Source organism: Rhipicephalus microplus, chromosome 7, assembly GCF_043290135.1.
Source record: "Rhipicephalus microplus isolate Deutch F79 chromosome 7, USDA_Rmic, whole genome shotgun sequence".
Classification (NCBI taxonomy): Eukaryota; Metazoa; Arthropoda; class Arachnida; order Ixodida; family Ixodidae; genus Rhipicephalus; species Rhipicephalus microplus.
This window is the reverse complement of record NC_134706.1, coordinates 133648261-133792439: the sequence shown is the minus strand read 5'-3', so window position 1 is coordinate 133792439 and position 144179 is coordinate 133648261. Positions and strand designations below refer to the sequence as shown.

At 47.2% G+C, this 144179-nt stretch overlaps 3 protein-coding genes across 3 annotated transcripts in view; 2 read left to right on the top strand and 1 right to left on the bottom strand.

Moving 5' to 3' along the window:
• Nucleotides 1–47180: 47180 nt before the first annotated feature.
• LOC142767871 (uncharacterized) lies at nucleotides 47181–50381 on the top strand. Its single transcript, XM_075870119.1, has one exon. The coding sequence runs from the start codon at nucleotides 47181–47183 to the stop codon at nucleotides 50379–50381; it is 3201 nt and encodes a 1066-aa protein (XP_075726234.1).
• Nucleotides 50382–57953: 7572 nt separating this feature from the next.
• LOC142767870 (lysosomal alpha-glucosidase-like) lies at nucleotides 57954–118706 on the top strand. Its single transcript, XM_075870118.1, has 16 exons — nucleotides 57954–58120; nucleotides 84417–84559; nucleotides 85297–85480; nucleotides 87033–87135; nucleotides 88169–88395; nucleotides 94321–94446; nucleotides 95953–96071; nucleotides 97710–97831; nucleotides 100928–101103; nucleotides 102319–102473; nucleotides 103877–103964; nucleotides 104741–104910; nucleotides 110781–110860; nucleotides 114061–114116; nucleotides 117120–117254; nucleotides 118601–118706. The coding sequence occupies exons 1-16, from the start codon at nucleotides 57956–57958 to the stop codon at nucleotides 118661–118663; spliced, it is 2112 nt and encodes a 703-aa protein (XP_075726233.1). The 5' UTR covers nucleotides 57954–57955; the 3' UTR covers nucleotides 118664–118706.
• Nucleotides 118707–138667: 19961 nt separating this feature from the next.
• Nucleotides 138668–144179, bottom strand: part of LOC119180392 (pseudouridine-5'-phosphatase) — a 51667-nt gene continuing 46155 nt past the window's right edge. Inside the window, exon 4 of the mRNA XM_037431583.2 lies at nucleotides 138668–139673. Within this exon, the coding sequence (XP_037287480.2) occupies nucleotides 139437–139673 (237 nt within the window). The 3' untranslated portion in view covers nucleotides 138668–139436. The remainder of the gene's footprint in view (nucleotides 139674–144179) is intronic.

The window sequence follows — 144179 nt, the reverse complement described above, 5'->3', positions numbered from 1 at the left end:
GTGGCCGTGTGGTAGAACGTACGCTTGCCACGCAAACGACCCGAGTTCGATTTTTACTCGCACCCCACCAACCTTGATTCAGTCCACAATACAAACAAAGGTTATTTATTTATTTCATTTACATCGTTCTTGATTTCTCGGTCACGCATAAGATGAATTTCGCTCACAACGAATGACGCCACTGCCAGGAATTTATTAGAAACGAGCTCTTTAGCGCAACCACGTTAATAATAATGCGGAAAAGACACTCAATGACGTCTTCTGTCAGCCAATTGCTTTCTTGCTCTTGGCATTGCTTTTACGTAATTTGATTTTCGTTTACTTTCCGTTGTCGGGCATCTGTTGTATACGAATGAACGTGCCGACTTTCTCGTTACAGCCAAGGATTTCTGTGTATGACGAATGTTATCCTCGGCTTTCCGACATCAGCGCCGGGGGATCTGCGGTAATTGTCGGCTCATATATTCCGACCGATCCGGCTACAGACGGGTGAGTTTGAGGCACTTCATGGTCCCCGAACAGTGCTATTCGCGAAAACGTTTTCGCAATTAACTTTGTATCGTGGTACACGGTCATTGCTGCTTCCCTCTGTGCAGCCGTCTTGTGTTTGTCTGCTTTTATTGGTGGAGTGTCGGAGAGCTAGATGAAGCGACAATTCACGAAAGCTATCGCTCGTAAGGAGTGACACATACATGTGGTGGTCAGCGAGTACACACATTCGCTTATTCTTTGTAGACATACACGGCAAACTGGCCCGTGGCCACTGGTAAAGTGATAATTACATCCACTTAGTACCGACGGCGTTTTCTTCTAAAAGCGAGTTAAAGCTTCAAAAATATCCAGAGCGGATAAATCAGTAAAGGTGAGATAGTAGACGAAACTATCGTATACGAGGGAATCAGGATGAAGCTGAGTACGTCCCCAAGTCCAGGGAGCCATTGGTTTTTGCGGCTCGCTTGGGCTGAGCGAGCAGAGCAACTTGCTTCTTTAAATCCTTACTCGCAAGCCAAACCTCCCACTGCCTCCCAAATGAGTTTCTCTCGAAAAAGGGGGAATAGTATGAAAGGCGCAAACACAGTTCTGAAAGTGCAGAAGAAGCTAGGTCATTTTTTTTTCTCTGAGGGTGGTACACATTCCAGCAACGCTATGCGAGCACCCGCCAGAAAGAGATATGACCGCAAGCAAAAAGCTTTGAGAAGCTTAGAGAAAAAAAAACCTAAAACGAGAAGAGAATGAAAAAGTAAGGATATGCAAGTGTAAAGTGTCAACGCGTTCGGGCTGATCTTGACAATGAAAGCAGGAAAATGATGATCTGCAACTAACAAATAAAAAAAACCAGAGAGTATCTCACGAATACCTATGAGGGAACTCTGGCACTACGATCAGTCAGCTACCCTGGGAATTATGGGTTGGATGCATATTTGCCTTATGTCCATGCTCGCGACTTCGAAGACGCTTGTTACTTGATTGCTGTTTCGGCATTTGTTTCCCATAAAACAATCGATCACTTCGACAGGGGTGTAGGCAGATTTTTTTTTCTCATGATGGTGGGAATTCGATTTGGTCATTTTTTTCTCTGTATGCCATGGTGTCAAACATTCGGGAGAGGGGTATGGACCTGGTTTGCTACTCTGTGGCTACGCCAATACATTGTGAACTTCGCGAGTCGATTGAAATTGCTGAGCCCAAAGAGGTTAATCTGGTATAGCTGAACTATAGTGGAGCCGAACTTCGAATTGTGACAACGTGCCTCCTTCGTCCACGGAAACCAAAGGAGCTGAAAGAACGAGGCTTGAATAAATCCATGTACTGTCCATCATTCACAAGCTCCCCAAATTGGCATGCATTGCAGCTGAAATAAACAATAGTGCCAGAGTTCCCCCCAGTAAATATTTTATTAAACTCTACTTAAGAAACAATCGGTTGTCCCTACTTTACAGTGCTGCATTTTGATGCCCATATCATCTTTATTACACGGAATTCAGGATACCATGGACAGCATCAGTTACGCCAGTGTGCATATATTCGCAGGATTATGATCGGCTACTACCAGACCAAGAAAAACTTTCACGTTTTCAGTGAGTACAAGAAGACGGGCGTGGAGGTCACCTTCATGATCACGGTGACAAACTTCCTCTTCTCCATAGCAACGAAGGACAAAAGAGTGCTACTGAATGACGACTTGGTCAGCGACGGGTGGTACTCGCTGATCGTTCAAAACATCAGCATCAAAAACATGGAAATCGTAAGGAAGCTGCAACGCCTTTCCACAGTCGGCTACAACCTAAGAAAAAAAAAGTCAGCTCCACACACAACCGTCGCAGAACCTCCTGCAGATAATTTGCATAAATCCTCCATATAACTGCTCTCACTTTTTTCGTGACGTCATGCACTTGTAGAGTGTGTCGGGCAGCTGAGTTTCCGCATAAAGACACACATTCGTGTCGCTTATTTTAAGTCGGCAAGTTGAACATCCTGGCATATTTAGTCGGGAAATTCGTCATTGCTGCTAGCGACACGTAGTGTTTGAGTCTGCAACGAGGAAACTTAGCTTCATAATAGACCATTAAAACAAACAAGCAGTACGTACGGTTCGAGCGAAAACGACCTAGCATGACCGTAGAGAAAGAAAACGCAGGGGCAGCGTGGTTAGGTAATCATAGTTCTATGGACGAGCCTAAATTTTTCTTAGGTTGTGACCGAGTGAAGCTTGTTTTAAATAATTTCTGCACTGCTTTGATATATCTACAAGAAACGCGGCTTCAGACGTAGGTGTGTCAATGTAAGCCCTCTAGAAGACTAGAATTTTTTTATTAAGCAAACAAGTTAAGCAGGGCTATGTATATTGTGATGATTAATGCAAGTTTTCTTCTTATAACGCATTAAGAACACTTGCTATGAGAAGGGTGCTAAAGATGTAAATATATGAAGAGTGAGTGACAGTTTATGCTGATGTCGTGTTACCTCAAGATAAGATGAGAACTTCTTAATCCACTTCACGTGCCTGCGTCTTCTTGGCTCGCCGCAGTTTGGTCATTCAAGACTTGAGTTTATTGAAAATGGGAATATGTTAATCCATGTTTAAAAGATGTGTTTCGGCTAGCTTATCTTATCTTCAGGTAGAAAGGAATAGAATTAGTAGAAGGAAACTGTTTCGTATCGCCTGGGACGTTTGATGCCGGTAATAGGCCCACAATTTTTCGCGATAGATATCGCATGGATAGTTCAAACGGAATTTCACCATCGCTGTTGGCGTCACCTTCACGGTCCATGTGGAGTCAAACTTGGTATAACATTACCCCGTGCGTAGTGTGTTAAGTTGCGTGTGCCAGTGAATTTAAGCGAGAGAGGCGGGCGAATGCGGCTAACGCAGAGATGAAATGAACCGGCCGTTTCTGTTGCGTGCATGGCACACGCAGGGGTTCCGGAAGAGGGCTGCGTGGCTCCGGCAGGAAATGCGCACTTTGGTCCTACGGGCAAGATGTTGTGCGCTGTATCATTAATTGATTGATATGTGGGGTTTGACGTCCCAAAACCACCATATGATTATGAGAGACGCCGCTGTATCATTAGAGTAGCGTAAGCCAACAGCTCATACCTTTGTACATGTTGTGTTCGCGTCGAAGCCACAGAGAGGACGAAGGCTTCCACGCTCGCCGAAGCGGTGGCGTATCCTTACGTCAGTGTTGGCGACAGAGTTTTCTGCGAGTTCGTTATGGACAGGTGTCCAAATTATTCCAATCACGTCATTGGGAACTTTATTCTTGCCTTCTTGCAGACGGGTGCTTTACCCGGGGCAGAAGTTTTGATTGCAGTTTCATAATGAGTGATGATGATAATGATCGACAGGCTCGTGGTTGCCAGGGCCATAGCCGTGAAGTGTCACAAGCTATAGCTGGAGACTGCCTCGCGTTGGCCACTCAATAGTACACTGCAGCGTAGTAACCTTGTGGCTACTCTGCCTCATCGGCGTACACTGCCCATTATTCTTAATTAAGGGAGCTTTCAAGCCCCCGGATCATGCTTCTCCTGCGTTCATCATTCTGTATAGGATCCAATCACGAAGACTCAAACGCCAGGCCCTCACGCAGGCAGACCTCTTCTTTTCCTAAAACCGTGACTTGACCCCGTACAGGGAAATTTTATAATGACACAAAATGGGTGGATTGATTCCCCCTACCACGAATCTCTAAAAACAAAGAGAAGAAGTAATCTGGTGAAAAGTGCAGATGTATACATTGCCGAACCCATGTAGCCTAAGGAAGTGGCATCCTGACGCGGGAGCTATGCTTTTTCAGAGGCGGGAGCTATGTAGGCTATAACTTTTTCTGAGGCGGGAGCTATGCAGGCATCATGACCCCATAGAGCACATGCCCTGGGCCTCTACAGCACTAAGCAGTCTAACAGATAATAAAGAGTCATGAGAATTCTCCCTACCTGGCCAGGAATAGCAAAACCAAAAGCAAGCTATGTCCAGGCTGCCGTCAGAACCCAACTGGTTCCGGCCGACATTTAGGGGGAGGGGGGTAGACAGTGAATGGGGTAGCAGCGGCTCACTGCAATCTGCCATGCTCTTTTACGGATGCTGAGAAAGTCCGTTTTATTGTGATAGCAATTATATGGAATGTCCTGGCTGGTTTTTTCCATCATCGTCGTCCACGTCGCCAGAGCCGCCGTCCTTCGCGTATATGCAGATCTATGTATATATACGGGAAAGGATGCACTAGCCCCCTCTTTTTGCTCAGCGCACATCGCCTTTCCGGCTGGGGTCGTCTGCGCGCGCGCTCATCTCGTGAGCGAACATGGCGGGGGGAGAGGGGGGGCTTACAGTTGGCGCGTTATAGCGGCAACAATCAGCGCGCGGCTTATGCCCCCACAGCAGGCGGGAGCTTCCAAGGGTGGCGCTCTCGACACACAAAAAAATGGTGCCAAAAGTGTGCCTGGAGCAGCCGTGTTCTCTTACACCAGCTTTTCGTAGAGTTGCATGAGATCGGATCTAATTGAGCTGACTGCCAGCCTCACTTTGTATATCAACGCCGTCACTACTGTTATGCCTGCGAGTCCACAGCGAACGTCCGTGCCTCTGAAAAAGGCAATCTGTGTCAAGGCCCGCCCACCTGACGCGAACAACTCAAAGGCGTAAACACTCACGGCGCCTTTCTGGCGTGCACGGGCAGTGAGTCAGCGCAGCCAGCGAGCCCATCGAGTAAACAACTGGCGTCTTCCTGTCTGGGGGGCCGCTGACGCAATGCGTGGCGACGTCACTCGTCCTTGGGTACAGCCACCTGCAGCGAAGCCTCTCCAGATTCGATGAGAAAGAAGGACGCGGCCCAGCGGCGACCTCATTGGAGGATTCTGACCTCGTGACCAGCGGCGCTTCTGGTTGGACATTTGGATTGGACCCAGTGCATATAAAAGAAGCCCTGCGGCGCGTCGCGAGCGGACCCGTTTGAGAGCAGACCTATGTGTTAGAGAGGAGAGCTCGGCTCTTCGAGTCTCTGTCGACCCCAGTGCCGAATTTGTAACGCCTCTGTATATATGCTGTACATAAACCTTGTTTAACTCACCGTCGTCTCGTCCGCTCGTCTATCAGCTCTGCGCAGAAGCAGTCGCGAGCTGAGAAACCTACGCTACCAAAACGGCTGGTGACCTTCCCGGCGGAGTTCGAAGCAGTGGTGCCTTCGGGACCGTGTTGGCGTCGCCGTCTTTCGCAACAGTGGTGGCGGCGGTGGGATCGGCCGGCGTCAGCGACATCGATGCGGTGAGTGCCTGATGTTTTCCCCTCAGTTCACCAGACTACTCTAGCTCAGGTTATAGTAGTTTAGAGAAGGGCTGTGTGAAGCATTAGAGTGAGCTTTGATCGTTTTAAGCCAAGTCGAAGTGCTTTGAAACCAAAGTTAATGCGGAGGGTGTAAACACGGGAGTGTGAAAAATTGCTTGCGCGTCTTGCTAGTTGACTTATAGTGGGTACGGCAAGTAAATTGTTAACAGGGGCAAACAGCAAGAGGCTAGTGTGAACGATGGAGAACCTTAAAGTGAAGGAACTCATCGAAATTTGTGAGGAACTCGGCATTACTTTGGGCCGCGCGAAATGAAAGCAAGCGATCCTTGAGACCATGAAGCATGAGGGAGTGTCGGCTGAGGAAGTCGATGAGGCCTGGGTGGATCCCAAAGCACGCCGCGAGGAGGCCGAGAGACAGGAGCGCCTCGAGTTGAAACGAATAGAATTGGCAATCCTACAGTGTTCGCAGGAACCTAGCGTGGCTTCTCCGACGATTTAGGTCAGCGGTTTTAGAATTCGGGACCAACTGCCACTGTTCGTAGTAGTCGAGGACATGGCGAAGTATCTCGTCAAGTTTGAACACATCTGTGAGCGAAACGCTTTGGAGCGGTCTCTTTGGGCGCCGAACCTGTTAGCTCTTTTTACCGGCGAAGTGTCCGACGCGATAGCTTGCTTGTCGAGGGCAGCGTTTGAGAGCTATGACGAGGTTAAGGAAGTGCTCTTGAGACGTTGTAAGTTGTCACCCGAGGCTTTCAGGCAAAGTTTCCGGTATGCTATAAAAGGGGAATGAGTCACACGTTGACTTCGCGTTTCGTCTTAAAGCTGATTTAATTGAATGGCTCAAGGGTGAAGGTGTTTATGACGACCGCGATAAAGTTGTGGAATGCGTTGCATTGGAGCAATTCTACCGCTGCATCGAGGAGGATGTCAAACTTTGGCTGCAGGACAAACTTGGTGAAGTACAGCTAAACAAGGCAGCAGAGTCAGCTGAGGAGTATTATACTCGCCGAAAGTTGCATAGCAGGGCAGTGCGCGTTGAAAAAGATGAAAGAAAAGAGGGCTTTTCAAAGAAACCTGATCAACGGAAACCCGCTCCGCACCGTGATTTCAAGAAGGACCCGTCTCTTACGAAGGACAGTTTCGGGGAAGAGCAAACAGAAGCGGAGAAATTGAAAGAGGTTCCTAAACAACGCACTGATAACACACGGGCGTTTGAATCGCGGAAGCCACTAATCTGCTACAACTGCAAAAAGGAAGGGCACATCGCGATAAACTGTAAGCAAAAGTTTGCTTTCGCAACAATTCGAGAATCGGAAAAGAACATGCGGTTGTTAGAGCCGTATATCCAAGAAATTAGTTTGAATGGGAAAACGTGCCGAGCACTTACAGACTCAGCGGCAACCATGGACGATGTCCATCTGGTGTCTCCGGATGACTTTACAGGAGAATGCGCGTGGATCAGGCAAGTCACCGAGGAGCAGCAGAGTGCTTGCTTACCAATCGCCACGGTTGTCATTGAAGGCCTGTTCGGTAAGCTTCGCACCGAAGCGGCTGTGTCTGCCGCGCTTCCCGATCGTTTTCCTTATCTTTTCTCCAACAACTCAGAGCAGCTTCTCAAAGAGCAGGGTAAATCGTTCTTCTCCAACTTAGCGTACATGGCCCTCACGCGATCGCAAGCGCGGAAGCTTTCGTGGGAGCTTGATCTTGTTCTGTGCGGTAAAACAAGTTCAAAAGCAGCGTATCTGTGTGATCTTAGTGGCGAGTCGACCGAACCTCAAACACGAAATTCTCCGTGTGCATCGTTTGAGCAGTCACTCGAGCGGCCCGTCGCCGAAGCGACCGGCGCGGTTTCCGTAGAAAGGGGAGATGACATGGCGCCATTGAATCAGAGCGAGAGGGCTTCAACGCTCTCGCCTGTAGCGGAAAGTTGGAGTGAGTTGTCGAGGGTTGATCGGGAGACGCTCATTCGAGAGCAGCGTGAGGACCTCTCAATTATATCGCTAGTGGAAAGCCACATGAAAACTGCACAAGTGTTGTCGAAGGAGTACTACGACAAATCGGCGAAGAAGCGCACTTTTGAAGTAGGAAGTCAGGTAATGCTGCTGCAGCCATCCAAAAGGAACAAGCTTGAGGTTCATTGGGAAGGGCCCGCCAAAGTAATATCGAAGCTTTCTGATACCAATTATGAAGTGAAATTAGGAAGGCGGCCGAACAAAATTTACCACAGTAACTTGATGAAACCATACGTTCAACGTCAAGCGGTCGTAAATCTGCTGTTGAATGCTTCAGAGGAAGAGGGAGCAGAAATTTGGAGTTCTAGTGATTAAATCGAAAGGGGATCGGAGGTAATCTTGGAGCAGTTGAACCTAGAGCCTAGGTTTAGTGAAGTCCAGAAGGAGGACCTGAGAAGGATTGTTTCCGAGTTTCACGACGTGTTTTCGGACCGTCCCGGAAACACGACGGTGATTAAACACGATATCGAGCTAACTTGTGAGGAGTCGATCCGTAGCAAGCCGTATCGTTGTTCCCCTGTGCAACGTCGCAAGTACGAGCAGCCCTTAGTACCACATATGTATCGTCGCCTAAAAGTGGCCAGTTACTAAGGTGGAGCATGATGCTCCAACAGCACAACTTTGACGTTCGCTACAAAAAAAAAGGAAAGCTATACGCTAATGCAGGTGCATTGAGCAGTGCTTTCTAGCTAGTACCTTCTCAACCTTTCGGTTTCTCGCTGGCGATTCGGGGCAAAATTTTGAGCTCATCACGACCTGGGCTGAGCGCTCTCATCCAGAGTGAGCTCAAGGAGCCAACTTTATGTTGTATTCTATTCCGTTACATTGTTGTACGTGTAAAAAATTTGAGTTGTCATTTTAAGGGTCTTTTGTCCCACATGTGCCTCTTGATGTAGAGGGAACAAAATTCCGATAGACACTTAGCTAGGTATATGTTGTACTATACTTTGTCTGGTGTTCTGTCGGGTGACCGAGGGCACTTGCTTGTGTCGTGTGTTGTCTGTTGTCGATCCGTTTTGACAAGTTGCAGAACCATCGACAAGTGCTGAAACCAAGGATCGTCAGAGACGAGCGAAGCTGGTCGGCAAGTTGTGGCGACAAGCCAGTGGAGCTGGGCTCCGTCGTCAAGAATGGGATGTGTTCCCGGAACAGAGTCTGGAGCTGCATTCTCCCCATGGCCCTGGAGGCGAACCTGGAGGGACCTGGCGAACGAGCGCGCCTGTCATCCGAGCCCCATGGAAACAGCTCGTCTTTTCGGCGCATTGTCTGGCGGCGGGGGTGCTGTTATGCCTGCGAGTCCACAGCGAACGTCCGTGCCTCTGAAAAAGGCAATCTGTGTCAAGGCCAGCCCACCTGACGCGAACAACTCAAAGGCGTAAACACTCACGGCGCCTTTCTGGCGTGCACGGGCAGTGAGTCAGCGCAGCCAGCGAGCCCATCGAGTAAACAACTGGCGTCTTCCTGTCTGGGGGGCCGCTGACGCAATGCGTGGCGACGTCACTCGTCCTTGGGTACAGCCACCTGCAGCGCAGCCTCTCCAGATTCGATGAGAAAGAAGGACGCGGCCCAGCGGCGACCTCATTGGAGGATTCTGACCTCGTGACCAGCGGCGCTTCTGGTTGGACATTTGGATTGGACCCAGTGCATATAAAAGAAGCCCTGCGGGGCGTCGCGAGCGGACCCCTTTGAGAGCAGACCTATGTGTTAGAGAGGAAAGCTCGGCTCTTCGAGTCTCTGTCGGCCCCAGTGCCGAATTTGTAACGCCTCTGTATATTTGCTGTACATAAACCTTGTGTAGTGAAGAAGATGAGGCTACTCAGAAAGGCAGGGGGTATGACTCAGTCGGTGAAGAAGACGACGTTTGGTTAACTGGGGACTCAGGCTAGTTCCGCCATTACCGCTTGACGTGTCGTGACCGCTCTCCTGTTTTATAAAAGAGTGCCACTCTAAAACGCCTCATTATAATTGGTGGAGAGTGCTGGGTAACGCCTAATCCTGGAACTGCGAAACCGTACGTTACCTCCATTTGCTACGATGTCCACGAACGACGATCAGCAGGCGGCCGCCTCGGCTCCAACTACTGCAGCTCCTGTCTGTCTCGGCTCCTTTCGGCAACGCGATCCGCCTACCTTCAGTGGAACCGATGACAAAGACGTGGAAGACTGGCTCGATGAATACGACCGGGTGAGCAAGCACAACAAGTGGGACGATGCGCACAAGCTTACTGTCGTCCAATTTTATTTGACCGACGTCGCCAGTCTATGGTACCGTAATCACGAGAGAGACCTCCCCACCTGGTCGGCCTTCCGAACGGCGTTTGAAGACTTGTTTGGCCGTCCAGCGCTTCGCAAACTACGGGCCGAACAGCGCTTGCGTACTAGGGCTCAGCAGAATGGTGAGAATTACACCAGCTATATCGAAGATGTGGTCGACCTTTGCCGGCGTGTCAACTCTGCCATGACAGAAGCCGAGAAGATCAAACACATCTTGAAAGGCGTGACCGACGACGCATTTCAGATGCTTGTCGCCAAAAGCCCGCAAACGGTAGCGGAAGTGGTCCAACTTTGTCAGAGCTATGATGAGCTCTGGAAACAGCGTGACACCACTCGTCGAGCCACCACGCCATGTGCAACAATCTCCGCTTTAACGTCGGCTGGCACTGCTATAGACCACACCACTTTGCTTCTCGAGATCAAGCAATTTGTACGAGAGGAGGTCGCACGCCAGTTGTCCCTCGTGCCTTATACCTCCGAAGGTGCCCCATCTACTTTAGCGCCATCAATACAGCGAGTAGTCCAGGAGCAAGTGTCCGAGGCCCTACCAACAGCTCACGCACCACCGGTGGCTGCTCCATTGACCTATGCCGAAGCACTGAACGGAACCCGACGTCCGCCTGTCACGAACGGCCACATTTCTTTGTCGCGAACGCCTACGTCCACGCACCCCTTTGTCGTACCGACGGAGCCTAGGTACCAGACTGCCCGTCCTTTCTCCCGACAACCACCTCCACGCTCTCAGAACCCTTGGCGCACTCAAGACAACCGCCCCATATGCTTCGCCTGTGAAATTGCGGGTCACGTGGCACGATTTTGTCGACGGCGCGAGTTTTTCCTGCGTGGTGACGTCAGGCCCAACAATTACGATTTCCCAGCACGATCGGGGCCTGCTGTATATGACGACACTGCCACCATGGACACATTTTCACCTCGCCGGAACTTCAATAGACACCGGTCGCCTTCACCCCGACGCCGTTCCCTTTCCCCTATGCTACGTCAACCTCGCCCTGTCCCTGAGGAAAACTAGGAGCCGCAGTTCCGGGGGCAAGAACTGCGGATCTTTCGAACTCCACAAGACCTTGTTTTTCGCCGTCCAACGTCGTTGCTGTCTCCGTTGAAGGTATACCTGTTTTTGCATTGGTTGATACTGGCGCCGCAGTGTGTGTAATGACTGAAAAACTTTGCCGTCGACTAAAAAAAGTCACAATGCCTCTTCGCAACTTTGTTTTGAGCACTGCGAGCGAGCAACGCATTCGCCCTTTTGCTGCATGCACAGCACGTGTCGTTATTGCTAACAATATTTATGTCGTCGAGTTTGTAGTGCTCCCGCAGTGTTCCCATGACATTATATTGGGCTGGGACTTTCTCTGCACTCATCATGCCGTCATCGACTGTGCTCGCGCCGAAGTGGAATTCGCGCCGTTATGCGACGCTGCTTCACTCGACTCGTCCCTTTCACCTGCAAAAGTTTTCGTTGCCGCCGACACTTCAATACCCCCGTTCTCGTCCGCCCTAGTTCCGCTTTCTTGTGACGTCTCTAGTAGCTCAACTGTTCTTTTTACGCCTTCTGAAACCGCTGTTCGCCGCAAATGCTTCCTGATTCCTTTCGCCGTTCTGAATGTTCTCGATGGATCAAGTGCAATTTATGTTTCAAATCCGTTTCCCTCGCCTTCCAAGTTACTGTGCGGAGAGTGCCTGGGCTTTGCAGATGACATTGATCCCTCGACTGCACGTGTAGTTCCTGACCACCCGACTACGCTACCTATTGACGCTGTTGATTGTTGCACGTCATCCTCTTCCCCATCATTCACCGACGCAATTTCGCGCTGCATCGACACCAACCTTACGGCTCAGCAGCGCACCGACATCATCGCCCTCCTCGAGCGCTTCCGCGCCAGCTTCGACCACCAGCAACTGACTTTGGGCCGTGCTTCCACAGTATCTCACGAAATCGACACTGGCCTTCACGCTCCTTTACGTCAGCGTCCGTATCGGGTATCCGCATCTGAGCGTCGCATAATCGCGGAACAAGTTGACGACATGTTGAAGCGAGGTGTTATTGAGCCCTCTAACAGCCCGTGGGCCTCCCCAGTTGTTCTAGTTAAGAAAAAGGATGGCTCAATAAGATTCTGCGTCGACTACCGCCGGTTGAATAAGATCACGCGCAAAGATGTTTACCCGCTACCTCGCATAGACGATGCCCTTGACTGCTTACAAGGCGCGGAGTTCTTCTCGTCACTAGATCTGCGTTCAGGTTATTGGCAGGTTCCCATGGCTGAGGCTGATCGCCCCAAGACGGCTTTTGTTACACCTGATGGCTTATACGAATTTAACGTCATGCCGTTCGGGCTCTGCAATGCGCCTGCCACTTTCGAGCGCATGATCGACAACATCCTCCGTGGCCTGAAATGGCAGACATGTCTGTGTTATTTAGACGATGTCGTGATATTTTCAAGCGACTTTTCAACGCATCTTCAGCGGCTCGAGACAGTGCTTACTTGCCTCGCCGCCGCCGGTCTACAGCTCAACTTGAAGAAGTGCTGCTTCGGCGCTCGAAAACTCCTAATTTTGGGCCATGTTGTATCTAGAGATGGCATTCTTCCGGATCCGACGAAACTCCGTGCCGTTGCCGAATTTCCTAAGCCGAAGACCTTAAAAGAACTTCGCAGCTTCCTCGGTTTATGTTCTTATTTTCGACGTTTTATTCGCAACTTCGCCTCCATCATATCGCCCTTGACTGACCTTCTTGCCGGCAACAACGACCTTCCCAGTTGGTCGTCAGCTTGTGATGATGCGTTTGCCACACTCCGCCACCTTCTTACGTCACCACCTATACTGCGACATTTTGATCCTCTTGCCCCGACGGAAATACACACGGATGCTAGCGGAGTTGGCCTCGGTGCTGTGCTCGCCCAGCGTAAACCTGGATTTGATGAGTACGTCGTCTCTTACGCAAGCCGTGCACTCACAAAAGCAGAAGCCAACTATTCAGTCACCGAAAAAGAGTGTCTAGCCATCATATGGGCCATAGGCAAGTTTCGACCCTATCTTTACGGGCGCCCATTCAGCGTCGTTACTGATCATCATGCATTATGTTGGCTCTCATCGTTAAAAGATCCCACCAGCCGGCTCGCCCGTTGGGCGCTTCGGCTACAAGAGTACGACATCCACGTCGTTTACCGATCTGGCCGAAAACATTCCGACGCAGACGCTTTGTCCCGATCACCTCTACGATGTAGTGACAAGTCACCGTCTTCGCCTGCCCCCGGCGTGTCTGCACTTAGTGTCAGCGACATGCTACAGGAGCAACGAAAAGATCCTTGGATCGCTTCACTTATTAACTTGTTGAGTCGAACTCCCTCGCAAAATACCCCTAGAGGTATGCGCCGTCAAATACAACACTTCGTTATCAGAGATGGTTTGCTATACAGACGCAATTATCTCTCCGAAGGACGCCAATGGCTCCTAGTCATTCCCAGACGTCTCCGCTCAGACATATGCGCCTCCTTTCACGCCGACCCACAATGCGCCCATGCGGGAGTGTTAAAAACCTACACCCGCCTGTCCCACCGCTACTACTGGCGTGGAATGTATCGCTTCGTTCGTCGCTACGTGCGTTCCTGTCTCGCTTGTCAACGCCGGAAGAATCCCACTCCAAGTTCTCCAGCTCCACTACAACCCTTACCTTGTCCTGCTCGACCGTTTGACCGTGTTGGTATTGATCTGTATGGACCTCTTCCGATTACACCGGCTGGAAATCGCTGGGTAATCGTCGCTATCGATCACCTTACGCGCTACGCAGAAACTTCACCACTCTCTTCTGCGTCAGCCAGTGACGTCGGTCGTTTCATACTGCATCAGATCATTTTACGTCACGGTGCACCACGTGAACTCTTGAGTGACCGAGGGCGTGTGTTTTTGTCGGACGCTGTTAAATCGCTTCTCAAAGAATGCCAAGTCATTCATCGCACCACCACCGCGTATCATCCTCAAACTAATGGCATTACAGAACGATTCAACCGTACATTAGGAGATATGCTGTCAATGTACGTCGCAACCGATCACACCAATTGGGACAGTATTCTCCCTTTTGTAACCTACGCGCATAATACTGCTGTCCAGACAACCACTGGTTTCTCTCCCTATTTCCTCCTTTATGGTCGCGAGCCCTCTTGCACGCTAGACACCATCCTTCCTTACCACCCAGATGTTGCTGAGTCGACGACGATGTCACAGGCTGCTAAATACGCGGAAGAGTGTCGTCAGCTTGCCCGTTCCTTCACAAGTACTGAACAGCAACGCCAGAAACACCACCGCGATAGCCCGACGCCTCCGGCTTCTTATGCATCAGATGACCTTGTCTGGCTTCGCATCCCTTCAACCAGCCCTGGTCTTTCAACGAAACTGATGTACAAGTATGACGGACCTTACCGTGTGGTTAAACAAACTTCACCCGTCAATTACATCGTGGAGCCGCTGGAGCAGCCCCATGATCAACGACGCCGTGGACGTGAGACCGTCCACATAGACCGCCTAAAACCGTATTACGATCCCTCTATTGTCTCCTGCCCATGAGTCGCCAGGATGGCTCTTTTCCGGAGGGGAGGAAAATGTAGTGAAGAAGATGAGGCTACTCAGAAAGGCAGGGGGTATGACTCAGTCGGTGAAGAAGACGACGTTTGGTTATCTGGGGACTCAGGCTAGTTCCGCCATTACCGCTTGACGTGTCGTGACCGCTCTCCTGTTTTATAAAAGAGTGCCACTCTAAAACGCCTCATTATACTTGTTTAACTCACCGTCGTCTCGTCCGCTCGTCTATCAGCTCTGCGCAGAAGCAGTCGCGAGCTGAGAAACCTACGCTACCAAAACGGCTGGTGACCTTCCCGGCGGAGTTCGAAGCAGTGGCGCCTTCGGGACCGCGTTCGCGTCGCCGTCTTTCGCAACACTACGCACGAGACTTCTTGTGGCCATGTACTGTGGCCACGCCGCAAGAAACTTGGGTTACTTAGTAAGCGCATGTTCACTACAAATATTATTGCTTCTAAAAATGCTAGCCTTGTTTCATAAAACATTCGAATATGTTGGTATCGCATTCATTGCTTAGCCCTTCTGGCGAAACTGACTTTTTCTGTCTATTACACCAGAATTTTCTTTAATCGCCAGGTCTCCAGCTAAACAAGTGAGCGGCTAGTCTTGCTTCCCGCGTATCAATTGTTGCCTATCGCATTAATTTCTTTCCCGTTTCGTTTTAACTGGTGTCTTCCCCAAGTATATAAAACCAGTCTATAGGGTGGTGACTGCGCACACGTCAAGTTTACGGACGCATCTTTGACCATAATGACTCTTCATAATCACGTGTCCGATACCAACAAATCGTATGATTGTCAAAAGCAAGTCTAAAATCTTTCGCTAAGGGCCCTCACACGGCTATAAGCTAGAATTCGAGTTCGAGCAAAACGAGCAAGTCAATCGAAATGAAGCATGTGGCACATTCTGGTTGCGTGAATTCCGCTTCAACGTTCTCAATGAAACACCACTTTCGCTCTAGAAAATGCTCTAAGCAAAATAATGTTAGACACCTAATAGAACTGATTCTAATAATATTCTTTTTTTTTCTATTTCAGCACACCGGCTCAAAACCTCATGTATATGTGGCTCCAAAAGCAGATTGTTTGAAGGGCGCTAAAGACGTTTGTTAGAATCATCAATAAACGTGTTTTTTTCTTTTTTTTTTGGGGGGGGGGGAGTTGACAGAACCTACCGACGGAAATTGAAAGTCGTTATACCGCCCTGTACAGCAGCTACCAACAATCCGTCGACTATTGGCCACCGATAAGCAAAAAGAGATTTCCCAAATACCGTTCAATAGGCGCCAAATCCACGTACTAAAGACCGTATAAAAAGGTTGCCTAGCGCTGTATCGACCATCTTCAAACCAATTACTCAACACTCTATTGACCATTGGCAAGCGATAACCAATAAAAATTTCTATGAAATGTTAGACACTGAATCAACGTGCTAAAGGCTGCATAAAAAACGTTTCCTCGCACTGTATCAAGCATCATCACACCGTTTAGATTTATGGACTATTGGCCACAAATAACAAAAAAGAAATGTCCCTGTAACATTCAAGAGATGTTAGAAGAATGGCGAATTAAAAGTTGTTACACTGTTTTGCAAGCTGCCCGTAACAAATTTTTGTCTACTATATGTCGTTCAAAAAGTTATTGATGTATCTTGCCTAATGAGGATTATTCTTTCTTTGGGAGAACGACCTAAAGTAAATGCGGGCACTGCTGCGCTGCATGAAAGGGCCCACACCTACACTTGGCCACTCTTCCAAATTGAGAATGACCTCGCAAGCAGACAACATAGCTTAACAGCTTCGGTAAACTGCAATAAAGCTTGTTCTAACGTAGTGATATGTACCGCATGCTTGACACTGTGTTAGCTACAGCAAGGCACTGTTTGAAGTTTACTAGAAATGTTGAAATATATGCACTGCCAAAAAATATTGACACGAGATACATTTTAATGGACTGCCAGCACGCTTGGGTACACGTAAGTTATATCAAAACCTGAAGTTAGTGACTGCAGTTCTGATGAATGTTAGCAGAGTTTAAGTCAAATATAAGAGATCACATCTTTAGGTAAAGCTTTTATTTTTTAGCACCATGGGTGATTGAATGTATAACTGTGAGTGTGTATACAGCACAGAAGTTCCAAAAAGGCATTTCATGCGTGGAATGCCTAGAACATCACAAAACGACAATTAAATAGTGAGAAAATGATCATGTACAGAAATGACAAAAATAATAAGCACGTTATACAAACCAGGGGACATCAAAGAGTAAAGCAACTACAATTTCTAGCGCTACAGGGTTTGTTAACTGTGCTGGTATCAAGCACTAAATTAATGTCATTTGCAACACTTCTATAAAACATGTCACTCTTGAACCCGCTTTAGTCGATAAGAGTGTAAGAGTTGGGATTTGAAATACTCTAACATCCTCTATGCAGTCCACACTTGGTTTCAAGCGATTTTATTATGCTTGAAGCACTGTTCACGAAAGATTTGCCATTAATGCAGAAATTATCGAAGCTGTGCACAATTGGCTACAGGTGCAACCAAAAAATATTTTCCTCAATGCGATCAAACTTGTGAAACCTTGGGCAAAGCGCGCTGTGGTGCAGGAGAGTTACGAAAAAAATAACGTATGTTTTAGTTTTCATCATTAGAGTAAAGGGCCTCTAAAAATTCCTTTACTTTTTGAGTTTCCCTAATACATGGTAGGTAGCAAATAAACTATTTAGAACCATAGAAGTTTATGTTAGAAGCATCAAAAGTCGAAAAATCTTAATAACACTGCACGCACAATTAAAAAAAATTGCAGAATAAATGTGGGTGCTATTTGTAGAACGTGTTTGCTTTTACAAAATGCTAAAGTGCGTGACCACGAACGTGCCGAAGGCTTATTTACAGTCCAAGTTAACTGTGCATAAACTTGTTGGTTACAAAATAACAAACTACGATAAGGTAATGTAATGGGCGTTCGATTAACTTATGTGACTACTCAAACAATTGCACATTACAGAATTACAGCTATGCACAATTGCTTGCACAATCCATCGTCAGCTGCACAGGAGACATTGGTTCCTTTGACAGCAGTGAGGCCAGGGTGCTCCTTGTTTACAGTACATTCATACCCGGAAGTCTGAAATGATTTCAGAGGGAGTCATTAGCAAAAGTTTCACCAGACAGAGCGTAACGTACAATATGCTCCCATGACGCTGGAATTTTCTTAGTTCTGTGTGGGTATAAGTGCAGCGCATGGCCAGCATATCAGTCGGCACCTGACTCCAGTGATAAAAGTAAAAAGGGCATGCTGAACAATAGAACTTCATAACGTAACGGTTCACCAAGATTACGTAATGGCAGCGCAAGTATGTCAATTTTAACCTTCTCTGATACGACAAAGTACATTGATAACAAAGGAACCTAAAAGTAATTTGACAATAACATTTAACGTGACGTCACAAATCTTCCATCCTACCATGTGGTGCAACAACGCAGTGGTTTCAGTGACGTGAGTGCAAGTGTAATGAGTTTCTTTAGAATAAATATAGATATAAGAACACGCTGCGTTGGGGACAGCAACGCTCCTAATAAAAATGCCAATGCGTTTTTTGTTTGCCTCACTTTATAAAAAACACACAGACAGAAGAGAGAGAACATAAGGAGAAAGGCAGGGCGGTTAACCAGGGCTGAGCCCCGGTAGGCTACCCCGCACTGGGGAAGGGGAGACGGGGAAAGAAAGAAGACACACAACAAGCATTAACTGTGACAAAACATTTTACAACCTATGTAAACAGCTCTAGGCAGACACGCAAACAAGTATTGTCCAAACGTAACCGAAACAGTCTAACCGGTGAGTACTGCCACTGAGGTGTCGGACATCTACGGCGAGCAGATACGAGAAGAGGGAAGCCGTCGTCAGAAGAATGAGGTGAAAAAGTGGGCGACGCTCAGGTACATGCACCGACGGAACACGTATATAGGGGTCAAAGACCGAGGTCGACGAAGTCACGCAGTTTTCTCCTCGAACGCGTGGACCAGGTACCATCGACGCTTGAGACCAAGCGAAGCAAGCCGCTCCTATACTCTTTACCTCTGCCAGGCGCTCGGGACCAACCCCGATCGTGATGCTGGGGAACCACCTTTCTCACTCCAGCCCGAACGAACAACCCCTTGCGAACCACGTGTAACCACACTCCATGCGCACTTGTTTTTGTTTACCTTCACTTGTGGCTTGTCTCCCCCTCGTGTCGCAGGCCGTTGTCGTCTTCATCTTCACGCTTCACGCTAGTTTTAACGCGATAGCGCTAGAGAGCTCGTGTCGCAGAAAACCCGCCGCCGGCGTCGGTTCCGTTGGTTGTGAGCGAAAAATTGTCTGTGCCTCTGTGACCGAAAAATCAAGTTACCAAGATAGCCACGGGAGACCGCTACTTGTCCATGCGTGCGCGTGCGATCACACTGAGAAGGCCGCGTATTCGAATAAAAAAAATGCTCAAGGTCTCGAGGCGCGGTAGCTCCTTTGCCCTGCCACCCCCCCCCCCTCCCTTCTTAGCTTCCAGCGATTTCGTCAGGACGAGATAAGAAATAATGCAATTGCAGCATGCGACAAACCTTCGTAACCTTTGTAAACCACTCGCACTGGACGGATTCTTGAAATTTTAGCGGCGTTGAATTCTCGAGGCAATAAGCTCTTCTAGTGAATTCAATCCATGGTTACGTGAAAGAGTGTCTCAGCGCCCCTTTACGCATTTTATTCGACAGATGTCACGCCGAGAACGAGCCCATTCGGTGATAATAGCGCACGCTGCTCCAATCTACTGTGTGCGTGTGTGTGTATGTAAGAAAACCTGAGAATAAGTATGCATTTAGCGGTTGACGGTTGCACTAGGGGCCGGATTTCGCTATCGCGTTCAACTCTTAAAGGCAAAGCTTAATGGTACCCCAATTTTTTTTTCCACCGCGCTTCGGCCTGACGGATTCGTCTGCTATACCCATGTCAGCTTTTACGTAGGAAACCATTATCTTCACCAACGGCTCCGTTGGTGAAGAGAATGATATGTATACCATCATTATTAGAGACGCCGTAACGAAGGATTCCGGAAATACAACCGTGTATTTTTTAGCGTTCACTAACGTCGCACAGGAGACATACATCTACTGTTTCGCCTCCACCGAAATACGACCTCCACTGCCGGCATCGAACCCACTACCTTCGGGCCACTAGTTCAGTACTCTGGCCACTGATCCACCGAGGTGGACTCCTGCTTCGGCTAATCGGCCCGCGCGTAGTTTTAGAGCAGAGTTCCCCGGCCAACTATCGCGAGACGCTACTTGTAGGGCCATCTGACCGCCATTACCAAAGTTGTTCATGTATCACGCATGAAGCTCTTCACGCCACAGTTCCTCGTCACCTTGACTGCAGCAGCCAGGCCGGCCGCTTTAGTTGGTTGGTGGGTTCCTCAACATCTTGGCGCAACCCACCCTGGAGAATAGGACATGATTTATTGGTTGATTGCCCCTTTTATACTGGCGCAACCCACCATGGAGGATCGACCATGCATGAAAGGAGCGGTGCGTTGCTATATAGAATCATTTTTTTTTCATAACTTCGAACTGGTAAGCAATAGAAAGTTTTGAAAGCATTTGTTATAAAATTTTACAATAAAATAAAAAAACAAGGAAGACTACCGTTCTTGATGAATATGCTTGATTTGGATAACCTATGAGTCAGTTCATTTTAGTAAATGAAAAGAAGAAGAAAAGCAATTTTCAATACGAAGCAGTTCTTAGCAAACTTCGACGACTTTGATCATATCTATCTATCTATCTATCTATCTATCTATCTATCTATCTATCTATCTATCTATCTATCTATCTATCTATCTATCTATCTATCTATCTATCTATCTATCTATCTATCTATCTATCTATCTATCTATCTATCTATCTATCTGTCTATCTATCTATCTATCTATCTATCTATCTATCTATCTATCTATCTATCTATCTATCTATCTATCTATCTATCTATCTATCTATCTATCTATCTATCTATCTATCTATCTATCTATCTATCTTAGCCGCCTACAAATCTTAGCTCTCTAGGCGTTTTCGATAATGCTATCGACAATAAACATGATATTGCATAACATGACTGCATGAAGAACATATCTGGCTATTCATAACATGAAAATCATTATTATATGTTATGAATGTGATGGTTTACATTTCATGGTCCTGTACCTGTTGCTGTGGTTTCGTTCACATGGCATGTTGCAAAACTGGTATGGAATGACATGATTACATGGCGAACACAAGAGGCAGACCCTTACATGAAAATCATGACATGCGTGTCATGTAAAAACATGACTACATGTCACGCTCATGATGTGCTCACGGCCGTTTCGCTAGCTTCACGTGTACAAAACTTTGAATTACGCGACGCAAACGGACGACATAGGTAAATGACACATCCAAACATGATAATCACGACGTACGTGTCATGTAACAACATGACCACATGCCACACTGATGATGCGCTCGCGACCGTTTTGCTAGCTTCACATATGCCAAATTTGGTATTACGTGAAGCCAATGGATGACGAATGAATGTGACTGCTACATACATGATAATCATAAGATGCGTGTCATGTGAGAACATGACTACGTGCTACAGTCAAGGCGCCAATACATTTCAACGTGACGCGGTGCGCGTGCTCACCGGCGTTCATTTCGTCGCGTCACGCCAGCGTTACCACGCTAGGCGCCGGTCCTGCCATATACTCGCAGGCGCGTGCCGCGTTGCATTGCTTTGACGCATGCGCGTTTCAGCGCGTCCGGCGTCCCTCCGTCACGAAAAGAGGGAGACACAGAGTTGTCTGGGTAACGCATCGGCACGAAGTGCAGCACCTCACATTTCGCGCGGGTTGCCGTCGGGCCACGCCGACGGACGCTGGTCGCGCCTGTCGTCAAACAATAGAGTGCTTGCGTTTTGCTAACGTAGCGTCGCTGTGCCCAGCGTGCGCGCGCGTCAACGCTACATAGGAGTATATTGGGCCCTTCATGATGCGGTCGCGGCCGTTTTGCTAGCTCCACAAATACCAAATTTGGTGTTTCGTGACGTCAACAGATGACGAAATGTATGACTTGTGCGAACACGATAATCCTGACACGCGTGTCATGTAAGAACATGACAACATGCCACGCTCATAGCGTGCTTGCGGCCGTTTCGCTAGCTCCACATATACTAAATTTGGTATCACGTGACGTGAGTAGATGGCGAAGGTAAACAACACATGCAAACATGTCCACCAGGCAACGTTGTGCTGGTTTTAAAGTGACATATCAACTTTTCTCATTCGTGCTTCGCATATCATGGATTCCCACTTTACGTGGGATCTGGTAATTTTTATTTGTCAGGATCCTGAAACGGTGACATGTTAGAAAGATGCGGTCGATTGTTTCATCTCTCCAGAAGAAAGATAAAAAAACCTGTTCTGCCCCTATGTTCATCTTACTTCACGTGCCTTTATTCTCAGTCGCGAAGTCGACGAGACAGAAGAAGTTCGAGTGCTCGAACGCGCGGTCGTTCGTTCCGCACTGCCGAAGAAGCGCTACCCCGCAGAAGCCTCTTTTCGGGTCGACTCTATCGCCAATAGCACGTAGAAAAACGTGACCGAAGCATGCCCCGATTCGAAACCACCGAGGACACCCCTTCCAAGCCGGACTTGTCGCCAGCCGCATGCGTGGTCAGCAGGGGCTCATCCCCGAGCTTCATGTCGCGGCATCGCCAATCTTCGGACGTGGTCGTCCCACAAACCTCATCGACGGTGAGCAGACGCGATCTCACATCCTGGAGCCAATGCGTACCTGAATCAAAGGCCACCAAGTCACCGTCAGACTCCAAGCCTCCTCCTGACGTGGCTGTCAGGAGAAACAGGACCATCGCTGGCCCTGCTTCCTCTGCTAGCCCTGTACATAGCCCCGCGAGAGCACAGAGAGACGCCGTGCCTGCCTCTACAACGTGCATCAGTTACGCTCCTCGCATCATCTTTCCGCACCGCCATCGTGGAGGCGGGGGTGGTGCCAAGCCCCCAATGAAGCCAGCAGCAAAAGCCAGTGGCGTGGCAGCTGGCGGCCTGACCGAGCCGCCCTGCACCCCAGTTTCATCAGACAGTACCGAAAAAAAGTCTGAGGATGAAGGCAAGACAAAGGATAGTCTTGAAAGTGTGCATCTTTCGAGGCTACAGGGAACACGAGCGAGCATTTCCACTGTAGCCAACAGCAGCCCGTACGAGTTGAGCCTGAACGCGACACATCAGAGGGCTTCGACGGGACAGACCATGCTGAGTGAGGAGGTCTTAAAACGAATGCACTCCCTGATACGTCGGCCACTAGTGACATTTTCTCTTTACTTTGGCGTCTAGGGAAGTCTATAGAGCTGCATTTGCTCCCCGGCTTTTTTGCGAGTTCTAAAACAGCCCAGGGTAAGCATGCAGGTAGATTCAAACAGGAGTTGGCTGACGATAGTTATAGTGCGAGAACAAAACGACGACACAGAGACAAGAATTACACCAAGGACACGACCGTTTTATGTCATTCTTGTCTCTGTGTCATCGTTTTGTTCTCGCGCTATAACTACCGTCGTGTCAAATCAACTCGCCCAAGCTGCCACACCTCTGAGTTTACTGACATGTGAACATGAACATGACGAAACTCTCCATTCTGTTGCATTCTGAAAGTGAATGGTGGATTTGAAATGAACAATTTGCTCAAAATAATTTCTGCAGGGTCTGCAGATAAGCGTCGACGCAAATGCGATAAGCATTTAAGCGAAGCATATACACTCTCGTTATTACCACCATAACAACGCTATGTTGTTGTGTGTACTCCAGCCAAGCTACACCTTCTTGGTTTCGTTCTTTCTTTAGGGCATAAACACAGCTTTCCTTGAGCAAGATATATGTATCATGACTCTATTGAGATCACCAAATGAGGTAATGTAAAAGCGGTGCGTACGCATTTATAATAGGAGAATAAGGAGGGCTTGTACGTTACCGGCTTCACAGAACATGGTCTCCGAATGTCGTCCGTTCGTGGGCTTGTCTCTACACTTTCCCGGCACGCATGAGGACTGGGAATTACAAAAACAATTATTTCTTGCTACGACTACGTTTTTAATCTGTGTTTCTTGATGTGCGCATCTGTATTATGTGTATACTAGCCAATAGGAAAACATTCCAGAAAATGTCACTATAATATCAAGCCTGTTTGGCCAGACCTTTAGTGTGATGAAACTGGTTTAACCCCGGATTATGACCACATGGCGTGAAATAGTTTGTGTGGATGGAGCCGAGGGATTAAGCAAGACTTTAGCACCGTTTGTAAGAAATGGTAACGGTGTCTAGGGATAAGCTCCTATAGATAGTACTGCAACTATAGTATGCATAAAGGATGCGGACACCATCCGCGAAAGTGTCCAGGGAGTCAGGATTATAGCTTAATTCGGTATGTTTCCAGTCTATTCAGCGTAAAGGTACCAGCACCAATGGCGTCTTAAGATGAAGGTGTGCGCGACACCTGACGGTCATCTGAGTGGTTCACGATCTCTCTCATGCCTATGCAGGCAATAGAAGGTGCCCACCAAACAAAGTTGAACAGCCTGTGGACCGAAGCTCGGTGGAATGCACTTGTCGCGTGTGGCGTTGTCGCCGTCATTCTGATCGTCATCCCGGTAGTGCTGTTGCTGTTCAGGCACAGACTTTCAATAGCCCAGATCCCCTGGAACGAATTGCCTTGCAAAAGCGCCGGTTGCCAGCATCTGGTAAGAGAGGTCATCGAACGCCTCAACACGAGCGTCGACCCTTGCGACGACATTGAGACACACGTCTGCGGTGCGATTAAGTGGGAGAATGGCCTGATCACCGACACTACCTCGAAGATGATGCGAATGTGTATGAGGTGGGGCGCACAGTACCTGGAGTCTAATAGCAAGCGAGAAGGTAAAAAAAGTATGGTTTATCCCTTCGTTATATGAATCGGTATAACACGGAAGTGCAGCTTGTTCTTGCGGAAGTAGTCGCAGAAGTTGTCCGTAGTGCCATACAAACTCGCCCATGGTTTCGTTTTCCGAAGAAGTTTAATTTTTATTGTACATTGATGTAAGAGGACCGGTAAAATGTGCCTTATGTATGATTGCTAAAGCACCGTTTAACGGGAACGCACCCGCATTGACGCTTAATGATAAATCTCCGCCGGCCGAAAGTCATTAGCTCGAGTTCTGTTGACGAGACATTTATTGTGATAGCAATTATATGGACATTTTCGCTAGATTTTGCCGCCGGCATCAGCATCGACGTCGGCGTCGCTCACCGTATATGTATACGTATCTATTTTTGTTTGCTTTCTGATCGTGCATATTTTTGACATCATTTCCGTGACGGAAATGCACCCTCAATATTTTTGTGCTCCCCTGCATAACACACTTTTGGGTTCAAAACTATGGGGTGATTGTTGTAGTTTCAAATCCTGCACCTGATACAGTGAAACCTAAGAAAGTGTCTAGCCCGGGTGTCTGGCGATGCCCCTTCACACAGTTCAGTCTACTCCGGGCAACAAGCCAGCAATGGCGTCAATGTTTGAGTTAAGTACGTAGGGCTTTCAGCGTACGAGCAGAATTTCAGATAACTCCATGTACGACATTCGCCCTACTTCTCTGCTGCGCGTTATGAACTTCATGTTTGCTTGGGCGTTGGAGATACCTGCTGTGTGCATCGAGTTCGGCCCGGTTGTTTCTTCTCTAGATGCTGTGCCGGAAAGGTGTCTCTGGGACGAGCAATTACGCGCTTAGCGAGGCCGTGGCGCCCTCACGTGTTGTGCGTGTCAACCTTATGTTTCTGAAGTGAATTCAACGATTTCAAGTGTGGTTAGTCTTTAATTATTTTTGTTGATTGTATTACATTAAACTTTGTTCATTTATTTGATTATGTTATTACCATTGCTAGATTTATTTTAGGGCCAGTATATGTACCACTTTATTTTTGGCGTGACCACGCCACATGTGCAAGATGGAGGACAGGCCAGGGCATTAAAGTGCCTCGCACTTGAAAGCTTAAGGCTACCCTAATCCTCGACTTAGGTGTCTGGAAGTGGCCCTCGAACGTCAACGTTTCTGTGTCTTCATGTATTCCTCGGCTTAGCCTCGTGTTGCGCGTGCTGCTGAAGCAGATGTCGGAGGCCACGTGGAAACAAGCGCGTGGCTGAGATATGCATCACAAGCCACCACTACGGTGCCCGCTGCTCAGAAGAAAAGCATTTATTCTTTGAATGAACCCATCCATTCAACATTCATCATTTATCCTGACGGTTAAGTGACCCCTATAGCTTAAGCATCGATACGGCATGCATCTAACAAGGCTATTACGTGTTACCAAACTTATCGATTTACATAGTTCGATGACGCCGTATTCACATTACGTCGTGTTTATGTTTGTGTGCAGCACTCACATATGATATAAGGCTGTTTTGTTTACCGCATTACTAGTGATACATTAGAGCCGGCTAGTGATATTGCCGTTTCTAAAATAAATTGATAAATTTACGCGTGCTTGCTTTTCTCTGCCGCACGTGCTGTGATTGTCTCGTGCGTTCAGAGAGCGCGGCGATCTCCCTTCAGAACCCACAAGTCGCACAACTTCATTCCGTGCGAAGCCAAGGCCATATGCCGGCCGCGCGTTTGATGCCATTGGAATAAGTGCTCCGTTCAAAAGCGCTTACTTATTATCGAGATTGGTTTTGTTTGTGAAAACTTAATTCTGAAAGTCCGAAGGCATGCCCCCTAAAACGCGATGGGCTGCTCCCACGACGGTACAGTAAGGCCGAGACCTAGCACCGCACGTGGGCTCTCTGGACAGCCCAAAGTTGTGATGTCATGTCAGTACTCAGGAGAGCGGAGTCCCACTTGCTAGACGATGCTGTGTCGGTGCCGCGTACCGAAGGGCACTCTCAGAGCATGCGGAGTAAGGTCCTATTGCTCTATGGTAAGGTGGCTAAACTACGACGTTTTGTACACAAGTTAATTAAATTACCCTGTGTGTTTACCAAAAGCCGCTAACAATTTAGAGTACTTGATACTCTGCTATGGGAGAGCATGAAGCCGTCCCGTAGCGGATATAAAACTGTAACCTGTGTGTAAACAGAGTACTCGGTACTCTACTACGGGAGAGCTGATAGCCGTCCCTTGGTTCACACTAAGGTAGGCGAGACAAATCTGTGTGTTTAGAAGTGGGTAGCGATTTAGAGTACTAGGTACTCTACTATGAAAGAGCGTATAGCCGTCCCGTGTGGAGCATAAATCAGTCAACAGTGATAAAGCTTGTGGTGAAAGGCATGTGAATAACGCTTAAGCGTTCCAGATACCTCACAATCCCACACAGCTTCTCGTTTGAGTCTCTGGTTTTAGTACGGCAACTTGAACGTCTCGCTATATTTTGTCATTAATTCTAACGTCCATGCTGGACCAAATGCAATGTTTGATGTGGTAGCGACGAATATTTGACTCATAGTATTTGTAGCCCTAACATAAGCCTCCAAAAAGTAGTTAATACTTGAAATGAAAGCAGCCACCACGACTGTCTATTACATATGTGAAAGACTGGCCCACTGATCTAAATTCAGCAGAGGTCATAGGAGGTGCCACGGTGTTGTGGGTGGTACGGTGTTTTTTTTTTAAACAAATATGAAATAGTAGGCGCTCAATTATCCCTGACCACGCATGTTGCGCAGCTGCCTTCTCCTTGTACTCCGCGTGCATGGCACCGGCCAAGGAGTGCGTTACCCAACTGAAGGCGTTTATGAAGGGCCAAGGCATGACGTGGCCCGAGTACGGGGTTGACTACAGCCAGCATGCGGTGTACGTGATGCTCGATCTGCTCATCAACTGGAGCGTACCGTTTTGTTTCGAGATGAGCCTGAGGCGGCTGCCGAACGACGCAAGGTATGCCATTACTACTGTCTAGACGAGTTACAGATGTCTTTGCAGACAAGCGTAAAACTCTTAACGACCATCACGTTTCATAACGGTAAAATATCAGAGAAAATAAGAGATGACCACACCCACCGAGAAACAATACCAAACATTTAACGCACAAGTAACAACCGCAATGAAAGAGTGGGGCCAAAATGTTTATAACATTAAAACATGTTTAAAACATTAAACATGTTTAAACATTAATGTTGCGGCTACCTTACGGTAGCCTTTTTCATAGTAGGATGGCCCAACAAAGTGAGCCAATGTCTGACGTAAAACGTTGCCGAGCCACCTGGCGTGCGCTAGTGGCAGACTAACATCGTTTCTCAGCATTTTTTTTTCGTAGTCATGTAGTTAAGAAACGGGACCAAGTATTATTCGGCACTCTTTTATTTCGTTTGATCTTCATGCTCCTTCCTGACCAAACAAATGCTTCCTATAAACAATCGACTTAAATTTTAAAGCACATGACTTATTGGTATAGGGCATTCATAAGAACAATACGAATTGTTATCAGTGTAACCATGGGGCGGCACTGATACGCAGGCAATGAAGCCTTTCATACGCGTGCTATGTTTTAGAAGCCTGTACCGACTGGCGAGGCATGATGAACCCGGCGTCGTACGGAAAGACTCGGTCACTCCCACAAGCAAGAATTTGTTCTCCTCAGCCGTAACTCGTGTTCGGAAGGCGTCCGCTTCGCAAATGGCGCGTAGAATTACGCTATACTCTCCTGGCCAATCACAAGCGCTCCCTCCCCCCGAAAAAAAGAAGAGCAGGGTTCCGTGGATCCGCAAGTACTCGCCCTTTCTCGCAAATTAAGACCAGCCACGCTGTGGTTTGGCCACACTCTCTCATCTCTGCCGGGCAAGGAGGCATGTGTCCTGGTACGAGAAAGGCTAAAGAATGGACAGTTGTAGTAAACAGGTCTTAAAGGGATACTGAGCGTAGCGTGATAGCGGGATCGAAGTGCGCGTGCGCAAGTACGTACGCTAGTCGTAGCACTTACCGTATGTGCGCTATTTTAGATGCGGAGCATCTTATACTCGCGCCTTGTAGTGCGCCGTCCGCACCGCTTCTCGAACATTCGACAGCTGACGCGCGCGCATGCGCCGTCGCGCCGTCGCCCACTCTTCCACCATCTGTGCATCCCTTCCTCCTCTACACACCGCGCGCGCTTCACTCCTCCACCATCTGTGCACCCTTCCTCCTCTACACACCGCGTTCGACATCTACAATTCTCCTGATTCTCCAGTGGACGCGCATGTGGCGTCGCGCTTCGAGAACATTCAACAGCTGACAGTGCATGCGCCGTCGTGCTGTATATATACTCAAGGTCGGCGCTCGCTCGCTCAGTTGCCGCTCGTCGGTTGGTTTTTACGGCGCGTCGACGTCCAAGGTCGCGGTGAAATGAATTCCAACGAATCCACAAACACAATGATCGACGTCCCTTCGACCAGCGCCGCCCTTTCGCATACGTGTGTACGTGTTCACTCATTTAACACCCCCTCCTACAACCACGTTAACCAATTTAGCCATCGACCCAAGTAAGTCGCAATTTAACACCCCATTTCACAACCACGTTAACCAATTTAGCCATCGACCCAAGTAAGTCGCACTTTAACACCCCGTTAACCAATTATATGGTCCGCATCCTCCTCAGTGTTCCCCCGAGGGAAGCTGCGGGCAATTTTTTCAGATTTATTAGACAGGTATAGTTTAGCGTTAGCGTGATAGCGTATAAGTTAAGGGAATGGCGTTACCATGCAGCAAACGTTCGTTGTGGCAGCGTCTTGCTATGCTTAGCGGGATAGCGTTTACGTGGTTTACGTGCCCTCGCTGGGACGGTGGCGCCAACGATTAGATGGTTAATAGGTTAAACAGTGAAAATGAAAAAAAAAACAAGAATATTTGCCTATGTCAATGCGCGATGCGTTGTTAGAAGTTTAATTTAGTGATAATAAAAGTAAATAAATATGAACCACGCACCAAACGCGAAAACAATTATGTTGCCGATTTTGTTTACATCGATCTTGTAGTTCGGCCTAGACGAGCTCGAAGTGAGAAGTTGTCTCAAAAAGTACGCCAACTTATCTGTAATACTCGGTCATCGAACTAACTGAAGGCAAGCGAAGCCACTTTGAACAGTCATTTGAAATGAACAAGGTGAATCTTTCAACAACTACGCCAAAATCACTTCGAAGCAAGCGTCCGAAAGCATCGCCATGTTTACGTACACTATACGTACACCTACGATGCATCATCATCATCATCATCATCATCATCATCATCATCATCAGCCTGACTACGTCCACTGCAGGACAAAGGCATCTCCCATGTTCCGCCAGTTAACCCGGTCCTGTGCTTCCTGCTGCCAATTTATACCCGCAAACTTCTTAATCTCATCTGCCCACCTAACCTTCTGTCTCCCCCTAACCCGCTTTCCTTCTCTGGGAATCCAGTCAGTTACCCTTAATGACCAGCGGTTATCCTGTCTACGCGCTACATGCTCTGCCCATGTTCATTTCTTCTTCTTGATTTCAGCTATGATATCCTTAACCCCCGTTTGTTCCCTAATCCACTCTGCTCTCTTCTTGTCTCTTAAGGTTACACCTACCATTTTTCTTTCCATTGCTCGCTGCGTCGTCCTCAATTTAAGCTGAACTCTCTTTGTAAGTCTCCAGGTTTCTGCTCCTTAGCTAAGTACCGGCAAGGTACAGCTGTTATATACCTTCCTCTTGAGGGATAGTGGCAATCTACCTGTCATAATTTGAGAGTGCTTGCCGAATGTGCTCCACCCCATTCTTATTCTTCTAGTTACTTCAATCTCGTGGTTCGGCTCTGCGGTTATTACCTGCCCTAAGTAGACATAGTCTTTTACAACTTCAAGTGCACTATTACCTATCTTGAAGCGCTGCTCCTTGCCGAGGTTGTTGTACATTACTTTCGTTTTCTGCAGATTAATTTTAAGACCCACCTTTCTGCTCTCCTTGTCTAATTCCGTAATCATGAGTTGCAATTAGTCCCCCGAGTTACTCAGCAATGCAATGTCATCGGCGAAGCGCAGGTTACTAAGGTATTCTCCATTGACTCTTATCCCTAACTGTTCCCATTCTAGGCTTCTGAAAACCTCCTGTAAGCACGCGGTAAATAGCATTGGGGAAATTGTGTCCCCCTGCCTTACACCCTTCTTGATTGGTATTCTGTTGCTTTCTTTATGAAGCACTATGGTAGCAGTTGATCCCCTGTAGATTTCTTCCAGAATGTTTATATATACACCATCTACGCCCTGATTCCGCAGTGTTTGCATGACGGCTGATATTTCTACTGAATCAAACGCCTTCTCGTAATCTATGAAGGCTATGTATAGAGGTTGGTTATACTCTGAGCATTTCTCTATTACCTGATTGATAGTATGAATGTGGTCAATTGTTGAGTAGCCTGTTCGAAATCCCGCTTGTTCCTTTGGTTGATTGAATTCTAATGTTTTCTTTACTCTGTTAGCAATTACCTTTGTAAATAGCTTGTATACTACAGAGAGCAAGCTGATCGGCCTGTAATTCTTCAAGTCCTTGTCATCTCCTTTCTTATGTATTAAGATGATGTTAGCGTTCTTCCAAGACTCTGGTACTCTTCCCGTCAGGAGACACCTCGTAAACAGGGTGGCTAGTTTTTCTAACACAATCTGTCCTCCATCTTTCAGCAGATCTGATGTTACCTGATCCTCACCAGCAGCTTTGCCCCTTTGCATGCTCTCCAAAGCTTTTCTGACTTCTTCTATCATTACTGGTGGGGTGTAATCTGGGTTACTGCTAGTTCTTATAGTATTAAGGTCGTGGTTGTTTTGGCTATTGTACAGATCTCTGTAAAACTCCTCCGCTATTTTAACTATCATATTCATATTGGTAGTTATTTTGCCTTCTTTGTCCCTTAGTGCATACATCTGACTTTTGCCTATCCCAAGTTTCCTCTTCAATGCTTTGACACTTCCTCCGTTTTTCAGAGCGTGTTTGATTCAACGGTAACCTACGATGCAACGGTAACGTAAAAATCTGAAAAATACCGCGCGTATGCGAAGTGGTATGGGTGACGTACGTATCTTCGCATGCGCACTTCGATTCAGGTATCACGGTACACCCGGTAGTCCGGTAAGCCCGGTATACTATAACTCTCTAATATTACCATGGTAGCGAAGTTGTACGTAGTGTACATACAAGATGGAAGCACTCTCGGACGCCCACTTCAAAGTCATTTTGGTGTAGTTGTTGAAAGATTCACTTTGTTCGCAGCAAACGACTGTTTAAAGTGGCTTCGCTTGCCTTAAGTTAGCTTCGATGACCAGGTATTACGGACAAGTTGGCGTCGTTTTTTAGATCTTTCCATTTCGAACGCGTCTAGGCCTAACTACAAGACCGATGTAAACAAATCGGCAACCTAAGTGTTTTCGCGTTTGGTGTGTGATTCATATTCATTTATTTTATTATAACTAAAATAAACTTGTGACAATAGTTCGCGCAGTGGCATAGGCAAACATTTTCGTTTTCTTTTTTTCTCACTCTATTTAACTTATTAACCCTCCGTTAGGTGGAGCCACCGTCCCAACTTGGACACGTAAACCACGTAAACACTATCTCGCTACGCTGTCCACAACGAAAGTTTGCCGCATGGTGACGCCATTCCTTCAAAATCCGCTATCTGCTAACGGTAAACTTTTGCATCGTCGTTACTCAGCACTGCCAGCGCCTTCGCATGAAAACGCAGCATCTAGCCCACATGAACCTTCCTACCTGATGCCTCTAAGCTGGGAACCACGCACAAAAACGATTACAAGGCAAATGAGCGATTAAAATGCCTAACACTTTTTGCCTTGTCTTCATTTTTCGATGTTCTGCTCTGCATCGAGATGCTGAACACTCTGAGCGAGAAGTTTACCTTAGTATGTCATCCCACTCCGAGTTGCAGTCTTTGTCATTCACTTCTCTTGCACCCTTGTGCCAGGTACAGCTTGAACATTAACCGTGTCCCGATGAACAAGTGGCGCCGTCAGCAGCAGGTGTCGGAAGACATGGGTCACTTGAAGGAGTACGCCAAAGTGTTCTACGACGTGTACGGCGCCAGCAAGGAGGACCGCTCTCACATCGACAAGTTGCTCAAGTTGGAAAAGGACTTGCACGCTGTCATCGAGCCACAGACTTCGAGTACGGCACTCCGCTAAGCTACTTTGTAAATTTAAGGGTTCACGCAAAGCGCTCCACAGAATGTGTGTCTCCTTCTCGCTAAGGTGACTGGCTCGGAATAATAAGTTTTGAACCAACCATTTATGACGTCAAAACATGACGATCACTCATTCATGAAATCAAATACAAGAAGGTGGCGTTCATTGCATTCTATATTCTGACCGACCCCGCCTAAATGAGCTTGAGCCTTCACGTAACACAATTTTTAAATTCACGAAGTGTCCTTTAAATAAAAGCGTCCTGCCATTTGCGCAGCTGCGGCAGCACTGGACAAAATATGGTGGTGAACAAAATCGAATATCACGGCGAACAATTTGTGTATTTTTGTGGTTGATTATTTGGCTGCTGAATATCCTATTTTTCATTGGTGCAGGGACACAATACAACCGGGAGCTCTGACGGAGACCCTGGTGTCAATAGGCTCGACAACGCTGTTCACATCCAGCGACAACAGCAAAACGTGGCTGAGTTTCCTGAACGACCTGCTGCAACCTCACCAGTTTACGATGGAAGATTACATCCTGGTCGACGACATCGGCCTCTCTCGAACCATGGTTGAAATCCTCATGCAAGTCAGGTTCGCGAAAGTCCCCCGATCAGGATGGTGCATATGCACTTTTTTTATTGAAATATCAATCATATAGACAGCCTCGAAAGGCTTTTGCCGTTTTCGTTGCTATCATTTTCTCTATGAAGTCTAAATTGATAACATAAAATAACAGAAAAGTTCAAATTGATAAAAAACATTTAGAATCCCCAGCAAAACAAGTCGCAGCGTCTTCACGTCATGAAAATTGGGTTTTCGACAACCTGTCGAAGGCTAACACAGAAGACTCTAGGGAAACACATATCACTTACACTGAACTGCAGTTAGTATGATGCATCTAGTATATTTGCTTCGGTACTTAACGATTGTTAACTTATCAGTATACATGAAGCTTAAAGGGTATCTGGAACACTTTATCACCACGGTCAAAATAGGGTGCCGGTCGGCATTTGAGGCTATTGAGAACGTGCAATCCAACCCTCTAAGCACCACACGTGACCAGGAATCAGCAAATATTTCTCGAAATACACTAGAAACCGTTCGCTCGTCTTTTTGTCTGTTTAAAGTGATACTATATTTCTAAATGAACACGCAATGTATGCAAATTTTAGGTCATTCGCTGAAAGGAGCCTCACGAGCTGCGTAGTCACGCTGAATAAACACCCCTGGTTATGAAAAAGTCCAAGAACACTTCACCACAAGTGTGCCAATATTCTATGTATAACATGTAGCCGACACACCTTTTCTAAGGAAATGAGTTAATTTCTCCATTCATTCATTGCATGGCTGCAGAACATGTCTGTGGAAATCATACACAGATGCACGTACAGTAAAGAGCTTGGATAGGTGGAACTCGAAGGGACCAAAATGTTATCATTCTTCAAGTGATCCCTGCAATGCTTTTCCAGGTAGACATTGAAAGATGAGTCTTTTTACGATGAAGCCATGCGAACTAGCTGAAGTTTTTACACTTTTGGACTGCGTAGTTACCGCGAACACCACGGAGACGTGCCAGCGTGCGCACTTGCTATCACACTAAAATTATCCCGCGCCTTCAGGACGGGTAAAATGATGACGAGAGCCAGCAGTGCCTTGGAATATAGGCCCGGCCAGGTGCCGTCACCCTCCTTTAGCGGCAACACAGTCTCCTACACAAATAAAGTTTTGTTCTTCTTCTTTGAAGATAACAAGTCACTCTTGTTTCACACAACTCTGCCAGCTCTTGCACTGCAGTTATAAATTTTTTGGTGGTGGTCAATCTGTGAGGCAATAAACTCTTTTAGAGAAGCCATTTTCTATGGTAACATGGGAAAGTGCTCAAGTGAGCCTTTAAATAATTAACATAGAGGTTTTATATCACAACGTACGCCACGATATGGTTGATGGCTCCGGTAATTTTGACAGTCTGGTGTTACTTAATAAGCACTTAAATTGCAGACTACATGGGCCTTGAACCTTTTGCCTACATCAAAATGTGACCGCCACGTCCAGGATAAACCCGCGACTTCCACAGGGACCCTTTAAATGCACATAATTTTTTGCTCCCTCAAGTCTCCACCTATCCAGATTTTACTGTATGTACATCGGTGTATGAATTCTACAGAAATGTTCTGCAGCCACGCCATCAATGAATGAATTCGCCTCCTGCAGCAAGTTGCCTCGGCGACATGTTATACGCAGAATATTGACATATTTAGGGTCAAGTTTCCTTGGCTTGATAACGATGCAGGAAATGCTCTAGAATGAATACAAGAAGATGGCAAGTATAGGACATGCTCTTTGCTCACAACTCAAATTTTCGGGGAATAAGAACGTCTCTTAAACGCTTCTAGCACCACCACGCAGGAAATGATCACGTAAGTGTCAAGCAAACCGCATCAAGACGACATCAACATAAACGTAACCTAAAGAATGCAAGGTTGCATGTTCGCAATCCTTATTCGGCGCTGTCACAGTGTTATCGAAACGATCAAATTAAAGAATGACTTCTATTCACGCATCTTGCAGTAACATGGACATGCTGTACACACTCGGCTGGTGGTTCGCCCAACAATTCTCGGTGATGGCATCGCTGGACGGCAGCATCGCTTCGTCCGGCAGTGCCACGACGGCGGCTGCGAACCGACAAAGCGATTGCTACGCCCTCGCCGAGAGCCGCTTCCGGCGGCAACTCTTCTTGCAGAGGGCGCATGCGTCGCTTGGCTATCCCGGAATGAGGCTGGTCGATGACATCTTCAGCAACATCCGCGACACGACCGTGACTCTACTGTGGTACGTAGGCACTACAAATCAAATTTGATGCGGGGAAGTGAATATTTATCTATTCCCAAGCGTTTGAGACACTTCTGGGTGAAAGTGTTTACGTGTAGGTTGGTGTTATTTTATGGGGATGAGCAACAAAAGCTCGAAGCGCATACATAGCTCATTGCCATGTGTGTATAATACTTGAGTTATGCAGATTCATAACTTTGCGGGATTGAGGTTTTTTGTTTCGGAAGAAGAGTTACACTGCTAAAAATGACAAACGCAATGAACTCATTTGAAAATGAGGGCGAGAAATGTTCAGCCCGGGAGCCAGCAATCGAGGCGGACTGCTGGCAAGCGAAACTAAAACAACTTTATTTCTTCCCTCCAAATACCATAAGTACGCTCGGTGTACAGCAGTGCCTCTTTGTGGCCACATGCTGCAAGGAACACTGGCAGTGCCCTCTACATCTCTTTTTCACATTTTATGGAGCGGGTCCTTATAAGTACGACCACTGCGAGTCCGCGTCACAGTTTCTCGAGGAGTCACTTCTAGAATTCATTATCAGAATTTCCCTAAAATTTAATATTTTCTTCCATATTTTTTAGGGATGTATAACTGTACGCTTTTAAAACGAAGCATGTATTGGCTGAAGTGTTGATAAGGTTGTGAGTTTGCGCACAAGAGGAAAAAAGGTAGCTCCAAGGGTGGAGCAATGTGGCCGTTGAAGGTGCACCGGTCACACCACTAAGCTTGTGCGTCTCTCGTCAACAATTGGTGCTGTGTCGATTGTGGGTTTGTCGCTGATGATGAGTTTCTAATACGCCAATGGGATTCGTAATCGTGGTCACCTGTCATTTCACGTTGCCACTTTCCATTTTTGCCTTAATACTTCGGGTTCTGGAAATGGCGAGCGGGCGTCACGCCACGCTCTTGGAGTGAATGGACACAGCAGGCACATCGGTACAAACCGAATAACATACACACATTTATTTAGCTACTTATGAACGACGATATCGTCCGTCGAATTGACACATCGATTGTAGTTAACCCACTAAGGCATCCACACACAATATAACCATACACTCCATGACAAACACAATAACACACCCAAGGCGGAGTCGCCAACGCTTGTCTTACCACGAGGGCCTCCGACGCGTGGGCCACGGTACCGCGCGCCGAGGACCTAGGCTAGTGACAACCGTTCGCGGCAACCGCCACGCGCCGAAGAGACTCGCTCAACTAGTTCTCGCCCGCCCCCAAGGCTTGATTTCCATTAGGGGTCACCGCTGGCAATACCACTGTAACAAGCATGATGACGATCGCGGTGTTCAACGCGAAAACAACGCCATTTACCGCCCGGTGGTTGTACCCCGAAATGCGGTTTTTGGGCGAGACACGTGCGCCACGCAGCGCAAACAACTTTACAGGGGGTGTCAGCACCCCCACAGTACAAAAGCATCGTCCTTGTGCTGTGATTCGGAGCACGTGGAAAGCACTTTGGTTCCCGGCACGGAGGAAGGAAGCAGAAATGCGAAAAAAAAAGAAAGAAATTAAGAAAGAAAAAAGAGAGAAAGAAAGAAAAAAAGGAAGGAAGGAAGGAAGGAAGGAAGGAAGGAAGGAAGGAAGGAAGGAAGGAAGACAGACAGACAGACAGACAGACAGACAGACAGACAGACAGACAGACAGACAGACAGACAGACAGACAGACAGACAGACAGACAGATAGATAGATAGATAGATAGATAGATAGATAGATAGATAGATAGATAGATAGATAGATAGATAGATAGATAGATAGATAGATAGATAGATAGATAGATAGATAGATAGATAGATAGATAGATAGATAGATAGAAAATTCGGCAGATCTCACGTACCTGGAAATCGATGTTAATCGAAGCATGTGGAGGGATGGTGACCGTGTAATAATTTTTTCATTCAGCAACACGTCATGAAATTGCGCTAAATATACGTACAAAATTTGAACGCACAGACATATGTTGAAGAGTTGCAGATGTTTATATAACCAGTTGTTCGCACTTGCGCCACGATGCCAACTGGAACATGGGTATTAGCGACACCGGAAGCTGATATGAAGCGCTAATGCTCGCGAAGATGTCGGCCCTGGACACTGCTACACAAACAAACTTCAGCGCATGGAAACTAACCACAATTGACCTTAACCCGACGTGACAGCTGTATCGAAGGAGTACACATGTAATGTTTATAAAGTTGGGTAGGCAGCACTGCAACCGCTATTGCCGTTTCACGAATAATAGCATCTATCTGAAAAGCAGTTCCGAGACCCGGCGTAGCTCTGTGGTACAGAAGCTTCATTGCCACGCAGAATTCTCGGGTTTGTTTCTGTTTGGACCCTGACATTTATTCTTTGCGTTCGTTGGTTCGACGCTACTGACGTTGCCTATTTCTTAACGCTCGGGCGTTAAAATTGCCCATGTGTGGTTTCGTCTTTTCTGGGTGGACACTAAGTGTCAATCACCTGTTGAACATACCCACATACCAGCGGCACATACCCACCATGGGTATATGCCACTGTCTAGCGGGAAATGTTTGTCGACATACGCGACGGATAGTGACATCATTCAAGTCTTGACTAGCACGTCATATTCGTCAAACCATGCTACCTTCCCATGCTAATTTTGGTTCACTCCATGTTAAGGAATTGATCACGAGAGCACCCAAACGTAAGCGGCTAGATAGAGAAAGAGATAGATAGATAGATAGATAGATAGATAGATAGATAGATAGATAGATAGATAGATAGATAGATAGATAGATAGATAGATAGATAGACAGACAGACTCAAAGTCGCTGAAGTTTGCTAAGAAATGCTTGGCATTTAAAACAAAGAAAGGGGAAAAGAAAAATAGTAGCAGGTCAAGCACGCAGTCACACCTAATATGACTAACGCGCTGGCTGTGGTTAAAGTGACCCCAAGCCTGAACAGTCACTCCTACAAACGTAAACTGGTTTAGAAAGTACCGCTAGATGAGAGACTCAATTTCACAATTCTGTTCTTGGTACGTGCCACTTTACAAGGTTGGCGCCATTTTGAGTGCAGGCAGCGTGCTTGAACTCACAATGAGCGCGACTGAGCCCGCCCTAGTTCACGTGCCCTCATTCTGCAGTATATCAAAAGCTCCCGCTAAATTTTTTACCACCTCGGCAGCTCGTTGCCGTGGATGGACGAGGCGGCTCGCAACGAAGCAGTCGCCATTGTTGAGGCCACGGAGTTCGAGGTGTGGAAGCGCAACGTAGGGAACCACAACGATGTCGATGACAGCCGGGAAAGGCCACCGTAAGTTTTGCAATAACTGACAACTCGTAAAAGAAAGGTTCTGAGCAGGGTAAAGAGTTTTGACGCATTGAAGCAGCAGCGCAGGTTGTCGGAATCGTTAACTTACCAATAGTTATTCGCACTGCGTGCCTTTAACACAGATGGTCCATGGGTGTCAGCAGGAGGTGAGGCAAAAGCATTAGCCGCCCCTCCCCCCCCCCTCAAAGTTACACCCATACTTGCTCCCATCCAAATCACACCAGTGGTCCCTTCTTACCCTGCCATGATCCAGCGCGGGTAGGCTCACCCCATGACGAGACCATGCCCACGCTTGTGTGTTAGGCACGCTTGTACAAGTCAAAGTTCGCTTGCACCAATGTGCTGACTTGAGGAACGGCTCATGAATATTTAAATACGATAGTCTTTCTTGGGATACGTCAACGTGGAAATTTTGGCCTGTCTGTATGCCTGTCTGTCTTTCCGTCTGTCTGTCACACGATTCAGCCACCCGGTCAAAGTCTAACCTCCTTGTGAACACCAAGCTATTTTGAACTAGTGGTTGCATTCCTACTTGTGAGCATTGTCAATCAAAAAACGTAAATAATACACATGTATGAGGCGCAACATCGATACGTAAATGTTGTATGGTGTGTTCCTTTATTAGAAAATACATAGATATGTAATCCTAAAGACCCTCGTAACCGTTAAGCTGCGCTGAACATGCGACACTGTGTGCATAAAGCCCGGCAGGAGACTATCGTCTTTGAACGACATAATTCATCGAAGCACACGGATAGGGACCTTTTTTTTGAGTGGAAAACTAAGAGCAATGCTTATTCGCAGAACCATGAGCATCGTAGGAAGCAGCACCTCGGAAGCTCCACAGGACAACTTCAGCTTGGCAAACCATACGGGAACCGCCCTAGGGAACCGAGTGGTGGACGCACGTCCCAAGGAATCCACCGCGCCGACGCTAAAACCAATGGCCCAGCAGAGGCGAAGGCGCACGTCCCCGTCGACTGGGACGGTCGTTCAGTCCTGGATCGATGCAGCCATAAGCTACAAGCGCCGCCTCCCCAAGTGGCCCCTAGACGACACGCTGCTTCACCGTCACCTGTCGTACGCGACGCTGGCCAACTACGACTACTGGTGGACCTCGCTTTTCATACAGATGGGCGCGCTTGCTGAGCCTCTGTTCTACTTGGACAGCCCGGTGTCAGCGAACTATGGTGGCATCGGCGTCCTCGTCACCAGGCATCTCTTCAAGGCGTACGATTACATGGTGAGTCGTGAAAGTCGCCTGGCCATACCTTCGTGGTCCTTACACGGAAGCAGTGCACTTGTTATAGGTTCTGGTATATAGCGCCCGCTGATAATATGGCGGGTATATATCAAGGTTCAGCGCAACTGGACCCCTCACCGCCATTGATACACCTTCCACAAGCGTCGTGGAAAACCATGACGGCGCTTCGTAGCCGTTGTCGTTCTCAAGAAGTAAAGATCAGTGTAACACTGTTAACGTCAGTTACCTTTCGGATTCACGATGGGACGAACTCTCGTAGGAATAACAGCTATAAATGAAGTAGTGCCAACGCACGGAGAAAATGACGCAAAGCTGCTGTCGTGAAACATCCGCAGCCGCAGGTCAGAGTTTGCTGGTTTTTATATTCGTAAAAGTGGAAAGGCTGTGAACCTTTCCACACTGGCCGTCTAGCGTAGACACTGTAACGTTATGAAATCGACAACGACGACTTATCTTGAAGGTTTTTATTTTTCGAATAGTTCCTTTAGGTTAGCTTGCAACATTAGTCTCATTACAGACTAACTTGTTCACCGCATGCCCCAAATGGCTGTGTTTTAAATAGGAAAAGTGACGAGTTTCAGTTCGGAATACGTATGCAGCAAATACAAAAGTACACTATCGTTTGTCACAACAGGAACAAAAAGTGGCAGCACAGCCCACAAAGGCACTGCACACCATTTTTCCTTGTAGAAAATGTTCACATTGGACGGTTTTTATTGAGACTGATTGTTAATACATTGTATTGGATTGTTGCTACTATAGCTTTATATACCTAACACAATGTTTGAATTGCGATGTCCAGAGCCCTCGTGAAATTCACCAGGACGTTCGTGTTCGACCTGCGTGCATGCGAAAGTCTTTTGACACTCGACGGCTCCTTGACGTTAGCGTAATGACTAAGCGATATTGCAAAAAGCGTTTATGCGATTTCTTTGTGTAAATCAAAGTAGACAATAAGACCTGTTCATGATTCGTGATTGATGTATAGTGGCCGGTGGAGAACACGCGGATTATGCAGACAATGATAGGAGCAGTCCTTGTCCTGGCTGCGCTTGTCCTTATATGCTTGTGGACCGTGTTTCCTACCACGCAGTATCGATTCCATGGTAAGCACAAAAATGTGTGTGGGGAATCTAGCATTCTTAGATTATATTCGACTATAGGTTTCTTCTAAAAAAAAACTACTTGCATCGGAGACGGACGTGGCCAAGTCTGTTGCCATGCGAACCTTTATAGAACGTTTTTTTTGGCCCTTTTAAATCGTAAGCATGTTTAACTTCGGCATGAAGTTAACGGTAAAGAACACCACGCTAGATACACGACGTTGGAAGGACGTAGCTCACATTATTTTTTTTTGTTTTTGCTGCTTTCCTCTTCAGCATGGCTCGCAGCTCGACGCCAAACGCAGGAGGCGCCGCTGGGTGTCAGACTCCACGAGCACTTCGTACCAACGCAAGCTAGGCTGCGAGGGCCAAAGCATTAAGACCTTGGAGCATGTTGCCGCCCTCAAAGTCGCTCACGCCGCCGCCTTCGGAGCGACGGGAACCGACGGGAAGTCGTTGTCGAGAGCGGACGCGAATGGGGCCGACCGACTTCCGGGTCAATGGCAGGCGTTGTCGCCACAGATGGTTTTCTTCCTCGTCTACTGCCACTCGACCTGCAAGTCTCGAGAAGGCAGTGGTGGTCTCAGTGGCCGGCGCACAGTCCGCTGTGGCGACGTTCTGAAACGTGTGGCGTCCTTCGGCCGAGCGTTCGGGTGCCCCGCCGGCTCGCCGATGACGTCATCGGTTCCCAAGTGCTCGTTCTTCGCGAAGTGAACAAGGTGGAAAAGATGACAGATGAGAAATTTTTCGCAGAAATACGCCTTCATTTGGTCCCTGCGGAGGCAATAATCCGCAATATATTCGAGAATTTTCACGTTTTCAACGTCATTGTGCAGCTTGTATGCTGTACGGTGTATTTCGTACGGAATATCTTGGTTTTTATTCCTTGTTTACTTATAGTTTTGGACTTTAAGTTTGAGGGTTTCATGTGCCCTGAATAAACAGAGTGATAAAGAATTTCGTTGTTGATTCACTCTGGACACTGAAAAGACACGACTCATCTGCAGGCCGCAGAAGTTGCAGAACGCGTCATTGCTGCCTGTTGCATCGAGCGCGGCGATCCCGCCAGTACCTCGGCAACAAGCAATCTGGCAGCACCTTACCTATCACTAAGATAAAGATGTATGAGACCAACAACAATCCGTCGATGCGAAAGACTTTCACCCATTGAATGTTTCACTATAGTGCACGACAAAAGCCTGTTCAGAAAAGTCCACAGACAGGGACTAAATATTTTTTGGCTGCGATAAGCCTTGTATGAGCATTTTTCTGCGCCCGAAAAGGCAGTACGGAACCTAAAGTACTCACTGTCTGTCTCCATTGGCATGAAAAGTGCAGCGAGCAAATATTCCTTGAACTCGCAGGGGGATCCATACCGTAAATGATAAATGCGTCAGCTCGAAGGCGTGAAGATACAAGAGCAAGAGAAGCGTAAGGTATAATTTCTGCTAGCCAGCTACACTTGCTAAGAAACAACACTTGCTTGATCTACACTAGCTGAGAAGGACCAGGAAGGGGGAAACGAGTGATTAAACGTGTCGATAAGCTAACAAACTGCCTATATAAAGGTCAGTCATTCGGACGTCGTTTGTCTCACAAGCACTACTATAAACACAGTTGTAATGATGACGTCAGGTCGGGGACAAAACATGAGCTGGTAGGATAACAGTCTATTATCAACTCGTGCAATCCGAAAAAATGGCTTCTGTCATTCGCGTGTGTATGCTGGACAGGTGTAACATATGTGCTTAAGTGATTACGGTGCTTCATAGTGATCTCTCTATTAGGATCACTGTTTCCATTAGTACGTGGGATCTATATGCTTTCCTATATGCCATTTGTTCAAATGGCCGCATCAGTGTGTACGGATAACTGTGAAACGAAGCTTCATTCATGATGAAATGACTGTTATAACGAAGCTCATATGACTTGCTGAAACTAAAATTTGATAGTCTTATTCGTGCGAAATATTTTATGGCTTAAGCGCCACGAAGATTGGGCAAACCCACTACTCTGCATTGCTCCTGTAAAGATTTCCAATAAAAACGTAAGTTTAACATGGAGAGGGGCGAATTCCAGTGCTTGCCAGTGGCATGCTAAAATGTGCAAAATACTGCACGGACGGAAAACACGGCAGCATTACGTTTTGTCACAGCCACCGGGAGGCGTGTTCTGCTGAGTTATCAAACACATATTAAACGAAAAGACTACCATTCTTCTTTTTTCATATTCCTGGTTGGAAATGAGACAGTATTTGTGTTATAAAGCACACACGTCAGTCTTATAGCTTAAAGATTTTCATTTAATTGATGTTTCAGATTTAATCTAAATTTGCAGCTTCTTTTAGCGTCATAGGCCTTTACCGTGAGCCTTATGTCAACTGGCTTTCGGCCCAGACGCCTTTGTGGGTGAACGTCATCAGGAAGAGGCGTTCATCAACATCATAATCATTGTTATGGTCACGATCATCATTAAGCACGAATTACAATTTCTACACAGGTATAGCCAACAATTGAAGAAAACTTAAGTTGAAAGAAGCGATATCGATCAACTCAGTGATAAACATGGAGACAGGGCGTATGTTTCTGCTTCAGTGATTATGCATATAGACCCAGTGTTTGGGTGCTTATATTTCTGACATTAGTACTCGCAGATGTACCTGACCTGGTCAGAAGTAGCAGGGACGCTTATTGCTCCGTTGATAAAAGAAATGTACAATTCGTTACAAGGTAATCTTACAGAATTGTGCGATAACTTCCCTTCACTTCTTTGGGATCCTTTTAAAAATTTTCGTTTGCTTTTCTAGCTATAACGAAATGGGTTCACTCAATTCGCAAGACCCATTTCGGACTATGAAATTTAGTGGTTATGATACTCTTCTGCGGCGAAATAAAGAGAAAGCTGCGCTTCAAAGTTATATTTACGAAATTACGCTGTAGGGTGCTGTCACAGAACGAGCGCTAAAAATGAGCGCGCCGCCAAATTCTTGCGACAACGGGCGGGAGAAAACGCCGCGAGGTCAAAAGAAAAAAAAAAGAAAACAAGCATCCAAGGCTCCCCGGGCGCGCGACGCCTCTCCTCTCGGAAGCGTCGCTTCGCCGATGAACCTCCTCACCCCACAGCGGCGGCCGGGCAAGCGCTCGATTTTTCCAGAACGAAAGGGGCGTGGTCATACCGAGTTGAATCATCCTCCGGGGAGGGCATTCTAACCGTCTCACTCTCCCCTCAGCCTTCGCCGCGTATCGCGCCGACGAAATGACGAGAAATTTCTGGAAGGTGGCGCGGAAGGTATTTAATCGAGCGGCCGAGACGAGACATCAGGAGGAGACGGAAGTTAGCGCCAGAGCGCGTAGGGTATACCGCTGTGTAGTCGGCGAAGTTTTTGTCAGTAGCGACAAAGCGGGAGAAGAAGATGATTTGCACCTGAGGGGTGACGACTCGAGCTACAGGCAAGAGTGTGTGTTTACCGCTATCGAGCGAGGACGCGTGGCGACAGCTGCGTGAGTGAAGCCGAAGTGTTCGGGCGAAGAAGTTGGGAGCTTGGAGAGTGGCCAATTGAAGACGCGAGGTTTCCTGGAAGAGAAGCTTCGAGGGCGCGGAACGACAACGACGCGGGACTTTGAGTGAGTGATTCTCGGAAGAGTATCATCTAGACTTTTGCTCCAAGGACTTTGGACTGAATAGGTTTTCTATCTCTTTAGTCCTTGAGTGTCTTGGTTGTTCAATGCATGCGACTGCATTGTAGTGCGTATCGTTGTTTGTGTCCGTTGTTTTGAGTGTGGCTGATTGTACTGTGTAGTACGTTGTTTGATTGGTGACGTATTGTATGTAACTATTGCGGAGTGTGCATTCTTGTGTATTGTTTTCGATCTGCCATTTTCGAGAATATAATATTTGTTCTGTTTATCAACTCTCGGCTCTGACTTGTTCTTTGGGCCACAACCGGCGTCCGCTGGCGCGCCAAAAAGGACCACTTCCAAATTGTCCACGCTTTCGTGGTGCGGTTCGGGGGGCCGATACTTCGGCTCTTGGAATTAGCCCGGCGATTGCCTCCCTCATAAACGGGACATGTGTGACAATTATTCTGGCGTCCGCGACAGGACCTTTTGGTGCACAGTGTGTCCAAAGTAGTGAGAAAGAGCGTCGAGTTGTTGATACTGCTATCGGAACGATTTTGTGTGTTGTGCAGTGTTCTCGTTAACGAGTGCAGTGGAGTGTTCCGATAAACTGATTTAGGCAGATGCTTTTTACACGCGGCAAGACTTTATTTGCGAGACACCATGGATCTCGAAAAGTTAGTAGCTCTTGGTGAGAAGATGGGTCTTTCTGGTGCCGAACTACGGAAGTGGGTAAGCCAGAAGGAGAAAGAGGCGGTGGAGAGAGATAGGTTGGCAGCTGAGAGAGCCAAGGAAGAAAAAGCAGCCGAGTTGGAGAGAGAGAGGTTGGCGGCAGAGAGGGCCAAGGAAGAAAAGGCAGCTGAGTTGGAGAGAGAAAGGCTGGCCGCTGAAAGGGCGAGAGAAGAAAGAGAAGCAAAGGAGCGACAGCTGAAAGAAGAAAGAGAGGCAAAAGAGCGACAGCTGAAGGAAGAACGAGAGCAGCAATTGAAGTTGGAGCTGGAGAGAGAAAAGTTGGCAGCCGAAAGGGCGAGAGAAGAAAGAGAGGCAAAAGAGCGACAGCTGAAGGAAGAAAGAGAGCAGCAATTGAAGTTGGAGCTGGAGAGAGAAAAGTTGGCAGCCGAAAGGGCGAGAGAAGAAAGAGAAGCGGAGATGGCTGAAAGGGAACGGCAGCGGCAGCACGAGATGGAACTCGAGCGGCTCCGTTTGCAACAGCGAAGCGAAACTCCCGTCCAAGCTAGAGTTGAAAGCAGCGAACGGGAAGATCACGGCTTCCGCTTGAATTCAAGCAAGCTGCTCGTAGCGTTTGATGAAAGGAAGGACGACCTTGATGCGTACCTTCACCGATTTGAGACGATTGCGAAGAGCCAGAATTGGCCGGAACATCAATGGGCAACTGCTTTGAGTACTTGCTTGAGTGGTGAAGCGCTCAGTGTGTACGGTAGGCTGACGCCGACCGATGCAGCCAACTATGCAAAGGTGAAAGCTGCTTTGCTGAAGCGATTTAGATTTACCGTGGAAGGATTCCGGGACAGATTTAGGACAGGAAAGCCAGCTGATGGGGAGACGGCTACGCAGTATGCCGCCCGACTTTGCCATTATTTCGACAGATGGATTGAACTTTCAGGGACAGCACAGGAGTACGATGAGCTTAGAGAGCTCCTAATTAGAGAACAATTTCTTACTAGTTGCCACCCAAGCCTGTCGCTGTACTTGAAAGAGAGGAGAGCTAAGTCACTTGAAGACATGCTTGAATTAGCTGATCAATTCTTGGAAGCGCAAGGTGGCACTAATTTGGCCAAAGTCAAGAAGGAGTGTCCCGAGGATTCGAAGAAATCGGCTCCCGAGGAAAAGAAGCGTGCACCGGAGAACATTCCGCGATGTTTTCTGTGTAACCGAGTGGGTCACCGTGCTAACCACTGCCGAACTAACTTCACGAGCCCTACGGTTGTAAAATGTTTCAAATGTGGTCAGACTGGGCACAAGGCAGACGCATGTCGTAACGGAGCGAGTCAAACTCACCAGGTATCCTGTGCACAAGTGGCACCAAAAACCGTTGATGACGTCACCGATGGTTTCGTGGAGTTGAAAAATGGGGAGAAAATCCCTATTGTGAGTGCTGTATTGGCAAAACAACAAACGGGTGCTACGAAGGGAATGCCTGTGATGGCTGGAAAAGTGGCGGGAAGGCGTGTAGACGTTTTAAGAGACACTGGGTGCTCCACTGTAATAGTACGAAGAGACCTAGTCCGCGACGATGAGCTCACGGGCCAGACCAGCCTGATTTACACCGTCGACCGTTCGGTCATAAGGCTGCCTGAGGCCAAGGTCAAGATCGAGACGCCCTTCTACAGTGGAATTGTTTCTGCCTTCTGCATGGATGATCCATTGTATGACGTAATCGTGGGGAACATCGAGGGCGCCCGTTCGCCAGACCAACCCGAACCACTGGAAGGGGACCCAGAAATCGATCCACCATTGATTGCAAACCCTCACGAGCAATCAGCCGCGGCCGACGAGGACGTAGTCGCAGTTGCAACCCGAGCACAGACCAAAGCCCAGCCGAAGCCATTCCAGCCCCTCCCTGCACCCAATTCCGAAGAGGACCCGAGCTTCAGCTATGCCGAGGAACAAATCCAAGACGAGTCGTTAAAACCCTGCTTTGCGCAAATCGACAAGGACCTCAGATGCCGTAATAGTAAATGCGCGATAATGTTCAAGCAGGAAGATGGACTGCTCTACAGGTACTATACGGATAGGAGTGGTCGGCGGATACGACAGCTCTTGATGCCGAAGAACCGCCGAGAGGCTGTTATGAAGCTAGCCCACGATGGGATAATGGCTGGGCACCTGGGGGCTGAGAAAACCAAGGACAGAATTCAGGAAGAATTTTTCTGGCCCGGTGTCACAGCCGACGTGAAACGGTTCGTAGCGTCTTGCGACATCTGCCAGCGAACTGTGCCAAAAGGAAGGGTGCCACACGTGTCACTCGGCCAGTCCCCCGTCATAGACACCCCCTTTAAAAGGGTAGCTATTGATATAGTGGGCCCTATCCGACCTCCATCTGGTCAAGGAAACCACTATATCCTGACTCTCGTTGATTGCGCCACGCGCTATCCGGAGGCAGTTGCACTACCTGGCATAGAGACCGAACGAGTCGCAGAGGCCCTCGTTGAGATGTTCTCCCGTTTTGGTGTACCGAGGGAAATCCTAAGTGACCGGGGCTCGAATTTCACGTCGGAGTTAATGAAGGAAGTGGCACGACTTCTATCGGTGCGCCAACTCCATACCACCCCTTACCACCCGATGGCCAACGGGATGGTGGAAAAATTTAATGGCACCCTGAAGACTATGCTCAAAAGAATGTGTGCGGAGAAACCAAAAAACTGGGACAGATTCGTCGGTCCGTTGCTGTTCGCGTACAGAGAGGTTCCCCAGGCAAGTCTCGGCTTTTCACCGTTCGAGCTACTGTACGGCCGACATGTCCGGGGACCCCTGGCGATCTTAAAGGAAGTCTGGACGAACCAAGAGCTGGACGATGAGCTGAAGACAACCTACCAGTACGTATTGGATCTCCGAAATCGTCTAGAAGAGACGTGCCGCCTAGCTCACGAAGAACTCCGAAGGGCGGGAGCACGCTACGCTAAGCACTACAATCGAAAATCAAGGTATAGAGTATTCCAACCAGGAGATAAGGTTCTCATCCTGCTCCCAACTGACAAAAATAAACTCTTGCTACATTGGAAGGGGCCCTTCGAAGTGCAGGCGACAATTGGGGACTTCGATTACTCCATAAAAACGCCGAGCGGGCCGAAAATTTTCCATGCCAATTTGCTGAAGAAGTATGCGGAGCGGGAAACGAACCAAGATGCGCCACATCAGTGCCAAGTCATCGTAGGGGTTATTGACAATAGAGATGAACAAGAACTACCGGTGCCGGAGTTCGTGCAGACAGAAGGGATTACTGACGTCAAGATCTGCCCAAGTTTGACGGACCAACAAAAGGAGGAGTTGGAGAAAACCATGACAGCGCACTCAAAAATATTTTCGAATGTCCCGGGCAAGACAGATTGGGTGGAGTGCCACCTCGAGACAGTGACGGAGTCCCCAGTCCACGTCAAACAGTACCCGTTACCTTTTGCTACGACTAAAGACATCGAGGCCGAGGTACAGCAAATGAAAACACTGGGCATAATTGAAGTCTCGAAATCGCCCTATAATTCCCCAGTGTTGCTTGTGGACAAACCGGACAAAACCAAGCGGTTTGTAGTCGATTTCCGGCGCCTGAACAACCTCATGATAGCAGATGCAGAGCCCATGCCTAGAGCAGATGCCGTTTTTGCCAGTGCCACAAACAAAAGATACTTCTCTAAGTTAGATTTTGTTAAGGGCTACTGGCAAATCCCACTCTCCCAGCAGTCGAGACCTAAAACTGCGTTTTCGACAAAATCCGGTCTCTACCAGTTTTGCTACATGCCTTTCGGGATCAAAACGGCACCCGCCGTGTTCGCCCGGCTGATGCGACTAGTCACTGAGGGAATCCCGGGCGTTGAACATTACTACGACGACGTACTCATAACAAGCACGACCTGGGAGGAACACCTATCCACTCTCAGACAACTCTTCGCTCGAATTCAGGCTGCCGGGTTGACCGTGAGACCGAGCAAGTGTGAGTTGGGAATGAATGAGATTGATTTCCTTGGTCATCACATTGGACAAAACATGCTTGCTCCACTGGGAAAGACTCTTGATAAAATCCAAGCTGCACCCGCCCCAAGGACGAAGCGACAGGTACGCGCTTTTCTCGGGTTGACCAGCTATTACCGGGAGTTCATTCCAAATTATGCCGAGATCAGCGCCCCTCTCACAGAACTGATCAAGAAGGGTGAAAGCAACTTAGTAAAATGGACGACGACACACGAGAAAGCATTTGCGAAACTCAAGGAATGTATCTCGAACCCTCCCGTGCTCCGGCTCCCAGACTTAACCAAGGAATTCATCCTCCGCACCGACGCTTCCGACACCAGCCTCGGGGCTGTGCTCTTGCAGTCACACGAAGGGACCCTCCATCCCATAGCCTACGCCAGTCGCAAACTACTTCCCCGGGAATCATCCTACAGCACCATCGAAAGAGAATGTCTAGCCCTGGTGTGGGGGATACAGAAGTTTAATACTTATCTCTACGGAGTGCCTTTCTTGGTCCAAACTGACCACCAGCCTCTTCAATACATAAAACAGGCTAAACAGCTCAACAGCAGAGTGTTGAGGTGGAGCTTGCTTCTGCAAGAGTATCAGTTCCGAGTCGAGCACATCAAGGGAAGCGAGAACGTTGGTGCCGACTACCTTAGCCGAGTTTGAATGTTTTGGAAGGGTCTGACAGTAGTGAATGCAATAAGCTGTGTTATTATTGTGTTATCCAGTGTCGAGCGAATCAAAATGTTTGTTACGGTGATGTGATGTGATGTATTGTACAATTGTTGCAATGAATGAACTTTGTACATTTGTATAGTTGGAAATTTGTGGTGGAGTGTTGTACTCATGTGCCTGTGGTTATATTTCATGTGCTGTGTAATTGAATTACAACGTACAATGGTATTAGGTGATCTATTGTGAATGGAAGTGTCATGAGCGACTGATGGTGTTACAGTCTGTGAGAGTGTGTTGTGACTTTTCGCGCTCGTTTGTGTGGTTTTGAATATTATGAGATAATATTCTTAAAGCGGGGGGCAGTGTCACAGAACGAGCGCTAAAAATGAGCGCGCCGCCAAATTCTTGTGACAACGGGCGGGAGAAAACGCCGCGAGGTCAAAAGAAAAAAAAAGAAAACAAGCATCCAAGGCTCCCCGGGCGCGCGACGCCTCTCCCCTCGGAAGCGTCGCTTCGCCGATGAACCTCCTCACCCCACAGCGGCGGCCGGGCAAGCGCTCGATTTTTCCAGAACGAAAGGGGCGTGGTCATACCGAGTTGAATCATCCTCCGGGGAGGGCATTCTAACCGTCTCACTCTCCCCTCAGCCTTCGCCGCGTATCGCGCCGACGAAATGACGAGAAATTTCTGGAAGGTGGCGCGGAAGGTATTTAATCGAGCGGCCGAGACGAGAAATCAGGAGGAGACGGAAGTTAGCGCCAGAGCGCGTAGGGTATACCGCTGTGTAGTCGGCGAAGTTTTTGTCAGTAGCGACAAAGCGGGAGAAGAAGATGATTTGCACCTTAGGGGTGACGACTCGAGCTACAGGCAAGAGTGTGTGTTTACCACTATCGAGCGAGGACGCGTGGCGACAGCTGCGTGAGTGAAGCCGACGTGTTCGGGCGAAGAAGTTGGGAGCTTGGAGAGTGGCCAATTGAAGACGCGAGGTTTCCTGGAAGAGAAGCTTCGAGGGCGCGGAACGACAACGACGCGGGACTTTGAGTGAGTGATTCTCGGAAGAGTATCATCTAGACTTTTGCTCCAAGGACTTTGGACTGAATAGGTTTTCTATCTCTTTAGTCCTTAAGTGTCTTGGTTGTTCAATGCATGCGACTTCATTGTAGTGCGTATCGTTGTTTGTGTCCGTTGTTTTGAGTGTGGTTGATTGTACTGTGTAGTACGTTGTTTGATTGGTGACGTATTGTATGTAACTATTGCGGAGTGTGCATTCTTGTGTATTGTTTTCGATCTGCCATTTTCGAGAATATAATATTTGTTCTGTTTATCAACTCTCGGCTCTGACTTGTTCTTTGGGCCACAACCGGCGTCCGCTGGCGCGCCAAAAAGGACCACTTCCAAATTGTCCACGCTTTCGTGGTGCGGTTCGGGGGGCCGATACTTCGGCTCTTGGAATTAGCCCGGCGATTGCCTCCCTCATAAACGGGACATGTGTGACAGGTGCCAAAACTAAATTACTACATGCATATAGCTGCTCTGGCTCCTTCCACTCTTTGCTCATTTATAACAAGGATGAAACGATTAAGCATTTTTTTATCTAGTACTCGCTTCAACTCACTGAGCAAAAGCATTCTTAAAGCGGCTTTTAATTGAATTAAATTGGACTTCAATCTTTATATTATTCTCTCCTTGAAACCCTCCCAATTAGGTTATTGTCACCGGGATATCTGTTCTGCTGTGCAAAGATTCTTAATTGAACCAAGCCGGTTTTGATTAAAAATTTCTCGATCAATGAAATTGTATTTCTTCTAACCTTTTCAGAATTCATTAGATTTAAACCTAATATGTGATCCACTATCTAAATAATTGTTTCTTGGCAAATCTTCCAGGGTGGGTGTGAGCCAATCGTTTAGACCATCATCATCATCATCATCATCATCATCACAAACATAATCATCATTACCACCACCAACCCCACCATCACCGTCATTATCATCCTCATCAACAAATCATTCGCAATAGGATCGCTGCCCCTCAGCAAGGTGAGTGCTGGCGCAACGCCCCAAGACCCAACGAAAAAGTCGCAATGCCAAACTATTCGCCCATGCGACGATAACTTGGACAAGCTATAGTGTCGGTTCTTACTTCAGTGTGTCAGTGCACCGGTCGCTAGCAGACTAAAGGCGACCGACGACCCATAGCTCTTGTTCGATGTCCCAATATTTACCTTTCAGTCCGATGGTTTGGTTGTGCGGCGCTGTTACACTAAAGTATGAAACTATGCTCGCAAATGTTTGTCACAACCATAAACATCTTCCGTCTTTTTTGTCCGGTGAAGGAGTCGCGAAGACGTGCTTCACGATGGGTGCAAAAATAAAAAAAGGAAGTTATGGCATGCACCTTCCAAAGGCGTGCGTTTGGTCATTCAGGTAGCAACTCTGGAAAGTAAACATCTTTTGAAACGCAACTTCAGAGTCCTCTGGAGCCGTTAAGTCTAAAACGTGTGTGGTCGTTATCCTGTACAGTGAACTATGGTAGGACAGGTACGACTGACTAGAAGAGAAGGGTTGAGTTGCAGCTACGTTTAGATGATTAAAGAGCGGAACACATTTCTCCTCTGGGCGCACGTCTGTGCTGCAAGACAAAGGGAAGTCATTTGATGCCCATAAAGTCAAACCTTCCAGAAGCGTTGAGGCAGCGTCGTCATTGATGAATATGTTGGGTTTAAGGTCCCAAATTCACTATATGAATAGGAGAGACGCCGTAGTGGAGGGCTCCGGAAATTTCGATCACCACGGGCTCTTTACCTTGCACCCAAATCTGAACACACGGGCTTGCTGCGTTTTCGCCTCCCTAGAAAATACAGACGCCACAGCCGTGATTCGATCGCGCGACCTGCGGGTCAGCAGCCGAGTACCTCAGCCACTAGACCACCGCGGCGGGGCGTGCAGCCTCGTGTCAGCTCGGTAAACGTCTTTATCTATTCAGAAATCCGTTGAAGGGCTTACATGTCGTGATATATGCTGAGTACTTATAGGAAGACAAAGAAATCACAAACGACACATATTTGCCCCGTGTGAGGTTCAGCTCAGATTGGCCATTATTGACTTACGATAAGCAATAATGCTCAAAGACGCACGTTCACCGTGACAATGAATGTGTAACGCATGTCATATAGAAGATACCTGTCAGGTGCGGTAGCGAGTCTTCGGCCAATGCTTCATTATAAGAGCCCGAGAGCGTTGTTTGAATGTGAGGAACAGAATCAGCGGGACCTCTCGCCGATCACTGCAGCGAGTGTAAATGCACACCGTATTTAGATAGTGTAATTCTCATCAAGCGTGCCCCGAAAAAAGTAATAGAGGCCGCCCACATTAGGAAATCAGGCTTCAACTGAGTATGTCCTCTGAGGTCGTACATATCTGACAAAAAAATTCTGTTTGTGTTTGGTCATCTGTGATAGCGTGTTTGAGTAGTTAACATTCATGTTTAAAAACGGGCTTGCTGTTCAAAAAATATCAGTTAAAACAGCGCACTTGTTTCTTGTTTGTGTCTTTCTTGTCATCGCTTCTTAGCGCTGCAAGCAATCAGTATATATCAAGTCTCTGTCTTTTACAGAAGCGGAGTTTGTTTCTTATCCATATCAGTATTTTAAGAGCGCTTAACAGACAAGACGCAAGAGACAGATTACACAAGTGAGCGCTGCTCTCTGTATCTCTCCTCCCTAAAGCCTTTCCATATATCTAAATTGACGGCTTTGATTGGCCTGTATGCGAACCGACTGCTCCCGGTGGTGGAAGGGACGCCTTGGACCTTGCGTTAGAAGTGAAATCTAATGAAGCGGTTATCGAGATGCATTTTTAATCATATTTGCAGGTTTCGCAAACGCTGTTTTCTCGAATATGACTTCCCTGCGACGTCTATTTACGGGACGCGGTCAGAAAAGTCGCCTGTGGCGGCTTCTCATGTTATGCCTGGCCTGCGTTTTGATGGCAAGGCTCAGGTGGGTACAAGTTTGCTTCATTGCAATAGCGATTGCACTGACAATCGGGACACAATCGTGCCGTTAACACCATATTCCGCATAAAGCCCCAAGCAAGAACATCACCCCGGGCGCCATTAGCGCAAACATTGATCAAAAGGACGTGGTCGTGCGCGTTTGTCTCGGCAGACGTCAGTACATGGCTCCTACCGCTGTAGAGTGGGAGCTTCGCGTTAAGGCAATAGACAGCAAGAAAATCGCTTCCCTCTCTGAAGCGACCGTTACCTTTCAAGCCAACGATCTATAGAGTTACCTGACATCGGATCCTAATGGAGTTAACAGCCAGCTTTACTTCGTGTAACGTTCTGATTGGTTGATTGTTATCGCACTCGTTGCCTCTTGCCTCCTAGGAAATTGACTGTTGTTTCTAGTAAAGCACATTGCTTCTTCCGCACACTAGCGAAACGTAATGTAAAAGGCAGTGACAACGACGGGAAATTTATGCGTCCGCTTAGAACTGTGACATGAGAATTGGCTCAATTCAAAGAAGGTGAAAGTACAAAGGAAAGTGGACCTATAAAGAGTAAGAAAGCTTTGAAGAGGAAATTCCCTGTACAACTATATCTCACCAAAATGTGGCAAATAACTTAGTCGTAAATCTTTTAAAAAAACAGAACGTTTGGAGGGTTTTCTATGCATTCAGTAATCCATATTTTAATTTCAATGACAAATTTATCAATTGCCGTGTCTGTCGTTTCACACATCGATTCCGTGATGGCACTACGCCTTTCAGAAGAGCTACGTGGATGGTGACACCGGCTGTCTGTCCGGGTAGAACTACGAGAACTTAGACCGTCTCGTTTTACAAGCGTGAACCATCAGAATACAAGCAGAAAAAAATCCGAGGTGATCTCCATGCTGTACTGGGATCTCTCTAGTATTAAAAGTAATATTATCTGTGGTTTTACATCCCAAAATGACATGATAATGAAAGACGCCCTAGTGGAGGGCTCCTGAAATATCGACCACCTGGCGTTCTTCAAGGAGCAGCCTAAGTACACGGGCCTGAAGTATTTTTGCCTCCGGCGTAAATGCGGCCGCTCGGTCGGGGTTCGATGCCGAGACCTGCGAGCCAGAAGTCAAGTGCCATTACTGTTAGACCAGCCTGGAGAGTTAAGGTCTTCACAGAGTCACTGGGTGCTCATGTCGGTAATATAACTCTGCGTGTGATAATTGTGGACTGCATTTCCGTTGTCGCTTGTGTTTCTTCAAGCAGTCGGGAGATGGTACGGACGCCAGGATGGGTCGCGAGATTTAGCCGCTACCAGGCTGGTTCGACGACCCACGAGCCAGGAGATCCTGCGCCTAAGGTGTACATCTCTATGCAATTACTTTTTTGCAGTCTGAATCACGTTTATTGTCAAGAATATTCAAGCAGCCACGTCAATCACTGATTTCTTTTAATAAGCAGTGACCAACGCCGTAATTAACGAAGATAGTTGTACCACATGCTAGTTTCTTGCAACTCATGAATGGTCGCGATCTAATTGTTTCTAACTCACACCAGCTAGCAGCTGCGTTAAATACTGATCCGTGTTTTTTACATTGAAACGATTTGCGACAGTTAGCTCACAACTGCATTTTTAAGCATAAAAATTTGTGACTGTAATCATCATGCAAGTATGCATATTAAATGCGGGCGTTCCTCGGTTTAGTCGTGAAAATAGGCATTTCGGTATGCACACAGCAACAGCTTGAGATAAAATAAACACCAAAGACGTAGCTCAAGTCAACGTTAGGTCTCTAGAAGTACAATGAAGCAAATAGGAGTGAAATGTACAAGTCATCAAACGCTTCGTTGCGTACTGCCTAATCGCGAATCTTGAGTGACAAGCTCGCGATGTGATTGGCGTTCACTTCGGGAGGAAATTCGGTACCCATATTGAAGGTTCCCGGTCACGCCTAGGTTTGTACGAATTTAGAAGTTGCAATTCCTTAGCGTAAAAAAGTTAATGCTTGACAACTGCCCGTTAAATATTTTATAAAATATCGATGAAATCAATCAGTATTCTTTCATAACGTATACGAACGCGTCCGATGCAAGTATTTCCAAGATGAAATAATTTTTAGGGCGTTACTTTATTGCTACACAGCGAACGCACAACTTACCAAGTGGCTGCGTCGTTCATCGACTGTCACGAATTTTTCGTTTACTGTCTTTTCTGTCCATTACAGTGCTTCCAGGAGCAGCTGCCTTACCGAATCGACTGCCTCCCAGATGTGAAAGCTACTCCCGATGTTTGTTCTCAGCGACGGTGCTGCTGGAAGACGACCAATGCAATGGGTGAGGCGTCTTGTTGTCGGCTATCATCAAAATATATACAGCATTTCCAGTGGAGATGTTTTTTGTTGTTGTCCGGTCCTGAAGCAGTAGCTATGAAGTATGTTTCACGGTAGAGTAGACACACACTACTTCGAGTACTCGAACGGTAATGAATATACTGCTGCCTATATAATAGCCCAGAATAGAAAAATGTGATGCGTCGTGCCCATTGAGGCTTGGATAACCAAAGTGTACATTAGTGCTGGTTACACGTATTCTTAAATGATTTTTTTTCTGCGTTGACTTCACATTCTCGGGTGTCTCATTCATCCCCAGCCACATCCTCGTATTCTTGAGTGAGAGGGCGCTATTAGTTGCCATCCGTGTTGGTGAGTTCCTCGACAGCATGCTAAAGCTTCTTTCAATACCACCAACGCTTTCTTTGTGACGTAATAAGGTGCATCCGATATCGTGTGAACGAAATACTCGTAGCAGGGCACTACCTTGTTTGGAACTGAAGCACCTAGTCTTCGATATATACGCTGGGATTTCTTAAATGAAGTCCCAGTTGATAGGCTTTCTCCTGAATGCCAGTGGCAGTGAATATTTCAGAGAGGTGTATCTACGTGCTTGATATTTACTTCAAAATAGTCAATGTGATGTCTTGAATGAATGTGCATATGAGATTTTGAATTGATCTGTGCGCACAACGTGTCGTGATGTGGCCCGCCTCTGTTACTTAGCCACTTAGATGTCACCTTTCTATGTTTGGGGAGGAAGGTTCGCATCTCGATGTTTACAAAAACTTAAAGCGTCCTTGACCTTAGATAAAAACGTACCTTGAGGAACCATAGCAGCCAAAATTATTCCGGAGTTATCGTGGCAAGACTTACAGTCATAACACTGTTTGAGGCACGCAAGACACCCGAATTTGTCTTTACTGCCCAGGTGCATACACTAGCTCCACAGAAATAGACCAAGCTATAAGAAAAGGCCGCGGAACGTCTCCATTGGACACAAATGTTCACAGTTTTCTTCACATTTCACGGAATCTGCAAGAGTGGTGTTTGCATCGGTGCCACTCTCAGTAGACCGCGTCAAGCTAGCGCTCTAATACACCTGCAGCGCATTACCCATCCTCAGAGTGGCTTTATCGCAATCACTTTAGGCCAAAATGACATGTTGTTTTTCAGCGCCGTTCCCCGTGGATCAAAACCTAAGATCAGAGTTTTGTAAAACTGTGCAGTAATACCACGATGCCTCATGAAACCACGAAGAGAGCGGTATGCCATAGTCGACCAGACCTCAACCGAAGATGGGCTGCGGTTGCAGCTACAGCTGGCAGACTCGTGGTCTAAGCCTGGAAACGAGTCGAAGACGCTTACTGTGGACGTGATGCAGTTCGCCCGAGATACAGCCCGTCTGCGGGTAAGTGCTGCCATAGAGAGCTCAATATTTTCGTATCTGTGGCTTAGGTCGTCCCTTATATTGTTCAATTTGCATACTTTGAAAGTAGCAAATTTTTCCAGATTAGGTATATTGCAGAGAACTTCATTTATTTATATTTTTGTTTATTGATAAAATACGGCAGGCCAATTTAGAGTCCAATCAGGAGTGGATACATACATAGTCAATAATAATAAATGTCATAAATAACAAGAAAAATGTACATGCAGACGTAATACATATATACACTTAAACGCCAACTACTGTAATAGCAACTATATATATATATATATATATATATATATATATATATGTTGTAGCGAAGCCTCCGAACTATGAAATGGGTCGAACTCTTGAGTACCTTCTAGTGGGGCTACCCAACAAGGACGCCGCTCGCGCTGAGAGCCCGTGTTTGTCCGTTACTGTCGCCATTGTGCTTGCTCGCTGTATGCCGGCTAATAAACGCCTTAACATTTTGGTGGAGAGTGCTGTGCCCTTCAAACATCTTCGGTTCGCATTCGATGCCCTTGGAGCTTAGATCCCGTACCGTGCCTTCAACCATGCAACAAGACGCCGCCCAGCAAACGCTTCCTCCTGCGCCGACGCCATGTTCCGGTGTCCCCCGCATCCGCGACCCACCTGTCTTCACCGGCGCGGATGGCACCGACGTCGAGGACTGGCTAGCCATGTACGAACGCGTCAGCGTCCCCAATCATTGGGACGAGGCAGGTAAACTCGGCAACCTGGTTTTCTACCTCGCGGGTGTGGTATAACAACCACGCGTCTGATTTCGCAACCTGGTCCGATTTTAAGACCGCTATCACCAACGTTTTTGGCCGCCCTGCCGTTCGTAAGCTGCAAGCCGAGCAGCGCTTACGCGAACGCGCTCAGCAGGCCGGTGAATCATTCACCAGTTACATTGAAGACGTCCTGGACCTATGCAAGAAATCCAACCACAGCATGTCCGAATCAGACAAGATCCGGAACGTCATGAAGGGCATTGCCGATGATGCCTTCACGATGCTGCTTGCCAAAAACCCAGGCACAGTAGCTGAGGTCATCACGCTGTGCCAGAGCTACGAGGAGCTCCGCCGGCAGCGTTCGATGACCCGTCGCTCCACACCACGAGATGCTGGGCTTGCAGGCGTGGAGGCGAGCTGTGACCAGGTGGCACTGCTGGCAGACCTCAAGTCCTTCATACGTGAGGAAATCGCACGGCAGTTCACTCTCCTGCCCTTTGCCCACCCACCGGCTGCTCAACAATCGGCCACTACCATTTTCCCCCCCGTCTGCCGAGCGATTGAGCAGGAAATAGCGGAGGTCATGCCTGCGTACCACCCACAACAGCTTCCGGCTCCTGTACCCCCAAGTTACGCCCAAGTGGTCGCCAGGCCGCCTCCAGTCGTTCAAGCGCCCGCCCCACTGACTTACGCCGAAGCTGCCGCACGACCTCCATCCTTTGCAGCGGGTATGCCGGCTACGTATGTTGACGTGACCTCTCAGACTCAGCTCCAGCACCCCCTGCAGCCTTTCCAGCCACCGTTCCGTCCATCGGCTCATGCGTCATGGACAAGACCTACCCCGGCGAACCGATGGCGCACATCCGACAACCGGCCCATTTGCTTTGCCTGCGGTTACGCCGGCCACGTAGCACGTTATTGCACTCGCGTACAGACGCCCCATATCTCGTCGCCTGTTGCTAGCCAGATCAGGCGTACCTATCACGAGGAAACGCCGTCTATGCCACCGCCAACTCGCCTAGCTTCATCTTCTCGTAGGTCACCGTCTCCACGACGTCGTTCCCCGTCCCCCATGCGGCCAAGTTCAGTTGCTCACGAGCGGGAAAACTAGTCGTCGCAGTACCCGAGGCAAGGACTGCGATGCTACCGCATTGTGAAAGCCCTCAGAGCCGCCCATATAATGTCATTGACGCGCTTGTGGACGGTGTTCACGCATCTGCTCTTATTGACACAGGAGCTGCAGTATCCGTTATGGACGAAAAATTTTGCCGCTTGCTTCGTAAAGTGACGACGCCAATTTCTGGATTGTCCCTTCGTACCGCCGGTTTGCATCGTATCCATCCTACAGCAGGGTGCACAGCTCGCGTTGTCGTTCAGGACGTTCTGTATGTCGCCCAATTCATCATCATTCCCGCATGCTCTCATGACGTCATCCTGGGGTGGGATTTTCTCTCCTGCAACGACGCCGTCATCCATTGTGCCGCCGCCGAAATTGAACTCTCCCCCTTCTCGCATTTGACGCCGGAAGACAGTTCTTCGAAAGTGAGCAAGATTCTCGTGAAAGACGATACCATAGTGCCTCCAAGCTCCACGATGGGTGTATCTGTCTACTGCGCTGGCCTCTCCGACACAATTGCACTCGTTTCGCCATCCGACCGTGCTTGCCGAAGGAAAGGGTTGCTAGTACCTTTCGCGACCGTGCAAATCACCCAGGGCAACGCCTCTATTTTCGTGACCAACCCATCCCCGTACACTGTTACCTTGGTTCGAGGGGAATGTCTCGGCAGAGTGGAACCAGTGGATAACGCACAAGTCCTGGACGTACCTGATGACCCGCGTTGTCCCAATTTGAGTACCATCAGTGCTGTTTCCACTTCTGATTCATCATCTCCTGATGTATTTGACCCTTACACTGATAACAAGCTCACGTCGGTACAGCGTTCCCAGCTTCTGAACCTGTTGCGAGAATATCGTTCTTCTTTCGATGTCGGGAGAAGTTCTCTCGGTCGTGCGTCCGCTGTTACGCATCGTATCGACACTGGTGCCCATCCACCATTACGGCAACGTCCCTACCGCGTGTCGCCTGCTGAACGTCGGGAAATTAACGAGCAGGTTGATGATATGCTCAGACGCGACGTTATTCGGCTCTCGGACAGTCCATGGGCGTCTCTTGTTGTTCTTGTTGCGAAGAAAGATGGTTCTGCGCGGTTCTGTGTGGACTACAGACGGCTCAATAAGATCACTCGCAAGGATGTTTACCCACTGCCGCGCATCGATGACGCAATTGTCAGCCTTCACGGAGCCGAATTTTTTTCTTCTCTCGATCTGCGCTCGGGGTACTGGCAAGTACCCATGGCTGATGACGCTCGACCGAAGACTGCGTTCATCACACCCGACGGCTTGTACGAATTCAACGTCATGCCGTTTGGTCTATGTAATGCACCTGCGACCTTTGAGCGCATGATGGACACCGTTCTGCGCAACTTGAAATGGCACACGTGCTTGTGTTACCTCGATGACGTTGTTGTGTTCGCTCCAGATTTCTCTACGCACCTCCAACGTCTGAAAGAAGTTTTTGCACGTGTCAGCAATGCCGGCTTGCAACTAAATCTGAAGAAGTGCCGCTTTGCAGCACGGCAACTCACCATCCTTGGGTACGTCGTGTCCAAGGATGGCATTCTTCCTGACCCAGCCAAGCTTCGGGCAGTGGCCGAATTCCCCAAACCTTCGTCTGTCAAAGAACTGCGTAGTTTCGTGGGCCTGTGCTCGTATTTCTGACGCTTCATACGAAACTTTGCCAGGATCATATCACCGCTGACGAAGCTCCTTGGAAGTAACGGGTCCCTCAATTCGTGGTCGTCTGAGTGCGACGACGCGTTCGCGAAGCTCCGCCATGTGTTGACGTCTCCTCCCATTCTACGCCACTACGACCCTACGGCCCCGACGGAGGTGCACACAGACGCCAGCGGTGTAGGCCTCGGCGCTGTCCTGGCGCAGCGCAAACCCGGATTCCCTGATTATGTTTTGGCATATGCAAGCCGTACGCTCACGAGAGCTGAGACAAACTACACCGTCACGGAGAAAGAGTGCCTGGCGATCGTCTGGGCTCTTACAAAGTTTCGACCGTATTTGTATGGTCGGCCATTCGATGTCGTCACCGACCATCATGCACTATGCTGGCTTTCATCATTGAAGGATCCCTCAGGCCGTCTCGCCCGTTGGGCTCTTCGTTTACAAGACTACGACATCCGCGTGCTGTACCGCAACGGACGCCAGCATGCTGACGCCGACGCCCTCTCGTGCTCCCCTCTGCCTGAAGGTGATGTGCTCTGCTCAGTATCCTCGGCTGCTGTTTCTGCCATTGACGTTGACATAATCGCTACCGAACAGCGAAAGGATAATTGGATCGGCCCGCTGATCGACTTGCTCTCTGATCCATCCGCAACGCCATCCACGCGTGCATTGCGTCGTCAAGCTCGCCATTTCGCCATTCGTGACGGCCTTCTACACCGACGCAATTACGACGCCGACGGCCGGCAGTGGTTACTCGTGATACCCCGCAGTCTGCGGTCAGAGATGTGTGAATCCTTCCATTCTGATCCGCAATGCGCGCACTCTGGGGTATTCAAAACCTACCATCGCATTCGACAACGCTACTTCTGGCGCGGGATGTACCGCTATGTGCAGCAGTTCGTTCGCTCTTGCCTCACTTGCCAACGCCGTAAACCGTCAGCTCACATGTCGCACGCCAGTGTACAACCGTTACCTTGCCCTGACCGTCCCTTTGGGCGCGTAGGTATCGATTTGTATGGACCACTTCCTCTGACGTCGGCTGGTAACCGCGGGGCCATCATTGCCGTTGACCATTTAACGCGATACGCCGAAACCGCCGCTCTCCCTGCGGCTGCTGCGCGCGATGTTGCGTCCTTCCTGCTGCATCGATTTATACTGCGCCACGGACCACCCCAAGAGCTTCTCAGCAATCGAGGCCGTGTCTTCTTGTCGGAAGTCGTCGAAGCCATTCTGACGGAGTGCCATTCTGTCCACCGCAAAACTACTGCTTACCACCCACAGACGAATGGCCTCACCGAACGCTTTAACCGCACCCTCGGCGACATGCTTTCTGTGTACGTCGCTGCCAACCACACTAATTGGGATAATATACTGCCCTTCGTCACCTACGCCTACAACACCGCCCCTCAGAGCACGACTGGTTTTTCACCTTTCTACTTGCTGTACGGAAGGCACCCGTCACACACCATGGACACGATACTCCCGTACACGCCAGATCCATCTGAGTGTACACCTATTTCCGAGACAGCCAGGCTTGCTGAAGAGTGTCGCGAGCTTGCCAAGACATTTACGACGCAAGAGCAAGAGCGGCAGAAATGTATCCGTGATGGCTCCACCACTTCTGAGCCCACGTTCCTTCCTGGTGCGCTTGTATGGCTCTCGATCCCGACCTCTGCCGCTGGCCTCTCTTCCAAACTACGTCCCAAATACGAAGGCCCCTACCATGTCATCGAGCGCACCTCACCCGTCAACTATCTGATCGAACCCGTTGAACAATCTTCGGACATGCGCCGCCGTGGGCGAGACATCGTCAACGTGGAGCGCCTGAAGGCTTATTATGACCCGCTCATAATAACAAGCTGTTAGGTCGCCAGGCGGCTCCCTCTTCGACCCCGGGGTAATTGTAGCGAAGCCTCCGAACTATGAAATGGGTCGAACTCTTGAGTACCTTCTAGTGGGGCTACCCATCAAGGACGCCGCTCGCGCTGAGAGCCCGTGTTTGGCCGTTACTGTCGCCATTGTGCTTGCTCGCTGTGGGCCGGCTAATAAACGCCTTAAGAATATATATATATATATATATATATATATATATATATATATATATATATATATATATATATATATATATATATATATATATATATATATATATATATATAAGGGAAAGAAGTGTTTACCTAAGGGCTCGTTTTTCTGTGTTTTAACACAATATTAATGAGATCTAACAGACAGTAATGCCAAGGAATGTACAGGGGAAGTTATTAGAACCAATGGAATGTAAATAAGAAGAAAGAAAAGTGGATGAAAAAATAACCAACCGTGGGCAGGAATCGAACCTACGACCTTCGAATAACGCGTTCGATACTATATATATATATATATTATATATATATATACATATATAAATATATGTATATATATATATATATATATATATATATATATATATATATATATATATATATATATATATATATATATATATATATATATATATATATATATATATATATATATATATATATATATATATATATATATATATATATATTGTTACGCATGCCTTGGAAGAAAACGAAGATGGGTGAACATGCTGACTGCCCCAAGCTGGAGGAAGAAAGAAGACGACGAGACTGCGATCATCAACCTGTTGGCCGCTCCGGCGCTTCTCTTCGCAACCAAAATAAACGGCCCCCTTCAGCCGTATACGTCCTGGTCCTCCTTGTGCGTAACAGATTGGTGGAGGTGCTGGGTAAGACAAGCCCAACGACGGGAGCATCAATACCTGGACTACGCCGCAGCCGCCGCCTTGCCGGACTCCCGCCTGCGCCGCTCGTAATGGCCCAAGATCAGCCATCTAACGCTTCAAGGCCAACTCCAATGGGTTCCGTGCCCTACTACCGAGTCCAGCCAACCTTCGGAGGAAAATCGGGAGAGGATGTCGACGCGTGGCTCGTCCAGTACAAGCGAGTCAGCAAATCCAACGGCTGGGATGCCGCCGCTCAGCTCAGCAATGCGGTCTTTTGCCTTACGGATACTGCGCTCGTGTGGTACGAAAACCACGAGGACACACTGACGACGTGGGACGTTTTTGTTGCAGAGCTGAAAGCGTGTTTCGGCGACTCGAGCGTCAAAAGGAAGCGGGCAGAGCAGACATTGTCTCAACGCGCGCAGCTTCCAGGTGAGACATGTACCACGTATATAGAGGATGTGCTGAAACTCTGCAAGGTGGTCAATGATCAGATGTCAGAAGACGACAAAGTAGGGCATTTGCTGAAAGGCATAGCCGAATATGTATATAATTTTCTAATCGGAAAAGAGCACCTGAGCTCGGTGTCCGACGTGATTCGGCATTGCCCGAACTTTCGAACAGCTGAAAATGCGCAGGATTGCTCCAAAGTTCGGCCGGCTCACAAATGTTACAACGGTTGCCAGCATCGACACCAGCACCTGCCCATACCTGTCCTCGACGATTCGAGAGATTGTTCGCGAAGAACTTTTTCGCTATAGAGAACAGACGCATTCAGCAGTTGATCACCATTCTGTAAACGACCAACATTCGGTATATGTGCCACGTGAGGCTGTGACTGTGCCGCCGCCTTCTACGACCCCTTGGCAATCGATGGTTAGTGCAGCAGCTGTTGAGTACAGCGCACCCCTACAGCCAAGGAGAGCACCATGATTGCCAGCTCCATGCCATGACCGACGCCCCCAGCGTCCGTCTTCTTCGCGACGCCCGGTCTATCCCTATGATATACGGAACGAACTGACTCACTCCGCCAGGGAAGACGATGTTCGATTCTTTGACGAACAAAGAGAGTTTCGACATCTCTCAGTTTGCTACTCCTGTGGTGTACCAGGACATATTTCGCGATTTTGCAACCGTCGACGTGTAGCCCCACGGTATGGCTATCCACCACACTTTGCACGGCCTTCCGAACGACTTCGCGATGACCCACGAGCAACGTACTATGGCCCACCACAACACTTCACACGATCATCTGACCGACCGTACGACGACCCTAATGCAACACACCTGCTGCCTCGCGACGACTACTGGACACGCAGCTTCCGGAACCACTCCCCTACATCTGACAGGAGCTTGACGCCTCCACCGCCTCGTGTTCCCCGTTCTCCTTCACCACGGCGCCGCAACACGTCTCCTTTGCCACAGGAAAACTAGCAAGCGCGGCCGATGGAGGTGAGGTCGCCGGAGACGTGCTAATATCAAAAATACCTCCTGTGTTGATGCTCAAGAACAAAGTACGTGTTTGTTTTGACGGTGTGCCTGTGATGGCTTTGGTGGATACGGGGGCAACCATTTCGGTCATGAGTGCGTGTTTTAAAGATACCTTGGGGCGGAAGGTATTATTTAGGTGGAATGAATCTGCGAAGTTTTGCGGAGTGAGTGGTGAGGCACTGCATCCTGTTGGTGTGTGTCAAGCTAACGTATTTCTCGGAGGCCGCGTTATCCCAACGGAGTTCGTGATTATTCCGCAGGCGACACATCATGTTATTTTGGGTATGGACTTTTTGAGGGAGTGTGGTGCAACTGTCGACTGCCGCACAGGGACAATAGTCTTGAGTGATCACGTTCCGTCAGCACTCTTGGAAAACCCTGTGGATGATGAGACGACATTGTGTGTCTGCGGCGACACTATCATACCACCGTTATCAACCGTTCGTGTACCTGTTGGTTGCAGCGACAGCTATTCCGCCAACTTTGATGCCAACGTAGAACCAGTGTACACCAACTGCATGAAAAAGAATGTGTTGATCCCAGATTGTGTGGTGTCGATCAGACGTGGACGCGCTGGTTTATGGACTGTCAATTGCTCTACAGAACCCGTGATGTTACCAGATGGTCTAAAGTTAGCCGTCGTGAGTGGACAACACGAGGCCTTACTGGTGACCGAGCTTAGAGATGCGCCGGAAGAGCATCGTAGTCACAGTTTCGAAACGGCTCTTCTGTCAATGGTGAATAAGTCGCTGAGCACAAGTGAACGCCGAACATTAGCCAATGTACCTTCGAAGCACGTCTCTGCATTCGACTTTGCGCAGAAAGACAAAGTGCCCCTAATCCCTGCTTCTCGGACATGTCACACTATCAACACGGGTTTGGCCAATCCGATTAGACAAAAACCATACCGTGTTTCGCCATCCGAGCGGCGGATTATTAATGAGCAGGTGAACGAAATGATTGAAAACGGTATCATTCAAGAGTCGGTAAGTCCATGGGCAGCTCCAGTGATTCTCGTTAAAAAGAAAGACGGATCCTGGAGATTTTGCGTCGATTATCGCCGATTGAATGCTGTAACAAAAAAAGACGTGTACCCACTCCCACGTACTGATGATGCCATAGACTGTCTGCATTCGGCCTCTTACTTTTCCTCTGTAGACTTACGATCGGGCTACTGGCAAATTCCCATGCATCCTGAAGATAAAGAAAAGACAGCCTTTGTAACACCTGACGGTCTTTTTGAATTCAACGTGATGCCATTTGGACTGTGCAACGCGCCGGCGACGTTCGAGCGATTTATGGACACTGTTCTTCGTGGCTTGAAGTGGAGCATTTGCATGTGCTATCTCGACGACGTCGTCATCTTTGGCCGCACCTTCAGCGAACACAATTCACGTCTGGATACTGTACTGACTTGCATAAGAAACGCTGGCCTTGTTCTTAACTCAAAGAAATGCCACTTCGGAGACCGACAAACTCTTGTTCTCGGGCACCTAGTGGATCAGGAGGGCATCCGCCCAGATCCCCAGAAGACAGCAGCCGTTGAAGCATTCAATGTGCCGCGCTCTGTGAAGGAGCTCCGCAGTTTTTTGGGGCTTTGCTCCTATTTTCGCCGCTTTATACCTAAATTTGCCGATGTCGCGTATCCGCTGACATGTTTGCTACGGAAGAATACTCCCTTCGAGTGGACTCCGGAGTGCGACTCCTCTTTTCGTCAACTGAAGTTCCTCCTGACGTCGCAGCCTGTTCTTCAACATTTCAACCCATCAGCTCCAACCGAACTGCACACAGATGCCAGCGGCAAAGGAATTGGTGCCGTCCTAGTTCAACGCTATGGTAACCGCGAGCACGTGATTGCATACGCAAGTCGCTCCTTGAGTAGGCCCGAGCAGAATTATACTGTCACAGAACAAGAATGCCTCGCGGTAGTATTTGCGATTCAGCGGTTTCGGTCTTACTTATACGGACGCCCTTTTACAGTCGTCACCGACCACCACTCATTGTGTTGGCTCGTCAACCTTCGGGATCCTTGCGGCCGTCTAGCGCACTGGGCACTTCGGCTCCAAGAGTATAACTTCATAGTCTCGTACAAAAGTGGTCGACGACACACCGACGCAGATTGCCTTTCGCGCATGCCACTGAGCACTACACAGTGTGACGCCGATGACCTCGATCACCTCGTAGCTTCTGTGTCACCAAAGTTTCCCGACCTCAGTACTTTCAAAGATGAACAGCGAAAGGACACCAGGCTATCATCGCTTTGAACAGCTCCTACGGCATGCCATTTCTGTTTACGCAACGGACTCCTATATAAGAAGAACTTTTCCAGCACTGACGCACGTTTCCTCCTGGTAGTGCCAGAAACCCTTCGGACAGCGATTTTAGGTGTGATGCACGACGATCCTACGTCCGGACATTTAGGTTCTGCACGGACGCTTTACCGTGCTAAGGAACGCTTTTATTGGCCAGGAACGCGACAGTCAGTCGAGGCGTATGTGGCCAGCTGCACACAGTGTCAACGCCACAAACGCACGTCTACTGCTCCGGCTGGTCTTCTACAGCCCTTGCCACCTCCAAGCACACCTTTCCAACAGGTGGGCATTGACCTCATGGGCCCTTTTCCAAAGTCGGCTTAGGGCAATCGCTGGATAATTGTATGTGTCGATTACCTCACGCGCTACTGCGAGACGGCGGCCATACCAACCGCAAATGCCAGCGACATCTCTGTGTTCCTGCTGCAGCACGTTATCCTCCGACATGGCCGACCTCGGGTGATCATCAGTGATCGTGGGCGACAATTTACGGCAGACATAGTAGAAGAGCTGCTTCGATTGAGTGAGTCCCGCCTTCGTCACTCGTCGCCATACCATCCGCAAACAAACGGGCTCACGGAGCGCACCAACCGAACAATTGTAAACATGCTCCCTATGTATGTGGCATCCGACCACAAGAACTGGGATGACGTGCTACCATTTATAACGTACGCGTTCAACACCGCTAAGCACGACACAACAGGCTATAGCCCCTTTTTCTTGATGTACGCACGACCGCCACGGCACACACTCGACACAGTTTTGCCATTCTCGGCGCACGAAAATCTCTCGGTCACCGAAATCCTCTGCCTTGCAGAAGAGGCGCGTCGTATTGCTCGTCTACGCACTTTGGCATCACAGGGAAAATCGAAGGTACGCTATGACGTCCGCCACCGGCCTGTAACTTACCACCCAGGTGACTTAGTGTGGCTGTGGACTCCGGTACGCAGACGCGGGTTATGCCAAAAGTTTTTGGCCACATACGACGGACCGTTTGTCGTTCTCGACAAAATCACGGAAGTCACATACACAATAGCTCGCCTCACCAGAAGTGGTAGAAGAGCCGCTAAAACCCAAGCAGTCCATGTCGCTCGACTGAAGTTGTACACACCAAGGTGAATCGGTTACCTCGCCCGGCGGGCTTCGTCTGCGAAGGGAGGAATGTTACGCATGCCTTGGAAGAACACGAAGATGGGTAAACATGCTGGTTTACCAATATAACCAATATAACCAATATATAATATATACCAATATAAGTAAACAATATATATATATATATATATATATATATATATATATATATATATATATATATATATATATATATATATATATATATATATATATATATATATATATATATAGATATTGTGAAGATGAAGACCAAAACTGGCACTCCGGCACAGACGCGCATGCTAGGCGAGCGAGGAAGAAGAAGCAGAATAAGAACAGCTGGCACAGCCGCAGAGGAAGAAGAGTACACGTTCTGCCCGGGTCGACGACGCCTTCATCGCAACATCGTGGAAGCTTGCTCTCGGGGTGTGGCCAAGAATTAAGTAGCTGTTGTTGGTTAATTGATCTACCATCGTTTCTTAAACTGCAATAGTTGTTTGATCAGTGTTCTTTGTGCAGTTCAGACAAGACAAGATGCCCTTATCTTCGCCAGGGCCAGGGACTTTTCTTTGGTCTGCTTCTACGGATCCAAAGGAGGTGCCAGTGGATCTTTTTTTGCGCAACGGAATATCATCGGTTCTAGTGGCTCTAGTCCCGAACAATGACGGCATCATTCGGATGAAAAACCCGAAGATCATTCAGACGGAATTACGGTCAGTGACGGCCCAATACCAGTCCATAACGGAGGTCCGCCAGTTCGGCAGAGGAGGCATACTGTGCTTTTCGCCAGACCAGTCCTGTGTCCTAGATCTGCTAAAGTGCTGAACGTTTGCATCCCAGCCGGTGAGCGCGTTCATACCTTCTCATTTAGCATGTACCCGAGGTCTAGTGCGAGGCGTCGATGCCAACATGCCACCCTTTGAAGTACTAGAGCTGTTTTCACCAGCAGGTGCTATTTCAGTCTATCGGTGTGGACGGGTGGTTGATAACAACAAAATACCAACTCAGTCTATAATTGTGACCTTTGCGGGATCAGTCCGACCATCAGAAATTAAGGCTTGGCCTTCAATTTACAAAGTAGAGCCACTCTCTCCTCGTCCGCTCCAATGCATAAAGTGCTGGCGATATGGTCACACAATGAAAGGTTGTAGGTCAGCGGTCAGGTGTAAGGTATGTGGGGAAGGTCACAATTCCATCGACTGTCTGAGTGATGAACAAAAGTGTTGCCTATGTAGCGAAGCTCATGCGGCCGATAGCTCTAGTTGTTCGGCAAAGGTACGTGAACTGCAAATTCTAGAGATAGTAGAACGAAGACGGTGTTCACCCAAGGAAGCAGCACTTGAAATACAAGCACGAACACAAGGCTACGCCGGTGTTACAGCTCGTAATATGCCAACAATGGAAGCTCTCTCTGTCCCTATTGCGGAAGCGATTGAGAAGGCAGTGGAGAAGGCAATGGAGCGCATCGCTGGGAATATTTGTGAGTCCTTGGCCCAGATTATATCGAACCAGATGGCTCAAATGTTGGGTACAGCGGAAAACAACCTCAGTGCACCACGTAACATTAGTGACTCCCCGGAGTTTGCAAAGAAGTATGACTCTGCTACGCCACAGCAGGCTACGGAAGCCCTTCACATTCGTGACTCCCCTGAAATTTCAAAGAAGTATGGCTCCGATACGCCACAGCAACCTACGGTAGCTACAGATTCAGTAGAGGAAGGTAGCGCATCTCAATGCAAGCTTACCAGGAAAGTGGAGGACTCAGACGAAATGGAGATGGATCCCCGATCGCTAAAGCGCTCGAGATCCCCTTTATACAAAAAAGGCATCGCACCTGTCAATTCAAAATCCAAAAAGTACCAGAAGAACACCCTGTCTAAAGCTGATTTTCTTAAAGAAAATATTCTAAACAAGGCCATCGCTGAGGCTATTTTAGAGAAAAAATAGGGTCACTTAAAATTCTGCATTGGAATTACCGATCAATTCACTCTGCAGCAACTGATCTAATATATTTGGCATCGAAATTTTCTCCAGATATTATTGCACTGCAAGAAACTTGGCTTTCAATGCATCAGTCTTTTCAATTAAATAGATTCAGATCTTTCCGTCTAGACCGTCCATCGAAAGGTGGAGGTTTGGCATTTTTTAATAATAATAGAATAAGTCTCAAAGCGAAAATTGCGTATAAGCTCATGTCACCTGACAGTGAAATTCTCGCCTTAGAAATAACCTTACCAGGCTGCATGCCTTTTTTCGTAGCGAATGCATACTTTCCTAAAGGTGTAATAGATACTCGATGTTTAGACGCTGCAGTGACTTCTAGTTATCAAAATAAAATTCTAATCGGCGATTTCAATTCTCATCATACGTGCTGGGGTTTCCGAACTGATCAATGCGGTAAGAGATTGTGGGAGTGGACAGCGGATAATAACTTGTGTTGCCTGAATTCAAGAACATCCACTTACATTAGTGATAGGTCTCGTTCAGCCTTAGATTAAAGCTTTGTGAGTTCATCACTCACTAGTTTGTCGTGGAGTGCGTGTGATTGTGCAACTAACAGCGATCATTTGCCAATATTATTCGAGATTGCTTGCCAAGTTATAATGTCAGGCTCTCAGACTCGAGTGTTTATTAATTTCACCAAATTTAGGAAAGATTTAGAATCTGCTTTGGCAACTCATTCTGAAGAGCAAGAAGATACAAAAGCCATGAGACTAAGTGCACTGATCAAAAGAACATATAAAAATGCAGAATTCGCTGTGGAATCCGCAAAGAGCACAACCCACAGTCCGTGGTGGAACTCGGACTGTGCCCGGGATTTCCGACGAAGAAAGGCAGCTCGGAAAAAACCTATGTATAACCAGTGCCCTCAAAACTGGTCTGATTACAAGTATCACGCTGCAATTTTCAAACGCACAGTCTCTTTAGCTAAGGAACAATATGATAGAAAACATTATGATCACCTTTCAAAAGCTTGTAACAAAAAGGCGCTGTTCAGGTTCATGAGATCACGTAAAATGATGCCATCTCAAAATAATATAGGGTTTGAGATTATGTCCTTGGAAGAAACAAAGAAATCCTTAGAAACCATGGCCAAAGGCCTGGAGTGTAGATTTACATCAACTAAGCCTTACGATCCACAAAAACCAGCGTCAACGATTGAAGTTACTGAAGTTACAGGGGAAGAGTTAGCACAAGTGATACAAGGTTTGCCCTCGTCAGCTCCTGGTCCGGATGGAATCACAACTGCTATGATAAAAATATTATTCAAATTATCACCATGTGACCTACTAAACACTGTAAATTATTCGTTAAAATATGCCTGGATTCTGTATGAGTGGAAATTAGCTAAAATAGTGCCGATACAAAAATGACAAGGATTCGGATATGTCATAGAAAACATTCGACCCATTTCTCTTACATCTAATATGGTGAAGCTCATCGAAAGAGTGCTCAATAAAAGAATTCTAATATGGATGGAGGAAAATTCGATATTAAATACAAATCAAATTGGCTTCAGAACAGATTGTTCAATCTGGTGTGCACACGCAGATTTAGAAAGCCGCATTCAGCTTGCTCGCAAAAAAAGACAACATGCGGCACTAGTGACATTGGATATAGCTAAGGCATATGATAGTGTAGAACATTCAGTATTATTAGACATATTAGAGAGCCACTATCTCCCAAAATATATATTGGCGTGGGTGAGGGAATTTTTGAGAGGAAGAGAGTTTTATTGCTTTAAGGATGGTTGCGCATCGTCAATGTGCAAACAAACACGTGGTGTCCCCCAAGGCGCTGTATTATCGCCAGTTCTATTTAACATCTTAATGAGCACTATACCGCATTGCCAGGACGTGAAGGTGTTTGTATATGCAGATGATATTGCATTTTTCACGGCACATAGTGACATATATTCTTTATATCAAATGCTACAGAGATATGTCAATATGCTGCAGAGATGGCTAGATGCAGTCTGCATGACCTTAAATGTAAATAAGAGTGCAGTATTGATATTCCAGTTATCCGATCCCATCTCAATTTCAATGTGTTATAAACAAGAGCCCATTCCACAGGTGGAATCTCTTAAATATTTGGGAGTAACTTATAATGCCAACCTAATTGGACTCCTCACATAGAAAGCATGGCATCTAAAGCACAACGCGCCTTAGGAATTCTTCGTAGACTGAGCAGCCGCCGATATGGTCTACGCAGAAGCACAATGGTGATGATCTATAAAATGTATATGCGACCAATCCTAGAATTCGGGTGCGTATTGTTCTCAGGTGGCCCTGCCTATAAAATACAGCCTCTGGTTATGCTGGAACGAGAAGCCTTGAGGTTGTGTCTAGGACTTCCGAGGTTTGTAAGAAACAATGTTTTGTATCAGGAAGCACGATTATCTACATTGCCTTGCCGTTTTCGTATCCTAACGGTTCAGACGTTTCTGAAATTTTATAGCTATGCGCCAAGACGATCTGAGTATGATTTTATAAATGACCCAGACAGCGTTTTTCTTACCCATTGGCCACGCTTTCGAACACCTCAAATTGCTTTTGTCCAGAAACAGCTAGATAGGTTAACTGTAAAAATTCGAGATGTGATTGCTGCGCAGGATACAAATCAAATTCTTAAGATTGAATTCGATGAGATTTTTCCCTCTAAGCCCAAATTACAATCCTATAGGGTCTTAAATAGCCGACTGCAGGATTATCTTGCACACGACGAAACGAATAATATTATAGCCACAGATGCTTCAGTATTGGATGAAAAGACAGGTGTAGGTATATACTCACATTCGCTTGACTGGTCTTTTTCATTAGGATTACCGGATTTCACCCCAGTTTTTGAAGCGGAGCTGTTGCAATAGTTCTAGCGCTGCGAAAGCTACCTTTGAATGCCGCTAATGCCATCATAATAACGGATTCCCTGTCAGTATGTACGTCGATTACGGCGTCAACAAAATCGATGGCCTTAAAGACGCTCCTTATGCTAGTTCCTCCTCAACTGCAACTGCTGAAATTAGTATGGGTACCCGGTCATTGCGGCTTAGAAGTAAATGAAATCGCAGACTCTCTAGCACAAGCAGCATTGGAAGGGCCAGTACTATCAGTCCTTCCCGAAGTGACCACTATAACGGCGACAAGATACAGAAAGCTTGCGCTCAGTGCAGACGCTATGGAAGCAATGTTGTCAACACCAGAATTTACTCACTTAAGATTTCCATGGAAAAGTCATTGGTGTCCTACAAAACAGTTGGAAACCATAATAACCAGATTTTGATGTCGTGTCCCCCCGTTAAATTTCTATTCACATAGGGCTGGTCTGGCGATATCACCACTATGCAACTTTTGTTCAGAATTAGAAACTATAGAGCACTATTTTTTATCATGTCGCCGATACAAATTGCTCAGGAAAACATTCTTAGCACTCCCATTCGCTAGCCTGGGGTTGAATTTCACTATAGAAAACATACTTTCCTTCGGTGCTTACGATCTGGGCTTCAGCCACGAGAACGTTTTCTACGCAGCTTGCAAGTACCTGAATGAAAGTAAAAGAATTAAGCTTTTAATTGCGTGATTATTAATCATGCAAAAAAATAATTCCAACGAACACAAGAGCATTGTTTAACCATGCTGATTCTTATTCAAGGTAATGAATAATTGTCTTATCTGCATGAGTGACAAGCAACTATTGCACTCCTTTCATTCTGACTAGGGTGTCTTTTCTTTTTCCTTTCTTTTTTCTGGTGGGTGGTTTCGATATTTAAAAAAAACTTAATTAAGTCATCGATTCTTGGCCAATCCCCCTGAGTGGGTACGAGCCATGTCTGTGGATTCATCATCATCATCATCACAGCTGGCCCAGGATCAGGTGTTGTCTCTTGTTCTCTGTCTAGTACATTACAATGGCGCAGTCCGACAAGTGAACCCTTTGCAGAAAGCCACCGGTACGTGTCTTCGTCGTTCGCCGGCAGTGCTGGCTTCTCCATCGAGGAACGCCGTTCATGCTTCCTTGGCAATGGGGTCCCACCCGCCGCTTCAGCTACCCTTCAAACCACCAGTGGACGGCGTCCAGGCCTCCCCTGGGGTTGTAGGGCATGACCTTATTGACACCCTGCCACCATTTCGTGGCAGGGATCCGCACCGGCCACTGTCCTTTGGGAACGCCACTCACGCTTCTCATGGCCTACATTCCCGTTGCCGCTCTCTTTCAACATACGAGCTGCCAGGGAACGCCATCCAGGCTTCTCTTCTCGTCAACCTCAACGGCGTGAGTGCTGCAACACCACTCATTCGAAGACCGCGATCACCAACGCTTCGGACTTCACACACGACAGCGCCGCGAACCTGCGGCGTACCATCGCGCTACTCCACCTCAAAACTAACGAACTGACAGCGTCAATCTCCGAGCGAGCTCCTACAATGTTGCCAGAACTGCGTGCCACTAACGCCGTGTTGGATGTAGCTGCGTCGCACGACCTTGAGGCAAGCCCATTGGACCAACGCAGGCAGCTTTGGGGCACCCTCCTGCAGCTCTCAGACCAGCTCAACGGCGTTGCCTCAGTGATATCCACATTCTCACGTGCCGCCCCACCATCGCCGTCCACCTACCAACTGCCGGACGGGGTCCGGAACGACGCCGACAGCTGGTTGGCAACCGTCAACGCGCTAACAATGCGCGCGGCCTGGACAGAAAATCAGAAATGGTATGTGGCCATAGACCGTCTTCGGGAAGGTGCAGCGGCGTGGCACCGGTATGAAGGTTGGAAGCAGCAGTCATGGGTGGAGTGGAGCACCAAGCTCATAGCTGCTTTCGGTCCGATTCCCCGTGCCACCTGCCCATGCAACTCGACCTTCTCTCAGGACGTAACTCAGGAAAAGCCCGACCTAGAGGATGCGATTCCAGCCCCTACCATCCTGTCATCTCTCGGTGACGAAGATGTAGGGAACAATCACGATCGTGTAACTCTGCCTTGCACAGGTATTTCTGCTGTCGTATTTAGAGCTCCTGAGGAGCACCGGCTCGACGGTGTAGCTGTGTCCGGCGAGTCCCTGATGGCAAGCTTTGCGCAACGCTCCGCAAGAGGCCCCATCGCAGGTCGTATGGTTGACTTAGAGGCACCGGCCCCCATCCTACTGGAAATTCTATCACCTAATGAGACAGGTCTTTCCTCTGAGTCTAATAACATCCCATCTGACCAGACGGAAGAGGATATGGGTGCGACGCATGCACTGTCTGAATCGGTAGAGTCTCCGATTGTCGAAACGGCTTCTGTAGAGGATCTCCCGCCAGTACGCAGCGTGGCTTTTGGAATCGCTGACTTTACAGCGTCCAGGAGCCCCATTGCGACAACGCTGCGCAAGTAACGGACTACGCAAGTCACGGCACAGGAGCCACGCCACAGGCCAGCACGAGGACTTCACCCCAATTTGGTGCAGATGTCTAATCGCACCGAAAAACATCTCTCGATCAACAGAAAATTGCGCATACGGCTGCATAGGATGCTACTAGTTTCGTTGCCGGATCCACCATTTCCTGCCCTGTTTTCTAAAATGTGGTGGGACAAAGGAAAGCGTTCTGTGATCAACTTGCGACCATGTCGATCCAGTCGGGGCCGCCCGCCAGAACCATCTCCAAGAAAACCACACCACCGCAGGAAACTTCTACCACTAGAATGCCTGCTTGGTCCACCAAAGGAAAACCGGAGTCGAACTACTTTCTCTGAAAAGTCGAAGCGTGGCCGAAGCTGTAGACTGCCACGCGACAGACAATGTCGTCCCACGGAGTCATCATCTACAAAGGGACCAACCAGGACCCAGTCCCCACCACGACATGGTGAACGACCCGGGCGACATAGCCAGTGTCGGCCGCCGGAGCCAATTTCGACAAACTTCCAGCGTGGTCGGGGCCAACCACGACGATGCAGCCAACCCCGCCCACCTGAAGCAATGTCAACTGCTGCAGCTAGCCTCACCCACATGAACATCGTCGTGTGGCCCATCAAGAGTGCTTGCAGTCATGGCCGAGTGTGACGACGAAGACCGACACTGGCACTCTGGCACAAATGCGCATGCTAGGCGAGCGAGGAAGAAGAAGCAGAATAAGAACAGCTGGCCCAGGATCGGGTGTTGTCTCTTGTTCTCTGTCTAGTACATTACAATATATGTATATATATATGGTACAGTAGCCAGCACAACCACGACCTTAATATATGAACTAGCAGAAGAGGGTGAAGTGATTCATCATATGTCTCTTGCATGTAAATTAAGCCGCATTGCATTGGAAAAAGAGCCTTGTTTTGCTTTCTTTATTTTTATTGGAAGACGATTTTATATCGAATATTCTTCAGTGACACATATACCTTGTCTCCACTAACCTTATATGAAAGCTTATAAATCATATCTGTTATGATATGATCATACGAAATTGTCGTATGAGTGTCATTCGTGTCGTATGACTCCAGGAGTGTGCTTGTTACTGGGCTAGTTGATACATCATAATGAGGAATATTTGTAGAGGCATAAAACACCCCATAAAGAATGAAGAATCGTGACGCTCTTTCGCTGTGTTTCTTCTTCTTTTTTGCGGTATTTAAAGACGTCTAGAATTATCCCTTACTAGGGTGACATATCAAACCTTTGAAGGATTTGAGCTTCGCGGTCGAGAGTAGAACGATTTACCACCATCCGGTTGTCTTTTTCATCAGTAGTCTTGCTTGCCTTCTCATTGGAAGCAGAAAACATGTCGCAAAAAAAATCCAAAGCGCGAACGCTTTTGGGTCGAATGTGCCAGAGTGTGGCACAGCGAAACAGGGCCACGTTGCGAGGCACTACCGTCTGAAAGCGTAGCCATGGGCACTTTGCGCCCTTCTCGACGCGCGTGCCACCAACACGGAGCGGTGCATATTGTAACGCACTTTTCAATAAACTCTTTTAATAAGCTAACGTAGGCTGGGCGAACTTGTGCCCGAGAATTATAGCACTGCTAGATTGTCTCGAGGATTGCCTTCTGCCTCTTCTTCTACGTTCTTCTTTTCTTTCAACCCGGTTCGCGCGCAGCTGGGTTCCGCAGGCTCGTGCATCGCAAATCATCTAGAAGGCACAAGTATTTGCTAGCGCGCGTAATTTGAAGTCACATTGTGTCATTGCCCCCCTTTCCAGAGTGCATCGTCCCGATGCTTGTGTCAAACTGGTTGCATGGCAGTCATTCACAAACCCTCGTCGGGGATGTCGTTAACGTCAGAGAACGTTGTATCTTCGGAGTTTCATTGCCTGTCGTGATATGGTTTCATCCTGACGACATGCACAGTTTCCGTGCGATGCCGCCGTCGGGATGAAATATCCTGTCCCTCTGGCGTAACTTCGTAGTTGAGCGAGCCGACGCGGCGGAGCACTCTGTACGGACCGAAATAGCGGCGAAGCAGTTTTTCTGACAGGCCACGTATTCGTACAGGAATCCACACCCATACTCTGTCTCCTGGTGCGTACTGGACGTCTCTTCTTCGCAGATTGTATCGATGCGTGTCGGTTTTCTGCTGTTGGAGAATGCGATATCGTGCCAGCTGTCTAGCTTCTTCTGCTCTTTGTATGTAGTCGTGAACGTCATAGTAATTCTCGGGCGTCTCATCAATAGGTAACATTGCATCTAAAGGTGTCGTTACCATCCGGCCAAAAACAAGTTGGAATGGCGTCATCCGTGTTGTCTCTTGCATCGCAGTGTTATAGGCGAATGTTGCATAGGGTAATATTTTATCCCAAGTACGGTGTTCTATATCAACGTACATTGACAACATATCAGCCAGCGTTCTGTTCAGTCGTTCCGTTAGACCATTTGCTTGAGGATGATATGCCGTCGTTTTTCTATGACTGGTGTGCGTCAATTTCATGATACATTTCATCAGGTCGGCCGTAAATGCAGTCCCTCGGTCCGTGATCAACGCTTTTGGAGCTCCGTGCCGCAGTACTATGTGTGAGACGAAGAATTCGGCTACTTCAACGGCTGATCCTTTAACTAGAGTCGCTGTCTCGGCATATCTGGTTAAATAGTCGGTCGCAACTATTATCCACCGTTTTCCCGATGATGACGTAGGAAATGGGCCCAGTAAGTCCATTCCCACTTGTGTGAATGGGGCTTCTGGTGGTTCTATCGGTTGAAGGAGACCTGCTGGTTTTAGCGGTGTCGTTTTACGTCTTTGGCAGTCCCGGCAGGTTCTGACATAGTGTCGTACAGAGCTAAGCAACTTCGGCCAGTAGTATTTAGTGCGGATGCGTGCTAACGTTCTGCTTACTCCTAAGTGTCCAGCTGATGGATCGTGGTGGCAAGCCTCCAAAATCTCTGGTCGCAGAGGTGAAGGGACGACAAGCAGGAATGTCGCTGTATTGTTGTCAAAGTTCCTTTTATACAGGATGTTGTTTCGTAGGACAAACGCTGACAAGGCGCGGAAAAAAGGTCGTGGAACATCGACAGACTGTCCTTGTAGGTACTTGATCAAGAGGAGTATCTCAGGGTCGGATCGCTGCTGATGTGCCATCTCTGATGGTGTCACAGCTCCCAAGAAAATAAAATCTTCACCATCCTCGGTGGAAGCAGAAGCAGCAGGTTGAATCGGAGCACGTGACAAGCAGTCCGCATCACTGTGCTTGCGACCTGACTTGTACACAAGCGTGATATCATACTCCTGTAATCGCAAGCTCCATCGTGCAAGCCGTCCACATCGGTCCTTGAGATTTGCCAGCCAGCATAGCGAATGATGGTCGCTTATAACTCGAAAAGGCCTACCATATAAATATGGTCGAAACTTGCTGATAGCCCATACCACGGCAAGGCATTCTTTCTCGGTCGCTGAGTAGTTCACCTCAGCTTTCGAAAGAGTGCGACTGGCATACGCAATGACTCGTTCTTGTCCGTTTTGCCATTGTATGAGCATGGCCCCAAGACCTAAATTGCTTGCATCCGTGTGGATATCGGTTTCCGCTTCCTCGTCAAAATGCGCCAGATTAGGATGGCTTTGAAGGCACTTTCGTAGTTAATTGAAGGCATCCTCTTGTTCGGCAAACCATACGAAAGGCATTTCCTCTTTTGTCAGCCGTGTCAGTGGTTCAGCAATTCGTGAAAAATTTTTAACGAACCGTCGATAATAGGCGCAGAGACCTAAAAATCGACTAACAGCCTTTTTGTCTGTTGGCTTCGGAAATCTTGCTACGGCCTCAGTTTTTGCAGGGTCTGGGCGGACGCCTTCTGCACTGATGACATGGCCGAGAAAAAGGAGCTCACGGAAGCCGAAATTACATTTCTGCGGTTTTATCGTCAAGTCCGCTGATTTGATCGCAGTGAGCACGGCCCGGAGCCTTTCCAAATGTTGCTCAAAGGTAGCAGAGAAAACTACAACATCGTCGAGATAAACCAGACATGACTGCCATTTAAGACCACAAAGCACTGTGTCCATCATCCGTTGGAATGTGGCGGGTGCTGAACAAAGGCCAAAAGGGAGTACCTTGAACTCGTATAAACCGTCCGGTGTCACAAACGCTGTCTTTTCGCGATCTCTTTCGTCCACTTCTATCTGCCAATACCCACTTTTAAGATCCAATGAGGAAAAATACCTGGCATTTCGCAGTCTATCCAGAGTGTCATCGATTCTTGGCAGAGGATAAACATCCCGTTTGGTGACGGCATTCAGCTTCCGATAATCAACGCAGAAACGTAAGGTTTGGTCTTTTTTCTTCACAAGAACAACAGGTGACGCCCATGGACTTGATGAAGGCTGGACTACATCGTCTTTGAGCATTTCTTTTACCTGAATACCAATAGCTTCTCTTTCTTTCGGTGACACTCGGTAGGGATGCTGGTGTATTGGCCTCACTGACTCGTCGACAATGATGCGATGTTTAGCGACAGGAGTGCGTCGAACCTTAGATGACAACGATAAACATTCGGCGAATTCCCTTAAAAGACGCCCTATTTGCTCTTTTTCGCTTGGTAGTAGGCCTGGCTCGATGTCGATGGCTGCAAGGACAGACTCCACGTCTTCGAAATCAGAATCATTGGTTTCAAAAGTTCGCAGCTCCGTAACCTGGACGAAATCATTAAGACTGGCGATGACGGTTCCTTTTGCAACGTGCGGCACCTCATTTCCAAAGTTTGTGAGTAGAACATTTGCACATCCGTCACGTAACTTAACAAGGCCTCGTGCCATGCAGATTCCTTTTTGGAGTAGTAAGGCAGTGTTGTTGTCAGCAAATCCTTCGAATTCACTGAATGCTTTGTTGTTTACTGCGACAGATATGCTCGATCTTGGCGGAACCATGACGCCATCATCTGCAATACAAAGGTCATATACGTTTTCTTCTGTTTCAAAGGTACCAATCCGTGCCTAGTCGAGAATGAGACGGAAGATTCTCGCAAGTTAATTACAGCGCCATTAGCTCGTAAGAAATCCATGCCGATAATCAAGTCTCTTGAGCATTCCGGCAGCACAATAAAACTGGCGACGTACGTGAAACCCCGTATTCCGATTCTTGCTGGGCATATTCCAGTAGGGTCGATGAGGTGCCCTCCTGCTGTGCGAACTTGTGGTCCCTTCTATGGAGTCAGAACTTTTTTTATTATTTTAGAAAGTCCGCTACTCATCACTGAATAATCTGCGCCGGTATCTACCAGTCCAATGACTTCGTAGCCGTCAACGAACACACGTAAATCAGAAGCAACGTCACTATCGAAGCACCGGTTTCTGAATAGGTCGTCGTTCAGAGTCAGCAATGGAGGTTTTTCTGCATTAGCGTTGACAGCGGCCTTGCCTCCACAGGTCACTGACTCTAGTTTTCCCGACGCGAGCTTGGGGAACGAGACCTTGGGGAGCTTGCTGAAGGTGGGGGGCTAGGCGATCTATACCTCCCCGTTGTCGTTGCCCGAGTTGGTGTCGTTGGAAGCCACTTGAGGTTTGACGACCTGACAGGTATTCTTCAATTTCGAAGGGACGTTTACCATTTCGTGGTCGAGGTGCATTAACAGGAAAACCACGGAGTCCTGCCTGGCGGTAGTGGCACGTTCGGTAGAGATGACCAGGCTCCCCACAGTGGTAACACAGTGGTATCCTGTCGGGAGTGCGCCAGACATCGCTCTTCCTTAGTCTCCTCTCTGGCGTTGGCTGCAGGGTGCTCGGCGGCATCGGGTACTGCATAGGTGTAGCCGCCGCAACGTCCGCACATCCTGGAGGTCCTCGTAGTAGCACATCAGCATACGTCCTTCTCGTCTTCTGTTGTAGTGGCGGCCCTGGCTGTGCGTTGCTCGAAGGTTCGCGTACCACCTGCCTGACCTCCTCACGGATCACATCGGCCAGAGACGAAAGCATTGGAGCGTTCTGGTCAAGACGCTGCCTCTGCAGCTCTTCTCGCACAACAGACCGCACCAGCTCGCCTAGTGCTTCCATGTCGTTACCGAAGGCTGGTGGCAACATGTCCAAGGAAGTGACGATCGCATCCCGGTTGTATAACCTTGCTCGCTGTTGGAGCGTCCTTTCCATTGTAGTCGCCTCGGAACGAAACTCGGCGACGGTGCGTGGCGGGCTTCGAATTAGTCCGGCAAAGAGTTCTTGCTTCACGCCTCGCATCAGATGGCGCAGCTTCCTGTCTTCGCTCATATTTGGATCCGCTCGGCGGAATAAGCGAGACATGTCTTCCAGATACATGGCGACAGTTTCGTTATTGCGCTGATTTCTTGTCTGGAGCGCAGCTTCAGCTCTCTCTTTGTGGTCTGTGTTCGGGGAAGCAGTGAGCAGCTCCCGTCGAAAATCATTCCATGACCGGAAGGTGGCTTCGTGGTTTTCATACCACGTTCGTGCACTATCTTCCAGTGCGAAGTAAACACTTCCAAGTTTGCGCTCTTCCCCATATCCGTTAGCCTTTGCGACGCGTTCAAAGTGCTCAAGCCAGTCCTCTGCGTCCTCGTAGCTTTCACCGTGGAAAGGCTTTGGTAGCATTGGCTGGTTTACGACAATGTTGGCTGGAGTGACCTGAGCTGTCATGTCAGTTTCGTACCCGTTCACAGCCGTTGATGTTCCAAGCGAAGTCGATAAAGGTGAAAATTCAGGACCCTCACCACGTAGGCGTCGACTGCAGTGCTGATGAACAGGCGTCAGCTCGTTGGGTCGAAATCGCTGTGGTTCTGGACTGTGCTCCGTCACTCGAGAGGGGCTTGGCATCATACCCAGCACCTCCACCAGATTTGTAACGCACTTTTCAATAAACTCTTTTAATAAGCTAACGTAGGCTGGGCGAACTTGTGCCCGAGAATTATAGCACAGCTAGATTGTCTCGAGGATTGCCTTCTGCCTCTTCTTCTACGATCTTCTTTTCTTTCAACCCGGTTCGCGCGCAGCTGGGTCCCGCAGGCTCGTGCATCGCAAATCATCTAGAAGGCACAAGTATTTGCTATCGCGCGTAATTTGAAGTCACATTGTGTCAATATAAATAGCTCGCCGTTAGTATGGTTGCGGATGACAGAGCGGTGCTCGAGCGACTGAGCGCATCGCACCACGCAGTCAGGGGTTGCAGGTTCGTATCTCAAGTCACACTCAAGCCGAGTAATTTTTATAATTTTTTATTTTGCATATACCTCAAATTTCTACGGGCAACGCTGATTTCTCGCTTATAACGTAGCACGCCGCCGACACCGATGTCGGAATTTCTGCACAATGAGTTCTCTAGCATTGTCACCTATTACGCAATAAAAATCGCTGCGATTGTGTCATTGAGCTATCCAACCAATTTTAGATGGGGGACAAATGATTGATTGATATGTGGGGTTTCACTAGATGGGGGACAAAAGGAAAATATAATATCCAGTAGCAATTCCTTTACCCCTAAGATGTTTTACCAACAAACGTAAAAAGAAAAAAAACGGCAGCTTATCGTTCTGATTGATTCGTTGATTCGTCCAACATAAACGCAATACCTCCTTGTAACGGAACAATAACTGATCATACGTTAACAATCTATTGTTAAGCGATATCATGAATTTAAAAGGGAAACAATTGAAAGAGAGAGATAGATGACCAGGCGACTGCCTCTTCTGTTCAGATCTTCGACCCGTCGAAGAAGGAGTTTGAGCCTCCCGTGCCCGTTATCACGCCCGAATACGAGAGCGGCACTTTGAGCTACACGTTCTCATTGATGTACAACGGATCCCTGGTTATTGAACCAACTGCAGAATCGGACGTACGGTGAGTATCAAACGAGTTGCCTTTGTTCGACGATAAGAGCTACGGGTCCGCCGCTTAAAAAAGTTGCCTTCAAATTGTCGCAGATGTCTGAAATTTTCGACAGTGAAATTTGTTACTCCTCGTAGCCTCGTAAAATCGGCAGGCGGGGTCACCACGTGAAGATTTTATAATGAGAACGGTAGTATTTATTGTAGCGAAGATGTACATGACTGAGAGGTGCAAGCTCCATACCTTTTTTTACAAGATTTTAAAGTTGTTCAGGTCATTGCAATGCTATCAAGTAATATAAATACTGGATTAAAGAAACTGCGTTGACCCGCATGGTGGCAGTTCGTGAGTGCGTCAAAACTTCTTTATCTGCAGCATCCTCAAGCTATTATTTCATTGTGAGTGTGTTTATTTAGCTGAAGCATCTTCGGGCTTGTATTTGCGTGTGGGTATGCCTTAATAGACGCCTGAAAACTGTGCGCATTTCGGGAGATTAGAATTGGGCGTATAACCTGGATGCACCAATACCTTCGAACATCTATCTACGTGCAACTGATCCATCTGAAAAGAAAGTTTCTTCACTAGGCCAGCTGCTAAACAGCCTCCACGATCAATATGGGCCCGATAGAGGCGCTAGGATAGCACGATACGATCTGGTGGTACGATGCCCTTCCATTCTTTTTATCAGGTGTATACCCACTGGAATAAATGGCATCACTTGTCAACCTGTCTCGCTCCCCTCACCGCAGATTCGAGGTGCACTTGCAGTCAACATTCTACGCGGACAAGGTGAAGCAACTGGCCATCAGTCTGCGCTCTGGCCAGTATTTCTACGGACTGCGTGGTCCGAGGGGCGCCCCGTTTGTACAGGCTGGGCGCTGGTCGAAGCACACATTCTACCGCTCAGAAAATACAGCTGACTATACGGACAAAGTATGTGGTCCTCTGGGATTTGACGCTGACGTTTGATGACGCCTTGCGGTGCTCGGTTATATACAAACGTAAGAAATGTATTTGCCAGAAAAAAACTGAGAGCTGCATGATTTGATGTCTATTCTTATTCATACACTTAGCTGCGCAATATACATACGCACGCAGTAACAGGGGCGGTTCCAGGATTATTTTACCGGGGGTGGGAGGAGGGGGGTTACCCACGATGAGGATAAGCTCCTTCAGAGGGGGTGGGGGCAGGAAGGAGGGACACTTGGTCATTGTGTTATGACTACGTTCTCTCTTGGGGAGAACCACCGAAGATTTCGCAGAAGGCTCTGGCCCCCCTCTCTCTTCCGTGACTACCCCTGGCACCGCCAGTGCGTAGTAAAACACGGACGACATTCACAATAAAACCCGCTTTCTTTATTCAACAAACGTTACGCATATTGAATAACTGTCATCTGGTAGTGAAAGTAACATCTTGCCAAAGAAAAGAAAAATGTGAAGCGGACCTCGATTCTTGAGTTATATGTCTGTCAGTGGCAATAGTACTTCGGCGTTCCAGTGCCTTGAGGCATTCCTTGAGTGAACTTTGTCAGAGCTCATTGTTGTCATATCGTTTTTTCCTTGTCACGCTCCTTGTGCCGCAGTATCTTGAAATTATGTACCAACAAGCTCACCTAACAAGCTTAAGGAACTGTTTATTTTGCGCGTTGCCTGAATGTATCTCCGAGGCCACTTAGAACGAAGCACTTGGTGGGGATCTCTACCTCCAGATGCCGCCAATAATCATAGCTTCTCGGAAGGAAAGCGTATACCCTTCCTATGGTCTCATTACCCGCCATGGTGGTCTATTGGCTAAGGCACTCGGCTGCTGACTCGTAGGTCGCGGAATCAAATAAAATGCAAGCTGTGGAGGCTGCATTTTTGGTGGAGGCAAAAATGCTGTAGGCATTTGTGCTCATATTTGGGTGCAAGTTCAAGAACCCCAGGTTGTAGAAATTTCCGGAGCCCTTCACTACGTATGGTGCCTCATATGGTGGTTTTTGAACGTTAAACACCACATATAAATAAATCAATCGTTCCCAAAATATTCTTAGGTATACTTGGACTTCATTTAGTTTTGCATGTTTAAGTCAATGGTAGAGGTGTACTATGCCGTTTACTAGCATTGCTACTGCAAGTGTTGTTGACGACTGGTTAGGAGATGGTAATATTTCGTGATTAGTAAGACGGTCAATCATCTGGCTTTAGACTATATTAAACATGATGCAACCTAACGGCCTTCTCAGGCGCATATCTTCCTCCAAGTGCACAGGCGCGCACAGGCCGTTTTAACGACCGTATCCCTAACGCCTTCATGTGCAACGCAAAATGCACGAACGTTTAGCTTAGTAGTGATAACACGCATGCGCAGAGCCTCTGGCATTTTGACCGGTGAGCTCCGCTGACCAACGTATAGGTCCAGCTTTCCCAACTATTTCGTGGACACTTCATTTATACATCATATTATCCTTCTCTCCCTTTCGGGGAAACACTCTTTTTCTTGCAGGAAGACGTGGGAATCTTCGAAAGCTTGCACCCTTTCATCATCATTGCAACCAAGGACTCGAAGGTTACGCTGGGCCTTTTCTTCCTGACCATCCACGACATAGGTGCTTGCTTCGAAATGACTCGCTTTTGAGCAAGTTGGTGCTTAAATATGTCAGGAGTGCTCGATTTCGGCGGAAAACACCTTCCGTAAAAACTGGAATATGAAAGAAAAGAGAGTGAATAGGTAATCTAAACAATTCGATAAGGACGTTCTCTGTAACGAAGAGGGTGGCGATTTTGAGCTTGTTGGTATAGTAGCGTGATAATTGATGGTAGCGCAGGCTGAGGACTCGGAAAGAAGCGTGGTGTATTGAATGTTCTTTTTTTCGTCTCTTGGGCTGCACTACCATCAATTATGAAGCACTCATAAACGTACAGGAAAAGAAAAGACATTTTCTGTTCGCACGTTTAGGGCCATGGACTATGCCGTATGGCTATATACTAGGTCATACCATGTTGTTATGAGGTTTCTGATATAACATGTTATAAAAAATGGGCTTCCCGCTAGTACAGTTCCCGAAACCATACATTTCCCACAAAAATCTCTAAATATGACGCCAGGGCTATCACAGTGTTTTTTTTTCCTGGCCACAATAACTCAGCAAAATTTTTCAAACTTCTTGTGATAAGTCTCTTGCTTGCTCGGAAGACAATGTACTTCATATATAGCCTTTAAAAGCCACGTAAGCCGTAGTAGTCACCACCGAAATCTGTGAGGTCATGGTGATTCTTGCGATAAGTTAAATGTGGTATTGCCACCCGTCTTTACATTCTGCGTTTTCTATTGCTTACCAAGCGTCTTATCATTGAAACCATGGCACTTCGTGTTGTGAAGTACTAGTTCTGATAATATGGATAAATATATAGGTTTCCTTAGAGTGCCTATTCAGTCAAAAACATGTCATATCTGCTCAATATTTTTGTGTAAATAAATGATGCAACCCTTCTATTCAGACAGCATGTGCACGCTGTACTACGCGGGGCGTCTCTTTAGCCAATAAAACATGACTCGAAGTCCAGTGCTTGCGTTGCCTTTTGTTCAGCGATCCTTCATTAATAACGAATAACGAGGTATACAACGTTCCCTGTTGACAGAACTGACACTGAGTTCCAAAGGGATCGCGACCTTCCGGACAACGGGTGGCCTCCTGGACGTGTTCTTCTTCTTCGGCCCTGACCCAACGTCGGTTGCGAAGCAGTACTTCCGCCTGGTGGGCTTTCCGTCACTGCCGTCGCTGCTGCTTCTGAGAAACGGCATAAGCCGCCCCGTCGCCTACATTCTCGACGGGGGCGTTTATAATTCGAAAACACTGGACATCCAGGTGCGAAACGAAGCCAAACTCTGTAATGAGAATTCGTTGCTGGGCTGCACTCGCTAACATCAGAAAAAAAAAACGGCCTTCTCCCATAGTACCGCAGCGCGCCTGCCAGCAGCTGTGGGCGACAGTTTGCTATCTCCTTTTTGTAGCAACCGTAAACACTTTTGCTGAGCAAATTTGAAAGGTAAGCATAGTATGAAATAATGGTTTGATATTATCACCTAAAATATCTTATTTGAATGAGTGGTAACGCATGATATTATTACAAAATTTACCTGGACGTTCTGGATTTGGTTGTAAAACGAGTAACTCGAAAGTGAGTCTGCACGGTTGGGTCAGTTATTTAAAACATCTTGAAAGTCAACGTAAAGCTGTATTTTACAAGGGTTCTGCGTTTAGGCTCCAATGCGTAGCGCTGGTGTGATAGCAGCATGTTCTCCATACGCCAGTCGCACGGACTGTAGGCGAGAGGAACACAGGACGGCTTTAAAGCTCTCCCATAGTAGAGTACCGTGTACTCTGAATCGTTACCCACTCTTTTCTAACCCACCCTTCATTATTAGCTGCAATTATTAGCTGCAAATTTGTTCTGAATTCCCCATTCGCCGACACAGAATAATGGTCCACGTTTTTCCGCTTTTGACCCAATTACAGATGGCGTGAACGGTGTTTTGCCGGGATAGGCTTCGGCAAAGCCACTTTCGGCAGGAAGGCGGCTTTGCCACGGCTATTCGCAGAGCCTTGAACCCGGTATTGACATGGCGTTGTGGAGAGTATGAGAACAAAGTCACAGTTTTGCTAAAAGGGTGACGCAATGGATGCGATAGCAACATAATTGAATGTTTTACGAATCAAGGCTAGCGAATTACAATGTTATACGACGTGAGGCTGGCAGTCAACTCTTTTAGATAGATCCGATCTCTTGTAATCATACAAAACTACAAAACACTGGTGTAAGAAAACACGGCTGCTCCAGGCACACTTTCGGTACCACTTTTTCATGTTGAGAGCGCACCCCATAGAAGCTCCCCCTTGCTGTGGGGGCAAAAACTGCCTGCTGATCGTTGCCGCGGTCACCATAGGCGCCCCCTTGCTCCCCCCCCCCTCTTGTTCGCTCACGAGATAAGCACGCACGCAGTCGACCCCGACCTGAAAGGCGATGTTCACTCCGTAGAAAGACGAGTCTAGCGCATCCTTTTCCGTGTATATATGTATATAGAGGCATGTAAGGCGGCTCCGGCAGCGATGACGATGGCGGCAAAAACCTGCCAAAACTCTCCGTATAATTGCTATCGCAATATATATTTATTGCGACAGAGGAACACGTCGACGCCAACTTTCCAAGAGCGGTTGCGGAACGGCTCGCGGATTCGGTGCTGCTGGTGTGAGCAAGAATCACGTGCCTCGCGAGGCAGTTATTCCTCCTCACGTCGCACAAAGAGGGTGAACACCCTCTTGTCGCGGCGCCAGAGCCAGCTCCATGTTTTTTAAACTATTTAGCGACGAATTCTTGGCTATTTCTGTTAATTATATCATTTTCAACATTGTGGACTTGAGCATCGCCAGCCTTCTTTTAGGTCTGTACTGAGCATTCGATTGTCAGCGTGATCACGCCGCTAGTGTCAAGCCAGGCCAAACCAGACGTGCTATGCGCCTAAAAAAAATGTCCCAGCTGCTCGATTACCGTGAGACCTGTGCGTCGCACGGGCACTTATTGGTTTCCCGTTTGTGCAGGTTTACGAAACTGCTTGGTTTACGAACCTGGTTTTCGAACTAAGCAGGTTTACGAACCTGCTTAGTTCGTAAACTAAGCAGGCCACACTGCTTAGTTTACTAAAGCCTCAATGACGCCAGCGTTTGAGGTAAGCGTGTAGGGTTTCCTACAAGCATACGTCGCTGTGGAGGGCTCTGCAAATTCCGACAATCGGGCGTTCTTGAACGTGCACTGACATGTCACAGTACACGGACCTCAACCACTTCGCCTCCGTCGACAGGCGACTGCCGTGGCCAGGATAGAACTTGCGACCTCCGGGTCAGCAGCAGAGCACCGCAGCCACTGATCCACCAAGGCAGACTGTTCGCTGTCGAGGCTTCCCCCGTCCGACGGCATAGCGCTGTTTTTACGGGGCGTCAAAGAGCGGCGAGAGTGAGGCTCCGAGGCAAGGGAGCCTCACCGTCCCGAGTGTATTGAGGTTGAAACTAAACGAGTGAACCAGAGAGGAGCGTTAAGAGGTCCTACGCCACCTCCTGCCGCCGATCCCCTACGATGACGACAGCGAAGCTCTGGCCGACTGGGTTAGTCCTACGCCATCTCCTGTTGCCGACAAGAGCTCTCACAAGTGGTGCCTCGTTCTCGGACTCCTGTTACCGTGTTTCACCTTTCCTATCTCACTTATGTCGGCACTCGCTGTCCTTGTCTCTCTCTGTCTCTCTCTCCCTACCTTTAATCCTATCCTTCCTCACCCCCATCCCTTGTGAGCCACTATTGAGGTGTCGCACGCTGATGCAGACAGTTACGGGGCTCACTTTTCTCTTCTTTTCCCTCTTATAACCACAATCATCAATGATGAGAGCGAGGCTAACCGGAGGAATCCAGCCGTTTTCCGAAAATCGGATCAGAGAGTTCCTCGGTGGAGTATAAAGGAGGGCACTGGTTTCTTGCAAGCTTGCACTTACCTTATGGCCTAAGACTGACCACGTGGAAGAAGTCGCGCGACGTGAGGGTCCGTGAGAGCTGACGTGGCAATGGGCACTTCGTCGCCGAAACAACCACGATCTTCGCGCAAGAGGGCTCAAATTCTAACCGCCAATGAAGGGGGGGGGGGAGTATGATAGCCTGATGAAGGATGGTCGTCAGCTTTTTAGTTTCGACAGGTCTCGCCAATTGGAGCTAACCGGATTTCTATTTCCAAATCATGACTGTTAATTCTAGCTTATGGTTGATTTCCTGCATAATAAAACGAATGAAATGCCAGAAACTCGACACACGTCGTTAACAAAGTCTTACAAGTCATCTACAAAATAACCCAGTAAATAATACTCTTTAGATGATCCCGCTGCACGCACTATGGCTTCTATGTTGCGGACTTTTTTTCTGGGGGGAGGCTATAAGTACACTGAGCTGTCCTGATGCAAGTATAAGGCTGGTAACCGGTGTCTCTTGGGGAAAGCTTTAGGAGAAGCAAACCTCCCGTTTGTATTATTTGTATGAGTACTAAATATGAACCATCAATTTTTGCAGGGAACTTATGATGAAAACGTTTTTCCAAGTAGAAGGGGGACACGGCGACAGCAGTGCGGGGTGAGCATTGTGTTTCCTTATTTTTAAATTTTGAAAATCTTCAGATTCCCCTCAGTTTAAAGCACGCTTCAACAAGTACTCTCGATCTGACGGATGTTTCGTGCTGGTGTACACATCAGACCCATCAGATGATATCGCGAACTTGGTAAACAGTATGCGAGTATCCGAGCCACAGCTTTGACTATAAAAATTAAGTTCATCATGTGATGGTATCATGGTAGTTTCAAAGACGAAAAAAAAATCACCTATCACTTGAATAGTGCTCACCGCTCCAAGCAGATCTCTTGTGTTCTTTTTTTCTTTTTACTTCTGCTAGTTCAGAAGTAACCAAACCCTCATTGCTAGATTACGATACTGTTTTCTTAAACGTTCACAGCAGCAATCACTACGCTGTCACCAACGTACACGCACACAGCAAATCTGACCCTGTGTCAAAGCAAGGTGAATGAATGGGTAATTTGCTAATAGATTAGCAAAATCACACCAAAATTATGCATTTGACTCGTTGGAAGAAAATCTTTACCATACATGATTAGTGGCTGAGTGTTACGTGGCGGTTATTGATTGACACGCTGTCGCACGTGCTAGTTATAGGGAAGGGCAGAGGGTGCAGAGAAAATCTGGCTTCCGATAGTAAAGTATCCGTTGTAAGTTTAGCACCGTGCGTGCGTGTGTGTGAGTGTGTGCGTGTGTGTCTGTTTGTGTGTGTGTGTGAAGGAGAGAGGGTTCGTTGTTGTGCCTTGCGTCCCCGTTTGTTTAGTCGACAAGTATTTGGTAAGATACGCCGTCTGTTTTAACGTCATTGACACTTCGTCTGATGGGCACAGAGAGAGTATATGGTGCATTGGTAGTCATTGCACGGCCACTCGTGCGGGCTGCATTTTTTTTAGTTTTCGAAATTAATGTGGCCTGAAAAAACGAGGGCCGGTATATAAGCTACATGGCTGCAATGAACGGGAAGACGGGCGAACAGTTTGTGGGGAACGAGATCAGTGTCCATATGGTGAAGGTGAGCGACTGTACCACATTTCGCAAGCACAATGTTTGGTGGCGTATTACCAGGAAGGGTGCACAATCAAGTGACTTAGCGTCGAACCGGGTCACATTGATCGAGGTGACGAGCAGCATGTGTCGTGGCAGTAACGACAGTAGCTTTGCCCAATGAGGGGACAGGTGAAGCATATCGGGTGGCCATCTGCGATTCACCCCGTCCGGTTGCGATAACGTGGAAAGAACTCTCGCTTTCGAGAGAACCACAGCAGAGGTGTATTCACTGAGTCTGGCAGTGGTGACATAGCTAGAGTGCATTCAAATGTTTTCAAGGTGCTATAACGAATTCTAGATGGGACAGGAAGAACTGGAACATAAATCGCATTGGAGCTGAGCCAATAGAATGCGTATGGTGCCTTCACGTCCATTTCACGACAAAGCACTCGAGTTAGGTCTACTTATGGTACAGGAGGTTTCAATGTTTGCGATCTTCATACGTCCACTCGGTAGAAGCGTTTGGGAATGAAGTAAACGGCTGCAGAATGCGAAGACCTGTAGCTTGTTCACACTGACGACAACCCCCTGACGATCGCATCTATGGTGGATCAGCTATGGTACATGAGAATAAGTGCGCCATCGGCAAATTTTATCACGACGTGCCCCACCTTCTTACCTTTCGTCATGTCACTATCAGCTTACGGCACCGAGCCAGCAGGTCCTGCACGTAGGAGAGGTGGGACTGTGTGCAAGATGTGATGCTGCAGACCCATTCCTTTCTTTCGGTGATCTGCAGGCCAATGGCTTTGTCGCACACCCCTCGAACACTTTCTATGCAATTTTTTCCAACAGATGTGTTTTCATTCCTTTCTTATCTTTCATACTAAACGTGTGCCATGCATATCAAACAAGATAATGCATTAGCCAGTTGAAGTGAGGAATCGTGCCAAGTACACTAGCGCTTTCAAACACGGCCAAACAATTTTCAACGTCGACGCCGAAATCGCCGCAGAATGTACCGGGATCTTTCGGTGGTACGAATAAAGAAACGTAAGAATAGCCACACCCTCTGCGGAGCACCATTGCCTGCTGTAGTATCCAGCACCTCAACCAGTATGTTACGAATGCAGATATTCAGCGTGCATTTACAGGAAACAACAGTTGCAAAGGTAAAGATGGCCGACCAGTACACTCGGGCTCCGGTCAGCTTCTCAGACTCTTCGTCTCTCTCCGTAGCCATGTTGTTAAACATTTCGCCATAACTGGGCAGAGTTTGCCGAGTGGTGGTGCTCTGAGGCGTGTCAATTTGGAGCGCAGAGCTACGTAAAGGAGGCAGGGCGCCGCTTGCTCCTATTCTCTTATGTATATTTGTTTATTATTTATTTACAATTCACTTATTCATTCATTTACCCTTAACAGGCTTGAGCATTACAAAAGTGGACGGCTAACTATTATTGTGGTTATAAGGAGTCGCAGAATTGTTTTCATATCGTCCATGGCGACATTTACGCCAAGAATGTGGTTCCATTGCATAGATACTTCGGTAAAAAAGTGTACCTCGCGGTCGTATTGCATCATGTTTAAATTTTGACTTTGTAGCGGTGGCGGCGTGGGACGTTATATGTGTTTTTGTCTCCCAGAAGAATGCGGAGGGGCCCAAACCTGCTCAGCTGTACGATCTGACGCACCCCAGGGGTGCTCACAGTTTTCACGAGTTGCTCAGCGACCAGGAACTGGAGTACGCTGTCGACTACCGAGGAACTATTGTGAGTACTCGCTATGATTGCACTCTTTTGCGACTGGCGTATTCACTGTTCGGCTTCAAAAAGCTCCATTCGATGGCATGCTCATCACTTGTGCACTCCTAATTTTTCTTTTGTTGTACAGAATACACCATCAACTCTGCATGTTTTTCAAAGTAGCGTATTTATACACTGCGTTGACCTTATCACTTCGTGAAAAAAATAATACAGCAGGTCATATAGTTATGTTCACATTGACGAAGTGGACTAAGTAATATGACCGGCTGTTTACGCTTGAATCGCACAAGTACGCGGCAATTTCAGTTATCTGTTGGTAGATAATCTACTAAATACTATTTACCTATTTAGCTTTACTATCACAATTGCCATTGGTGCAAGGGGGCACGGATAACATTTTTATGCATTGTGCTTCTCGATGCAATTTTGATATGATTTAAGCGTAGAGAGGAAACACGCTGTTCGCTTTAATTTCGTAACTTATTCACGCAGTGCTGTGTTACTACGAAGGCTGATTTGTACTGTGCCGTGTCTGATGTATAGGCACATTTGGTGCCCCCTTCCCAGCTATGCCGGTGAATGAAACAGCACTGCTCTCCCATAGTTAAGTACCAAGTACTCAAAATCGTTACATAAATTTTCTAAACACAGTGTACGTGTGAAAAAAAAACTAAAAAAGTGAACACACTAATGATGTCGCTTTTTACATGATTGTATAATGTCAAACCACAAATACATAATAACATAAGAGAAATGTACTGGGCCCAAAGAAAAACTGTCCGTTTTTGAAGGCGAAAGGCGAATTACATCCTTATATCACCGTAATCATTACCGAAAAAAAGATATAGACAACCAGTTCACGACTGCAGGTAAAGATTAATCTATGGTTATACTTCGGAGCCTGGTCTGATTAGCAAAAACGGTTATTTAATTCTGAAGCCATGGCGGCTACAAATTTTGTCAATGAGGGGCTTGGATGAGGAGGCTGATTTCGCTCTTTATTGCTTGTTTTGGCGCAGAGGCACGGTCAATGAAGCTTTTCAGTGGAGCTCTCAATCAACGAGCTCTAATAACAGAGGCTGGAAAAAATTCTAGCAAGTTTGTTAGAATAGATACAATGCGGAAAACCCACTTTGTTCTTGGAACATATTTGAGTGTACCATGGTGGTGCACTGGTTATACGGCGCTCTGTGGCTGAAGCAGACCATGTGGGTTCAAACCCTGCCATGGCTGCCACATTTCGATGGAGACGTAATCACTAGAGGCTGATATACTCTGTGATGTCAGGGCGTGTTAAGGAGCACCAGATGGGCAAAAGTTTTGTAACCCTCCACTACGACATGACTCCTAAATGATGTTGCCATTCGGCCACATGCTTGTGGGGCTTGTGAAGCTGTTACGATCGTTTTTGTTCCCTTATTGCTTCTGTCCACCATATCCTATTTGGTTTTGTAGAAGGTTGAGCGTACCACCACGCCCGGTTGCAGTAAAGAAATGTTGCTCTCCTCTCAGGCACTCCGACGTCCCGAGTGTGTCGGCGATGGCAACGCGAGTGCCCACATGCTCAGCGCCAGCGCCTACGCGGAACTCCGGAACGCCTACGAAACGATTCTGGCAAAGGCGACTTACAGGTTAGCAAGATGGAATATGTGAACGCACGGGAACATATACCGTGCATTCATTCACAAACGAAACCCAAAAACGTTAACGCCCATGAGATATTCGCTCTTTTTGTGGTATAACTTGGATCCTCATAGATGTGCTCAAAGGGGGGGGGGGGGGACGAGTACAGGCAGAGGAAGTGGTTCTCTGTCCAGCCACCCTCTACAATTCTAATGGTGGTTACAAATCTGTCCCGTACAATTATTCAATTCGGTCTTCCATGTTACTTTTGAAGTGCAGGAGTATGTGTAAGCATTTTTTTTCTTTTTGTGTGTTTTTTACGATAGTGGCAACAAAGTTGCGCTGCGCTGTTTGAAAGCGTTGTTTGCTTCTCACATATACACCCGGAAAGCCGGGACTAATTGCAAGTCGTTGTAAGAGCTTGTCATCGATTCATCTTGAAATTCACATTTACTGCGAAGCATGTTTCATTTTTTTCTTGGGTTGAACACTCGGTTGAAAAAACCCGTGTATGCTTTTGCCGGCCCTGATTTGCGAATTAGGTGTGTGGCAGTGGTATTCGCACGTCGACTTTTGTGTGTCCCGGTAAACTTCCGGGATTAGGTTTGTGCTTCTCCGGCTATCGAAGTGCACCTCAAGACCTGCGTCACTTATTTGGGAGGGCCAAAAAAGAAAAACGGGTACCACGTCTGAATAGATCGGATAACATAGAGACGACCGTAAATCATTGCCTCGGTTACGTGTGAAAAATCAGACATAGAAGCGAAGACATAGAAGCTTGGTCACGGCAGCACTGGCGAATTTCATTTAAAGCATATCGCTTTGCATGGGCCACTCTTCGGAATGAGCCAGACAATGGGAAAAAGAATGGTTAGCTGCTTCAATTTGTAGTCGCTATCTGTGGCACTGATAGATGATATCTGTAAATCAACACAGCGGGCCTTAATTCAATGCGCCGCACAAGGGTTCTTAGTTGGGCCAGTAGATCCCATGTAGGTTGTGGCAAAAAATCGCAAAAGATGCCAGGGTGAAACACCAATGACGCAGCGTTGTCGCCTGTTTGTTTAACTCTCCCATACTTAATGTTTTTCTGCCATAATGAGCTCGAGTAAACCGTAGCAGCACTTCTACTACTACGACAAACCATGCTAAGGGGAGCCTCACAGCGTCAGAAGTAAGTCATTATTTTTCGTGTATCCTTGCACGTTAAAGAACCCCAGGTGGTCTAAATCTCCGGAGCCCTCCACTACGGCGTCTCTCATAATCATATAGTGGTTTTGGGACGTTAAACCTCACATATCAATCAATCGTGTATCCTTCATTGACCAAAGCGAAAGGTTTCATATCTTACATTGAGGGTTATCGTGGGCCTCACAACTGCCGCCATTTCTCCCGTGAGGCTCAGAGGAAGGTTCGTTACTCATCGCCAGATAAGGATGTGTGATAAAACATCCATGGAGTTAATTTCGGACCGTTGTATGACGCCGTTTTTCAGACGTCACTTTCTTGCTTCGTTACACATCTGTCCCTCAATAAACAGCCATGGCATTCTTTTGAACGAATCCTATTGCTAGCTGAACTTTTTCGAGTGGTTCTTCCTGTACGTCGTTTGGTCAACGCGCGCGTCATTTGCTCTCTCGTCTCAGGTCAATTTCCAAGAACGCTGCTGAGTTACCTCAGCTTCTGTTGCAAAATACGTTCCCAGGAGCTGGACGCTGGAGCGGCTACTGGAACTCCGAGCGAAACCCTTACAAAAGAAGTGTTCAAGGTGAGGTAGTTATCGTAGCCGGTTTGTGTGTTGCATAGCTTAACTGCAGCGTAACGTGATAACTATACCGGCTGGTAACAAACACGCAGCGTACTATCAGTCATTTGCACACATAACGGTGCTGAACTCGTGCCTCCGGACCAGTCTCACAAAACTTTCTTTTTTTGTAATTGCTGTGTGCTATTGGTGAGTTATCATCGCTAAAAGTATATCCAGCTTTCGTATTAGCTGAAAGTTTTTCTGACAAAATATTTGATTGTAAAAAAATTGGTAGCATATCCACGGAGTGAATGATGGAGAGTGGGGCGAAGCATTCGTCTGTCCATTCGTTCTTGCTTCCGTCCGTCCATGCGTCAATCTGTGTGACCGTCCATGCGTCCATCCGCCCGTCCGTGCGTGCATCTGTTCGTGCGTCCGTCTCGGCATTCGTCCATGCATCCACCCCTGCATCCGTTCATGCGTCCATCCACGCATCTGTCTTTGTGTCCGTTCGTCCATCTATTCAGCACTCCAAGCACCACCATCTCGCATCTTTTCATCATATATTGCCCATATAGAAGCACCGCCAAACAGCGGACGTTTCAAGGAATAAACGTTCCAAAGACTAAAAGTGCTCACGTTTGCTGGTTAAAGGTGCCTGCTGTATATATTATCATGTGTGCCCCGAAAAAGAAAATCAGGTGGTAGTCAGCGCTCGTGTGTTGCTTTCCTTTCCTCGCCTTTCATTTCTCGGTTCTTCTAGCACCTTCGTACTTGCGCTGCTACCCTTATTACCACGGAATTTAATGAACTAGCCCAAATAGCCGTTCTTCTTTAAGGAGGTTACACCCAGCGAGTATAACGTAGCACCCTTTTCTTGGCAGATAGTGCTCAATGTACATGTCCATGGCTGCTAATGAGGATCGCAGCGTGCGCGTTAACTAAAAGTCGAATACTCCTGTATCTCCTTCCCCATTAGCAGCCATTGGCATGTACATTGAGTACTATTTTTTATTTTTCAGCAACGCACAGAAGAAGTCTCTCACCGGCACCGTCTTTGAGGTCAAAATGTTATACTTGTTACACACTACAACAGTTACGAGGGACGAACGGGTGTCGCTATAAAAAAGCTTCGCCGCTAAAAATGCTTTCTAAATGCAGGCTCGGCTATCGGGGAATCATTTGTTGAACAATTTCATTAAATGACTACGACGGGGTTGCCCTCACATCTGGAACCCCGTACGTTTGTGCCATTGCAATGGCTTCGCGGGCATTCCTGGCTGCTTGATTAGCTGCGCGACAGCTTTCGGCAAACGGTAGTTACTGCTATGGATGTACGCACATAAGCGTCATACCTGTGAGTCCCTCTTATTGATGGCCGAGGACCCATGATACTGCTTTCTCAGAAGCATTCATTTCTCACCGATGGAAGGCTATCGCGAGAAGCTCCTAATTCCATCATTCCCGTGTTTTCGCATCCAATACGAAGCCTGCATCAAATCATACTCGACAAAGAAGGGGACGAGGTAGTTTGGGGAAGCAGCCCTCTCCCTTCCCTCCTTCCTGAAAAAGATGGCGAAGCCTGAGCACGTTCACAGCGATAACACCAATGTCAAGCAAATGCTCAGACCGCTACCAGTTGCTAGCACACGCAGTAACCCTTGCGACCGCTTAGATTACGGCTTGCTACCGCTATCTGTCTTTCATATATACAGTGAGATGTCGAGTGAAATAACGTTCTGGAATACGAGATTTGACGTGGCGTGTGTCAATTATTTTGCGAAGTAATGTTCTCGTGCTCCTCCTATATGTAATCTGGGAGGTACAAAGAAATCTTATGGCCTATTTCAATGTATTGCGCTTTTTCTCTCTCTCTACTTAGCATAACCTCATCCGCAGTGTGTATGTATTCTCCCATATTTAATATAATAAAAGGGGATTCAATACGGGCTCCTTTTTTTCATTTCCATTTTGTAAGACGCGACTCGATGAACCCAACAAAGAGGCTAAACGCGGTATAGAGGACAGATGGTGATAGGGACTTAAGGCAGTCCCAACCTGCTTCACTATTGTATCGCAAGGAAAGTACTTGGATATTTCAAGCTATACTGCATTAATCGTTACATGAAAGGAAACCAGCTAAAGTGAACAAGAATCGACTTGCTGATGGTAGCGACCCATTCGGCAACCTGTGGGTAACGCATCCGATGCTCTCCTGAATTCATTGACGTACAATGCTGCTAAAACCAGTGGAGGGGCCCACCAAGTTGTCTAGCAATTACGGTGCTCGAATACTGCCCTGAAGGTCGTGGGATCGAACGCCGGCTGTGGTGGGCTCCATTTTAGGTAGATGCAAAAGTGCCTGAGGCCCGTGTCTTCAGAAATAGGTGCGCAGTAAAGAACGCCAGGTGGTAGAAATTTTCGGAGCCCTGCACTACTGTGTAGCCTCTAATAATCAAATGGTGGATTTGGAATGTTAAGCGCCAACAAAGCTTCAACAGTGTGGTAGGGAACGTGTAACAAGGTCCCCTAGCACACAAAATAACTTCAGATGATATGGTAGCAAGGAAGGATTGTTCTGCTTAGGCTCAAAATGTAATATAAATCAACCAATAACACATTGCACCATTTCCCGCTAAAGGGAACCATGCGCAGATGAGAAGTAGCGCTAGTGTTCACGTGTGTTTCAATTTGTTGTTTCCATTTGTATGTTTCCGCGTATGTTCCATAGTGTGTTCGGAGTCTTGCATATGTAGTGTACCGCTTATGATACCCCCTCCCCCGCATTTGTTCGCATCACTGTGTGTGTGCTGGAATGTGAACACCCAGCGCTGATAAGGGAGCAAGAAAGCGCCGCATTATATACGAGCGCACAGTTGTGGCCAGCGTTACTAGAATAAACTAGTAACGTTGGCTGTGGCAGGAAAATAAATGGCGGAGGAGAAACAAAGAGGAGGCAGTGCTCTGCCACCCTCTCCACCCCACCTCCTTGCGCTCACGTGAGAGAGAGGAGAGTTGGCGCGTGCGCAGTGAGGGTGGTCACGCCGCACACCGGATTGAACTGCCCCGTAAGCTGCTTCGCATCTTACAAATAAATCTGCACGCGTCTCCACACAGACATGCTGCTGCACAACATGATGGGCCTGCCTGTCTACGGGACGGCCCCTTGTCGCCTGCGCGACGTGGTCGATGCCAGGGCTTACCGCGCGTGCAGTAGACTGGCCCACCTGACCGCATATTTCCCAGTGCATCGCCACACGGACTACCGTGTAACCGTCCGTCCGCACGAGCAGGTTCGTCCTTGCTTAGGAACGGGAACTGTGCCGGTGGAAACGGTAGATGTGTTAAAAGCTCTTTTTATTATTTATAGACTGCGCCTTCGGCAGACTAGTATCATAAAGATACGTAGGAATGGAACAAGGTCGCCCTAAAGAGCATGTACGTGGAAGAGGTGCCGAATCGTTTCGAAATGTATAGCTGCTCTAAGCAACCGTAGCTCACCGTGTAGTTTGGCCGCACATATCCAAACTGTCAGTCGTTGCTTCGTGAGGGGCTCTCCGTAACCTCTAATAAGCCATGAAAACGTAATCACAACAAGATCGTGCTTGCCTATTGAAACTGAGCTCTCACCAAAAATTTGCGTTGACTGAACCAGCATTTTTTCTTGTCCTAATTGCTTTATCGTCGTTACGATTGTCATTACGACATTTTATGCTCCTTCCAATATTATGCACCGTACCCCGTGCCTGCGTAAAGTACAAAATTTTGTCCAAGCCTGCAGCCTTCAAGCTTCACTATAAATGCGACTACAGTGCATGAGCGGACAGCGTACATACAGACTCACGAGGACGAACACTGACTTACAACTGAAATTTTATTGTGGGTGACAAACGTACAAGGCGAAGTACAGTATGTATAAAAGTGAGAACACTCAATAAAAACCTTTACGAAAAACATAAATTCCAAGTCGGCGCTCGCCTTTATCGGCCTGTCTGTCCGCTGTGATCACATGCGTTGCCGTCGGATTTGTGATTGAATACCAACTAGCCCGTACCGATTCCGCACCTAGCTAGGGAGCTAGAGTCGTAATGCGTGGCTCGATATTGCCTGTTATTTATTTAATTATACTTTAAAGTGAAGTTTCTCAGCGTTACAATTAATACACTAAACTTTCACCGCCACGTGCGCTTTGTAGGTAATTAAACTTCATAAGGTTTGCATGCGCTTCTTTAATGTCATAACTACTTCCATGCCAACTTAATTATTAACTTTTACCACGCATTTGTTCACTGTCACACAGGTTACTGTATAGCGATCTGGAGTTGCACTTACAGAACTCATTTCTCACCTGTGCTCACACTTCAAAAAGGATCCCTCCGCATTATAGCACAAAAGTAGCAGTTGCCATCATGACGGTGCCAACAGTTTGTATTCCTTGCTTGAAATAAAACCGGGAATAACAGCACCAAATAGAATCGGTGGAACTAAGTTTCCCTTGTGTCACGCAGCCATGGAATGACTCACGCAAAAAGTACCACCTGAAGTTAAAAGAGGCGACTTGCTCGGCGGCAATGCTTCGTGCCAGTCTCCTGCCGTACACCTTCACCGCCCTGTACCAGAGCCACAATGCGGGAGCCATGCTAGCGCGACCAATGTTCTTCGAGTGAGTAATCGCAAACAGCGATGCTATTAGCCCCGTTGCCCCATGCATAACTACTGTTGACAAAGAGTAGTGAAAGCGCTTAGAGTTCGCTAATCTCTAACATTACGAGGAAAACACTCGCACTCGCTTTGCACATGCAAGGAATGGTTCTTAATAATAAATACAACAGTGTAGTGATCAGAGAAAACGAAAGAAAAAATTTGGAGGCGAGCCTTATCTGGGACATGCGTCTGGTATGGGCACCCGCACATCGACATTTGTGTGCCCTGACGTAATATTCTGTTCAAGCGTAAAGTATATATTTAAGAGTCGTTTTCTTTATAAGACACAACATTTATGGGAACTAACGCACAATAATGCCAGGGAAAGCATAGAGGATGTTATCAAGGTAATTGTAATGTAAATGGGAAGGAAGAAAAGTGAACGGGAAGATAACTTGCCTCCAGTAGGATCCGAACCTGCTACCTTCAAATAACGCGTCCGATGCTCTATCACTGAGCTAAGGTGGCGGTTATAGACCAGTCAACTTTATAGGGTATCTACGTTCATTAAACATGTAAGCGTCAGCAAGCGCCACCTGTTGCCATTGTCGCGAGTGTGGAACGCTTTTTCTTGCCTGTTTGGCGTCTCGTGATCTTATTACGAGATGGCAGCTGACCACTTGTCTCTCTAACACCTCTTCAGGGCATCACGTCCACCAGGACGAGACCTTATATTTAAGGACTCTTTTCTTTGTTAGACACAATGTTAATGAAAACTGTGTTTCCTTGGGCGGAGCCATCAGACTTCAAATACCCGGAACCCCGGGTGGTCGAAGTGTCCGCCTCGCTACACTATTTCCGGAGTCTCTTATAATCAGATGAAGAAAATTGTACTCATTATTTTTGTGCTCATTAGTGCTCATTATTTTTTGGTGGACCAAATGGTAATTGCGAACTAAGACACAATAATTACCCTGGAACGTGTATATAGGGATTGTTATCAGAGGGAATTCTAATATAAATGTGTAGAGCGAAATGTTGACGAAAAGATATCTTGCCATCCGCAGGATGCGAACCTGCGATCGGAGGCTCGAATCCTCCCGTTGTCAAGTTATCTTTTCGTCCACTTTTCTTCCTTTACACTTATATTACAGTTACTTCTAATAACATCCCCTACACTTTCCCGGGCATGGTCGTCTGTTAGTTCTCACTTGATATCATAACGATATAGTGTTTTTCTGGAATATGAAACCTCAACAAATGATAGATTGCTACTGCATGCGTAAACCGGGCAGGATACCAATGCGAGGGGAGTAATTACGTGCTACAAGTGCAGAGTCGAACCTATTCCGTTGGCTACTTAACAATAAACACAACATTAAGGTCAATAATTGTTCGCCGCTGCTTTTACGTTCGTTCCAGGTTTCCCACAGACAATGGCACCCATGCGTTTACAAGACAGTTTATGTTTGGACCACATCTACTAGTTGTCCCAGGAACGAAGCTGCGCGTAAGTATATACTCCCTAAACTGCGATGGAAAGCACGGGTTTCCAGCAAAGACTCTCCTGCAGTATACTGTAGATCATTTCCGTATAGAGAGGAGGAGCGTAGCGCCGCATCTCAATACTGGAAGAAAACCGTTCTCTCGTCGAAACGTCTGCTCGACACAACCCCTGCTTGCTGATTTTTCTTTTTTCATCTATGTACGTAGCAATTGCAACATTACCGCATTAGCACTTTCCAAATTATATGACAGGAAGGCCCGCGTGTAACAAAGGTGTTTTTTGTTTTAGGTACAAACCTGTACCATGTCTTAGAAGGTACGTCCTTTCTCGACTTGTGATTTTGTAACGCTTCACTACGACAGCGTTATGAAAACTGCTTTTTCTTTTTAGATGCGAAGCACCCATCTTATGAGCGAGCTTTACCCGGTGGTATATGCGCGCTCCACAGCGCATGCGCCTACTCTCTCTCCCACTCTTCTCCTTCGCACCGAAATAATAGCTTGCACCTAAATCCAAACACACGGGTCTGCAGTACACTTCGCCTCTATTGGAATTTGGCCGACACTTTCGAGATTCGACCCCATTGCCTTCAGATCACAAGTGAAGCATCATAACGACTATTGGCCATGACTGCGGGTAGAGAGAAAGCAGGGTGAGCCAGAACGGAAAGATTAATGACGAAATCACAGATCAAACGGTCTGTTTCTCATTTCACACCAAGCGAGGACAACTATCGCATGTTCTCACTTTGTTCTCAGGATTGCTGTGCGTGCTTGCAGGCATCGTCGAAGCTTGTGAAAGCCTATTTCCCGAGGGGCGTCTGGTACGAGCCGCGCAAGGGCCACCGAATCCAAAGCCTCGGCCAAACCATCTTCGTGCCGGAATCAAAGCACTCGGTCGCACCTTTCTTCGCGCGAGCAGGCAGCATAGTGCCTCGAGAAATAGCTGGGTACGTGTGCTGCAACTTCGTAACGCTATCTAGTTTACCATAGTGGCGCCACGTTCGAAAACTGTGCTGTTAAGATTGGTCAAACAGCAGGACCGTAGCCAGAATTTGTTTTTTCGGGTTCGGAGGAGGGCGAGGGGGGGAGGGGGGGGCAACCCATTGAGATTGTCATTGTTCGCTCTGTTCGCCATAGTCAAAGAAATTTGGGGGGGGGCAGGGGGGGGGGGGCTTCGCTTTGGTGTGGCACGCCCTGGCTACGCCCCTAAGCAAAATTTTCTTGCTGCTATGCGCTGTTTATCAATATACACAAAAATGGGACCAAACGCATGATCAGCGGGGGCTCGTTTGTACACTGTATTACCAGGAACATAGCTGAAGTACATAATATGGGAATGAAATTTCAAGATATAGAGTAAAATACCTTGATTGCCGCGTAATTTTCCTTCGTGGTGCGCAATAGAGCCATAATGACGTAACGCTTTGAAAAGAGAGTAAGGAGGCAGACAGTTTAATCACTAAATATGGGTAGCAGGAAGTGGTTGCCTGGATCTTAACAATGCTGCGTTTGTCGTTCTATGTGTTATTCTTATTTTCTATGTCATTCTTGATTGATGTGTGTGGTTTAACGTTTTAAAACCACCATATGTTTATGAGAGACGCCGTAGTGGAGGGCTCCGGAAATTTTGACCAACTGGGGTTCTTTAACGTGCACCCAAATCTGAGCAAACGGGCCTACAACATTTCCACCTCCCTCGGAAATGCAGCCGCCGCAGCCGGGATTTGATCCCGTGACCTGCGGTTCTATGTCATTCTTAGCGATAATATCTGAAAAAAAAACATCTTGAATAATGACCCTGTTATTGAACATGTTTTTGCAACTTAACAGCATCGTATATTGGCATCTTTGGTTGGAATCGAAACTGCCTCGATAACATTTTAACGACATATCGTTAAAGAGCTTGTTTTACAGAAATTGCGGCGTCGATGTTGCCGTTGATGTCAGCGTTCGCGTGTGCATATATATATATATATATATATATATATATATATATATATATATATATATATATATATATATTGTTAAGGCGTTTAATAGCCGGTCCACAGCGAGCAAGCACAATGGCGACAGTAACGGCCAAGCACGGGCTCTCAGCGCGAGTGGCGTCCTTGTTGGGTAGCCCCACTAGAAGGTACTCAAGAGTTCGACCCATTTCATAGTTCGGAGGCTTCGCTACAATTACCCCGGGGTCGAAGAGGGAGCCGCCTGGCGACCTAACAGCTTGTTGTTATGAGTTCAGTTCAGTTCAGTTTTATTTCCTTAAAGGCCCCCATTCAGGGGGTGTTACATAAGGGGTGGGATTACAATTCAAAACAGCGGAGATTCAATTAACATTGCAAACAAACAGTTAAAATTGAATTAACATGGCAGATGATCGGTGAGGCGTTCCAGGAAGGTAGATGATGAGGCAATTGTGACAATGTCGTAGGGCAGGCCGTTCCAGTCTGAAGCTGCTCTGAGGAAAAACGAAGCAGCAAACGTAGTGGTGCGTGATGGCGGGCGGGCAACTTGAAGTGAATGACTGGTGCGGTGGGAAATGCGTGAGGCGGCTGTTATATAAGGAGCTTGATTGAGTGAAGAATAAAAAAACTTATGATAAAGAGTTAGGCTAGCAATGCGGCGACGATAAGAAAGGAGTGATAGGCCAGATTCATGTTTTAATGGTGAAATGCTGATGTCATATGAATATGAGGAATGGATGAAACGGGTGGCCCGATTTTGAACACCTTCCAAGGCAGTGATTAGGTATGCTTGATGGGGGCTCCAGATGGCAGATGCATATTCTAATTTTGGTCTTATAAGCGATTTATACGCGAGTAATCTAACATGTGGTGGGGAAAGGCGAAGGTGGCGTTTAAGAAAACCCAGTGTTTTGTTCGATGCTGAAATGATGTTTGTAATATGGGCGCGCCATGATAAATTAGAACAAAGGGTGACTCCTAGATATTTATACGATTCTACTAATTCGATACATGATTTAGAAATAGAATACTGAAAGCGAGAGGGATTGTGACGACGAGAGAAGGACAAGAGTTTGCATTTAGTGGGGTTGAGAGTCATTAGCCAAATATTACACCAGTTTATTATATTGTTAAGGTTGCTCTGAAGGATGTGATGGTCATGACAATTAGTAATAGTATGATAGATTACGCAATCGTCAGCGAACATGCGAATGTTACAGGAAACATGCAATGGTAAGTCATTAATATATATTAGGAATAGGAGAGGACCGAGAACAGACCCTTGTGGGACGCCTGAGGTGACTGGGAGTGGTTTAGACAGGTGGCCGTTAAGATAGACAGATTGCGAGCGGTTAGTTAGAAACTCCTCAAGCCACCTGAAGATGTTAGGATGCAAGTTTAGTTTTGAAAGTTTCAGTAACAGACGCTGGTGAGGAACCTTGTCGAAAGCTTTTGCAAAATCAAGGAATATTGAGTCGGTTTGGATATTACAGTCGAGATTAGTCTGTAGGTCATGAACGAATTGTGCTAATTGGGTTTCGCAAGAAAGGCCCTTTCGAAATCCGTGCTGTGAAGGATGAAAAAATTCGTTGGAGTCCAAAAAATTGAAGATTTGTGAGTAGATGACGTGTTCCATGATCTTACAAGGCACGCTGGTTAATGAAATGGGGCGGTAGTTCAAGGGTGAGTTTCTGTTACCTGATTTGTAGACTGGAACGACCTTGCCCGTTTTCCAATCATCCGGCATGATTCCTGAGGTGAGTGACTGTGAGAAGATAAGACATAAGTATGCTGCGCAAGTCGATTTCACATTCTTGAGGAGTTTCGAGTTGATGGAATCCATACCAGCTGATGAAGAAAGTTTTAATTTGTGGATTATAGATGAAATGCCTTCTTCGAAGAAGGTGACAGCAGGCATGAAAGTTTCTACGCTAAATGATGGCGACTGTGAGGGCATGTCAAGTTCAGTAGTGAAGACAGATGCAAATGCTTCGTTGAATATTTCTGCGCAATCATGGTCAGTCACTGTCTCGTGTGAATCATTCGTTAGTTTAATATCGGAAGGATGTGTGGGGTTTAGAACTTGCCAGAATTGCTTGGGGTTCCTGATTAAGAGATTAGGTAAGTCTATATGGTAAAACGAGTATTTGGCTTTACGAACAGATAGCAAATATGATTTTTCAGCTTCGATGTATTTTTGCCATGCAGTAGGCTTGCCGTTGCGTTTGGCGGTACGAAAAAGTCGTTTCTTTTTGTTTTCAAGTTTTTTTAAATGCCGAGAAAACCATGGTTTATTGCGGTTAGTTTGAAAAGTAATCTTCGGGATAAACATATCAGAGAGGTGATTTACTTTGTCCTTAAAGATCAACCAGTTGTCATGAACTGAGCGCGTGTGAAATGTAGATTCATACTGATTAAAAGAGTTACTGAGATCTTCAGATATTGCACTATAGTTACCCTTATCATAAAGAACAATTGTTTTATTAGTCGTCTGTTTTTTGGTCGAGGTAAATGAAAATAAAGCATGTATGACCTTGTGGTCGCTGATCTCAGGAAGGTAAGTAATAGATAATAGGTTCTCGGGGCTATTGGTTAATATCAGGTCGAGAATATTTGCTGATCCTCGTGTGACACGGGTTGGTTGGGCGACTAATTGTGTAAGGTTAAAGTTGAGACATACATCGAGGAAGTTTTTCGCCTCTGCGTGACATGATAATGTAGAAGTAACTATGTTTTGCCAGTCAATATTAGGGTAGTTAAAATCACCGAACAGAAGAATGCGAGCCTTTGGGTAAGCGGAAGTAAGTTTTTGAATGGAATTGTTCAGATGACATGGAAAATTTGGATCCGTTTGCGGGGGCCTGTAGCAGACGCCAAGTAGGACAGTTACGGTGTTAGTACGACAAATTAGCCACAGGGATTCGGTATCGGAATCGACGTTAACAACGGAGCAAGATATGCCTCGATGAACTGCGATAAGTACTCCGCCCCCCCGTGAGCCATTTCGGTCATTTCGGTACACGTGGAAGTCCTGTAGGTCAGTTAATATTTCCGCATCCGTTATATCGCTGGTAAGCCACGTTTCTGTTAATACGAGTATGTTGCTTTTTGATGACGAGATAATGTTGGATATGAGTTCACGTTTTGGAAGAAGGCTACGTATGTTAGTGAATATTACGGAAAACGAGAGAACATGACATGGGGAAGCCGTTTGGCGTTTTATTGCTCTTTGTTGGCGGGGTAACCGCTATGCAATTTCCTTAACCATGTGTGATGATGCGTCAAATATATAGCGCTTCGACCCGACGTGCAGTGTTTTGAACCGCAAGGAGAACTTGTCCGAACGTGCTTTTGCAAATGCAAGTAATTGCTTGCGCGCATATTGAACGGGGCGGGGCGGGTCATAATAAGCCGGCTTATTATGAGCGGGTCATAAGGCTTATTATGAGCGGGTCATAATAAGCCTTCAGGCGCTCCACGTTGACGATGTCTCGCCCACGGCGGCGCATGTCCGAAGATTGTTCAACGGGTTCGATCAGATAGTTGACGGGTGAGGTGCGCTCGATGACACGGTAGGGGCCTTCGTATTTGGGACGTAGTTTGGAAAAGAGGCCAGCGGCAGAGGTCGGGATCGAGAGCCATAATATATATATATATATATATATATATATATATATATATATATATATATATATATATATATATATATATATATATATATATATATATATATATATATATATATATATATATATATTGTTGGTTGCGAGCAAAATATCACCTGCTCTGCGGCCGAAAATTTGCAAAAGATACAAATAAAATAAATAATAAAAATTTCCCAGCGTGAGTCAGGATTGATGCCAGGCCACCTGCGTGGTAAGCAGGTTTTTAACACAGAGCCACAATATTTGTTGAACCTGTTTTGGAAAATCCCACTACGTGCATCTCATGCAGTGAAAGGCGTTATCTAACGCGTCATGTATATTGTGTGGTAGAAGCGCGGAATCGCTCCGGGCATCAAAATATGTGGATTGAGCATCGCGTGTGCGTTATAAAGGCCCACTCACTACAAAGCACTCAGGCATATTCAATTAGGGCAAGCAGCAGCAGAAGCATGAACAAAGTGAACAGGTGCGTATGTTCACCTCTGTTTTTATGAAAGCGTAATGAGCCTAAGCTTCGCTGATCTGCAAGAGGAAAAATCATGGTGTAGTGGGCACTGAACAACTGTGACCTGAAGAGGTATTCAGTAATACTTTCAAACGGCCGATGTTAAGCACGCAGTCGCGCGCTTTCTAGTGGCATAGATGAGACGTGTGCTGAGAGCGTACTCAGGCTAGCAGTTCAGAAGGTGATGCGCACATTCCCGATTACGCGGGCGCAATCTGCCCTAGAAAGCAAACCGTAAGCGTCCGCGAATTTCGCCGCATGCTTTTAGAAAACAAACTGCCACCATCAGAAACAGAACCAATAGAATTTCCAAGAAATAGCACCCATCGGCAGATTTTCACTGCCAGCCCAAAGGTAGGTGTATCGTATTATACCCGGGCAATCACCCCTAAGAAAGTAACTCGAAGTGCTATATTGGTTCACCAGCGTACACCAGTTCACACAAGTGAGCACCAGTGTATATATATTCACACTGTACACAAGTGCCGCCTTTACAAATGTAACAACACACTTGATATTTAACTGTCCAAACTAACGTTGTATATCTCAGTGCAGGTCTCAGTTAAGTCGTCGGTGCCGTATTGATCGATGCCTTTCGCAGATTACGACTGAAATTTCAGTACCACGTGCCACGACTGCTTTTAACTGACGGGAGGCATTTTGCGAATCATATCTCTTTTCAGAGCGATTCAGCTCCAGGTATTTTTGGACGACGGCGAGCAGGCTGCGGGCGACTTGTTTCAGCTGCCAACGAAGGGGCCAGGTAAGCATGCTTCAACAATTTGTGAAGAAAAAAAAAGATTAATAAGTCCATATTTGACTTTCACCTATAGCGATCGGAAAAAAATGTTATATCGAATCTATGTGACCTTGTAAAAATTGTTGTGGAATATCCTCAATTTCTGTGTCGTTTGTTCCGTTGCATTTCGTTTGCACTTGGACGGCTTCGTATCACGTGACCTGAACGTAAACGTTACGTGTTACGCAATTGGTTGAGCCGCGCCTCAATGTCGACCCTGCCTGTGGCAACAGTGATGCTGTCACAATAGTGGGTACAGCGAAGAGGCTTAGCGTTGATTAGTAGCCGCCAGCGACACAGGTCAACCCCTGAAGCGAGCAAAATAGCGATATTTATGCCACAGAGACGCATGATTTCTGTTAATATAATTTGGTTGCCATACTAATTACTTTCAGATATTTTGCTTCAATGTCGTTGAATTGCATTAAAAGTTACCACTAGGAGAAAGTTATTCTCTTCGTTTACCAGTATATTCAAAAAGTGATGAAGTCACACTATATTTGCAAAAAGTGTGCAATGAAAGCTCAGAGATTCACGTTCAACTTCCCAGCTACATGAACGGACTGTCACACTTACTTGCCTTCGCTACTTTTCTTGCCTTTGTTCGTCAATTTGCGATACCGTGAAAAAAGTGAACATGCTGTATTTTGGTCAGAAAGAATCGGGAAAGCAACAAGAAATTCTCTTGAACCATACGCTTCCACAAGTTTATCCACCGTCATGGTGACGAGCGGCGCTGGTTAACAGATATTCAGAAATACCTTATAATGGGGATGGGAAGGCGGCCGCCGCTGTGCTTCGATCGGTATATGGCATTCAACGCCTTCTCCGAAGGTTGTTGGTTCGTGGCCTATATAGCCACGGGAACTTGATTTTTCATCTACTTTAAGTCTATTTCGTTTTGTCAAAAGAACTATACTGTACTTGAGACATACAGTAAAAACCGCTATATCTTCCTTAGCTCCATTTTATGTTGGTCTCATACAGTTATTTTCAGCACAAAGAAAGACACGGTAGTTCTATTACTGCCAAGTCTGTTTATTGTATGGTATAGTCGGAACAGTGCCTTTCCTTCAACCTGAACGACGCTGGTGGGACGGATTAAGTGACTTCGTGTCTCCGGTATACCGTGATCAAGAACTGTCGATGGGCTAATAGAGTCTACTCATTTATATTTGAGTGCTTTTCCCGGCATGAACGCCGCGCATCAGGAAATTCAAAGTTAAGCCACGAACGGCGCACTCGCTATCTCAGTGAAAAAAAAAATGCCCGCAGCTTCCCTCGGGGGAACACTGAGGAGGATGCGGAGCATATAATTGGTTAACGGGGTGTTAAAGCGCGACTTACTTGGGTCGATGGCTAAATTGGTTAACGTGGTTGTGAAATGGGGTGTTAAATTGCGACTTACTTGGGTCGATGGCTAAATTGGTTAACGTGGTTGTAGGAGGGGGTGTTAAATGAGTGAACACGTACACACGTATGCGAAAGGGCGGCGCTGGTCGAAGGGACGTCGATCATTGTGTTTGTGGATTCGTTGGAATTCATTTCACCGCGACCTTGGACGTCGACGCGCCGTACAAACCAACCGACGAGCGGCAACTGAGCGAGCGAGCGCCGACCTTGAGTATATATACAGCGCGACGGCGCATGCACTGTCAGCTGTCGAATGTTCGAGAAGGGGGAGAAGCGCAACGGCGCATGCACGCGCGTCAGCTGCCGATGTTCTCGAAGCGCGACGGCGCATGCGCGCGCGTCAGCTGCCGATGTTCTCGAAGCGTGACGGCGCATGCGCGCTACATTATACAGCTAGCGAATGTTCGTGAAGAGGAGAAGCGCACGCGGTGTGTAGAGGAGGAAGGGTGAACAGATGGTGGAGGAGTGAAGCGCGCGCGGTGTGTAGAGGATGAAGGGATGCACAGATGGTGGAAGAAGGAGGAGGAAGCTTTCGGACGGCGCCGCACTACAAGCCTCGAGTATTAGATGCTCCGCATCTAAAACTTTTCCTGCTTTGAAAGTTGAGTGCTGGCCCGTTTTCTGCGGAGGAAATCGAAGTTAGAGACGAAGACTGTTGTTGACACACAAAGATGCCTAAATGATTCACATGGTTTAGAGCGTGGCTATCAAAATGAGCGCTGCGCTCTGGAACCTTTCACCGTTCAAGCAACACTCTCCTTTACTGGGTCACTTCATAACCGAGTGAATGAACACTACTGCGTATCTTATGGCTCTAAGGAATAGTTCCAAACATGGCGACGACGTTTTGTTACCGAGGCCAGCCAAAATACCCTGCACTTGTGGCATAGAAGATAATGAAACATAGATACAACGAATAAAGAAGTGTAAGAAAAGGTAAAACATCGTCTGCAACAGCAGTGTGCGCCACTGAATGGGGAAGTAGAAATGAAGAAGAATATCATGATTAGGTAAACATAAAAAGCAAAAAAATATAAGAGATCAAGAAAGAACTCATCGAAATACTTATGCATTCTCCTAAGACAACTCGCCGGCAAAAGTGGTCTTATTGTTCTGGTCAGTCGATGTACTCGATGATGTCATTTTAAGTGCAGGCAGCACGTTGCAACTTATACTGAGTGCGACTGTGCGTGGTTTCCTATTGATCTTTGGAACGGCGATGTTTTGAATGGTAGATAAGAGCCTAACGTACAAGAAGCTAAAGTTTCATTTACAGTGTCAATAAACACAAATAAATGTGATGTACTGTACTGTACTTTTTAACTTGTTTGGCTGCACCTAGGGCATGAAACTCGGTCCTGTTCCGAGGGTAGACTGTCAAAAAGCACCTTTCTAGGGTTTTCTGTTGATTACGTGGAAGCTCTGTAGAGTTTTCCTTATGACTCGTTTGAAGTGTCCGGATATTAGGTCTAAGTGAAATTAATAGGCTGCTGGCAATGGCAGATAAAACATTTCGTTTTTAATGGTACATTTTGTACGTAGATGGATATCTACATGAAATTATTTCATTCTATGAGTATCAAAATGAAAAGCGGACCTACTGATGTGCACTGCTCATATTCTTTTTCACTCATATTCTGTTTAACGAGTTAGTATTACAATCACCGGTGATTCTTATAATTCTAGCATATAAAAAAAAGCGAATGCATCTGACCGGGAGCCTGTAAAAGTTGTTTCACTTCTCCTTGCAGAACTGGAAGCCTTGGTTGCCAACAATTATTCTCTCTTCCACTTCTTCTACGTTAAGGTAAGATTTCTCGCACAAAGACAATAACTGCACCGTGATTAGGGTTGTTAGGTCTCAATTGGTTACGATACTTATGAGGAAAGCATAGGGAAAAGTTTTGGCTAGAACATATCCCCAAAGGTAACCCTGATTGTATGCGAAGCAGCAGAGGTGCGCGCGGCGTTGACCCGGTTGAAACGGGCGTCGATGCGGGTGCTGGAAGAACGGTTTGAAGCGAAACTCAGTGTAGCGTTAACTTGAGCAAACGTTTGTTTGAAACGCAAAGGCATGGAAGGTGGACTAGGTTTCGTGTAAGTTTCACTAAAACGTTTATCAAGACTTCGTAGTCGTCGTTTCTTCAGAGTCGAGACATTGTAGCTGGACCGGAGCAGGTGCGCGTTGCGCCGTGACTATCCCGGCCTTGTGATCGGTGACATGCACGCCGAGAGGTTCCTGCAGAAACGCGACGTCGAAGTCGGCAAAGACTGGATCGATGCAAGTACCCTTTATCGTGGTGGGCAGTTCCCGTTCCGCTGCTGACACGCACTTCTGCGAGTACATTTGAACAAGAGTGACGTCAGCACGCACCTGCGAGGGAAGCGTGCGAGGGTAGTGTGACGTCAACGCGCAGCTTGGCGTGACCTACTTGGCACCACTTCAACACCTGCGGCGAGGAGAACGCCAGCAAAGTGAGGGATTGGGCTAGTTGGTTTTTCAAGACTGAAAAAAAAAGTGCTAGAATTGCAGCGGAGAACGAAGTTTGAGGAAGACAAGATAAACTTCAATAAACTTCATAAACAAAAAGTTTGCGCTTGTACTGTTCGCTTCACTTCTTGTCTTCCCCCTAACTTCGTTCTCCGCAGCTACTGTAGCGCAATTTTTTCAGCCACAAGGAGAACGCGTTGCGGTGCATTCATACGGACGCACGTACGTACGTCGTTACACAAGTGAGTCAGAGAGCTGCTTCACATCTAAAATTATTGTTCGCCATCTCTCAAGCACTTCATTCGCCGCGCAGCTATACCTAATATGTGACTTGGTGGCGTGTTCTAGGCTTTGCAGCGAAGTGATCTATCGAAACAAGTCTCAGTTTACTTGGGGCGAAGCACCTCAAGACCGCGCTATGCCTCTTCGTCCGCAAACCGCCATCCGGTGTTAACAGCAGATGTATAGAAATCGAAATATCTGTGAACAACAAAAATGTTATAGAAAGGCTGTTAATAGAAACAAACAGAAGAAAAACCACAAAATAAAAACATCTACAGCATTAACAACATAAAAGCATGTGACAGAACAAAGATTACCGAAAACAAAATAAAAGACTGTTAACCAAACAAAATAGAGAAATACGATTCATCATCCTTCGCACAATGCTACGTCCTAGCATCAAAATTCACGACCTTGATATGTGTTAATTTTTTTTAATTGCATCAATGTCATGGGGAAGAGGAGGAAAGAAAGAAGGAAACGCCACAACAAGCACTGCTTTTTCAGCCTTCGCTGCATCATTGCGTAGCTGCGTCGATTCTTTTTTTTGTAAATATTTCGTCAGTTCTTTTGGACATTTCTGGCTAATGTTCCAGTTTTGCGCATTCATTTTGTGTTTTTCTCTAAACAGTGGGTCATGATGTTGCCCACGTGGTACCTGAAGGCTTTCAAAACCTAACCATCCTTTATGATAGCGTCAAAGTTTGGTCCGGTACAAATAAGAAAGGACAAATGAAAAACGAACGTTGCTCGTAGTGAATATGGCGTATTGCTACAAGCCATTACGTCATTCTCGTGGAGCGCCCGACATTACTTACTTCGAAAAAGCACATCGCGAAATCAGCCAGTGGACATTCTTGGAAACATTTCGGTGCGCACACTATAAACAAAAAGAAACGAAAGGGGCGAAGACAAACAGGGGTGAATTCGCGCCTGTTTGTCTTCTCACCTTTTGTTTTCCCGTCTATTGTGCGCACCGAAATGTTTCCAAGAATGTCCTCAAACGAATTCGCCCAACTGGTCATATTATTAGAGCCAGTGATTTTTGCTGTTTACTGGTGTTCCAAGGGGAGATATTGCCAAGTGTAAAAGTATAGCTTGATTATTACGTGCCGCAAGACCTCCGGAGCGGGGATGAAACGCCATTTCTGTTTTTATTTAAACTACTAGTCGGTGCTTACTGTTTCCCGACCCGAATTTAAGCTGTGCTCTGCTCGCCGCTTTCCTTCAATTGGTACCTGGGTTTGAATCTTGCCTCGCGGGGAAGTTTTTGCTCCTAGATTACAACTGCAACATTATTTCTTTGGTTGTACGTACTCGTGGCCTTCAGCTAGCCACCGTCACATTGCAGTCGTTTCTCGGCTGTGAAGAGGTGGATGCTTATGACAGAGTTTCCTAAAACTGACTAGGGTGGACATTGGCGCTGCGATCGTTCAACGAGTATGAAAATGATGGATACTACACACTTTTTTCCTTAGTATTCGTGTTTGTGGAATTCAAATGCACTTGTGGGTTTGTTTCTTGCCGTCTCTGTGGTGTGTTCCAAATAAAAGAATGTGCCGTTTCGAAATTCCGGACCTGATTTAAATTGATGAGCCCAAAAATATTTCACGCGAAGCGTTACTGCTAAACATTTGCTGACTGTCGTCTCAAAGAAGCTCCAAACCAAGCGACGCCAAAAGGAGCCGAAAGTATGAATTTTAGACAAGTTTTTGTAGTGCCTACCATTTGCATGCTCGCTGAAGCGTCTTGCGTTGCAGCTCCCCAGACACTATTTGTTTGGAAGCTCTGTGGATTATGGGAGCGTGGCGTAATGGGGGACGTAAGGGAACTTTCACTTTTCAGCTGAGGTTCTTAGACATGCACTTCGATATGCTGGTATTTTTTTTTCACGTCACTCTCATAAAAGTGTCGAATCGAACCCGCGTTCTTGCGCTCAGCTGCGCAACAGATAGTCACAAACCTAATGTGGTTGTTAGGTGACAGTATGAAGCATCAGTTTTGTTAACTGTTATGACACCCACTAACGTCTTGCAGGGAGCGCTAACCGGTCACTGCAGCCCGTGCGCGGTCAAGACGTCGTTGTCCTGCATCACTTTGTACGGCCTCAAGCGACGGCCATCAGTCGTGGAGATCAACGGACGCCTGCTTCCTTTCAACACCACCGACAGGGTGAGCACGCACCTTTTGCACTCTTATCGGGTGCGAGTGCCGAGTGAAAATCTCATTCCTAAAGCACTTCGGTCGTTAATCTACTCCCGTTTCTCTGAAGGCTCGAAAAAGCTTGTCAGAAAATATGACACATAGTAAATCTGTGCTTCTGGTTCAAGCTACGTGATATTAAATATATATAATATCGGAGCATAATGTAGCCAAGGTAAGAACCAATTGACTTTCAGAACAATCCATCAGAATTGTTTCAATGAGTTCATTGAAAGAACAGGTGCTTTTCTTGCGAGCAGCTACGATTGTTGCGGCATGGTAGAGCATTCCTAAACCACACGCCTATTTTGGAGTGGCCTCTGAGATCTCCTGGTGCAACGTGATGAAACGCAAGGTTACCTTTTTTTAAACGCCACAAGGGGAGAGCTGCACCTAACTGCGTCAAATTTTGACAATGTTATTTCAAGGAACTCGACACCCTTCTGCAGCAAACATTTCACAGTTATACCTTAATTTGTGTGTTATGTGAAAATTATTCTTACTCCGGTTGCAATTCAATATGTTGTTACCTGATGTAATCGCGCTCGGCTCTGGCATAAACAGAATAACATTTAAGGTTTCAAATATGGCTAGCACTCGCTTTTTGTTATGTGTATTGCAAGTAAAGAAAAAGTGAGGTTTTCGCCTGGCTCGCGCAAAGTGGCACGACGAATAACTCGTCGAAGATGTTGGTGTTTTAGGAAAGTTGTTGTATGCAAGAGTGCTCCGCAAAGTAAAGATAAACGCAGACGCATTTGATACGAAGGATGTTAAACTTAATCCTTCGTCAGTTTATCCTGCTCTTTCACAACCACTAGCATACCAATTTGGCAAAAATAAGTGTAGTTCGCGATTCTATGCAATGATTCAGCTCGAGAATACCGTCCTGTCAGTGCCACAACCAGACACCGAATTCAAATGTAGGGTCGGCTTTTTTTTATGTGTGGGTATACAATGCACGCTGACCAAGCTTCAGTGTTTTCTAAGGGAAAGTTCTTCGCTATGGAACTCGGCCGAACATGTGGCAACCTGACATGCGTGGACACAGCTCGAAAATTGCTGCCACGAGTGTGCCCATATATAAAGTTCCTCCACGCCGCCGCAACCGCAAGTGACGCTGCATGCATGTAAATCCCCTTCTCTTCCGCTGAGAAAAAGAATGTATCTTTCGTACGTAATTCAAAGGAAATTCATCTGCCGTAGGTGTGTTTGTGCCCTCAGAACAAACGAATGCTTGATCATTTCGCTTGAGCATTGCGTTATTGGCCGTGGTAGTGCGTTATATTTTTTCGTTTATTTCTTTTTGTTCCATGCAGTTGCTGATCGCAAAAGGCGTGAACCACGACGCTACTTCGCCGTTTTTGATTACTGTATCTTAGAGAGCATGTTTCGAACCAAATAAAGCAACACGATTTTGCGGGATCGACCTTTCGTCTCCCTTTTCTTTGATTTATTATATTAAAAAAAAACTCTCGAGGTCCTGTGGGACGCGCTCTAGCACGCAGTGAGAAACTTCCACGCTGGGACCTCCAGGCCAATCCTGTGGGTTGCTTCGTGGACCTGCTGGACAGCCCCAGCCTGTTGAATGGACTAGATTTCTTTTATTGTTTATATAGCCTAAGGAGAACAGTCGCAATGGTGGCGACCTTATGAAGCACTGACAGGAGAGCTATTCTAGGAGTTACCATTTCATGAACACGTCCATATCTGCCTGACGTTGTCGGAGCATGTTTTGTTTTGTTTTGTTTTGTTTTGTTTTTGTCGCCTATAGATCTTGGCTCATACCCTCAAGAGAGATGGTCCACACTGTGCCTTATAACGTCAGGCGTAGCGAATGACAGGCGTAGCGAAAACATGGTTTTTTAATCATGAAACGGACATTACGGACTGGACACGTTTCAAGCAGCAGCTTCGCCAAATTTTCGGCACCCCGGTAGTTCGTTCAGCTCTCGCGAAGAAGACACTGGATGCTCGCAAGCAACAATGCGGTGAGTCTTACACATTGTTATAGAGGATGTCCTTGCTCTCTGTCACCGTTTCAGCACGTCTATGTCTGAATCAGAGAGAGTTCCTCATCTATTGAAAGAGATCAGCATGGTCACGTTCAATGCCTTGGTCATACAAAACCCGACCACAGTCGCTGACGTTGTTGCCACGTGCCAACGCCTAGAGGAACTTGAGTCCCAACGGTTACCCCCAGACAGCGCTGAAAACACCACCCCGACTGATGCCTCATTGCGTGCCATGATCCGGGCGATCATACGGGAAGAGCTACAATCTTTCGGCCTCTCAATGACACCGAGTCCACCTCCCCCGTCCAAAACTGTTTTGCGCGACGTTATCAAAGAGGAGTTGGCGTCCATGACCGGGCCAGCGTATGTAGACTCTCCAGTACCTCGACTCCAGCCGACGTACGCACAAGTCCTCGCTGGCTCACCACCCATTGTACAACCGATTCCTGCACACTCGATGCCTGTCCCACTGGCTTCGTTAACTCCGAGTGCGCCTAGCCAGCCCTTTCACCCACCATGGCGGCCGCCTCGTCCGATCTGTTATTACTGCGGCTATCGGGGCCACATTGCACGTGTCTGTCGGAAGCGTCAGCAGGACGAGCGTCGTGGATTCGACACCTACGGACGGGATGATGGGACAAGCTGGTACGCTTTCCAACGTCGTCCTCATGATCCGCCGCTACGTCGCTCACCGTCCCCAACTGCGACATCTGAGTCAACCACTTCATACCGCTCTACTAGACGCCGCTCACCCTCACCTCTCCGCCGCTCCACGTCTCCATTGCGACCTGTCTCGCAATTCACCATCCAACGCCCGGAAAACTAACCTCTGCAGCTTTTGGAGGAAAAGCTGCATCGAACGAAAAGACAGAAATTCCTCCAGTGCGTCCATACAATACGATATCTGTTTAATTAGAAGGTGTGTACGTGGATGCTTTTATAGACACTGGTGCTTGTTTGTCTGTGATTGATCGTTCCTTGTGCTCACGTCTGCGAAAAGTCACCACCCCTTATGAAGGACCTACACTGCTCGCTGCTCAAGGGGACGCCATTAGACCTGCCGCTATGTTCACCGCTCGCGTTTTTATAGCTGGTATTCTTCATTTTGTGCAATTTGCTGTGCTGAGTTCGTGTGCCCACCAGCTTATATTAGGCTGGGATTTTCAGTCTACGGCGAACGCTTCCATCTGCTGTCGAGAAAATGTTGTTCACATGATGGAAACTGACTATGCCCTGTATGCGGATGACAAGCCCGTTCGCTTGCTCGCTGCTGAAGATACCGAGCTACCACCTCGTCATCAGCGAATAGTTACCATCACTCCTAATGTGATCGACTCTGGTGACGTGTTTGTCCAGCCATCTGCACGCTGCCTCGCAAGAGGTATAGCCCATGCTTCAGGTTTAGTGCGGTTCCACAATGGCTCCGGACTTCTCTACGCTACAAACCAGACGTCTGAGAAAATTCTCATTCCTAAAGGCACCACAATGGCTTCTGTTACTGAATCCCAACCTGTCTCTGTTGTCCCGTTTATGCCAGCGTGTTCTGACCTTCCTTCTATTGGACGTTCAACAAGCGTTTCTGTTCTTGCTGCGACTATTAGTCCAGAACTGACCTCTTCACAAACAGATGAGTTGCTTGCCTTGCTACAAAAGCACAGGAGATTGTTTGATGCCCATTCTTCTTCTCTGGGACAGACGTCAATTATTAGGCATCGTATCCAGACCGATGGCACTTCCATCGTATGCCGTCGACCATATTGCGTCTCTTCGTCCGAGCGTGAGGTCATCGAACAAAATGTAGCCGATATGCTGCAACGGAACATTATACGTCCCTCCGCGAGTCCTTGGTCATCCCCTGTTGTTTTAGTAAGGAAAAAAGATGGCTCCGTGCGATTTTGCGCGGACTACAGAGCACTTAATAAGATTACCCACAAGGATGTTTACCCCATGCCGCGCATAGACGATGCTTTGGATTCACTGCAAGGTGCCGAGTACTTCTCAAGCCTAGACCTCCGTTCAGGTTACTGGCAAATACCCATGCACGAGGATGACAAAGAAAAGACAGCGTTTTCAACACCAGATGGGCTGTACGAATTTAACGTCATGCCATTCGGCCTTTGCGATGCTCCAGCAACATTCGAGCGGATGATTGACACAGTTTTACGAGGCTTGAAATGGAAGACTTGCTTGTGCTAATTAGACTATATCGTTATTTTCTCGTCAACTTTCCCTCAGCACTTGCAACGACTGGACGAAGTTCTTACGTGCCTTGCAAACGCAGGCCTTCAGCTGAACACCAAGAAGGGCCGTTTCGCGAGAAAGACGATTGAAGTGTTAGGCCACATCGTAAGCAAGGATGGTATTCGTCCCCATCCAGACAACATTTCCGCTGTCCAACACTTCCCACGTCCTGAAAAAGCCAAAGATTTGCACAGTTTCCTCAGCCTCGCTTCTTATTTTCACCGATTCATTCGAGACTTCGCCTCAATAGCTTCACCATTGCACAAATTGCTCGGATCAGGCGTCGCCTTTGTATGGTCTCCTGAATGTGAAGCGGCGTTTGCCCAACTGAAGTGTGCACTAACATCCGAACCAGTCCTCTGCCATTTCGACGAAACCGCGCCTACGCTCCTGCATACAGACGCTAGTGGTCGAGGCATTGGTGGAATTCTTCTACAGTGAGACAAATCTTCACGTGAGAAAGTCGTCGCATACGCGAGCCGTGCACTGACCCCTGCCGAAAATAATTATACCATCGCCGAACGGGAGTGCCTAGCAGTCGTATGGTCAATACAAAAGTTTCGACCTTATCTCCACTGCCACCACTTTACTGTGGTTACGGTCCATCACGCCTTGTGCTGGCTCTTGACAATCAAGAACTTGTCCGGCCGCCTTGGCCGCTGGATTCTTCGCTTACAAGAATACGACTTCACGATTACATACAAGTCGGGAAACAAACATCAAGACGTCGACGCACTTTCGCGTTGCCCGCTCTCTTCGGAGCCACTTAACAAACCCGCCACTGCCGCACTCGAGAAGCTTTCGGCCGTCTCTTCCCTACATGTTTCGTCATTAGCTACTGTGGACCCAACTTCTCCAAGCGAGTGTGGTTTGTTCTTATCTCACCAACGTGCTGGCCCTTACTGTCACCGCATCATGGACCATCTTGACGGGACTTGCCGGCCCCCTAACGCCTGTCTTCGCCGACAGCTGACGCAATTCAAGCTCAACAACCACGTCCTGTACCGTCATATCTACCACCCTGATGGTCAACGCTGGGTGCCCGTTCTACCTCGCTCTCTTCGGGCTCAAGTCCTCAAGACATATCACGAAGACATGTCTGCTGGACACATGGGCTTCCAGAAAACGTATGACCGCATAAGATGTCACTACTACCGGCCGGGCTTGTCCACCTGTGTCGCGAAGTACGTTGCCTCATGCGCCCTTTGTCAGCGTTGCAAGCTACCTACATCAACTCAAAGTGAACAATTACAACCGCTCCCGTGTCCCCTGCAACCATTCGAGGTAGTTGGCGTTGACCTGTATGGTCCGCTTCCTATGACTGTCACGGGCAATCGATGGATAGTGACAGCTGTCAACCACCTGACCCGCTACGCCGAAACGGCTCCCGTGCCTTCTGCAGCAGCTTCGGAAGTGGCTGACTTCATCCTTCGAGCAATAATCCTTCGACACGGAGCTCCTCGTGTAATCCTGAGTGACCGTGGAAGAGTATTTCTTACAGAACTCGTCGAAGAAGTGCTCAAGGCATCCGGCACTACACACAAAACAAGCTCCAGTTACCATCCTCAGACGAACGGCCTGACAGAGCGCTTTCATCCTACACTGTCAGATATGATAGCGATGTATATCGAACCCGATCACAGAAGCTGGGACACCATTTTGCCATTTGTCACTTTTGCGTATAATACCTCTGTACAGCGCACAACCGGTTACTCGCCATTCTACCTCGTCCACGGTCGCTTCCCCTTTTCTTTCCTCGATGTTTCGTTCTTCTCTGCGCCTGTCAAACCATGTTCATCTTCAAGTGAAGAATACGTGTCTCATCTACTTCATTGCCGCCAGCTGGCTCGCGTCAACACTGAAGCCAAACAACAGGATCGCAAGCCTGAATATGATGCCTCTCATCGTGCCGTGTCCTTCAGCCCTGGCGACGAAGTGCTCCTTCTTACACCCATTCGCACACCCGGCCTGTGCGAGAAGTTTCAATTAGGTTTTATTGGCCCCTGCACTGTCTTGGAGCAAACGTCTCCTGTGAATTATCGCGTGGTACCCGTTCTTCTTCCGACGGACCGCCGCTACAGGGCAGCAGAAATAGTCCACGGATCCCGCATGAAGCCTTTCATACGGCGTTCCTCTTCACTTTAAACTGCGGCCAAGAACTGCGGTCAGGATGACCGCTTTCACGTAGGGGGAAAGTTAGTGTAGCCATTCATTAAGCACATCTACTATCTCTACACATGTTCATCATCATGAGTGGTCGTCATCTTCATCTGCTGTGGGGACTTGGCTTACCTGAGTTCTGTGCCTTGGGTGTGGTCGCTTCATCGTGCCTTCTGGGCCTAATGAAGATCGCCTTCACCGTTACATCACATTATTATTATTATTATTATTATTATTATTATTATTATTATTATTATTATTATTATTATTATGAGAAAGGTTTTTCTTGTGTTTGATGCCACCCCAAGCATCGTCTATACTGGCTTGATGCGTATGCTTAGGGTTTCGTACGGTAATGGAGGAGCTATTTCAGCAACGTGCGTTTTCCCCCATTCTCCATTTTGCAAAAAGAATAATTAACCAATTGTGAGTAGTGGAGGCTGCCCTAATTTTGTGCCACATGCGTTTGAAATTTGCGAACTGCAAACACTTTTGGCATCTATCTATCTATCTATCTATCTATCTATCTATCTATCTATCTATCTATCTATCTATCTATCTATCTATCTATCTATCTTCTGTTCACGCGCTATAACCATCGTCAGCGAAAATGCCTTGAGCTTCATGGAATCTCGCCGTGGATGCCAGATTTCTTCGCTGTCTCAAGAATTGTGTTCTTGATGGCCTTTTTTATTGAGTGGCTCGACTGAATTAGGAAAACCCGATGTAAGCACTCGCCTGCAGGTTTTTGGAAGAGAGACGAGAATTGTACTCCGATGCTCTTGCCGTTGAAAAAAGTCACGCCCCCCCCCCCTTTTTTTTGAGGGTGGAATCATTCCCAGAATTTGGGAACATCTGTACGTTGCGCCCTCTTTCAGCAGTAGCAATGGCATTGCGCCATAACTGATAGAAAATAGACGAAAAAAAGTCATATATTTTGAAATAAGCTAGTAATCAAAATAGACTCCGGCGGCTATACAGCAGAGAAGTGCTAAAACATTTTAGTGAGATTTCAGTATAACCCTTCAAAATGTGTGGCTTTCTAGGAAAATTGAACACCACCTATTGGAAATTCATGGGCCCTCATTATTAACTATTAAACACTCTGGGAAGTCGTCCTGTTTGCAGTACGGCATTGTAACTTTGTCAAAATTTTCGAATAAGTCTCTGTTCAATAGAACCGGCATCCGTTTTTGATCACTACTTTTTTTGCCAGATATAATTTTTTTCGCCTCTTCCCCCTCAGTTACGGGAGGAGCCGCTGTTGCCGACGCTAGATGGAGCTAAGTGCAAATACAGGAGGTCACACTAGAGATGACAGATAAATACAAATGTCTGGCCGTATATATAAGCAGTGGGACCGAGTACTACCTAAGGGAACACGAAATACGCGTGACGACTAATACCCCTGTCACACGGCCATCACCAAACTCTGTTGAACACCGTCAACGTAAATCACCCCTAGGGGGTTCGACGGAGAAGGAGTTGTGGCAGTGTCACACGGCAATGACAAGGTTGTAACAGTTGCCGCGAGGGGGCTCAGCTGGCGCTGTTTGATTTTCGGGAAAGTATTCTAATTTCATCCCTATTGATTTTTTGTGAATCCTCGTTATGCGGATTTTACAAAAAAGCACTATTAGGTAGGTATGCGACTAACAAACCATTAAAATAATTTCAAATAAAAACGCATTTGCTAAATGTAGCAATGCTGCTAGTGACGCTGGCCACATTGTGCTTTTAGTTGTTTTGTTGCCTGTGTACATGCCCGGTAAGAAATTTCTTATGCTTCCTTGCCTCGTTAGCGCACCTTTTGTGTTCTTCAGCCATGAGTGACACAGCGGACGACGTGAAGAAGTGGTACGATATTTCGCTGGTAATGACGTTGATCGGCTGACGCCGGCCAGCCCGACTCGCGAGGCACGGTGTGCGTAGGGCATCGGTGTTGAGAGTAATACCTGTGTCACACGGGTGCGCAAAAAGTCTTTTAAGTAAGCGGTCTTTTACGAAGTTGAAAGACTTTTAACAAAGAGGTGTTTGCGGCGCAGACACACGGCAGCAACGATCTCCTTTTAGTGTTTTCGTTCGAAGACGCTAGCGAAAGCGTGGCGCTAGCAGTTAAAAGAGAAGCAATGAAAATTAAACGATGTATCACGATGTACAAAAGACTTGTTGCACTGCTCGTTTCTTCAAATAAATTTAGGAATAAGAGATGAATAAACACCAATGTGAATGTTTTTTGCACTAGATAAGGAAGCATTCCCATAACTAGCAACGTGCACAAGTCCGTCTGGCACCACTGTGCTTTTATTTACCATATTTGTTTTTCGCTGCTCTCGACTGCTCTCGACACGTTATGGGCGACCGTACGGGAGAAAAAGCGAGGATCGCAAGCCTCAAGTACTGCCTTCTCGCTCTGCAAAGCGAGGCAAACGCTGCAAAAGCCGCCAAGGAGAGGATAAAGCAGCGCAACACCGAGCGTCACCACGTGATATTGCCGACGCGTTGTAGCTGCTTACGAGAGTAGAAAAGGAAATAACCATTAAAAGAGTTCATTACACCTTCTGCGGGATATGAAATTTGTTTTTACAAAGAGTTTTGGTGACAGAAAAATAAGCATTCGCTCTTTTATTCCCACCACTCGAAAATTGCTGGCGCCCACTGGTTTCGAGGCTACTCATTCGGAGCCGTAAAAGAGATCGACGAACGCCGTTTACGAAAAAGACCGCTTCAGTAAAGGAGTTCGCTCTGTGCCGTGTGTCTGCTGTCAGGAACTCCTTTTCGGAAAAAGACCGCTTACTTAAAAGACTTTTAAGTGCCCGTGTGACAGGGGTATAAGTGAACTCAGGTGGGCGTAAATATATGCAAACAAACACGCGTTGTGAATGAGTACTACAACAAAGGAACGTTCAATATTGCTAAAATGTATTATTCTTTCACTGCGGCCACTTAGTGCTCGAAATTTTTCTCTGACCTCTAGACTGCTGGGGACGAGAGTACCTCGTTTCGCTGCGAAGGGAGATCGTTGAACGTCCTTTGCGAAATGCTCCATTCACCTTCGTTTGCGTAAGGGTGGCCGTGTGACACCGACCGCATCTTCGTTGTCGTAAGGACGAGGGAGATAAACGGTCTTCACGGGTGCCCGTGTGACAGGGGTATAAAGGTAACAGGAATGCAGCAGTGATGAAAACTAGGACACTATAGAATTACAATAGGTATGATGTTGTGAGAGGAATATGGAAAGGGGTCATGGTTCCTGGTCTAACGTTCGGCAATGCGGTCTTGTGCATGAGATCAGAAGCTCAAGCAAGATTAGAAATTAAGCAACGTGGAATAGGTAGACTTGCCTTAGGAGCTCACGGGAATACACCAAATCAGGGATTACAAGGTGATATGGGATGGATATCATTTGAGCGCAGGGAAGCTAGCCGCAAGATAAAATTTGAGAAGCGATTGAGATTAATGGGGACGAGCGTTGGGCTAGGAAGGTGTTCAGCTACTTGTACATGAAGAAAGTCGATGCAAAACGGAGGAAGCGAACCATAAAATTGACGGGTAAATACTTAGAAAACAGCGGGGGCCAAACCAAAAAGAATTATCGGTTAAGAAGAAGGTGAAGGAAGCTGAGACCGATATGTGGAGAATTGGCATGATCAAGAATTCCGCACTGGATATCTATCAACCTTTAAAGCAGGAAATTGCCAAGGAAAGAATCTTTGATAATACTCGGGGTAGTTCTCTACTGTTTGAGGCCAGGACGGGAGTATTGCGAACCAAGACATATTGGGCCGAATACGAAGGGGTAGACACAGTACGCAGTGCGTGTGGAGAGGAGGAGGAAACAGCCGGACACTTGATAATGTTCTGTAAAGGGCTTCACCCTATAGTTCAGGATGATGGCGCAGTGTTTTTCAAAGCACTAAGGTTTGGGGACAGGGAGGGCAAAATAGACTTTAAGCGGGTAGAATTAACTAGAAGGAGGTTATCTGATTGGTGGCTAAAGTCAAGGCACTAGTGAAAATTAAACCCATCACTGCGAAGTACCAATCCTGAACCTCTCTATTAAAAAAAACCAATAAATCTAGTTTTCGGTTCACTATATATTACCTCTTGGTGGCGTTAGCCACCCCTGGATCTAAAGGGTATAGCCATATCAATCCATCCATCCATGGCTTCTAGGTGTGCCGAATGCGCCATCTAACGACCACGTTCTCACTGTCCTCTCTATAGGGGACCCCTGCTCAGCAGGGCTGTGTTCTGGGGAACGTCCTTCACATTGTTGGCAGTCATCACGACCTTGTCAGTGATCATCATTGTGCCGACGACAGGTGCGCACGCTGTGTAACACATGCATCCATAAAAGTGGTCTCTTGCTTTCAAGCCGTGGTCGCTCCTTGCTACGGTCGAATACAACTAAGAATAAATGTGAGCGCCGCCCTAAGCCAGTGCAGTCTGTCCCACAGAGATGTGTTTAGGAAAAAACTGGTGATCAATTTCGAGTACTTCGTACTCTACTATGGGAGGACACTAGGTCGTCCTGTGAACCTCACACTACCCAGTAGAACAAGAACATTCATCTCACGCGCTGCGTTTAGAAAAAAAAGTGGTTAGCGATTTAAAGTGCTAGGTACTCTGCTATGAGAGAGCATAAAAGTTGTCACGGGGGCCTAAAAACTCAAGAGATGTGTGTTTAGGAAAACTGGGTAACGATTTAGAGTACTAGGTACTCTACTGTGGCAGAGCTTAAAGCCGTCCCGTGGGCCTCATGTGCAGGACGAATCACTCAACCATCCACTGTCTTAAGTGTGTTTAGAAAAAAAGTACTTAACTATTTTGAGTACTTAGTACTCTACTGTGGGAGAGCATGTAATATGTGTGTTAAAAAATGTGGTTAACGATTTAGAGTACTTAGTACTCTACTATGGGAGAGCTGAAAGCTGTCCCGTGGACCTCTTTATCGAGCAGTAAGCTCAATGCATACACACTGCTGAAGAGCCAGCCTACCGATTGCTCTTGTTCATGTGTTTAGAAAAAGGGAATAACAATTTACAATAATTGTGTAAAGGGGTTTATTGGGCGAACCAAAGGGCAGGTGGAAGATCGAGATAGCGACAGGACGAGGAAGATGGAGGAGCTCGAGCGCCGATCTCGTGGTGCCTCACTCTGCGATGATGATTGTTGTTCACTTTTGTTGTCATCATTGCTTCATTATAATTGCCCCGGTCGAGAAAGATGAAGCCATCCTTGCGATCTAACAGGTGGGGACGAGTGTGTCGAAGTACGGCTTCAAGCAGTCCACGTGAACAATATCGTGTCCACGCCGACGATGGTCACCGAGTGGCGTAAGCAGTTCAATGGCGTAATTGACGGGCGATGTGCGCTCTACCACGCGATATGGACCATGGTAATTTGAAAGTAGCTTGGTAGACAAACCAAGTGCACAGGGTGGTACATACAGCCATACAAGGGTTCCAGGGGCGAACTTTGCGGCAGGAGGGTGGTCGCCATCGTGGGCCTTTTTCTGGCGTTGATGGTCAGCCGTAGTAAACTGCTTCGCTAGTTGGTGGCATTCTTCGGCGTGACGGGCGGCTTCAGACATGGTCGTGCACTCAGATACATCTGGTGCGTATGGCAGGAAAGTGTCAATTGTGTGCGATGGTTTACGTCCGTATAGAAGGTAGAATGTGGAAAAGGCGGTGGTGACTTGGGTAGCGGTAATGTACGCGTAGGTCGCAAACGGAAGAACCAGGTCCCAGTTCGTTTGGTCAGATGCCACATGCGTCGCAAGCATGTCACCCAGGGTCCGACTAAACCACTCTGTCAGGCCATTCGTCAGAGGGTGGTAAGCAGTACTCATCCGGTGTACAATATGGCACTGATGGAGAAGTGCTTGGATTACGTCGGATAGAAATACACGGCCCCGGTCACTTAGCAGCTCGCGAGGAGGGCCGTGACGCAACACAAACCGATGTAGGATGAGAGATGTGACGTCCTGAGTGGTTGCCGCTGGAACAGCCGCGGTTTCGGCGTACCGTGTCAGGTGATCTACAGCAACGATAGCCCACCGGTTACCTGCTGTGGTCAATGGAAGTGGTCCATAAAGGTCGATTCCGACGCAATCGAATGGGCGGTCAGGGCACACAAGCGGCTGTGGTGGAGCTGCTCCTGCATTCGGTGGCTGTTTTCGTCGCTGACACTTGTGGCAGCCGCGAATAAACCGTCGAACAAAAGTAAACATCCCACGCCAGTAGTTCCACTTCCTTAAACGTTCGTAGGTCTTGAAGACACCGGCGTGAGCGCATTGCGGGTCGGAGTAAAATGATGCACAGATTGTAGAGTGCAGCTTTCGCGGAATAACGAGCAGCCACTTCCTGCCGTCTGGTGAGCAATTGTGCCGGTACAAGAGGCCACCTCGAATGGTGAAGTGCGAAGCCTGGCGACGCATTGCTCGAGTGGTGGGAAGTGTCGGTACACCAGATAAGACGTCCAGAAGCGAAGTTATCCATGGATCTTCGCGCTGTGCAGAGGTCATTAAGTCGATGTCAAGAGCGGACAGCGCGTGTTCTATAGAAGATGTACAGGCAGCCTCAGTGGGCAGTGGTGATCGTAAGAGCGCATCGGCATGTTGGCGGCCGGAACGGTACACGACGCGGATTTCATACTCGTGAAGTCGCAGAGCCCAACAAGCAAGGCGACCTAATGAATCCTTCAGCGACGGCAACCAACATAAGGCATGGTGGTCTGTAACTACAGCAGAGGTGCGGCCATATAAGTATGGGCAAAATTTCACAATCGCCCAAACTATGGCTAAGCACTCTTTTTCGGTAACACTGTAGTTTACCTCAGCCTTGTTGAGTGTTCTGCTGGCGTAGGCGACGACATACACAGGGGATCCAGGCTTGCGTTGAGCGAGAACTGCACCGAGACCGACACCGCTGGTGTCTGTATGGATTTCAGTTGCAGCCGTGGGATCATAGCGGCGCAATATAAGCGGTGATGTCAGGAGACGGCGAAGAGTGGTAAATGCGTGATCACATTCAGAAGACCATAATGAGATGTCGTTGGCACTGCTTAAAAGTTGGGTCAAAGGAGCAATTATGGAGGCAAAGTTGCACACAAACCGACGAAAGTAGGAGCACAATCCTACGAAGCTGCGTAACTGTTTTACTGTCGTCGGTTCGGGGAATTCAGCGACGGCGCGTAGTTTAGCCGGGTCGGGAAGAACGCCATTCTTTGATAAGGCGTGACCGAGAATGGTGAGCGTCCGAGCAGCGAAGTGGCATTTCTTGAGATTCATTTGGAGCTGCGCATTCTTCAGACACGTAAGAACATGTTTCAGGCGTACAAGATGTGTTGTAAAATCGGGTGCAAAGACGACGATATCTTCGAGGTAGCAGAGGCATATGTTTCATTTCAAACCCCACAGAACCGAGTTCATCATGTGCCCGAACGTGGCGGGCGCATTGCAGAGGCCGAAAGGCATGACATTGAACTCATATAGCCCGTCAGGTGTCAAGAAGGCTGTTTTTGGACGATCACCATCTCTAAGGGCACGTGCCAACGTGCCAATACCCCGAACGCAAACTAACGACGAAAAAAACTCGGCACCTTGTAAGCAATCAAGGGCATCATCAATCCGGGGCAAATGGTATACGTCTTTGCGAGTGATGTTATTTAAGCGCCTGTAATCAGGCGCCAGAGGCATATGTTCCATTTCAAACCCCACAGAACCCAGTCCATCATGCGCCTGAATGTGGCGGGCGCATTGCAGAGCCCGAAGGGCATGACATTGAACTCATATAGCCCGTCAGGTGTCACGAAGGCTGTTTTTAGACGATCACCATCTGCTAAGGGCACGTGCCAATACCCCGAACGCAAACTAATGACGAAAAAAACTCGGCACCTTGTAAGCAATCAAGGGCATCATCAATCCGGGGCAAAGGGTATACGTCTTTGCGAGTGATCTTATTTAAGCGCCTGTAATCAACGCAGAAGCGAGTTGTACGATCCTTCTTTTTAACAAGAACGACAGGTGATGCCCATGGACTTTGGGAAGGTCGGATAACGTCGCACTTGAGCATATCGTCAACCTGTTCGGTGATAACCTTACGTTCCGTGGCGAAAACACGGTATGGTTGCTGTCTTATTGGCGCTTTGGAACCTGTGTCGATGCAGTGAAAAAAACTTGGTGTTGGGCCAAGGGTAGACAAAGCAACGTCAAAGGATTCACGAAACTGATAGAGCAGCTGAAGAAGCTCAGAGCGTTCAGATGGCGATAGTCCGTCGGCAATCGATGAATCAAAAAGCTTGGAAGGTGGTATAATGGAAGGGTTGAGGGCACTTATGGCGTCGTAGTCACCGGAACAATCTGGCGGCATGGTAAAAATTTGTTCCTCATCAATGGCATGCACGTGTCCAAGAGATTCACATTGAAAGAGTTCGACGGGATACGGAAGAGGATTGATGAGGCAAAGAGCAATGTTTCCTTCAGAAATGGAGAGGGTTGAATAAGGCAGAAGAAGTGATCTTCGACTAAGGAAGAGGCTTGATGGTTGAACTAAGGCAGCTTTGTCCCTAATGCCATCACAGAACACGGGGAGCAACACAGCTGCTGTCGGAGGAATTTCAGTGCCTTCTTTGACGACGAGTTTGTGTACGGTGGGCTGGATGAGGCTGGTTGGTTGGTCGTAAAACGGGAAAAGTTCAAGTTCCGATCTTGCATAATCAATAACGGCATGGTTACGCGATAAAAAATCCCATCCAAATATGATGTCGTGTGAGCATGATGAAAGGACGTAAAACTCAACAGTGTAGTGGTCCTTCGCGATCATCAGTTGGACAGTACAGGCGGCTACAGGTTGAACCGTGTCCCCATTCGCTGTTTGCAAGGACATCATATTAAGAGATGTCGTCACTTTTCGGAACTTGCGGCAAAGTTTAGCTTCTATCACGGAAACGGCAGCACCGGTATCCACTAGAGCATATGCTCGAGTACCTTCTACAAAAACTTCGACAATATTCGACGGCAATGTCCAAGGACTTGAGCATTTAGACAGCGCAGTTCTTGCCTCTAGAATTGTGGCGGTTAGATTCTCTCGTGTTTAGGGGCTGCCGACGACGCATGGGTGACAGGGAGCGACGACATGTGAAGGTGAGCGACCAGACATAGTACGCGGACATTCTCGTGAAGACGAGCTTGACTGAGGATCAGAATTTTCCAGACGAGATGGAGGAAGGTCCATGAAGCGGTTCTGTGTCCGGCCGTCTGTGTATCCTGGCACGCGACGACGGCAGTAACGGGTGATATGGCCAGGGCCGCCGCACGCAGAACAGATGGGCCGGTTATCGCGTGTTCTCCAAGTATTGGCGACGAGGGGAGCAGCCCATGCGTTCCAGTAAAACCGCACTTGGCTCTTTCAGAAAAGAAAACCCCGCATATATTCTTCCCAGCTCATGCACACACAATATGTTAACATTAATGGTAGTTGGATAAAGTATGCTCTATGTACCTTTTTGTCGATTTTATAGAATACTGAATAAATGTCACTAACGCACATGTCACTTTTCTTGCCAATACACAACGCCCCATTCAATCTTCAGGTCCTTTTTTCTATGCTTCTGGCGATTACCCGCAAGTCTGGAAAGCGCAGTCCAGAAGAGCTTGAAGCGCAGTTCATAATATGCTTAGGTGAATTCGGGCCTTCTTCATTCCGCTGAACGTTTCATTGATGAAGTCTGAACAGCTCATTTAAAAATCTGTCGGTTTGCTCTATGTAGGAACACTCGCATGTAAGGGCGTCTCGTAAAATATCCTTTCATCTTGTGTGCGATAACCCATGCAGATTTACATATCCTCTTACATATTACTTCTTCTGTACAAAATAACAAGTCATGCATATTCAGTCGTGACGCATAAGTAATTCGTGGCACATTAGAATGGCTCATTCATAACAAGTATTACGGAGAAGTGGTCATCATGGAAGCAACTGAGCCTTACTTTGTTGAAACACTTTGTAAATACCCATTTTGAACGAAAAGGTCTGACGATTGTGTATATTTGTCCAAACAAATAATAATTTTCGGTCGATGAGATTGGTTTATTTTATCGTTCTCTCAAAAGGCCATATTTGTTACAGTCAGATGGTTCGATTTGCACACGTGGTGGCCGAATGGGGTGCGTCACGAAATAACGAATTGAGAACAATCATTTCTCTGTGACTTGTGAACATATGTAATAATGAAAAAAAATATGGGACGAAGACAGTCACATGCAGACTGGCTGCTAGCGAGAGGTCTGGGTGGGCCGTGTCTAGAGACCCCTGGTGTTACAGGGCTGCGCCTTTCATACAGGGCGCAGGGCACTGCGTTTAGAACGGACCACCGAACCTGAGCTGCAGCTGAACATTGGGGCCGGCCCGTCCGTTCCGGAGCTCAAACTTTCCCCGCATCACGAGCAGTCATCGCTTCCGATGACTCTTTTTCGTTCGCTAGCCGCATGCTTTGGTCGTCGCTGCAACGGTTCCGTAAGTAAACCGTTTCAGCGGTTCCGTAAGCGAACTCTCATAGGGCATCTAGCGCAATCAACGTTCTTCAGTGATCAGAATTCGTCATTTTACAAAGTAGCGAGTTACGCTGCTCGGCTGCTGGCCAGATCGTCGCGGGTTCGAATAAGGCTGTGGCGGTCACATTCCGATGGAGGTGAAACTCTACGGGTTCGTGCGCTGTACGAAGTCAGTGTATATTAGAGCAGGCCAGATGGTGAACATTTCCGGAGCCCTCCACTTCGGCGTCCCTTATCAACTCGTGGTTTTGGGGTGTAAAACTCCACATAATATTATTACTATTATTAATAATATTACTATGAATATTATTATTTTGTAGCGAAATGCGCACTCTACGTACGCTTCTGTAATGCAATACGTCAGATACACATCTGCGAAGTTAAACATCTTCAGTGTCAACTGTAGTTGACACTGAAGATGGTTGTCATACCGCCAGAAAAATCGAAAATTCACGTGGCATGTCACTTGATTTGGTTTCAAGTTTTTACCCTGGCGATTCTTCCCGCTAATGTGACTCCTCATTCATAGGGATGTCGGTGCAAGCTTTCTTTTCTTTTTTAGGGTGCGGCTTCTGGTAGAGGTATACGTTAGAATTCCTTACGGTGGAATACGTAACTACGACCCAGAATTATTCTGCCTGTTTGCTGCTCAAACCACAATTTTGACATTTTGACCATGGGGATCGCTTGCTCACGGGCAAAGCCATCGGCGTCGCATATTATTTAAGACTATTGCGCTAAGAGAGTAAAATCATACAAATAACATTATGTAGGTCCTTAGCAATGCTATTGCTTAATGCGGCAAAGCAGTGGGCACAAAACAATGAACAAAAGAGAAATTTAACCTTGTACTTACATAAATTCAGTCGAGTGAACTAGCTCTCTGCGTATATATTTTTAGTATTCTTTAGTTTTATTGGAATAGAATATTTCAATTAGTACAGAAAATAATGAACACCCTGTGCGACCACCAGTACTTATTCTTTATTCAACAATCAACGAACATCACCCCGTCAACGAACAACATCCAACAAACCCCAATGCGATCGCTTGCGTGTGAGATCATTTGTACCACAGTTACAACAGCACCAGAGCGAGCTTGGTATACGTCACACATACGCACATACACAAACACAAAAAAACGAGATGTCGACGCGTACTGCTCTTCGCCACGTATACAGTGCTCACAGTTTCAAACCTGACACTCGGAGCTCGTGACGACTGTTTTTGTTGTTTCTGTTTAAACAGCGAGGCTGTTCGTGGTCGAGGCTTTCATATCCCGGGACCGTCACACATCATATATAGCAGAATTTACCAACCGAAAGTAGGTGAATCCCACTTCGGCTAGGTGCCACTCCTCCCACAGCCTCCACTACGTACAACTGCCACAACTGACCACTACACCTCCGAGTGCTCCCGCCGCTATTACCTTTTCATTCCCCCTTCGTTCCAACGTACTTCCTTGCCACATCATTCACTTCATTAACCCACTTAATTAAGCCTCATTGCACACCACTACCTTCGCTGTATCACGTCAGTGTCCGCCAGGCGGAGCTGACTAAATTCATGTGTGTGTGTGTGCGCGCACGTGTGTGTGTGTGTGTGTGTGTGTGTGTGTGTGTGTGTGTGTGTGTGTGTGTGTGTGTGTGTGTGTGTGTGTGTGTGTGTGTGTGTGTGTGTGTGTGTGTGTGTGTGTGTGTGTGTGTGTGTGTGTGTGTGTGTGTGTGTGTGTGTGTGTGTGTGTGTGTGTGTGTGTGTGTGTGTGTGTGTGTGTGTGTGTGTGTGTGTGTGTGTGTGTGTGTGTGTGTGTGTGTGTGTGTGTGTGTGTGTGTGTGTGTGTGTGTGTGTGTGTGTGTGTGTGTGTGTGTGTGTGTGTGTGTGTGTGTCATCAGTGGATGCTCGGCATTGCTGGTCAGCCCAAAAACATTGGAGGTGACCCTTTTGCTTGACGTAGATGTCCGGTGGCACAACTCGCAAGTTGGCGTTCGAATGTCAGGGTGCAATTCTTGGATTAACCTTGTGTTCTGTCGCGCGGTCAAAGCTGATCTCGGAGGCCACGTAAAATTGAGAAGATGGTTGAGATCGGCCTTAAGCAGGCAGGCAATGGCTTTCTCATTCACTTGTTCTGGGTGGTGCTCAGTAGTGGGCTAACGGTTAGAACATTGGGCTAGTGTGCATGAAGGCAGATATTGCTGTTTCTGGGAATTATATGGTCAAATACTTCTATGGTAGCGGGGCAACAGCACAAACAACCTTGGACAGGGAAACCATGAAAGATTCTCACAAAGGAAGCTTGATCAGAACAGTATGGATTGCCGTAATCAGTAAATGTGGTGCACTGAAACAGGTTTGATTTGAGAAGTAACGTTGAACATAACATACCTTTAAGAAACACATACGAGAATAGTACGTTCACACGCCTGTACAATAAATATTTGTGAAGTCATCTATCAACCTGCATTGTGATTGACAAAACAGATAAATTCGTTAAGAGTAAAATTGCACCAAGTTTCCTTGAAATATACGTGGGATCTCCCCTTATTTGTCAAACCTGTAGGGTACGCTCTAAACACACTTGCTCGATTCGGCTGGTATTTTTGTTCCACAAGAGCAATAACCATTTACCTTGTGGCCCATTCCTAGCATTAAGATAGCTCGATCCGTGTTTTTTGTTCACCAATGGCATGAGAGCGCTCAGCGTGGCACAACACTCATGATAGGCAACTGCCGAGCGCAGATTTTATTTAATGAGGAAGTGCGAGCGAACCCGGTGACAAGTACAATTCTGCGAAAAAAAAACTCCCGCAATAGGTGCAAGGTGTATTTAGAAATTTGGTTTAACAGAAGAGCTAGCTGGTTCCCACAACACCTGTGGCCATAGGTCGACAAACGAACTCTTATATAGGTCGACTCACTGAGACTGACAATGACTGAGATCAAGCCGAGAATCTCAGTATCAGTGAGTTCAGGTGAGTAATATCTGGTTGAGTCTGCGTGGGAGCGAGACCGGCTGAGAAAAATTTTGCTGACTCTGGGTCTAAGTGAAGCCTAAGTCCAAAATATATTTGCTCAGTCTGAATGAGCTTCTCATATCTGGCCGACCTATGCCTACGGCCACGTTTCGCTACGATGCGTGGAAATATGCCAGCGATTGTGCTCACTCTAAGAACTTTGGATGCCATCTTTCGTGAGGGCTCTCCTGAGCTAAGCGATGTTTCACAAACAACCATGTTGCCAACACGAGCGAGAAAAAACGCTTAAGTTTACGCCGCCAGCGTTCCGTTGCTATATATTTCAGTGCGTGCCAAGTCTGTACAATGCTGGGCGGTCAAGTCAATCACAAAGGGGGCACTTTCCCGAACATCAACTTTGAATACATTAATTGTCCTCCCTCATGACGAAAGGCGACTGAGAGTAAACGTTATCTGGTACGCCCCCGAAACGGTGGCAGACAAGTGACGCGTCCGTCAGCGATTCCTGGTTTGGGCATCCCTGGTCTTGTGATGAAAACGACAAGGAAGCCGAACCATTTCATGCGATTTCTACCGGCGGGACTAAGTCCAAAGCGAAAGAACACTCGGCATTGAAACTTACCCGCCGGTAACCACTGGGAGGAAAGTGAGGCTAAATGGTAAACGCGCACTACCAGCCTTATAATGTATAACGTTCCAAACGTCTTCGGTATCTGTGCAGCCCAGGAAAGCTACCAGAGGCTCAGGCGGTAAAGAAAAGCTATGTTTTCTCGGGTTATTTAGTAGTAGAAACGTTGTCTCCAGTGACCTTCGTCTTCGACTGTTTTCATTCACCTGCTGCTCTGTGTTTTATTGGTGTAGTCTGAGAGCCTCCGAAACTGATGCTTTCAGTCACGTGACGCCATCTGTCGCGGAGTCTACGCACGACACCTGGTATCTCTGAGTTTGCAGTACCACTTTTCGTGATTCCTTCAACTCATTTTGCGTTCACTATATTCTTCACTTCTTCGTACGAAGAAGAGGCTCTAGGCAAGATCTCTCTACCGGTAGACTGTTTAGTCTGCTTGAAACATCATGGCTGGGGAGGGGATACATATCACATATACGAGGCTTCAAAAAGCAAGAGGTGAAAACAGTCACCTTAGCCTACTATCTAAGCCTCGACAGAGAAGGACATAACGTGAAACCCTTCAGGGAGCTGCTCCCCTTCTTTTTAAAGTATATAAGGCTATATACCATCGTACGAAACAACAGTTGCTAGTGGGAATGTTCTAGCAACGATTGCCTTGACAGCGGCTCAGTTAAGCGCAAGACCGACGACAAAGCGTTGTTTAGCGACCAGAATTGGCCGACGTGTTGCTTAGCGTACGGGAATCGTCCTAACAAACACGTTTAAGATAAGTATAACAAGCCCCATCAACACACATTGTGCTAGTGACGTTTTTCTTTCCAAAACGCGTGTATGTTTATTAGGTTGCTTCATTGAACTATTGCAAAAGCGCTCTCGCGCAAATAACACTCGCTACATCCACCCGCAGGTGTTAACCAGCTGCTTAGGCGGATTGTCTAAAGCTGCTAAAGTAGATTAGAACTCTGCCAAATGGACGTTAAACGCGTCAACTATAATGCTTAGAGGCACTTGGAAGAGAGGAGAGGTTCTCAGCAAGGCAAGGCAAACAGGTCGCAGCGTCACACAGTAGCAGAGTATGTAAGCACGCGCTTGTCATCACAATCGGTCCTTGGTATACATCTTCGACTAAGGTTGGGAATAAACAACAATAGTACCCACTAAAAGGGGTAGACAAACGTGTCGCAAGAAAGAGATATGGTAGATATCGGAATGTTCTCGTGGGAACTGAACCTAAGAAAATAAGTGAGGCCCCCCGTTCATCACGCCTATTGAATTTATACAGAATCTATACAAAACATAAAGGTCCCTGCGACGTTAATAAGTAAAAAACACCGTAAATTACAAGTAAAAGAGCTTGTGCGTGAGTGTCAAAATACGTTCAGCTCATTCTGCGAAGTGAGGCGAATCTCTGGAAACATCGCAACAGAAGTTCCCACCCTTGGGGGTTCAAGCAGGACACATCTTTCGTGTGAACAAGGAGAGAACTTCTATGGCGCGCCTGGGGGCCTCGACGGGAATGCACCTGGTGTCCATGAAAGCGACACCCACATATTGCCCCGTGCTCGCCGTCTTGCTGGCTCACTCCACCTTCAGCTCAAGCCTATCTTCGAGGCCACCCTTGGGCCCATCCTTGGGCCGGTCCTCGAAGGGTGGTAGTCCGAACTGCTCGGGCTTGAAGTCCAGAAATGAGGCGATGCAGAGAGTCGCCCGACGCCGGTTCTCTTCATCCATGCGAGGGTCAGGGATCAGGACGACTTGCATACCGGCGGCTAGGGCTGCAGTGACGCCCTTTGGTGCGTCTTCGAACACCAGGACCTGTGACCACAAAGGCAGACGTCAAAACATCTTAGGTGAAAGTCCCTCCAATCATTCGGAGGCACTTAACACATCGCAAACAAAATAAAGCAAGTAGAATGCAACTAAACGCAAAGGTCTCAAACGAAGGCCTGAAGTTCACTCAAGATATAAACGTAGTCTCTCATCTTTTCTTCAACGCCTGCCGTAGTTCTCTGAATGGTCGACCTTAGCTCCCTCTGCGAGATACTGAGCTAGCAGAGGCTCTCTGAAACAACCACTGTTGCCAAGTGTTATTAGTGCTTTTGAGCTCTTATGTTTTTGTCGCTACTAACATGCTGTTCAATAACTGGCCACAAGGGGTAGAGACACAATGTATAAATGTTGCTGCGCGTCTGTGACTACTATCGCTGTCGGACGCCATGTCCGAGATTGTGGCCGAGCACAGTAGGCCAACCATGCAATCGGTGATCTCCCTACCAATTGAATGCTTACTTCGAAAGCTAAAAACCAAGTTACTCATATTTTCACCACTTTTTCACTACGATGAGTACAATTCGCTAATCCTGAGTTTTGTTTTGGCCACTGACAGAGCCACCCAGTAATTAGTTTGGGCTAGCAATGAGGGCCACTTGCTGTGTGAATAATGTCAATGGCTAATGCTATAATGGTAAGGTTATAATTCGCGGTCAGAGAATTTGAAATAAAACGCCGTTAAATTTCACTGTAATTAATCTTTCCATCTTTATTCACCCAGTCGCTCTCACACATACAAACGCGCACACGTACATATATGCACGCATTAAACTTGTACGTCAACGCACAAAAACAAACGGACGAAAGGTGTGGCGTAGGCGCACATGGCTACGAGCATCTATGCCAGGTCTCCTCTGATTTCGGGTGGGGGGGGGGGGGGTGCAATGGCTAATATTGTCCCTTCTACCCCAGAGTAGACAATACGGAGGTGCAAAGTAAGCTGTTAAACTATGCATGTGTTCCGATTCTGAACAGCGTCGTAGACAGTCTCCGCAGACAGCTTACAAAACAGTATTGAGCCCACGTTGTTTAAGTAATGGAACGCGTCTAGAAGACGTCTAGAGGACGTGACACCGCCTAGCGTCGAGAAGAGAAAGCTAAATCAGACGCAACTGTTATTTCTTTTACTTAGCTCACAATAAAAGCAGAAAAATAGCTCACAATGAGAGAATGGAAAAGCGTCTGCTTGCGCGCCGACGATAGTACCAGCCCGATCTGAGCTATCCGAGGAATTCACTGAGCTGCGATCTTGTTTGGACAGCTAAGTAGCCTGGGCCGTTTTTGTCTACGATGCCGCCATCTCAAAGCTGCCTATTTTACCGGCTACGTGAAAACTGGAAAGGGCCTCAATATGGCCGCCGTCTACTCGGCTGCATATTTAGCCGTTTACGGTGACCATTGGAACACACCATGTGCATAGCAACACCGACCTTTCTATTTGTGCAGACTGGCGCAGCAGAGCGTTGTGCCGGGGCAGGTCTATTAGAACTTGGACACAGAGACTCAAATCATGAGCACTGCAGTGCCAAGTGCACAAGTGCAGCAAAATATTACTAGATCCTAGAAAACATCTTGAATTACCAAAAATTGACATTCAAATAAGCAGCAGTGCAAACAAAAGGGTTCACATGAATTTTATCAACTGACGCTTTTTGGCTACTGATAAGAAGTTGCACTATATAGCTGTTTCAGCTATTCAAGCTTTCATTTTAGCGAACTTTTTTGGTTTTTTAATGTTCGTTCAAGTGAGGTTTAATGTAGCACTTGACTGTGTGAAAACAGAATGATGTAGCATGCCTGTAACATTAGGCGTGTCACTGAGTAGTTTTCAGGGGCCTTTATAGTATTAACATTGTGTAAATCAGATTGTTTGCACATTAACAGACACTGAAATATTACCCCTGTCACACGGGCACCCGTGAAGACCGTTTAACTCCCTCGTCTTTACGACAACAAAGATGCGGTTGGTGTCACACGGCCACCTTTACGCAAACGAAGGTGAACGGAGTATTTCGCAAAGGACGTTCAACGATCTCCCTTCGCAGCGAAACGAGGTACTCTCGTCCTCAGCAGTCTAGAGGTCAGAGAAAAATTTTGAGCACTAAGTGGCCGCAGTGAAAGAATAATACATTTTAGCAATATTAAACGTTCTTTCGTTGTAGTACTGATTCACAACGCGCGTTTGTTTACAATATTTACGTCCACCAGAGTTCACTTACTCTCAACACCGATGCCCTACACACCATGCCTCGAGAGTCGGGCCGGCCAGCGCCAGCCGATCAACGTCATTACCAGCGCAATATCGCACCACTTCCTCACGTCGTCCGCTGTGTCACTCATAACTGAAAAACACAAAATGGGCGCTCACGAGGCAAGGAAGCATAATAACTTACGTACCGGGCATGTACACAGGCAACAGAACAACTAAAAGCACAATGTGGCCAGCGTCACTAGCAGCATTGCTATATTTAGCAAATGCATTTTTATTTGAAATTATTTTTAATAGTTTGTTAGTCGCACACCTACTTAATAGTGCTTTTTTTGTAAAAACCGCATAACGAGGATTCACAAAAAAAATCAATAGGGATCAAATTAGAATTCTTTCTGAAAATCAAACAGCGCCAGCTGAGCCCCCTCGCGGCAACTGTTACAACCTTGTCATTGCCGTGTGACACTGCCGCAACTCCTTCTCCGTCGAACCCTCTAGGGGAGATTTACGTTGACGGTGTTCAACGGAGCTTGGTGGTGGCCTTGTGACAGGGGTATAAGACTGTTCGCAGGTGATGGTGTACTATTTGTCGAAGTACCTGTATACTAATGATAAGCAAAACTTCCAGTCTCAAAAACTTATTACTACAGTGACGACAATAGTACGGCACCCAACGCAGAAAAGTTTCCTTTGTGGTCCGCTTTGTGTAACGAGGAATCCAGCCGGTGAAGAAGGCTGATACCCTTGAGGGGCCATGCCTCGGGCCATCAAGCGTACCGGTCGATGGCGGTGAGGCAGTACCGATAGGCTACCGCCGGGGGATTTAACCCTATAATGTCGAGGTTGACGTGCTCAAATCGACTAGAGGGCTAAGGGAACGTTCCGAGTGGTGACGTGACGTCCCTAGGGACGTTAGCGCATCAGCATTGGAGGCAGAAGCGCGCCCAGATGGGGCAATACCACAGCATGGAGGACCAGACAGCGGTCAGCCATAATGCGTGTAGAGGCACGTATGCCAAGCTGGCTGAGGCTGTGGAGCTGGTTGAAAAGAACATGGTAGTGGGCCAGTGGCACGAAGGGCCTGCTTCTTCCTGTCGACATGTCGCAGTGGACAGTGGTTTTCTGCAGTTCAGCGTCTCTTATTAGAGCCTCGGTGAGGGCTTCGGCTGTCATCTGCGAAAATCTGATAGCTGCCACCGGTGAAAGTGCGGCGGTGACCACATAGTCTTTCTGGCTAACATGGTCGATGTCGTTGGTAAACTGGGCAATGAACAAGAACCGGTTCTGTTGAACCGGCGGGAGTTTGTCACGACGTTAAAAGGAAGCGTAGGTAAGATGGTTGTGGTCGGTATAAATAGTGCAGTGCTGCACTTCAAAAACTTAACTGAAGTGTTGAACTGCTTCGTATATCACCAGAAATTCTCTGTAATAAGTTAACGAACTCATCAGGGCAGCGGCCGTGGTTGTGGGGGGAACTTTGAAGGGTCGACTTCAGAGCTAAAAGTTTCTTGGAAAAAGATGCCAAGAGGTGCCAGGTGTAGTCCACGCGTTGCATGAGGGTGGAACCGATAGAGAAAACAGCGACATCCGTGAAGAGTCCCCAAGGAGCGTCAGAGATGCAATGGAACAGGAGCGCGGTGGTGCAGAGAGCAGCCTTGTATTCCTCGAAAATTCGCACCAAAGTCGGTGTCCACGTGACGGCTTGGTTTCTTCGCAGAGCAGCCAAGACATCATAAAGGGGTGCCGGTAGTAGGCGGCATGCGGTAAAAAACATTTACGAAATGTCAGCATGCCGAAAAAACGGTGAAGGTCTTTAGCGGTGGAGGGTCGAGGGTACTTCTGCAAGTCAAAGGTGCATTCAGGCAAGGGTCGAGTTCCATCTGACGAAATTTTATGGCCGAGGAAATAGACCATACAAACCCCGAGCGTGCTCTTGTCCGCATTGACGAGTTGGTCGCGGTCGTTGCGGCGTTGAAGCAGCAGACGAAGGTGCCCGTGGTGCTCTTCGGCGTCGCGTGTCACCAACAAGTCCTCAAGTTAGACGAAGCAGAAGTCAAAGCAGCGGACGACTTCGTCAATGAAGCGCTGAAATGTTTGCAGTTCGTTCCTCAGGCCATCAAACAAAACTCGAACAAGGGAAACTCTAACAAGCCAAATGGAGTAATTATTGCAGTTTTCGGGACGTTGTCCGGATTGATGTGTGTGTAAGCCTTCACCTAGTTTAACACGGAGAACACGTGGCAGCCATGAATACGATGGTCGAAGTCCTGTATGTTGTGGAC

Coding starts and splice junctions, on each gene's coding strand:
- LOC142767871 (XM_075870119.1), top strand. CDS start 47,181: ATGCCTGTGATGGCTGGAAAAGTGGCGGGAAGGCGTGTAGACGTTTTA.
- LOC142767870 (XM_075870118.1), top strand. CDS start 57,956: ATGAAACCACGAAGAGAGCGGTATGCCATAGTCGACCAGACCTCAACC. Junction 97,832..100,927: donor TTACAAAAGAAGTGTTCAAG/GTGAGGTAGTTA, acceptor GTCTCCACACAG/ACATGCTGCTGCACAACATG. Junction 103,965..104,740: donor TCCCAGGAACGAAGCTGCGC/GTAAGTATATAC, acceptor GCGTGCTTGCAG/GCATCGTCGAAGCTTGTGAA.